The sequence below is a fragment of the Mytilus californianus genome, unplaced genomic scaffold, assembly GCF_021869535.1.
Source record: "Mytilus californianus isolate M0D057914Y unplaced genomic scaffold, xbMytCali1.0.p SCAF_5, whole genome shotgun sequence".
Lineage (NCBI taxonomy): Eukaryota > Metazoa > Mollusca > Bivalvia > Mytilida > Mytilidae > Mytilus > Mytilus californianus.
In genome coordinates, this window is record NW_026262701.1 from 72,316,925 (window position 1) to 72,461,103 (window position 144,179).

Below are 144,179 nucleotides of genomic sequence, written 5' to 3' on the forward strand. Positions count from 1 at the left end.
TGCATGTCGAAGTAGTAATGAAAAAAGGAAATAACTACATTTGTAGTGTTGTGTAAAAAGTCTTTTTGTTTGTTTGTTAATTTTAAAAACAATTTATGAGACTTGAATGTTTGTGCTTCAAACCCGAACTTAAAGTAAAAAATGTCATTCAATCCCGGGTAATTTAACTTTCTAATATGCAATAAATTTAAAATGATCGTTGAACTTCAACAGGGGCACCGGAAAGATTGGATGGAATTCATGCTTAAAAAGTATGACATTAATTGAAATATAGCTTAACGGGTACATGTAATATTGTTTTGAAAGTACTTAATTATATGGTATTACACCAAAATCGTAAACCTCTGTAGAATGCGATAATGGGACTGAGTATTGGACAGTGGCTAGTAGACAAGGTTGAATGTAGAGTAATTGCATATAGAAACAAAGATTTTAATACCAAAGAATCCATTTGTTTGTAAGTATAATAATCTAGAAAATGGGACGTTGTCTCAAAATAGTCATAACTGTAGAACTAACGAACGGATGAAACCTTCTATGAATCTAAACTTGAAATACCTTTTGAGGAACATTTTCTAAATTTCTGTTCATAGTTTTACGCGTTATGTTCTTAATGACTGAAAAACTTTCTGTTATTACGTGTCACTTAACTGGCAAGTTTTGACCTGGTGGCAAAATATCGTTGCCAGAGGGCAGGGTTGTTGACAAGAATACATATACACAAAGCCTATACTTTGACCTACAGTTTATATTCGCGTTATTTGGACTCTAGTGGATAGACTAGTTGTCGTATAGGCAATCATACCACATGTCTATATTGAAAAACACTATCTAGACTAATGTTAAGATGTTTGGTCTCATGATTTGAAATTTCCTTAAAATAGTTTGAAGGAAAAAAATATATTGAAAATATATTGAAATAATACGTGAAAATTCTTTGGAGAGCTGTGTAGGTGTGGTAAATGCACTTGCCTGTCCCTCATCTCTTACCTCACCCATTACCTGATTTATGGTCTTGGCCACATGAAATATTTTCATCACTGGGTAATTGTTGCCCATTTTTATGCCAGAAATTACCTGGCAATTTCAAAAGTCTTTTTTTCTGGAATATAAGGAGATAGAAGATGTACATTCAATGTTATTCAATGAGACAGCAACCTAACATTACAAATAGACAAAACACACATAGCTTGCAAAAACTGAGACAATAAGGAATGGAGATGGGAGATGGTTTGAATAGATTATATTGTTAACCTATTATATTGTGTCTCACTGTCTCGATTACTCAAATTGGATAAATATTGTTTTGGATATAGATAGGAACTCCTGTTAGTAGGGATGGCAAATAACTTGAAGCCTTCAGGAAATGATACATTTGGACTTATTTTTGATAAACATATAATAACCAATCAATAATACACGCCAATATTACTAGAAACAAAAACTGGAAACATGTGCAGGAAAATTTGACAAGTATCTTGGGAAATGAGACTATTTTATCGAATTTAGAATTCTGCCTGATCAATCACCTGAATGTCATTAACCATGACCATCAATATTACTGGAATTACACAATGTTTTACCGAAAATTCTTGATAGATTGCTTAAACGAAACAGGGAAAAAATTTAATCAGCATATATAATTATGATTAAAAGAAATGTGGAGTATTCATAGACGAAACAAAATTACCGTAAATACCACGCCAGGCAGCTATGGTCACAGCTAGAAAAAGTAAAATACCTCGATGCGTCTTGTTTGTATTAAGTCATGAAAGTTAAGAGTTTGCTTTAATGCATTTAATTGTTTTATTATTTTTATTTGAATTATTTACTGTTGTGAAATGGATTTCTTCAAAATTAGCTGCCATGGCTGAAATGCAAAACAACACCAACAAATCTATTTACATCACACTTGGTACATTATGTTACCGATTATGACAAATGTTTGGTATCAAAGGTTTAACATTTACCAGTATAATGATATTATGACTTTGGCAAATTTGATCAAAGTTAAGGTAAAAGGCAACATATATTTACAAGGTCAGAGGTACACATGGAAGTTCTCTTGTAAAGAACCGCCTTGGTGGTCTCGAGTGCGGGATGTCTTGGGTTCGACCTCTGGCCGAGTCAAACCAAAGACTTGAAAGTGGCACGCAGCATTAAGGAGTAAGACCAAAGACTTGTCGGCCCGAAGTCAGAATAAATGTGCGGGTGGGTACTCCTGTGTAGACTGTTATCTTGTGAACTAGCACATTAAAAGTCCAGCTCAGCGTGGCGGTCTAGTACAAAGTAGGATTCATATTCATCATATCACGTTAACATGTTCTCGTCCATAATATGCATCTAATTTCCAACTAGCCGTTATAGAACCACCCATCATCTTTATGTCTTGTACAATTTAAAATGATTATCAAGTGTTGCTTGCTTAAATTCCAATGGCAAATATTTAAAGCATATCAAGGATGAAAACAAGTTATTAGTTAATACTATGGCAAGCCGTTCTCGTCAAAACTATGTTTAAACCATTTTTTCGAAAAAATTACACACTGAGAATTCAAAAAATCACACTGAGATTTAAGAACCTTAAATAACACACTGAGAAATCGAAATTACACACTGAGATTTTAAAATTACACACTGAGATTTAAAAAAATGAAAAACACACACTGAGAATTTAAAATTACACTGAGATTTTAAAAAGACGCACTGAGAATTTAAAATTACACAATTACACAATGAGATTTCAAAAATACACACTGAGATTAATAAGCAAATTACTAATGAATATGCATGAGATGAATAATTTAACAGATTAATATCTTGGTCTCCCGAACTCTTGTCATTATATTGAATGCGGTTCCTACAACCAATATTCGTAATAAATTTCAAAACTTAACAACTTTTCTTGCTAACACATATTAATAAGATTGTTGCCTATAATTCAGATTATTACTAACCGTATATCGGGATTTTTTGCTTAGAACTGTTTAAGCATGGTCCCTTTTCAAGAGTCTTTGAACTGTTACCCTGATTTCGCAACATAATCTTTTATATTTTTGTTACGTATATATGCTATAATAGGCACTTCGGGAAAAAATTCACTGCATTGTTTGTATTTTTGCAGCTTAATTGTTCCAATGTTTTGTCATAATTTTAATAAAGTTTTTCACCATTTGGTTATATTTTGTATTGAGAGTAAGTGGGTATTTTTCTTGTTCTATTGGTCGTTAATAACGTAGTTTTTCTATATGTTGTATTCTTAATGTTTTTTTATAAAACATTTAGCGCCAAATTGAAGGACTAACGAATTAAGTCCCCTAGTTGCTTTAAGCTTGTAATAGATTCAGATTAAGTATGCTAATTAAATATGTGCGCATAAAAAGTGCGCACAAATCTCAGTGTGTAATTTTAAATTCTCAGTGTGTGTTTTCCAGTTTATTTCATCTCAGTGTGTCTTTTTGAAATCTCATTGTGTAATTTTCAATTCTCAGTGTGTAATTTTAATTTTTGTAATCTCAGTGCGTTTTTATGAAATCTCAGTGTGTAATTCTTAATTCTCAGTGTGTGTTTTTAGGTTTTTTAATCTCAGTGTGTTTTTTTTTTTAATTCTCAGTGTGTAAATTTTTCGAAAAATGGTTTAAACATAGTTTTGACAAGAACGGCTTGCCATATAATACAATAGGTAGGTTCTACATAGTATGAAAGACGGGAAATTTGGACTGCCACATGAAAATGAAGGTATGTTGGATAGAAGCAGTACATAAAATAAGGAGATGTGGTATGATTGTATATGAGACAACTTTCCACCAGAGACTTAATTACGTAGATGTTAGCATCTAACATGTCTTAAGGTCATAGTACTGCTTCAACAATGAACAAAACCTATACCTCATGGAAAACGTTAAAAGGGCCCGACATGACACCATGTAAAGCAATTCAAACGAGAAGATCATGGGCCTTATTTATGTACAAAACAACAATTTTAAAACAAATATGATATGCAGCAACAAACGACAACTACTGAACTACGGGCACATAAAGATATATGGCTGGGTTATACATGTTTGAGGGCACTAACCGGGACAGTGGTGTAACAGCACAGTATGTTTGTCTTGCAACAGACCTCTCACGGTACCTTCAGAGTTAATAAAATGTTCTTTTACGTTAAGGTGAGAGGTTCGTAAATCAACACCTCTAACGGAAAACGGAAAAAAATACGTTCGTAGTTCTCAGAGTTATCTCCCTTACACAAGAAATCGGGAGATTCCGCTTCGTCGTAAAAATGGACAATTACGGTGGAACTGTACTTAATGCACTTCAGCAACATTTATCAAAAAGTGTAGTTATTGTACATGAAATTTCTTGTCCGAGTGAGACAGATCTTCCCTCCCAAGAAAATGAAAATAATTTAGCATGGCAAGACTGCCATGATTCATGAGGGTCGGAGAGTGGTTGAGTTGGGTTTACTGGCTGACCAACTAAAAGCTTGTAAGAACTGCTTTGCACCATTCTCCACAACTCTATAACAGGAAACAGATACGGTCTCGGAAGTATATTATACCTAAAAGACTGGAAAACGGCACAGATCAAACTTTAAAAAAAAGAAATTCAATGTTGATATGGACCGTGCACACAAAATAAAGTAAAATTCTAAACACACGCATATACACACATACGAACGCAATATAACAGATTAAAGCTTATACTATAACGTTGGTTTTTTTTTCATTTCATATATTGAAATTCCAAAGTGAATATATACAGTTGCATAAAAAGAAAACATGCGAGGTAAAAATTGCAAAACCGTTGCACGCAAATTACCATTTACCATCGCTTTGAAAAATAAACAATTAACAACAAAGTTCATATTATATTATACTGAAACTTTAAAAAATTCTGTTTGCATTTATTATTGCATTTTAAAGGATGGACAAAATTTCGTGACTATTTATTATGATTTCAGTAAAAACTGTAAACAAATATAATTTCTATCAAAATTTAAATTCGAGGTTTTTATTTTTGCAATATCTTTTCCTGTGCAATTTTGGATATAATTAAAATATCGCAAAGATTTCTGAAATAAAATTTATATAACAAATTTTCCAATAAACTGAAAATGATTTTTTTATTTAAAAGTATCCAATCAGTTTCACATGCACAGGCTCATGCTTTTCGTATTCTATATGGACGAAAAGAATGTAACAAATGTCGACACATACGATTTATGTAAATCAACGATCTGATATTAATGCAAAAAATACATGTATAGCCTATTTAGAAAAAAGTAAAATCCCAAAAATACTGAATTCCGAGGAAAATTCAAAAAGGAAAGTCCCTAATCAAATGGCATAATCAAAAGCTCAAACACATCAAACGAATGGATAACAACTGTCATATTCCTGACTTGGTACAGGCATTTTCTTATGTAGAAAATGGTGGATTGAACCTGGTTTTATAGCCAGCTAAACCTCTCACTTGTATGACAGATGCAGGAATGGGTCCATATCAGACAGTTTATTTCCTTGCTGGCATAACAATTCTACCAATTGCAATAAAGAATTTCAAAGAACAAGAAAGAGAAATCAGCAAAACAATTGACATTTATTCACAACTTTTATAAAATCGATAGGATTTAGAGCTTGACAATTTGTATAAACACCCTTCCAGTTTTAAAGATGTCCTGTAATCATTTTGTAGTTGAATTGTTGTTCATTGGCGTAAATATCACACTGATTGAAAAAAATAAGTTCTAAATGCCAAGGATTTCATATAATCCGTAGAAAATAATAATCGATAGGTACAAGTAATACTTTTTTTTAGACAGGATATAATGGTTTTTATATTGCTCCTTTAGCACATTGATTTAGAAGAATAAATTATAGTCAAAGAGACACCTTTATGAAGCGGTCGTTGATTCGTACTGATTGTTTCTTGTGACATTATTTCAAGTTGGTAGACAATTATTCTGTTGATGGAGACTTGACGTCGCAAAGTCCATTTGGCAACATCATGCAATTTCTACTTTGTTTTTTTTCAGCAACACGTTTTCGACGGCTGATATATATAAAAGGAGTTCGGTTACCCCATACAAATTATACACCAATAGAAAGGAAATTTCAATTCGAACAACATTTATTTTTTATAGAAAAATCGTAGGATTGATTTTGACGGCAGAATGAATTAACCATTAAATTTCAAATTTTTAAGGTACATTTGACGTTATGTCTATGTACTTGATAGTGGTTTCCTTACATATTCAAATGGCGGTAACTCCGAAAGGAGATCGGTTACCCACTTAAATTTTTCGATTTTTCATTGTATTTTTAATGTTTTAAGTGTATACAATTTCTTTTTAAAATCGCTGCACAAGCCATTTACGTACCTGTTACCTTAAATCATTATGGCTTGGCACTAGTCGTACACAAAGCACCCAAAAGTTACATTTACCTAAATCAATCGGACGTCGATGCTTATATATACATCTAGCACAGCGGGACTGACGTAGCACTTTAGTAAATATTCTACTGCAGAACGGGATAAACAAAATAATTTCCATATTTCTATATCCCACTCAACGATTGGGGTTTAGTTTAAAATATGTGATCGAACTATTTTCACCAGATTGTTACGCTTGAACTTTTTAGAGCGATAATAACTTACGTTTATAGTCGGGTGAGTTCAACCAGTATAAGGAAGACTTTCTTGTTGAATAAACTCAATGTGATTATTTCTTTGAAGTACTGGTTATTTCAAGCATTACTGTCAAGTTTTGTCATAATCAGTTCAATAGTTTGAGAGAAATTTATTACAATGTAAGACAACATCTACAGCGATTTGAGCAAAATTTCTTCGAAAAATCTAAATCATGCCACATTACAATAGAATATATGGTGGACCAAGTAAAGAGGAACATATAATGGTTCCCTTTTAGTAAATAATGTATTGCTACTGCTTCAAAATACATTTCATTTATTATTACAACATATTTTTAAAGAATTACTTAGGAAATAGTCCAATATAGAAAATAAGGAGAAAAAGTCAGAAAAAGCTCCTCAAAACACTGAGTATGGCTTGCTCTGCCTACTAATATTCATGGTAAAGCCCTTTTTCAAGGCAATTTTCCCTCAAATGTGTTTTTGAAACTCAATCCCTTAGAACATTTCATGTTTGCAATATTTCAGTGAAATAGCATGAAATTTAAAAAAAAATGAGAGGTCAAAGGTGCATGTGCAGCTTCCCTAAATAGGAGTAATACCACCATTGTTTTTCTCCTATTAGTCTTTGTTAAATTAGCATTCTTCAATAAATTGTGCAGAATTTATCTTTGTTTCAAATAAAGATATAATTGGCACGAGTAAAGTTTTATCATGTGCAGTACTACAGTAAAAATTTCACATAACATTTCATTGCATAAGATAATAAACATCACCGGAAGTAAACCAATCAATTTTTCACCCCTTTTTTCCTGTTAACAAGCTTTAGTAACCATGCCACCTTAAGTTTCCAAAATATTTTATAGAAACACCAAATAAAAAAAGAATGGTGCTTTGAAACACCCAAGATATATGTTTATGACTCAGAATTTTTTTTTCTGCAATGAAATGCAGGGTTAATTTCCTACAACTGTCAAATTGAAGGGAATATTTTGTTCGATCCTTTTTCGTATGAAACCGGATGTGACGTACTATGATTCGGTTTCACATCATTTTTAAAATTGTCACTCAAATTTTGTGCTGCAAAGACATATCCGACTTTCATGTTTGCAGCGCATTTGTCCATTGATGTGGTAGGTATGCTGTAAATATCTAAACAAAGATATAAAACTAAGCAAATTGTTATCAGCTAAATTTTACTTAATTTTTAGCTAACCTGGTTCGAAGGGCCATGATAATTCATTATCGTGGCTTGTCCTATTGTCTGAATGTGAACTACACAATTAAAAAATAACTCGGCCATGGTTCTACTAAGAAAATATAAAAACATACGTACTTTTGCTTTAATCAAGCATGAATTTATAAAACAAATCTGTATAACTAGTATCAATAATTTTGGAGTGAGAATATGTTTAAGATCCTTTAGAATCAACTCCCATTTCTTTGAAATCGAGAGAGTTTGAAGTTGATGACAGAAAATGTAATATATGCACAACTATTGGCATGGAAAGTGAACTTCTCTGGAATTTTATAACTGACAACGGCATGGGTTTTATTAATGGCTGAAGACAGTGCAGTGACCTGTATTTTTTTACATGCTTGTCCAATGGTCTGTCAGATTAACAATCATACATGATGTTCTGACTTTATTTACATTTTTTATTGAAGATCCAAAATATAAAGAAAACGGAGAAAATTGGTCATAAAATGCATTAAACGACATTGTCCAAATTTTATATATCTATCAAATACTGATACATGTATACGGTTGATGATAAATGAAAATACTTATATTGTCAACAAATAGGCAGACCATTTAAATAAGAGTAGGAAACGTTTATTTGAACTATAGACCACTGTGATAAAAGAAAATATTCTTGTGCTCGTGTTTTGTTCAAAAGGGACAATATTTTTTTTTTTAGAATTTAGTCTTATTTGAGACGATTTCTCTTGAAGTCCGTGGAATTGTAAATGAAATTCAGTTATGTGAAAATAAACTTATTGTATACAGTATTCCAGAAATGGCCCAGGATTGGTTTTAATAATCATATATGTGCTATATGTTTGAATGTATAGTAAACACTTGTATGTTTGGTCTGTTTACAAACTAGACTTTAAAAATAAGGAGATGAGGTATGATTGCCAATGAGACAACTATCCACCAAAGTTCAAATAAAGTGGATGTAAGCAATTATAGGCAACCGTACGGCCTTTAACAATGAGAAAAACCCATACCGTATAGTCTGCTAAAAAAGGCCCCGACATGAAAAATATGAAACAATTCAATTGAGAAAACTAACGGCCTAATTCATAACAAAACAATTAACGAAAAACAAATATGACAGACATGAACCAACGATAACCACTAAATTACAGACTCCTGACTTAGGACAGGCACATAAAGAATGTGGCGGGGTTAAACATGTTTGTGAGCGCTCTGCATGTTCAATACACTAAAATACAATACAATACAATACAATAAAATATAACCCCTGCAATAAATTGAGCCTAATCTCCCCCAAAAAAAATCCAAAAAGTAAAACCAATTCACATTACAATTAATTCGACACGTGAAGTTTCAGGATAACTAACGATATTCATGCATTAAAAGGTGCATTTGATTTTCATAAGAAGGTATACAGGGTCTGGGACCTTTTTCAAAAGTCTTCCAAGCTATACTAAAATGTATACCATCGCAGATTCATTGTGAATACCTTGAGGTTCAAGCGGTATTATGGCTTATTCCTAAACATATAACCAAATTATATACAAAAAAAAAAAACCCCAAAAAACTAGTCAACTTAAAGCGCAATAAAATAGAAGTTGCCTGATAAAGGTTTATGTAACCATTAAGCTAGAACTAAGATTCAAAGTCAACTCTTATCTTAAACCCGTTAACCTTACAGAAAATGAATTAAAAATCTACTTCTGAATGTGAACAAAAAATTCAATAACAAATGTTACTAAATTATTGCGCAATACACATAGTTTGTATTCAATACCAGTCTTAACGTACGTAATGGCACAAAATAAAAATAAAGACATATAATAATAAAACTTAAAACAGGGGCATTCCCTAAAATATATTTGAAAATGGTTTATGTCGTAACATTGAAACAACTCCGAATGGTTTTTATAATTTGATAAAAAGTATCCAATTACAAATATTAAGGAAGAAAAGTCAAATTTAAGTGTCATATATTGTTTTTTCTTCATAATTATGCTTTCACAAATTATATGTCTGCTCGTTTGTAAAACATTTATGACACCGTTTTTCATGCGTAATAATAAAAAAATATAAACCCACTAATGTTTTTTATGCATAAATTGATGCTACGTTTGTACTTTAAATCAAGGGCGAAACTGTTTTACGCATTTCATTTATTTTGATTTAGAGTTAGATAGTTCGAAACGGATTAGATTTTAATTGCCGTTTTAGTATGAAATGTTGTACATTGCAACAGCATGTCGTTTAGATAAACTTGTAAAATAAGAAGATGTGGTATGAATATCCATGAGACAATTATCTACAAAGACAAAAGGACAAAGATGTGAACATTAAAGGTCATCGTATACACATACAATAAATTGAGCTATAAAAGGCAATGGATGACAAAATGTGAAACAATTTTAACAAAAAAAAAAAAAACCCAAAACAGCGGCCTGATTCATAATACAAGAATACACAAAAACAACCATGCCATATAGTTAGGAACAGCAACCACTGGAATAAAGGTATTGGCATAATCAGATTGTAAGCGTTTAACCCCCAAACTAACAACACAATCACATGGAAAGGCTCAGATTTGTAAAAAACGAAAAAAAGGAAAAAAAGCTAGTTCAAAACCCAATATCATTAAAAAATTAAGTTCTACAAGGCTAAAATTTCATTCAGTACACCTTCATCGGACTTAGTGTAAAGACCTTATATGCAGTCTTGGAATGTTTTACAGACGTCAAAATTAAAAGCTTGGCTATAACGGAAAATTTATACCCAGATGACCACATGTATTTTCTTTTTGTCGAAGTTACAATCCCTTCCTATTTTAATTTAAACAAAATTTTGTTTCGGGTATACGTCAACAAGACAAAACAACACAAAAATTGCAAAAGTACATCTCGAAAGCTACACACAGTCTTGAACGAAAGACGATAGTCTATACAATAAGCTATACAATGTGCCAAGCATCTAATCGTCTCGAGTCTGATAAAATTGCAAATGAAGTTATCAGAAACAATCATAGATCTGTCATTGACACTTAATTCTTCAAATGACGAAAAACGTTAAAATATGAAAAGCGACACTACTGACATAGTTTTTGACTAGGGACAGGTTTATGAAAATGAAGCGGGGCTAAAAAAAGAGGGACGAAAGATACCAGAGGGACAGTCAAACTCATAGATCGAAAACAAACCGACAAAGCCATGGCCAAAAATAAAAAGACAAACAGACAAATGATAGTACAGATGACACAACATAGAAAACTAAAGACTAAGCAACACGAACCCCACCAAAAAATGTGGGTGATCTCAACTAGTGTATGATATCAAAATCATTCTCTTTCTCATCTTGATTAACAGATTAATAAAACGTAAATAAAAGAGCATATAGTAAAAACTCGAAAATAACGACATAAATGATAACAAAAAAAACAATAAAAAAACTAACTTTAAAAAATATATTCAAGTAATTGAAAGCAAGCTCAAAGTACTGAACCTGTTGATAAGAGATGAGCAACATGAAGCATACCACTAGTTGAGCAGTAACTGCTTACACGTTCGTAAATCTTATTACACCCCAAAGTGTGAGTTGTGTTTGGTTGCTTACTCTAAATATTACTGCGTAGTATTTTGTGCCCTGTTGTTTGTCTTTTCGTCTTTTTCTGGTGTCATGGTGCTGCTTGACCTACATTAGACCAATGAATTTGATTAAACCATATTATCGTCTTATTTTATACAGTTTTGTAAATTTAAAGGCAAAGTCACAATGTTTTAATTGAAGAATATTGCTTTCATGACTTTTTATATCTTTTAATTCAGTTAGAGCAGAGCCCTCAATATAACTGTTGGCTGCATTTCACCTTTTTTGCTTTTCGGCAAATTGCTTTTCAATAAAGTTTAGATCATTCGATATATTCAAGAATTTTCCAATTTTCATGTTGTTCTATATAAATTTTCCGGTTTAGTAATTTGTGTACTGTTATTGTTAGTTTTTTAGGATCTGCCCTTCGTGAATATATGGCTTTCAATGACAACGTTTGTTATATCTAGAATCGTTGTATACTAGTATACAGTTTTGTTTTTAGAGACCCATTTCTCCATTTGCAAAATGATTTAAATCCCTTCGTTCATCAAACATTTGTATTTTCTAATTCAAATAAAGCAGGGCCTTCAATTTTAGCCATTGGCTTCCATTGTCTTTATTGTCAGCAGTCTCCCTTTTGACAAATGACAATTCAATAAAGCATACATCATTTGAAATGTTCACAATCTCTTCTGGAATATCCTTGATTTGAATATTTTGTAAAATAACAATAATTTTTCTAAGGTGTGTAGTATATTTTTCGTACTTTGCTCAATCTATTTCGAATCTTCCCCACTTTCCTTTGGTAAAATATTCAGTAATTATGAAAACAAAATGTCTGCTTTGCTGAATTGATTCTGCTTTAGCATCTGCCGTTATATCACCAGGAAGAAGATCTCGATCGTGTAAACACACCTTTAACCCCCATTCTCCTTCAATTTTTGGAAGAAGAAACTTTTTTATCCATGTAACGCTTCTTTCTTCATATGAAAAATATGCGTCGTACATAAAGTTTTCGTGTAAATCTTTCTCAACAACCCGTCTGACTTTCCTATAAATGTACAAAATTATTTTCCATCTATAGTTATAAATGACTATAAGAGGTATTAAAATACAGAAAGTGCTTGCAACCAATACTATTCCAACATGAAGCCACATAGTAGATTTGCAGTCTGAAAAGTTTTTCTTTGTATTTTGTATTACCTCCCTTAATACGGCTTGCTTGTCATTTGACATTGTACAGTTGTAAGTGTCTCCGTTATAGAATGTTACTTTTGTTTGTGCAAACCACAGAAGAAAGCCCAATGTATCACATGAACATACCAAAGCGTTGTTATTCAAATTCAGGAGAAGACTGCGATTTGAAAGTATCATTTTATCCATCCAAAGCCTTATCTTACCATCTATAGAAGTAATCAAATTACCAGAAAGATCCAAAGATTCCAACTTTTCAAGTCTCGTAACAAAAGTTGGAATGGTCCTTAAAAGGTTGTTTGACATATTAAGATGTGTTATATTTGGCTGACCTAAAAATGTTGATTCCTCCAAAGTCCAGAGATTATTAAAAGATATGTCTATTTTTCTTATCTCTGGAGCTATAAAAAAAATCCATTGTTTACCTTTAAGTACTGCCTGATCTATGCGAGCATTGGTCATTTTTAATGTAGATAGTTTTGGCAAGAGTATTGACGGGAATGTAACTACTGTTACCGGAATTCCAGAAACGTCTAAATATTCCAGTTGCTTTCCACAGTCGTTCGTCAAATCTGGAAAATAGTGGTAAACACTAAATGAAACATCAAGATATGTAAGCGATGTGTTCGCACATGTGACAGAAGCTGAGTTCAACGTGGATACCATATAACTAAATCGAAGAAATTCAATAGAGGACGGAAGAGAAAACTTTATTTTCGGATGGACTTCAATTTTTTGGGTCCTTTTTGAAAAATGATAGAAGGCTTCCGGGTCGTAAACATTTAAATAAGCAGGATGGGAATAATCTGCAGTAAGGTATGAAAAATCATAAACCTTCATGTTAACTGCATTTCTTGCAAATGTAATAGCTTCAATGTAGTGATCTGCAGTCGTAGATGGCAGTCTATTGGCAGATATAATGAAAGTGTTGAAGCATTCTGGGTGTTCGAAGGAAAATAAAGAATTTTGTTGGTAATCCACAATTCCTGTTTTCGACAAGTCCAATGAATCAATACAAATAGTTCTTAGATATTTCATTAAAGCTACTGTTATAAAAACAGAGTACGGAAAATCATTTCCATTGATTGAACTATCAGTTATGTGGTGAAAGTTTAAACCAGACATGTTCTTATCCTGATATGGATGTAGAATACGCATTGCTTGATACAAGTGAACGTAGGATTCTGACAGATCTAAAATTTTTAAGTTAGGAAAATATTCCAACAATCCATCCTCTATTAGAAAAAAATGGTGACAGCCTCTGATGTAGAGTTCTTTCAGGTTCGGTGAAAAGTTTTTAAAGGTTGAGTTCATTAGCTTAAATCCACTACTATTATACAAATAGCATTGTTCAAAGTTTAACGAGGTAAGGTTCTGAAGTGAAGTAAATCCTGTTCCAAATACAGGGAACATAAATAAATCAATCGAGAGATTTCGTAAATGTTCCAATGTAGAAAGTGTGACATCAGGATAAATAAACGGACTGTTTGGATAAAATGGCTTTTTATTTCGACTAATATTAAGGACAATTAAATTACTTAGATGACTGAAAACTTTCTTTGTGAGGATTTTGATGTTAATGAAATTATCGTTTACCTTCAAAACTTTAAGTGATTTCAATCCAGCAAAAGCATCCTCTTGAATTTCCGATATATTACTTTTGCTTAAAATCAGACTTTCCATTTTCGAATAATTGAAGAATGAATTGTTTGTCAACACGCGTATTAGGTTATTTGAAAGTATTAATTCGTCAATTTCTCGACTGAGATTCATTGGCACAGATGTAAATCGTTGATTTTCACAATGAGCAACCAGCTTATGTTTTCTATTCCTACTATACGTACAAGACATTGAATGTTCCCCATTAAGCAATAATATGCTAATGGATAAAAGTAGCAACTGTAGTGCAGTCGTCATTTTCTTAATTTAAAAATTGCTTTACACTTAAAATTTCCGTTCGATACAAAAATGCTGTTTAAGATTTATCTCCTCATAACTCAATTGAGATGTCTTTTAACTTGAGACAGTTTCTATGTATTCCTTTGTTATGATGTACAACATACTTTTTTTTTAGGTTCAACTTTAAATAAAGGAAATTGTTAAGTAAAATGTGTATTGTATAAGGCAAATGTATTTGATCATATCATTCACAAGGAAATCTTAATATATAGTTGATAATTGTGTTGTCAAAATTATGTTTAACAATCCGGGGCTTTCGTGCAAACAATATCAATTGAAATAACAGCTTTTAACATCCGGGTTCTTTTGTTGCATAGTGTATAATTGTCTCGTTGGCAAGCATTCAATATATATATCTGTAGAAATATATTAACAAAATATCAAACTACAAGGTAAATTCAAAAAGGAAAAGTCCATATAACTTGACAAAACCAAAGGCTCAACTTTATCAACCAACGTAAGACTGGAAATTAAATATCATAATCCTGACTTTGTACAGGAATCCCCCCCCCCGAAATAATGGTAGGTTAAACCTAGTTGTATAGCTAGTTAAACCTACAACTTGTCCAGCAGTTATAGTTATAGTTTTGTTATATTGACAAAATTCTATGAGGAACCCAAAACAGACATATTATTTTAACGTGACAATAATTGGTAACCAGCAGCCTAGAATATGTAAACATATATCATAAATATACAACACAACTGACTTTAAAAATCAAAACAAACATACAATTAGATCTAACAACGGCGTCAACAATTTATTTATGTAGATGATAGTACAGTATAGTTAAATATACCAACACATACATGATATACACACTTTCCCGATGAAGTGCAAATTAAGTAAGATATAAATACAAGGGCATACATAATGACAATAAAACTATACAAATGCGTGCGTCCAAATCAAATCTGTTGATCTATCCCAATCAGAAACGCCCCAAAAAAAAATGAAATGGTGTTATCATAGCAGAAATCGTTCCACAAATTTTCTATTATAAACTATTTTTTGGTTTATGTAGATGTACAGACCGTTCGAATTTTATTTCAAGATAAAGAAGTAAGAATTTCCATGCTTTAGACAAAACTCACAAGACAAAGAGGACAGACAACCACGACCATGCCCAAAAAGAATAAAGATATAAAATTATAGAACAGTCCATAGAAAACAACACGGTAACTGACAACTGTGTAACATGAACCCCATTAAATATCTGGAGTAAAGTCGGTTCTACAAGAGACGACAGTTTGAGTCGGAAAATGCCTGTACCAAGTCAAGAATATGTCTTTCATCGTGCATCGTCTGTTAATTTTTACAAAAATCTTCTCCTCTGAGACTGCTGAGCCATATTTAACCAAACTGGCCACAATTATCATTAGGGTATCTTGTTGTAAAAATGTGTCCGATGACCTCGCTTGCCAAATAACATGTCCGACATGGCCAAAAAATAGAACATAGGAGTAAAATGCTAGTTTTATATATTTTTCTTGAAAACTATAACATATACATGTAGATAGAAACTTAAAATAGCAAAAAAGATCATCAAGACAATATTTACCAATAACTTTATATGACTTTACAGTCGACTCTTTATTAGAGTAGGCGATCTTTATGACGATTTTTACCAATTTTTTGCGTTTTTGTCTATTATCTTGAAAAATATTAAAAGTTAGAAAGACACTTTAATTAGCAAACATTATCAACAAGATAAGTTCTACAAATGGGTCAAATTTTGATGAAATTGTTACTAGACTCTTGATATGAGTTATTGCCCGTAATTGACGATTTTTTTACACTTTTTGTGGTGTGGGCAAAAATAGAGAAGACAGAGAAACAAAAATTAACTTTTTGTCATGAATTATATTCTAATTTACTATGTCGGAGAGTGTCCATTGTTGCAGATGGACATATATCAAGGCGGGCGACACAGGACCTTTAGGGCCTCTAGTTGAATTTACCTTAAAGTTCTGCATTATTAAGTTTCACTTTTAGGAGCCATCATTCAACCATCGTTTCGTCGTTTGTCACTATCCCCATTTCTGTCCCTGGTAGAACACGGTTTGTTTTACCTTCTAGGTCAAGTGGGTTGACCCTTGGTTTTCGTTGTTGTCCATTTTCCTCGATGTTTAGTTTTGTGAAATTTGTTTTGGTTTTCGTCTTTTTCTTTTCCTTTGTTGATGGAAAGGTTAAAGTAGAATAGCAAGTGCTTCTGTTTTAATAATTCAATTTTTCAAGACAGATGTTTGATTTAAATTTTTACTGTTGTGAAAAAGATGTCCAAGGGAGAGACATTGTTCGTTGGGTTCGATTGGGTTGATGTTTCTGTTCCCATTGTAAGTCCTTTATTTTAGAACTTTGCTTGTAGAATTCTTAAGTCGATCGTTAATGAAAACAGAGAAGCTGAATTGCCCGAATGTGTGGGTTTGCTTACCCTTACGGAACACCTGAAATCACCCTGGTTTGATATTGGATTCGTGATGGTTTGTCATAAGATTTTATGCAATTTATTGTAGACTGTTGTTTGTATTTTATTCTTTTTCGTTTTTGGCGTGATTTTGTCTGTCTCCCATTTGTATCTTCCGCCTCTATTTCACATGTGTGATGCGTTTTGCGGACTGATGTTATGTTTGTCGTTATTCTTTTGGTCACCTTATTGTCCAATTTAGTTCAAGCTACAGTGCCTGATTTGCCTTCTTGGTATCTTCTCAGAATTAAAAATATGTATGGAATAATGCTTCTTTTATGCACAAGGCATACACTTAGTAGAAAAGCAATGAACATGAAACTTTGTGAATAACATTTCACCATAACCAGGAAAAGATGGACCGTAACACTTTGGTACATTAATTATATAAAAGATATCCACCGATAAGGATCCAGAGTAACCTGCTTTGAAATTATATTTTAACCCTTGATGTCCCAAATATGTAGCATTTTGACGTAAAGGGTATACCGTATAGCGGGTTAATTAAAGATTAAAATAATTCAAGAAATAATGTGTGGAATAAAACCGGCCGCATATGGTAAATGTTTTGCTCATTGTTGAAGGTTGTACGGTTACCTTTAGATGCTAATACCAACGTTGTTTGTACAATCGAGTTGTCTCATAGGCGATCATTCCGCAACTCCTTAAAACTAAATAATTCAAGAAATCTTAAGTGGAATAAAATCGGCCGCAGGGAAAAAACAGTAAACGAGGTCTGGCAAGACGATACAAACCGCCGGCATTTTTAATATTGGCAAATAGGTGTTCTTCTGGTAACAGAAGTAACAAAAGTTCCTCTAAGGAAAATAAGAGTGAACGAGGAGCACAACCCCACACTGACGCTAGGCCATAACTTGAATAACGCTTCCTCGGTACTCGGAGGATAAAATTCAAAACTGGTAACAGTGATGAACCGGCCGCTCTGGTAAACAAGAGAAAGCCGTTTATAAAAAACACAACTTCCCTGTGGTACCACAGGAGAATATTTTAACAAATGGTCTAACGTAGAATTATAGGGTCATGACCCCCCTGTGATCTTGTCAGATCCCGCCTCTGCACTAATACTGCGACAACTGTTTTATTAAAGATATTACTAACAAACAATGAAAAATAGCAAAATGCATTAAAAAGAAATCCTTTTATGGAAACGCACACATCTATATGTTTATAGAGTTGAATTCTAGAAATAAAAGTTTTCTCCTTTCTTAGTAAACGTCCACCATCAAGACATCAGCAGATTATAAGATGCGTAAAAACTAGCACTGTCTGTTTGAAATCAGTATCAATTATTTATATAAAAATGTTCCATCCTCAATTTAAAAGCATTCGTAAAAACGTGAAATTGCAATAACAGTTCAGGATATAACTGGACACAACCACTGCAATATTATGTTATTCTAGACGAGTCGAAAAGTTCATCCTCTACAATAATTGCCATACTCCATTTAGTCCGAAAATCAATTGTCTCCAGCTGGATCCGTTTCCGGCCTTCCTAAACTCACTAGGCATATACCTGAAAAACATTAAAAAACAACAGCAGAAAAAATAATCCAAAATAGGAGATTGTCGGGGTAGGTGGGTGGGATTGAACAAGCTTCCCGTTCAAACGTTAGAAAATTTGGAAGTGACGTCACAATACGCTAAAGTCACGTGACAGACACGGTCAAAGTTCAGAATGTAAAGATAAAAGGGGGGACTCGAGAATAAATACGGAATTATAACTTTTATTAAACCTGTATTATCAGTAAACCGATAAACATTATTAATTAAAGATTAAAATAATTCAAGAAATAATGAGTGGAATAAAACCGGCCGCATATGGTAAATGTTTTGCTCATTGTTGAAGGTTGTACGGTTACCTTTAGATGCTAATACCAACGTTGTTTGTACAATCGAGTTGTCTCACAGGCGATCATTCCGCAACTCATTAAAACTAAATAATTCAAGAAATCTTAAGTGGAATAAAATCGGCCGCAGGGAAAAAAACAGTAAACGAGGTCTGGCAAGACGATACAAACCGCCGGCATTTTTAATATTGGCAAGTAGGTGTTCTTCTGGTAACAGAAGTAACAAAAATTCCTCTAGGAAAATTAGAGTGAACGAGGAGCACGACCACACACTGACGCTAGGCCATAACTTGAATAACGCTTCCTCGGTACTCGGAGGATAAAATTCAAAACTGGTAACAGTGATGAACCGGCCTCTCTGGTAAACAAGGGAAAGTCGTTTATAAAAAAACACAACTTCCCTGTGGTACCACAGGAGAATATTTTAACAAATGGTCTAACGTAGAATTATAGGGTCATGACCCCCCTGTCATCTTGCCAGATCCCACCAAATGAGAAGGTCTATACACTCTCATCCCCAACGAAACGAGTTTACTACCCGTACTAAAATACAATTAACTCACTAATTAGGAAATACTCGACAGTCAGAACTTGCAAACAACTCCAAAGCTCCCTGAACATTATATAAGAAAACATCATTACCTACATCTGACAAGTGCACTCCGTCATGCCTGAACAAATCTCTTTCTTGAGCTTTTATATTTGGATGGCAAATTGCAAGACCATGATTTAATTCTTCTTTGAATATATTACGAACAGCTGCATTAACTCGTTTACGAGTCGAACTGATAGCCACCTGATTTTCTGCCAAGTGCCAGTATCTACGAGGCAAAATTTCACTCCATACCAAGTAGAGATTTGGCAATAACACATGTAATCGCATAATGTCCAACCTTATCCGCTCCATAAGCTCTTTTCCTTTGATTAAACCCAAATCGTTAGAACCCAAATGTATGATCAAAATTTGTGGAGGTTGATAACATCTAAGATTTTCTTCAACTGAAGGTAACAAATTTTTCCATTTCATCCCTCGCTGGCCATACCAATGAAAATTATAACCTTTTGACTGTAATCCGAGGTTTTGACCCCCTGGTCTTCTCTTAATGCTTCTGGCCGCCCAATATACAATAGATGATCCCATGACCCAAACTTGACAGGGTTCTACAATGACAAAAGTTCTTAAAAGTCCTGTTTTGTTTAAACCTTTTCAAAACATATTAAAATACAGTTTCGAAGATCTTCGTATCTATAAAATCTACCAAATCCGAATGTAACTCGTGTATGTATCAGAAACCGAACGTCCCCACTTCTTAATTTCTGAATCAGAAGCCCCCATTCTGCTATAATGCGATGCTCCGCCTATTCTAAACGAATGTGATCGGATGTGGTCTTTAACGCCACAAAAATACAGGGTTTCCTTAAGTATAGAAATAAACTGAAAACGAGTCAATGGAGACCCATTGAAATGTAAATACAAGGGTTTGTCAATAGCAGGATATCTTATTCCCAAAAAGGCACGCAACATGCTCACAGGACAAAGATCTGCCTCCCTTTGAGGAATAACCAAAGTCGTTGAAATACCTCTCTGGTCAGCTTTCGAACTGCAAATCTTCAAATGGAATTCATATTTACAATTTGAAAATTTCAATGACAGATCATTAATGAAAATTGTGTGGGCTCCGATATCTGTACTCGTATCAGCCGTGAGCTCACCTATTCTTAATAAAGCAAAAAATGCAAGACTAAATGCAGAAGCGAACAGACAAGATTCATAATGAGAAGAGCAAACGGATGGGAGTGATCGTATAATTTTGTGCAAAATTTCTAAAGTAACAGGAGTGCGAATATCTAATAATTTGGGACTCTTCCTTCGAACTCCCTCTAACATTTTAGAAACTATAAAAGTACATGTAGTGTCAGTTACACCTAATAATTTATGTTTATGGCTAATCCCGGATAAGTATGTACTGATTTTAGATGATGTTAAACCAGAATACGATAAGTAAGCTATAAAACGAGTTAACACATCAATTTGTATAGGCCATGATACATTTAAGTCATATTCCTTGCTAAACTTTGCTAACGACTCTAGTGCTGTCTTGTAAGTTTTCCATGTGTTTTTCGCCATCGAAAATTGTACCAATTTTTCAACTTCCGCGTCTAAAATTTCCATAGTAGGCTTGGCATTAGAGTAAGTTCCTTGTCTGCTTGTGGTGCTAACTGTCTGAAAAGCTTCTAATGACAACGGGACAAAGCGTCAGCAATTACATTCCGACTACCCGAAATGTGCTGAGCCTTTATCAAAATGTTATGTTTGAGGGAAATAAATACAAGTTTTCTTACTAAAATCATTACTCTAGCAGATTTTGATGACTTTTTATTCAAAATTGTTACAACTGACTGATTGTCAATATTAAACTATAACTTTTTATTCTCTAAAAATTGCCCCCACAATTGAATAGCAACGACGACTGGAAAAAATTCCAAAAAACGTGATGTCCCTCAAAATACCGTTCTGACTCCACTCTCGAGGCCAACAAGCTTGCGACCATTTGCCTTCAAAATAAATCCCGAACCCCCTATTTGAACCTCCGGCGCTATCAGTGTATAGCTTGATTGTCTCGTTTGATGTCCAAAATAAGTCTAGCATTACAGAAACACCGTTATACTCATTTAAAAAGGATAACCAAATTTGCAAATCATCTTTCATCTCAGACGAGACGCGAATTCTATGCCAAGCTTCCTTTACGTTGCAAGTTGCATCAATTAACCGACGACAAAATGCCCTGCCTGGAACAACGACCTGACAAGCAAAGTTCAATAACCCAATAAGTGACTGAAGTTCGCGCAACTTTACTTTTTTACAACCAAGTATAACAGTAATCCGTTGCTTTATCTCGATTAACTTAACTTTCGGCAGCCGGAGCTCCATGGCGATAGTATCAAATTCTATGCCCAAAAATGTTAAAATTTCAACTGGTAAAACTGTTTTATCTTCTGCTAAAAGGACCCCCCATTTCTGGCATACATTAGTAAATGTTTTCAATAAATTGGCACACTGGTTCGTGCCTGCTTCTCCGGCGAACAAAAAATCATCTAAATAATGCAGCATATTCTTAGAATGGCTGCACTTTGCCGTATACCAATGCAAAGCCGTGGAAAATTTTTCGAATAAGGAACAACTGAGACCTGCTCCGAGAGGCAAATTACGGTCATAATAAAACTCATCATCAAATCCAAAACCCAACTGATCGAAATCACCTGGCCAAATTCTCAACAATCTGAAGGCGGACTTTACGTCGGCTTTTGCCAACAAAACGTGTGTTTTTCCTAATTTTTGAATCATCTCGACCGCATCATCAATACTCGCATAACGCACTGAACAAAATTCTCGATCAATAAAATCATTAACAGAATTACCAGTAGGGGATGAAAGATTCAACACTAAGCGAAATTCAAGCTTCCCGTTCAAACGTTAGAAAATTTGGAAGTGACGTCACAATACGCTAAAGTCACGTGACAGACACGGTCAAAGTTCAGAATGCAAAGATAAAAGAGGGACTCGATAATAAATACGGAATTATAACTTTTATCAAACCTGTATTATCAGTAAACCGATAAACATTATTATTTTCGCGGGATGTAAATTTTCGATTATTTTCGAGGATAGAACAAAACCGCCAAAATAAATTCCGCCAATTTAAAAGTGCAAATGCAATGGTATTGATAAAAGTTTTGAATCCGCCAAAATAATAACCGCCAAAATAATTTGTTTACCTTATTCAATGAAAATCGCGAAATTTTACACCCGCGAAAATAACCCGCTGTATGGTATCTTTCACACATTTGTTTTCAATTATGAATTTGTATAGATTTATTTAAAAACAATAATGTTGTGAACTTAACGGCTGCATAGTTGACAGTGAAAAAAATATTATAACATTTTATGAGATTGTAATAAGCATGTTATGTAGGTTTAGTGACGTTTCCCCTGAAAACCCGTTATGTTTTTACGCTGTTTACCGTGTAAAATGTTACAGATCAGAAAACGTCTGATTCAATGATATATTTGTACTGCAGTTACTTAAGGTTTGTGAAAACATAACTGTCCGAAATTATTTTAAATTGTTAGCGGAAACATATTGTATTAGTTAAATTCAAGTTAAATGATATACACAATTTGGCATTAGTATAATAATACAACTGAATAATTGATAGGATCCGCAAACAAACTTAACTGTTTTAAGCTGTTTTAAAGTGTCGCTCGTTCATACAATTTTACCACATTAAACTCTAAATTTTCTGAAATATTATCGAATGCATTCTTTCATAACGAAGTTCATTTGTTTATAGAAATAACATAAAAATCGGCGAAGAACCTTCTTAAAGCCTTGAAAAAACAAAATCTCCGATATCCAATGCATATTTTTTTCTTAAAAATATATATGTTGTTGCTACATAAATATGTGTTTTAATTATGTAAAATAATATAATGTGGAACATATATCTTTGAGATTGCAAACAAACTACACTCAAACATAAAGACATCTAGAGTTAAACCTTCTTTAACAAATGGTGAATGTTTCCATGGGACATAGATGATGCCCCCGCTTGCGTGTAACGTTATAAAGGAACATAACTCAAGAACGGTAAAAATGACGCCACCCAAATTCGAACTTGAGTTTCGTGGTAATAAGCATTGTGCATAATTTTCATAATATAAGGCAAACTTAAGTTAGGGAACTGAAACAAAAAAATCAGCATTTTTTCCATTTGTAAAGGAGCATATCTCTAGAACAGTAAAAGTGACGCCACCAAATTCAAACTTGATCTGTGTTTTGTGGTAATAAGCATTGCGTATAAGTTTCATAACAATTGGTTGACGCAAACTAAAGTTAGAGAACAGAAACCAAATGTTTGGACGTACGTACGTACGGACGGACGGACGTTAGGAAGGAGAAGGGAAACACTTTATGCTCCCTCCAGTGACGGCGGGGGCATAGAAATAGAAATATGCAAAATGTCAAGGTTTAGATTGCTCGAGTCCAGAAAAATGTAAATGAAAGCACAGAAAAAATATTAAAATTTTAAATCAAAACAAAAAAGTTACAGAACATTATGAACACATAACAAAAACAGTATCAACAAAAATACCGAACTCCAAGGTAAATTAAACTAGAGGCTCTAAAGAGCATGTGTCGCTCACCTTGTTCTATGTACATTTTCCACAAAGGACATTCTCCAACATTGTAGACGAGAATAGAATTCATGACAAAAATCTCTGTTTTGTTGATCTTGTATTGCTGATCATTTAGTCTGTTTAGTTTCTCTCTATCTTCTTTAGTTTTTGCTCAAAACACAAAAGAGGGTAAAAATAAATCCTCATTTCAGGGCAATCGCTCCTATAAGAGTGTCAGTCCACTACCTATATCGGCAAACTTTGACTTGTTTGTAGATCTTGCCTAGCTGATATTTTTTTTTGATTTAAAGAGTCTATTTATTTATTATGATTTTCATCATATAAGACATAACGCAAAAAAAAAAAAGTAAAAAATCTCATTAAAGGGCAATAACTCCAATAAGGAGTCGTCGGACGTTTCCTTCTCGTTGTCTTAATTTTAGATCTTTTCTTGCTGATAATTTTTTGCTTATTTAAATTTCTATCTATCTATTCTAATTGTTAAGATATAAGGCAAAAACGCAAAAAATGGTAAAAATCCTCTTCAAAGAGCAGTAACTTTAATTAAGAGTCGACTGACGATTTCGACCATGTCGACTTATTTGTAGATCTTGTCTGTCTTGCTGATCATTTTTGCAATTAATGTTTTTTTCATCCCCCACCCCCCCCCCCCCCCCCCCCCTAAAAAAAACAAACTCAGAAGTACTATCGACCAAAAGATTAATTGCTTGTTATCCTTTCTGTGCTAGTCGAAGTAGTATTTTCTTTAGGTTTTATAACTGAAAACGAAAAGCAGTGATGGCAACTAGTATAGTTTCAGACAAAGCTCATTTTATTAAAGTAATTGTCAAAGGAGCAGGTAATATTCGTTTTAAGATCCATTATTTGACCTTTAAGTTGCAAACATATTAAAATTGTTCAACATTGCTTAAGAAAAAACAAAATTTTAACTGCAAAAAATTTTAAATAAAATAAAAAAAAAAATTGAATATCTATCAAACTTGTGCCTTATGAACAGCTGAAGGATGTTACTTGGTAGATTAACACTACTATTTGATTTTCGAATTCAAGGCCCGGGATTAAAAAAATGGCCAGAACAAATGGCATACACAAAAAAAAACATAATTATTTTTAAAGAGGAATAATTCTAGCTGTAATCATTTAAATATATCATGTATATATTACCATTAAACATCTTACTTCCTTACTTCTCTATGCAAACATCTTAAGTCTTATAATGAAATGATGTAGGGTAAGGAAGGAAAATAATTTAGAACATTGTATTACATGTTCCGATGTATTAGAGATTTCCATTAAAATGACATTACTCGACGTAACCAACCTATCTGAACGTATCTCGGCCTAATGCATTGAAGCATGACTGATGGGAGCATAGACTGCATGCAATGTTTGCTCGTTGACTACATATATTTTGTTGGAATAGATTTTATTTTAAAATCGATCCGATCTGATATTTTAAATCTTAACACATTTTGTTGTTAAAAGTTGGATAATTTTACTGACAATAGCATTTTAATGTAATAATTAATCCAGTTGCTTGTAATCAAATGCACCGATCATTACTTTGTCATTTCACTTGACCCATACATTTAGTTCTTTTCAAAGGGTGAATTTTTAAAACCATTTAATCATAATAAAGTCTGAAAAATAAAAATAATGAAATCTGAAGCGATAATCTATTCTCATTGTATTTGTTTTTATAAGTTATAAGTTTAAACACGAAGTTTCAAATACGCCCGAATGTAAAAGGTTTACCCAACCTACTTTTTAGCGTACTTCAATAATTTATATCAAGATAATTTTGTCTTAGGGAGAAATTCAAATCATTTATATAAAAATAAGGAGATGAGGTATGATTGCCAATGAGACAACTATCCACCAAAGTTCAAATAAAGTGGATGTAAGCAATTATAAGCAACCGTACGGCCTTCTACAATGAGAAAAACCCATACCGTGTAGTCGGCTATAAAAGGCCCCGACATGAAAAATATGAAACAATTCAATTGAGAAAACTAACTAACAACGTATTTATTAGATTGCACTTTTTTGTCTTTCCGTAGAATTTATAAAATTAATTCGAGAGAATGAATCTTGAAGATGAAAAATTACAATTACACCTTTCCCAAATCAGTTGTTATTCTATTTCTTGTCTTTGGTTATATTGAAGCATGGGAGGAGTCTTCGTTTGTTCTTTAATGCCATTGTTCACAAATTGGTTTTATGCCCAACCAATGATAGTAGGGGATATGATATTTTCTGGTCAGAATGACCGACGGTTTGTCGTCCCGTACCAGATTTAAAACTATTAAAATTATTTATCAACTTGGGGTTTTGATCCGGATTTAGTGTCTCACTGAACATGGAAATGTAATACTCCGAGGGAGCACGGTGTCATATGAAAACTTAACACATGACATAGATATACTGCATAGTTGAAATGTACACTTGTCTTACAATTATTACATAGTTTAACAATAAACAGATTGTACAAACTTCATCGTTTCGAAAAATAAAATAAAACAAAAGCTCCGTCCTAAAACTTGGAATTTTTTTCAATTTTTTTTTCAAATTTTAAAATCAGTGACATCAGGTCTAATTTCTGGGGAAAAGATGTAAGTTTAAGAATTAAAATGAAAATAATCAAAATTTTATTTTGTTTAGTGGTGTGCTCAATAATATCTATTACGAATTTTTAAATATTTAGTCCTGTTCAGGAACTATTTCGGGACCGAGTTTAATGAGAACACATTTTCAGCATGTGCCTAAACAGGTGAAAAAAGAAAGCTGCAGATCAATAGACCTCGTAAAGATGCAAAGCCGCCGAACACAGTTTAAAATGGAAAAGAGGGGGAGGGGGAATTATATGTTTTTCCGCTTTACTGTGTTCATTTAATTTTGGCACATTTCTCTTCAACTAATTTTCCTGATAATATCATTGAAAGAAGGAAAAACGTTTAAATTTATTTACAATAACTGTCTTATTGTGATTTGCCATGGACCGATTTTGAAGTACATCAAACGGAACTAAACATGTATGAATAAAAGGAGATGTGGGTGTACGTCAATGAGACAGCAACCCAAACGGCAGTTAACAGTAACCAAAAAAGATATAGGATATAAAGGAGTCTAATTGTTGAATACTATATGTTGGAGGTGTCAACACAAAATGTTAAACTCTAAATCGTCCCGAATCTATATAATTATACAATTGTAAATATATTAAAAAAAACATTAAAAAAAAATCAAAACCGAATTCCCCAAATAACATGAACTTTCTGGAAAAGCTGGCAAATTAGAAAAGTTAATTATCTAACAAATAACCACGTTTTGCTGCGTAAAGACATATTTTCCCCTTTCTTTACACAGGAGAATTTTCCCAGGAGCAATGGACTGACAATGCCCTCCGCATATAAAATTGTGTTTGCTTGAGAAAAAAAAATCTCCAAATCGTTCCTTTAAATTGACCCTCGGCGTTTTTCGAATCAAGTAGAGTCATCGAAGCTGTGAAGTATTACTAACATATTCCGTCTTGATTGTTCAATAACTAAAACACATTCTTGTTTCATATGTTTTAAATATACATGTGTACATGAATATATGTGTATGTTTCTTACTTATGACAAAAGTCTATCAATTGTAAATGCAGTCTAAGTCAATTCAATGATGCCTATCAACTGTATATCAATAAAAAGGATAAAATAACATGTGCATATAAAAGATGATGCAAAAATGTCGTGTGTATTTTATTTCATATTATAGTATTTAAACTGTCATTCAGATTAAACAAAACCAATCGGTATAATCCCTAATCGAGCACACCTTATAAAATACAATCTATATAGGGAATTTCTTCTATAAATTTCATTATATGCTTGAAATGGGAAGCTAATGCGATTTATTGAAGTTTCTTCTTCTTTGTTAATTATTTTTGTATTAATAGTTATTTAGTTTCAGTTATTTTTAAAAAGAGAGGGTCGTCTAATTTTACGGCGAGCTATAACACTATAAAACTCGGAAGAAGTAATGGGGGTCTGAACACGGAAACACGTGAAATAAAAATCGCAAAAACGTTGCACGGAAAATAAAAATCGGGTAAAACGAAGATCATGCAGTCATTATTAATGGACATGAAGACCCTGCGGTCACCTTTTAGCGTCCGCTAGTTGCATCTGATTTGAGTACTTATAGGCTACAGTTCATTAATACACAATTTAAAACAATATGAATGACTTTGAATTAGTCCCGGTTTACTTTTTAATTAAATGCGAGACAAGCACCAGAAATAAAGAGTACCGACACGAAACACGGAAAATAAATAAGGGGAAACACGAGGCACGCACATCTGACCAAACACGAGAAAACGAGAAATAAAACGTCAAAACACGAAAACACGTGAAATAAAAAGGCCGAAAACGTTGCACGAAAATAACCCTTTACCACCCTCATTCATGGAACGTTCATTTGCAAAGTTTAGTAAAAGAAAATGTCACAAAAAATACAATGACTTATAATTAGAATCAATCGTATGATAGGTAAGGGATACGTGTATATACGTTATCTTAAGACAATGACAATTTGGGCAGGAATCATGAAAATCACGTGTTGATAAAAAATACACGATTTCTTAAATTTTTCATCAACTCAAAATCATATGATGTTAACAAAGTAGGCTAAATGGAATACAAAGTTGAAGAGATTTAAAACCCGTAAATTCCTTATATTTGTGTTGAATACGGCTTAGGCCTTGGGTAGAAAAACCTAAGTATTTCGATTATTTTAACATTTCATACAGTAAATTTACAAAATAAATATCATATCAATGATATTTCAAGTCAGCATAAAAGTACTGATTACTGGGCTGGTGATACCTTCAGAAACGAAACCTCTACCATTAGTGATTAGTGATTGTAAGGACACATAAAGATACCAGGCTTACAATACAATAGGACTGAAATCGACAAAATATTCACCTATACGATTGCACGCGATATGTCTCCACTCACGCGAGACACATTATTGGGGTCTTGGATCCTACGATACAAGAAAAGTGATCGGTAGAGTTAATTAACCGAATGTATCTATTCTTTGTCGTGATGTTTTGACAGAGCCTAGATTCGCATGGTGGCTGATGCATACATAGCAAGAGACGATTATTCTGTAGACATATCCTTTTAAAGTTCAAGCGATCCCCTTAATTGTTTTTGCATTGTTTGTATATCTTAGATTGATTAACGACATTTGAACATCACATCAGTTAACTTCTTTAACGTTGGTGTATTTCAAAGTCTAAAGATACTTTTATTCAACTCCCGAAAATTTCATTCTGTTACGTACTGTTCATTTTGAATCCACAACGCATCTTCCTCATGCGTAGTTCTGATTCTTTGTCTGTGATGGGCTATAGTGTTGGTCCTTTTTGGGGGTTTATCAGCTCTCCAACGTTTATATTAGATTTTGGGTTTTAAATATTTGTGCCTCAAGAATCACTGAAAATAACTTAATTATCAAAATACGCATTTGGTGCAGTACAATTGGAACCGTTAATGTTAGTTCTTTATAAATATATGACATTTCAATACAAAAAACCTTCTAGCGTTATAAATTTAGGTCTGGCCATGTTTGTAGTACAGTAAAGCTCAATTTTATGTGTCAAATACATGTAATTGGAATATAATCCATCAACTACTAACCATGCCAACACTGTGAAAAGTATATTCCTGTTTTGCAACACATATATTTCGTTCTTTCCTAGTATCAAAGTGATAGCACAAAAACATGTACACATGTATATATATAATAACCACGTCTAATGCTGACAAATATATTTGAAAATGGATGACTTAAAATTCACTTTATATCAGTTTGTGACTATTTTATTCTCATTTATTTAAAACACCCACTTGTATCAATTACATATAACTGTATCTACTATCAAGAGTCAAACATAAGTGTAAATATATATATCATGTTTCTTGTTCATCATGTTCATATTCTTTGGCAAAATATTTAAATTCGTCAGTAAAACACATTGTCACCGATGTTTTCATGGACAAATAACCTAATAATATCCTTATGTATACTTTTTAATTCATTTTTCCGATACATTGTTTTAAACACACGATCAAATAATGTTTTAAAGCGTCTTAAATATCACCTTGGTTAATATCATGCTTAAACAGACAACCAATGACAAAAAGGTCTAACACACACACGAACAAAAAGTGAAAAATGCAGAACATTGCAGCTACATGTAATTGACTAATTATGATACCATTATTGTAAAATATTACGTTACAAATTGTAGTAAACTCATATTTGAGTTGTTTTAACAACTTTATTTGATTTTTATCAAAGTTATCAAACTTATAAGAACCCAATTATTAACATTGTCAAGTTATCCGAAAAATATTAGTCTAGGAGAGCAGCATCTACATTGGAAAAAAACGCTTGTAATTACAATCAATGTTGTTTGAGAGAAAATTGACTATTTTTAACAAGAACTACTTAACCAAGGTTTCTTCGTGGCAAGGATATATTTCTAAATTAAAAAAAAAATATTACTCACTTAAAGGCAATGACTCTTATGTCACTATAAGTCATCAAATATAAATGCAATGTGAATGTATTTTATATTTCTCCTACTATACAATCACTGATCAACATATGGATGACAAGTCTGATAAAAATTTTCAATAACGAAATGTACACCCTGTTATGGTATTTAGTAAAATTTTCTGAGACGTAAGGATTGTTCTTTCCGTGAAGTCAATGCCATTAATTTTTTGAGGGGTCTCATTTTGTAATCATAGATTTTGAATGTGGCTATATATATATAGTGTTTCTTATCATGCAATAAATTTTAAAATAAGATTGGTATGAAAAATTATGTGATGACAAGGTAATTATAAAAGAAAACTAACCTTGATTTCTTTATTATCTCTTCTTGGTTTACGAAATGCAATCAATTATGAAATAGTCATACAACTTCCTATTTGAGGTCATTAATGGGATCATTATGTAAAATGTATTTCATGTATGAGAAAAAAGAATTTGCTGGTAATCCATGTTTTGCAGTTTTGGACAAATCAAATGCTGCAATGTAAATATTCATTCAGGAGCCTGTAACTCAGTGGTTGCCGTTTGTTGCTGTGTAACATATTTTTTTTTCGTTCATTATTTTGAACATAAATTAGGCCGTTAGTTTTCTCGTTTGAATTGTTTTACATTTGTCATTTCGGGGCCTTTTATAGCTGACTATGCGGTATGGGCTTTGTTCATTGTTGAAGGCCATACGGTGACCTATAGTTGTTGTTTGGTCTCTTGTGGAGATTTGTCTCATTGACAATCATACCACATTGTCTTTTTATATAAAATCACAAACAGCTCTTTGTGATGGCGCTTTCTTACAGGAAAAAAAACCTTATTTTCACACAATAAAAGTCTGTGGAGATTCAATTACTCGAAAACAGTTTATAACTTATTTTATACAATCATATTTTAGCTAGTATAAGTAACTTGAAAAAACGACTAACCAAAGACAAACGACGACAACCAAAATGTTAAATTTATATGTATAAGCACACGTGCTCCCTAAATGACAATTAGTAAAAGCTATTGTCTAAAGTAATTCCGGTCCCGGACCTCGCATTATATCTAAGACGACATACTGATACGTTAACAAAAACCAGGTCAAAACAACAAACATCATAAAATAGCATAGTGGTATATATATTTATTATCTAGACTAATAAAAAACAAGCTATACTACTTCCATTATATAATTGCTAAAACTACATGACAACATATAAAAATATAACAATATAGCAAACAATAAATGTATCTATGTTTTGGCTTTCTCGGGGGCTACTCACTTTATAAAAAATCTACCTAATCTAAACAATTTGAAACATTATTCTAAAAATAAACTATTACCTATAGGATGCGGTGGATACCTGCAACATTGTGTCGGCTGCGGTGGATACCAGCAGCGGGTTTTCGGCTGCGGTGGATACCAGCAGCGGGGTTTCGGCTGCGGTGGATACCAGCAGCGGGTGTCGGCTGCGGTGGATACCAGCAGCACGATATGCAAAATAATCCCATGCTTACTTATAAGATAACTTAATAATTGGAACTGATAATTAAGAATATTTACTATACTGATGTATAATTGACTTGGGGGTTAAAAATAATTTCCCCGAAATTAACATGACCAATAGTAAGTAGCCCCAATATTTAATTCATTATATACGTGTATACATTTTTAAAGAGGTAAAGGTGGGGGCGGGTGGGAAACAAAATTAAAATCTGCTACGATGAACTGGCAGCTTAAAACGAGCTTATTAATACTTTACTTATATCTCCTATCTGATTGGCTAAAAAATCTTCTTAAAATATCTCAGTTCTCTCAGTAATTTCTAAACATACCTATGTTCTCTCAATTTGTATGCTATAAATATCTCACCTGACGTAGGTAGGAATTATTTATCGTATAAACTATAATTTAAATCTGTAAATTACCATAGTTTCAATATGTTTATTCTTAAGTTTCTGTTCATCTCAACAGCATGGTTAGTTTAATGCACAGAGATGTTTTAATATATATTATCTTTGTGTTCTTCACTTTGAGGCGCAGTATGGATATTATTGTAGATATTTTATATATTTCTAATTTAAATAAAGAAGAGCCTTAAGTCTAAGCCATTTGCTTTGATAATCTGTATTGTCACCAGCTTCGTTTTCGTCCAACGACAATTCAATAAAGCATACATCATTTGAAATGTTAATTATTTCGTCTGGAATATCCTTGATTTGAATATTTTGTAAAATAACAATTATTTTTCTAAAGTTTGTAGTATACTTTTCGTACTTTGCTCTTTCTATTTCGAATCTTCCCCACTTTCCTTCGGTAAAATGTTCAGTAATGATGAATACAACATGTCTACTTTGCTGAATTGATTCTGCTTTTGCATCTGCAATAAGATCCCCAGGAAGAAGATCTCGATCATGTAAACAGACTTTAAGTCCCCATTCTTCTTCAATTTTCGGAAGAAGAAACTTTTGTATCCACGCTACGCTTCTGTCTTCATAAGAAACATATGCGTCGTACATATAGTTTTCATGTAAATTTTTTTCAACAACATGCCTGACTTTTCTGTACATGTAAAGAATTATTTTCCATCTATAGTTATAAAGAAGAGAAAGAGGTATGAAAATACCAAAGGCACTAGCAACCAATATTATTCCAACGTGGAGCCATAAAGTAGCTTTGCAGTCCGAGAAGTACTTCTCCGTATTTTGTATTACCTCCCTTAATACGGCTTGCTTGCCTTTTGACATTGTACAGTTATAAGTGTTTCCGTTCTTAAATGTTACTTTTGTTTTTGCAAACCACAGAAGAAAGTCTAGAGTGTCACACGAGCAGATCAAAGCGTTGTTATTCAAATTTAGGACGAGTCTCCGATTTGAAATCATCATTTTATCCAGACTACACCTTATGGTTTCATCAATAGAACTGATCAAATTATTGGAAAGATCTAAAGATTTCAACTTTTGTAGCTTGGTAATCAAAGTAGGAATGGTCCTGAAAAGGTTGTTTGACATATTTAAATGCGTTATGTTTGGCTGATCTAAAAATGTTGTTTCCTCCAAAGTCCAAAGATTATTAAAAGATATGTCTATTTTTCTCAAATTCGGAGCTCTGAAAGCCATCCATTGTTTACCTTTTAGTATAATTTGGTCTATGCGTGCATTCGTCACTTTAAGTATTGAAAGTTTTGGCATGAATACTGATGGAAATGTTATGATTGTTACTGGAATTCCAGAAATGTCCAAATATTCCATTTGCTTTCCACAGTCGTCTGTAAAATCAGGATAATTTTGGTAAACACCAAATGACACATCGAGATATTTTAGCGATGTGTTGGTACATGTGAAAGACGCTGATGTAAAAGCTATTTGTATATGCGTAAATCTAAGAAATTCTATCGACGATGGAATTGAGAAATTAATATGCAGAGGAATTTGAATTGTTTTAGTTATTTCTGGAAAATGATCTAAAACTCCCGGATGGTACACGTTCAAATACACTGGATGGATATAATCTACAGTAAGATAAGAAAAATCGTACACTTTAATGTTGATTGCGCTTTTGAAAAACTTAACTACTTGCATGTAATGATCTAATGTTGTTGCAGGTAATCTATTAGCTGATATAATGAATGTTTTGAAACATTCCGGATGTTTGAACGAAAACAAAGAATTTTGCTGGTAATCCACTATTCCAGCTTTGGATAAATCCAATGCTTCAATGCAAATAGTTCTTAGATATTTCATTAATTCTTCTGTAATGATAACAGAGTACGGAAAATCGTTTTCATTGATTTTGTTATCACTTATATGGTGAAAATTTATAACGGACATGTTCTTATTCTGAAATGGATGAAGAATGCGCAACGCTTGATACAAATGAATATACGATTCGGACAGATCTAAAATTTTCAAGTTAGGAAAATATTCCAACAGTCCATTTTCCATTAGAAAAAAGTGGCGACAACCGCTGATGTAAAGTTCTTTCAGGTTTGGAGTGAAGTTTAAAAATGTTGAGTTCAAAAGCTTAAATCCACTAATGTTATACAAATAACAAGTATCAAAGTTCAACACGTTAAGGTCTTGAAGTGCAGTGAATCCTGACCGAAATACAGGAAACATGAATAGATCCATTGACAGATTTTGTAACCGGTTCAGTGTAGAAAGTGTGACATCGGGATAAATAAAAGGTATTATCAAATGCAATGGCTTTTTATTTCGACTGATATCTAGAACAGTTAAATTACTAAGATGTCTGAATATACCCTTTGGAATGATTGTGATGTTAATCAAATTATCATTTACCTTCAAAATTTTTAACGAATTTAGTCCAGCAAAAGCATCCCCGTGAATTACTGATATATTATTTCTGGTTAAAATAAGACTTTCCATTTTCGAACAATTTATGAATGAATTGTTTTTCAGCATGTGTATTGAGTTATTTGAAAGAACTAACTCGTAGATATCACGTCTGAGATTCCTTGGCACAGATGTAAATCCCCGATTTTCACAATGAGCAATTAGCCTATGGTTTCTATTTCTCTTGTACCTACATGACGATGCTAGATTCGCATTTGCTACTGTTATGATGATTGACAGAGCGATCAGGTATATTGTCTTCTTCATTTTCACATCCAAAATAAACTAAAATAATGATTTCGATTCCAAGGGTTAAAAATTATATGGTTAAATCAACTCTTTAATCCACCATTTTATATTATTTTTAAATTTGAGGAAGGTTTTTCATATTGCCAGTAGATAAGGATATCTTTAGAAAGTTCAAATTGGAGTTTGAAGTTCAAATTTATATAATAAATGTTTAAGTATTACGTTTCAATCAAATGCCCTTTGGCATGACATCTAAAAAACCTGTCAAGTTTTGTAATGATAAACATTTGAATTGTACAAAGGTGAAATAAAAATCTAAAAATAAGTTTATAATCAGACCTCATCAGTACACAAACATATTGATTATAATATCCGAATAACTTTCAAAATATTCCACATGTGATAAATTCGACAGTAAATAAACATTTAAGTCGTTCGATATTACTCTTAAAAGAAGATCTTCGTAAACATGTTGAATATTTTTTTTTATCTCATTTCGCTCTTCAAGTTTGTTTTCATGAAATAGACTAGGAACGTATGAAGCGAATACAAAATTGATGGACCAAAATCGACTATATTTCCATTCACACCAAGATGTCGTTTAATGAAATTAGATACTCTGCATTTATCATGCTTTTCAATAACATATGGTCAAATCACTGAAAGACCACCCCCCCCCCCCCCCCCCCCCTTTTTCCTAAATTATTGAAAACAATCATTCTGCTGTTTTCTGCTCTTTGGTCGGGTTGTCTTTGACACATTCCCCATTTCCATTCTCAATTTTAATAATATCTTGGTGTGAATTCAATACACCTAAATTGGGCATAGGTGAATGTAATACTTATACGAGCCTCTTAGAAATATGATTCCAAGAGACTCGTAAACACCATGCTTAGTTCATGGACTGTGACAGTTTATCTTATCTGAAAAGTCTGAAAATACATACATATTCTGTCAGTTGAGCCGAGACAAATATTACAATCATTAGAAAAAATTAATCTAATTAAGTTTTTTTTGTCTCTATTTTCTTAGAATACTTTAATAACGAGTTAAAACATTGGTTTTATTCTGTTAAATTTGCAAGCAAGACTCGACATAACCAAAATTGTTCAGTATTTGGACACATCGTAAAAGTCTCCAGTGAAATTGTTTTTTTTATTTGAATGATTAAAGTTTAAAAATACCGGTAATAAATTCAAAAATTGTTTACGTTTCAAAATTCCCTGTTAAGATTTATGAGTGAGACGATCTTAGCATTAACACTCACTATTGTCTTTGTCTTCACAAACTTACACTTCGACAGAATGTGTTTTATTAAGTTTATTTTCTTTAATATTACAAGAATACATTTTGATTGGAAATTCTACACTTCATTTTCATTTTTTAATGTCACCATACATTATGTTCAAACTTATCCTTTCCTGTATGATCGTTATGCACGTTTTAAGTACTTCGCCATAGTTCATAATTTATTACACACATTTTAAACAGTTTTATTGGATAAATCTGTATGAGTTATAACAATGGAAAGATTGGAATATCCCAATGGTCATTAAAATTTCCTTTATTCTATTTTTAGAAAAAGAAATACGATGTTACTAAGAGGAAGAAAAAAACACAACCACACGGCAAAAATGGAGAAGAAACAAACAACGTTTAACAAATATGTACTCCAAAAACTTATAAAAAACCGTAAGATTGCACAACAAGAACCAATTTTAAAACCAGGGGGGACACCGGTTAAAGGTAAAATCCGCGATTTTTTACTTATCATCTAAATATGTTCCTCGTAACATACAAAACACATTCACAAAGTTTTAAATTCATATTCCCTCTAATAACGGATAAAATATTTGTAACTTTTTTGGTAAACATACGTCATTGGGTTGTGACGTTTTAACCCGATTTAGTAAATGCTGGGAAATAATAAAATCTGTTAAAGTCTTAATCGCTTATCGAATTTTTGCGTATTTAAAAGCGCGCAGATGACCGTTTCTCCTACCTAATAACCGAAAAAGAAGAAAAAGAAGAATACGAACACACATGTAACGTTTTGCATTTATTAAATAAAAAATCTTATATATATTTTTGCGATTTAATTTTATTTATTAATAGTTGTGATTTTTTTCGGAAATATTTATTGAAGACAAATTATTTCTGATATTGAACTAAAAATATTTTTCATTTTTATTTACCTTTATAGTTTCATTTCAACGTAAAGTCTGTGTGAATAGAATGTGTCTGTTATTTTGGTAAGGAATTGTTTATTTCTCGAATAGATGAGCATTTTGTAAAACAATTCGTATATTTTACCTAAGGGCAATTAAGCCTCAAACGTACGCTTTTACAGGTTTGAATATGTTGTCATTTTGAATGGATTAACAGAAATAACCGGCATAGCGAGTTTAATACACCGAGATTAAATATCCGATGACAATGAGAAAAAAAATAATTGTACGATTTCCTTGAAAATAAAATTCAAATTTTTATTTCCAGCAGTGAATGAAACTAAAAAAGGAAAAATTTTCGGTTACGTTCTCTGCAATTAACATAAATATTCAAATATGAAGAATAAAAGAATAGATTAATGCTATATTTCCCCAAGTTTAATAGAGGGATACCATTGCACATGTGTTTAATTTAGTTTACCAGAATTCTTTAACTTGTATTTCGATGTATACGTAATAAAATTCAAGTAGCAATCACCTGGAGATTGTTTCCCGGGTGAATTATTTTTTTAAATAGATTGCCGATTATCATTTCTTTTATTAAAGGATCAATATTCATTAGAAATTTAGGCTAATTAATTAGCTGTTGAACAAGTTAGCTCGAGATCAAAGGAGACTAATTTTCCTCATCAAATAAACTTTATTCACACATTTATTTTTATGAATAGAGCGTGTTTCTTTTTTTTTGAGGTGTTGTAAGTGGTCCCTCAATATATCTTAATGCCTGCATGGTATACTTAGCGATACGTTTTAGTGGTTTGGTAGGTGTAAACTCAACATGGTTATTCGAATGATGATATATTTTTGTATCTGTAGTATCCATGTCTCGTGGTCGTATCACTGTCAACGACAGGTTTATGCCTGCATGTTGTACTAAGCCATACGTTACTATTCGTGACGTCTTAGGTGTGTACGTTTTTAAACGAAATTTCAATAAGGATATTTATATGCAAACTGAAGGATCTGAAATTTATATGATTTATGTGAAAAAATACCGAGTACGGGGCAGGTGGTATAACACCAAGTCAGCCAAAACCTATCCGAATTATAAACCATAACCTCCTTACTTAATTTAATCCGAACTAGTGTTGAAAAATAGCATTTGCTAATAATCCATGAAATATAGTAAAACGTATATTCCCGAGCGTATAATCTGAGACTACTATAATGTGTTATAGTAGTCACAGGTATTATGCACAAACATAGGGTTGTTGTGTACTCTTAAACTTAGTTAAGTGTATTTTTCTTGCACCTACAAGTTAAAACAGATGTGATCTGTGCACTACAGCGGAATTACGGCTTTAGTTGATATAATTCGCACACAAAATTAATTGGGCTGATTTGGTCGCTGTCATTGGCAATAATATCCCACATCTTTTTATTCAATATAAGTCGTAAATCTTTGAATATTTTGTAATCAATTGAAGCTTGATCGAAACGAAGGTCCACTCAGATGCTAATTGTTCTCTTTTCTTCTATTTCACAAATGAACCGCCGAAGCAGAGACATATAATAGGAAGTCTGGCTCAGTCGGAATTTCACGTGCTATTTCACTAGGTTCACATTATTATACACTATAACTAACAATTGTGATGACGAATTTCTTAATCTGTTCTAGAACAATCGAATTGAAATATAAATCTGTGATTATACTATGCTCATGTTAATAACTTCGAGGAAGTAAAGCAAGTTAGAGATTGATCTGAATTTTAAATTGGATCTGTTTTGGAGGTTTCTTTTTTTCAATATACATATCCGTGTACACTGATCTATACACATTGGATCTATAAGGTCAGCAGAGAAGCGATGCACGAACCTGCATTACGTAATTTTGTAAAAAGAGTTTTTAAGCCCGACAGGAAATCGGTTGAATACCTGGTCATGTCACCTCACAATACCTCTTGCAATAATTCAGTTAGCTATGCTGATGATTAAATTAGGGAAGGACCGAATTAAATAAATATATTACATTAAGCGTTATGAATACATCAGATTTTGAAAACTTTTTTTACACGGAACACCGCTAGTTTGACTTTGAACTATGAGAGAATCTATAAAAGTAATCTTAACTTTAATTCCCCTACATTTATTTGTTTCATAAACTTAGTAAAAAGAACAGATTAAAAACGACAGACTATAGTTATCTAAAAAAAAACTTGTTCCGTATGAAGTTAATTAAAAAAAAGCTTGCCGATAGGTAGAAAACATGTCTGGGATAATTTTTTTTAGGATCTATGTAATTGTGTCTGCGTTTGTCACATGGCTTTATTAAGCGGGATGCCGTCAAGATGGCTACATGTAGAAAATTGATATTCTCAATTTAAAATCGAAGGTGATATCTTATGTAGGAGAATAAAACTTTAATTTTTTATGAATTTGTGCTTTTTTATACATAATGAACATAATATCAGTTTTTCATTTTTTTTTCGGAGTTTCCCTTTAACTCTTTTTTCTTTTAATTTCGATTTTAATATATCTATACATTTTTTTTCCTTCCCAACCTTTTGTTTCCGCGTGCTTGATCACGACAAAGGTGGATTGTGGGTCTTAAATTAAACAAAAGTGCACACGCTGAAATGTCTCGCCTACTATACTGACCATTGATTTTATGTTGATAGTCCTACATATAAAGTTTTAGTACAAGTATCACATTAACATTTATGATCCAAGAAAATGAGGTCAAGGTCAGATAAACCAAGCTGGAAATGCATGTACACCTTATTACAATCATTCCATACACAGAATATAGATGACCTATTGCTTATAGTATAAAAGAAACAGACAAACCCATGGACATTCTATATTGACCAATGAACCATGTGTAATACGACGACCACATAGTAGGTGGGCCGGTGTTAACGGTTCATTGTCATCAATGTCTGTAGATACATACGTCAATGGTCGATCATTTAAAATCTTTTCGATTTCGGCAATTAACGTTTGCAGCGTGTCCATGTTAATCAATGCACGTCCAAGTATTTTCTTTGAATTCGTTTTAGTTAATGCGATAAGTCTCTTCCACCACTCCCCGAACCACGGGGCTCGGTTAGGGATAAATCTCAACTCGACTCCATGCGTAGATAATGTCTTTTTGATCTTCTGGGTTTCACACAATTGTTTAATCTCTTGTGATGATGAAATAAAAGATGAGGCGTTGTCTAACATCATAACATGTGGTAAGGATTTTTTACAAGTAAATCTTCTGAATCCTAACAAAAATGATTCTTCTGTCATGTCGGGTACTCCCTCTAAATGAACGGCTGTTGTCGATGTACAGGTAAATAAACATATGTATGCTTTAATCAATGTTCCGTTCTTTTCCTTAATATGACGTGCTCCCGAAAAATCTACACTAGTGACGGTAAATGGTTGGTATTGAAGTCGTATTTTATGTAACGGAGGCGGATCTGATGCCCTGTACGGTGTTCCTATAACTCTTTTATATTTTGTACATCTATGAAGTTCATCTGGTGTCATTGCCCCAACGTTTCTTAAAGATTTAACTATTCTAAAATTGTGAATAAAACGTTGGACAAAGGCTGAAACTCGCAAAAGTTTCTTGTATGATCCATAATTGTTAAGATTTATAATTCTGTCTATTCCAAACATTTTCGCAAGTTTTACTCTCTTCGTCGTCTAATGGTTCTTTGTCGTCGTCGGTAAATACGGATAAGGCTGTATCTATCTCTATAAACGTTTTCGGATGTTTTGATTTATCACCTATCCAATTTGGTCCTTTTCTCCATAACGTGCTTTCCTTGAACTGTTTCGTAGTCTTACCACGTGATAGTAAATCAGCAGGATTGTAATTTGTCGGGCAATACTTCCATTCACAGTTGTCAGTTAATTTCTTAATTTCATTGATTCTTTTTGAAACGAAACGTTTTAACGTTTTGGTTGTCTTTATCCACTGTAATACAATTTGACTATCTGACCATAGTGTAATATTTGAACATTTTAATGTATAGAGACTTCTTCGTTTATTACAATACATTCTGGTGCCGCTACAACCTATGTTCGAATCCTGGTCACGGCACCAAAATGTTTTGTAATGAACGAATAAGTCTCTATACTTTGCGTTGTGTTACTTTTATAATCAAAATTTATATCTAAGGCGCCCATACAAAGGTACAAAGTAACGTCACAAACATAAGACGTAAATACGGGAAACATAACGTTAAGTATTTGCACTATATTCTCAACACCATGAAAAATGGAGTCAATGTCAGATGAACCCTGCCAGACAGATATGTACACCTTAAAATCATCCCATGCATCAAATAAAGTTGACCTATTGCTTATAGTATCTAAGAAACAAAGTTAACAAGACAAACTGAACATTGACCAATAAACCATGAAAATGAGGTGAAGTTCAGATGATACCTGCCAGACAGACATATACACGTTACGATCATTGTATACACCAAATATAGTTGACATATTGTTTAAAATTTAAGAAAAACAAACCAAAACACAAAAATTTAACATGCTTAACATAAGCAATGAACCATGAAAATGAGGTCAAGGTCAAATCAAACCTGCCAGACTGAGATGTACATCGCAAAATATTTCCATACACCAAATATAATTGACCTACTGCATGCAGTATTAGAAAAACAGACCAAAACACAAAAACTTAACATTGAGCAATGAACCGTGAAAATGAGGTCAAGGACAAATAAAACCTGCCAGACTGACATGTACATCGTAAAATATTTCCATACACCAAATATAGTTGACCTTCTGTTTACAGTATTAGAAAAACAAACCAAAACACAAAAACTTAACATTGAGCAATGAACCGTGACAATGAGGTCAAGGACAAACAAAACTGCCAGAACGTTATGTACATCGTAAAATATTTCCATACGCAAATATAGTTGACCTTTTGTGTACAGTATTAGAAAAACAGACCAAAACACAAAAACTTAGCATTGAGCAATGAACCGTGAAAATGAGGTCAAGGTCAAATAAAACTTGACAGACTGACATGTACATCGTAAAATATCTCCATACACCAAATATAGTTAACCTATTGCATACAGTATTAGAAAAACAGACGAAAACACAAAAACTAAACTATTACCACTGAACCATGATAATGAGGTCAAGGTCAGATAACACCTGCCAGTTGGACATGTACACCTCACAATCATTACATACACCAAATATAGTAGATATGTTGCTTATCGTATCTGAGATATGGACTTGACCACGAAAACTTAACCTTGTTCACTGATCCATGAAATGTTAAACTTTTAAGAAGTAAGTTAACGCCGCCGCCGCCGGATCACTATCCCTATATCGAGCTTTCTGCGACAAAAGTCGCAGGCTCGACAAAAACGATACAATTATTCATACTTTGCCAAAATGGAGTTTATATCATGCTATTTCAAAAATATAATAAAACGAAGGGAAAACCGATAAAAGGAGGAAAATACATGAAATTGTATTTACCAATTAGAATTGTCAATTCAGAGAACATATAGGCCGTTGGCTTTTCTCGTTTGAATTGTTTAAAACTATGTCATGTCGAGACCTTTTATATCTTACTATACGATATTGTTGACCAATAATTGCTTACATCAACGTCATTTAGTCTCTTATTGATACAGTTTTTGTGGTTAGGCCTCACTGTCAATCATGCCACATCTCCTTTTTTACTAACCATATATTTTTTGTAGTTCTTCTAATTTGATAAAAATATAAGTTCGACTGAATAAGTATTTTACAAACAATAGATATAAATATAAACACTGCAACTTATAATAAAATTGACCGCATTAGTATTTGTGACGTAATGATATGATGATGATGATGAATGGCTGTTTAACATCCAGCGGCAAATTACATGGACATTCAGGACAAGAACATGTTAATGTAATATGAATATCAACACTGCTTTGTTCTAGAAATACACGCTGATTTTTTAACGTATCATAAAAATAAGATGTAGTATAATTGCCAATGAGACAACTCTCCACAAGAGACCAAATGACACAGAAACTAACTATAGGTCACCGTACGACCTTCAACAATGAGCAAAACCAATACCGCATAGTCAGCTATAAAAGGCCCCGAAATGACAAATTTAAAACAATTCAAACGAGAAAACTACCGGCCTAATTTATGTACAAAATATTGAACGAAAAACAAATATGATACATATAACAAACGACAACCACTAAATTACAGGCTACTGACTTGGGACAAGCACAGACAGAATATGGCGGGGTTACACTAGTTTGAAGGCACCAACCTTCCCCCTAACCTTGGACAGTGGTGTTACAGTACAACATAAGAACAAACTATAAAAATCAGTTGAAAAAGGCTTAACTCATCAGTTGGATACAAATAGAAATACACCTAACAAAAACACAGAGTGGACTTGGCAGGGTAATTATACATCTCCACAACAAAAAGACACTAAGTATAGATCTGAGAGTACTCGCAGTTACTGGCAGCTAGTTCAAAGCCAATAACAACTAATAAAAAAAATCATGCATCTAAGACTAAAATATCAATCAGTTCACATCCAACATTCAATGGATTTAGTGTAAAGACGTCATTAACAGTCAGAGAAAAACATGACCTTGTGCAATACCAAGATACTGGTATCGACAGATTGTAGAGCCATGAATGAGCATATGTATATAATAATTATATTTAGTTCGATTTTAATTTACTGATAACAAAATCAATATTAATACCAATAAAAACAATATTCAAAGATCTAATTACAGTGTTGAATTGGTAACCTTTTAGAATAAGTCTATTGAAAGAATCGATAAGTTTACCTGGATCGTATCTAAATTTCCGGGCTCGGTAATCAGCATGTCCGTAAAAATTAGGATGTGCTATCCCGTTTGAAATAAGTTTTCTACAGTCACAACCAAACCTCAAAACCAAATCGTTATCTCTATGGAAGAATTTAGCAAAGGTTTTAAGTAATTTGTGGTTACGAAATCCCTGATTTAATAATCTACCAGTAATACATAGATTACGTTCATTGAAATCCAAAACGTCAGAATAGACACGGGCGGAATAGCGAAGGAGTTGTGATATTTAAACTCCGTAAAATGGTGCAAAAGGAACATCACAGTCAAATCGTCCCTTTTGTCGTAAATTTTAGTGTCGAATTTCCTGTGTAAAACTGAAATATCTAAATCTAGGAAAGGACAGTTACTACCGTTTGAATTAGATTTATTTAAAGTAAGTTCCTTTGGACACATTTTGGCAGTATATTTAGAAAATTCTTGAATATTTAACAAAAAAATATAATCAAGATAACGGTAAGTGTTATTGAATTTATCAATTCAATGCAATTTAGACGGGTTTTTACTGAGTTCAGAAAGTAAAAAGTCCGCAGGAAGATATATCACCCTATCCGGGTACATTATTCTGACTTCAAGCCGACCAGGTTTTGCAATTACATTTTAATCCCACGTACTGATATAATTAGTGCGGAAGAAACAATTGTAATGTCTTTGATTCGACCTGTGTGGCGTTCGAACAAACGACCTCCCGCACTCAAAGTGAACCACTACCAAAAGACCACCAAGGCGGTCTAATAATATAATAACTGCCATTTAGAAAACCAGTTTACCAGTGGTTAAAATACCATGTTTGTGACATTGAGTTTACTCTTTTTGGTATTATTCGTGTTTGCGGAATTTTATACAAAAATATTTCATTTGCAATGGTTTGAATGAATGAAGAGTTGCAGAATAAAGAGAAAACCATACATTGTCCAAAAAAGTATAAGTGGTTTTTTTTTCTACACAAAAAACTTTATTCTATAGTAACTATTTTCTCTAATTATAAAAAAAAGAGGAAAAGAATGTTTGTGAAAGACATTTAAACTTCCTGTTTATATTAGGGCCTACCATTTCCATCAATCAATTTTAAAAGCAAAGAAGAAAAGCAGTGTTGTGCATTTGAAAACCTATTTACATCTATATAATTTTATTTTAATGAAAGTTCATAAACTTAACACTACTGGTTTTTGGTTAAGTCTAATGATCTATTTGAGTTTTTTTTTTCATTCATACTTAACAAATCAAAAACTGTAGAGTTTGAAGGTTAGAAAAATTACACGTACCGATGGTTTTGATTTTCAGTTATGTCTTAATGTCATTCAAGCTGTTGTGAGTTGGCTTATCCCTGGAAATAACTCATCAATTATATCCCTTGACAAGAATAACACTAGTGGAGCCGAAACTGCTGAGTCTTCCGTAGTATCTGAGTTTATCCACCCCCCCCCCCCCACACACACACACCCCACACCCCACCCCCGGGTTTTCGTTGGGTTGATATTGCTCTATTATTTTTCTGTGTAATGTTTTTTAACAGTTTTTTTTTATTATCTTTTCGACGTTTATCTTTTTGACCATAGTGTTTTTAATGGACTCATTATTTTTTTATTGCACCCTTTGTAACGTCTATCTCTTTTATTTGTCAAATCTCCCCTCCCCACTCACATACAAACACCACCCCAGACATAGTCATATCATCAAATGTTATTCATTTTGAAGCGTTTTATTGGAGTGTAATTTTCCTTTATCTTTTTCTAATATGAATTGATTTTCGGAAGACAATACATATAGGTATAATTCCGATATAATAGTATATTGAAAGGTTTGTCCTATTGAATCAAATAAACTAAAACAAAATTAACCACTGATGCGGGGTGAAAACCCAATAAATACCGCACCATTTGATATTAAACGAAAGATGTATATCACTAATATGAATAAAAAGTTATTGCTCTGAGTCAATAAACCATTATAAGTAAAGCGCATTTATCAACAGGGAAATTACAAGACCACAGTCACAAACAAAACGTCTTGGTCACGCATGCTGAGGATATATGCAACACAGTGTACATATCAATTTAATTTGAATTACAATGTTTTCTTTCAAGTTGCTAGTGCATGACCTTAAGCATCGTTTAATACTTTCATAAAATACAAAAAAATGCATGTCAATTTAACTTCATATCTATGGTGTAGTACTTTAAATACCTGAAATAATTTTGATTTATAAAATATGACTGATAAATATTCACTTCCGAATAAATAATTTTGCAGCCTAATTGACAAGTTTTTTTTTTAAACAGATTTTACCCAGGTCTTTTATAAAAACTCGTGTGGTGCTATGTGTATTAAACACAAAATTACAAAATTAAAATGGAAAAAGCATTTATTAATAAATATTAAAGTAATCTTTTACATTTAAGCCCATCAAAAGTATTAACAATAAAAATGTTAGCTTGTTTTCAAATGAATACTGAATATCACAACGAAAACATGAATTCCAAACGTATTATATCTTTTATGTTGATATCTTAAGGTGGTACATAACACTACAGTTATATAACTTATGTTAAAATCAGCTGAACGTTTTAATCATGTTCTATTGTTAAGGAAATATTAAGCTTCTCGATGATTAAAATTAGTGTTTGTCAAACTGCTATATATCCAGTGAATTTTTTGTGATAAAGTGTGTGGTTCAAGTTTTTTTATTTTTTTATATTTTTGTCAAAGGATCAAAGTAAATATTTTGTCAAAATTTTATGAAAATTAAACGAGCCAAACTAATTTTAGTCGAGGTGTTCGGTACCTCCTTAATTTCTTATCGATGAATAGCAATGTACACTAATTTGTCACTAAAATTGATATGATATCATGCTGAAGTAAAGAAATCAAAAACTTAACTAAACATATAGAACAATTGAAAAATTTCATTTGCATAGATGTCAATATAAAATTGGGAAATATGGTATGATTGTCTATGACACAACTATCTTCCAATTTTAAATGAAGTGGAAGTATGCAATTATAGGTCAATATACGGCCTACAACAATGGGGAAAAATCAATATACCGTATAGACAGCTATAGAAGGCCCCGACAAGTAAACAAAGTAAGAAAACTAACGACCTAATTTATAAGATAAAATTAAACTGTTATCTGACAGAAAAGAAATGAACAATGTTTTAGAATTTGAACTTTTCAGGGTATTTTGTTCCCACATTTTTATCACATCCATAAATTAGTAACAAAAAAATTGTTGCAAAAAATTATGTTTAATTCTAATCAAACATAAAAGAGTATCCCTAGAATATCCTATGTTTTTGCTCTTATTTGACATACATCATATCCCAAAGAAAAAGTATTATTTAGACAAGCAAATAATTTTGATCCACTGACACTTTTGGATATGTTTATTATTCTGATCACAATGTTTTTAAAGATTTTGTCAATATCTGTTGAATTGTCTTCCTTTGTACGTGTCACTGGATTTTGATTGATATTCGCTTTAGAGGGAAAACGGTAGTATTTTGTCCTTTATAGACGGCAATACTAACATTGTTTTAAATTTACCACCTTTTATAATAAAAACCTGGAAAAAACAGTTATGTGTGATATTAGTACTTATTATTAAGTTTTTGAAATTGAAGTCAAATGGTGGCATGACTATCTTCGACTGAAGCTTGTTCATAGTATATATGGCAGCGTTATTCTACAACAATTTTTTTAAGCCTTTTGGAAGAATTCTCAAGAAATGTTTCCGTGTGTTTCAAAATCTATATTGAAAATATATAAACAATTACTAAAAATCGCAACATGCTCAAAATCATTCCACATAGATGTTTTCATACATATTATTTTTGTGTTCTTCACTTTGAGGCGCAGTATAAATATTAATGTAGATATTTTATATTTATCATATGTCTAATTTAAATAAAGAAGAGCCTTAAGTCTAAGCCATTGGCTTTGATAATCAGTATTGTCACCAGCTTCGTTTTCGTCCAATGGCAATTCAATAAAGCATACATCATTTGAAATGTTAATTATTTCGTCTGGAATATCCTTGATTTGAATATTTTGTAAAATAACAATTATTTTTCTAAAGTTTGTAGTATATTTTTCATACTTTGCTCTTTCTATTTCAAACCTTCCCCACTTTCCTACGGTAAAATGTTCAGTAATGATGAATACAACATGTCTACTTTGCTGAATTGATTCTGCTTTTGCATCTGCAGTAAAATCTCCAGGAAGAATATCTCGATCATGTAAACACACTTTAAGTCCCCATTCTTCTTCAACTTTTGGAAGAAGAAACTTTTGTATCCACGCTACGCTTTTGTCTTCATAAGAAACATATGCGTCGTACATATAGTTTTCATGTAAATTTTTCTCAACGACATGCCGGACTTTTCTATACATGTAAAGAATTATTTTCCATCTATAGTTATAAACAAGAGAAAGAGGTATGAAAATAACAAAGGCACTGGCAACCAATATTATTCCAATATGCATGATATGGAGCCATATAGTAGCTTTGCAGTCCGAGAAGTACTTCTCCGTATTTTGTACTACCTCCCTTAATTGGGCTTGCTTGCCATTTGATATTGTACAGTTATAAGTATCCCCGTTCTTAAATGTTACTTTTGTTTTTGCGAACCACAGAAGAAAGTCTAGAGTGTCACATGAGCAGACCAGAGCATTGTTATTCAAATTAAGGATGAGTCTGCGATTTGAAATCATCATTTTATCCAGACTACATCTTATGGTTTCATCAATAGAACTGATCAAATTATTGGAAAGATTTAAAGATTCCAGCTTTTGTAACTTGGTAACCAAAGTCGGGATGGTCCTGAAAAGATTGTTTGACATATTTAAATGCGTTATATTTGGCTGATCTAAGAATGTTGTTTCCTCCAAAGTCCAAAGATTATTAAAAGATATGTCTATTTTTCTCAAATCTGGAGCTCTGAAATTCATCCATTGTTTACCTTTTAGTATACCTTGGTCTATGCGTGCATTCGTCATTTTCAGTATTGAAAGTTTTGGCATGAATATTAATGGAAATGTTATGATTGTTACTGGAATTCCAGATACGTCCAAATATTCAAGTTGCTTTCCACAGTCGTCGGTAAAATCAGGATAATTTTAGTAAACACCAAATGACACATCGAGATATTTTAGCGATGTGTTGGCACATGTGAAAGATGCTGATGTAAAAGCTATTTGTATGTGCGTAAACCTAAGAAATTCTATTGAAGATGGAATCGAAAAAGTAAAAAGCAGAGGAATTTGATGTGTTTTAGTTATTTCTGGAAAATAATTTAAAACTCCCGGATGGTATACGTTCAAATACACTGGATGGATATAATCTACACTAAGGTAAGAAAAATCGTACACTTTAATGTTGATTGCGCTTTTGAAAAACTTAACTACTTGCATGTAGTGATCTAATGTTGTTGCAGGTAATCTATTAGCTGATATTATGAATGTTTTGAAACATTCCGGACGTTTGAACGAAAACAAAGAATTTTGCTGGTAATCCACTATTCCAGCTTTGGATAAATCCAATGCTTCAATGCAAATAGTTCTTAGATATTTCATTAATTCTTCTGTAATGATAACAGAGTACGGAAAATCGTTTTCATTGATTTTGTTATCACTTATATGGTGAAAATTTATAACGGACATATTCTTATTCTGAAATGGATGAAGAATGCGCAACGCTTGATACAAATGAACAATATTCCAACAGTCCATTTTCCAATAGAAAGAAATTGCGACAACCGCTGATGTAAAGTTCTTTCAGGTTTGGCGAGAAGTTTTCAAATGTTGAGTTTAAAAGCTTAAATCTACTACCATTATGCAAATAACAAGTATCAAAGTTCAATACGTTAAGGTCTTGAAGTGCAGTGAATCCTGATCGAAATACAGGAAACATGAATAAATCTATTGACAGATTTTGTAATCGGTTCAGTGTAGAAAATGTGACATCGGGATAAATAAACGAAATGTTTAAATGCAATGGCTTTTTGTTTCGACTGATATCTAGAACAAGTAAATTACTAAGATGTCTGAACACACCCTTTGGGATGATTGTGATGTTAATCAAATTATCATTTACCTTCAAAACTTTTAACGAATTTAGTCCAGCAAAAGCATCCTCGTGAACTACTGATATATTATTTCTGGTTAAAATAAGTCTTTCCATTTTCGAATAATTTATAAATGAATTGTTTTTCAGCATGTGTATTGAGTTATTTGAAAGAATTAACTCGTAGATATCACGTCTGAGATTCCTTGGCACAGATGTAAATCCTTGGTTTTCACAATGAGCAATTAGCCTATGGTTTCTATTTCTCTTGTACGTACATGACGATGCTAGATTCCCATTTGCTACTGTTATGATGATTGACAGAACGAACAGGTTTATTGTCTTCTTCATTTTTACATCTAAAATAAACTAAAATAATGATTTCGATTCCAAGTGTTTAAAATCCTATGGTTGAATTAATTTGTCAATCCTCCTTTTTATTTTATTTTTAAACTTGAGGAAGGTTATTTATATTGCTAGTTGATGAGCATATCTTTAAAAGTTCAAATTTGAGTTTGAAGTTCAAATTTCAATAAATGTTTTAAGTATTTCGTTTCAATCGAATGCCCTTTGGCGTGATATTTAAAGGAAAGATATTAAATTGTGTACATGATAAACATATTTATTGTACAAAGGTGAAAAATAAAATAACAAAAATACCGAACTCCAAGGAAAATTCAAAACGGAGAGTCCCTTATCAAATGGCAAAATCAAAAGCTCAAACACATCAAACGAATGGAAAACAAATGTCAAAAATAGGGGTACAACAGTCAACATTGTGTTATAATCCTAATCACTATAAAACAAACAAATATGTTAACAAAGAAAAACAAAATAACATATTGACAAAGCACATAAGCAAAGATGAAAGACAGGATTACAAAAAATGACCATAGCAAAATAACACAATGGCGGGATGTATAAGTACCGAGCCACGCCAAAAGGATATTACCAAAAATTGATAATTTCAAAATTAAAATCGTCTCGTTTGTCATAAATTCTGGTACTGAGACGACCGCTTATGTCAAATTCGAGGTATAAGTCTAAAAATGACGTGGAGGAAGTCGTGTCTGTTGTTTCTTTAATTTCAAGTTCTGGAGGATATATTAATGGAACCCAATCAGAAAAGTTTGGATTTTTAATGGAAAGAACATCATCAATATATCTGAATGTGAAATTAAATGATCTGGCTTTTTTATCTTCTTGTTTTTGACAAGTGTATGAAGGAACTCCGACTCATATGAAAATAAGAAGAGGTCGGCAAGGAGAGTGGTACAGTTCGTTCCCATAGGAATGCCGACAATTTGTTGATAAAGTCTCCCTACAAATTCAACAAATGTGTTGTCAATAAGAAACTCCAGCATGCTGATCATTTGTTCCTCTGTGTAGCATGTTTTACCTTTTTGTTCATTATTAACAAAATATGCCGTGTGGTATCCCAAAGTAATAAATTTATAGCGTATGCTACCATTTCTATATTGAATAGAAATTTTAAAATAAATTTACAATTAGACCTCATCAGTTCACAAAAATATTGATTATAATGTCCGAATAATTTTCAAAATATTCCACATGTGATAAATTCAACCGTATAAACATTCACGTCGTTCGACATTACTCTAAAAAGAAGATCTTCTAAGACGTGTTGGATAATTTTGTTTCTTTCAAATTTCACTCTCATGTTTTTTTATTAATATACATGTATATCCCAATGGTCATTAAAATTTCATTCATTCTATTTTTAGAAAAAAGAAAAACGAAGTTACTTAGAGGATAATGTCTAGCTATAAGACGCAGAAAAACAAACAACGACACGACAAAAAAAAGGGAGATGAAACAAACAACGTTTAACAAATATGTGCTACAAAAACTTTAAAAAAAAAATAAGTAAGATTGCACAACAAGAACCAAATCTAAAACCAGGGGGGACACCGGTTAATTCTTTTTTCTTTTATATTTCGATTTTAATATACCTATGCATTTTCATTCCTTCGCAACCTTTTGTTTCCGCGTGCTTGATCACGGTTAAGGTATATTCGGGGTCTCTAATTTAAAACGATAATATTTGTTCATTCTTTGTCAAATATATAATGTTGACTGGATAAGTATTTTATAAAAAGTAGATATAAATATGTATACTGCAACTTAATAACATTGACCACATTATTGTTTGTGATGTTAATAATATAATAACTCAAATTTGGGAAACCAGTTTACCAGAGGTTAAAACATCATATGTGTACTTAACAAATATTACATCTCCAAAGCTTGTCCTGTCTTGCAACTGTCCTATCTGCGCTGGTAAAATGCTTTGACCACTTAAACTTTTTCTTTGTACAGTCATTGATCATATAAAGCCTTGTTTGTGACTTTGAGTTTTACCTATGGCGTCTAATACCGGTTTGCGGAATTTTTTCAAAAAAAGTTTCATTGCAACGGTTTAAAGAGTTGCAGTATAAAGAGAACAACCATACATTGTGTCAAAACATAAGGTTTTTCTACACCTAAAACTTTTGAAATGTATTATATATTATAACCATTTTCTCTAATTTGAAAGACCTCCAATGGTTACTGGGGAATAAAATATGGTCACTTAGTTCTTCTATGCTGAATGTACAAGTTTGCAGCACGTCCGGTCAGAATGGAGACGTTAAATCCGATGCCTCTAGTTAAGAGAGAGCCACACTCTTTGCACGTTAAGAACCCTTGCTACAACTCTTTGAGTGGTCCGTATAGGTGGCCTGTTGTATGGCAAAATTTCTGTCCATATCCGATATTCAATCGTTTTCTAGTGGTAGTCTAAACTTCCCCGACCTTCATCCCGGTTGGACTCTATTACAGGACCTATCAATTGTATTTATTTTTAATTTGTTCTCGTCCTGAACATGCATGAAATATTTGCCACTGGATGTTAATCAACCAAAAAATAATCAATCAATCTAATAAAAAAGCAGAGAAAAGATTGTTTTGTGAAAGACATTTAAACGTTCTGTTTATATTAGGGCCAACCAGTTCCATTTATCAATTTTAAAAGCAAAGAAGAATATCATTGTCGTGCATTTAGAAACCTTATAACATCTACATAATTTTATTTGAATGAAAATTCATAAACTTGACACTTCAGGTATTTTGTTTAGTTAAGCCTAATAATCTATTTACGTTTATTTTTTAATTCATACTAAACGAGAAAAAAAACGGTCGAGTTTTAAGGTTAGAAAATTTACACGTACCGATGGTTTTTGTTTTAGTAATGTCTTAAGGTCATTTAAGACGCAGTTATCAATCCGCTATTGTAAGTTGCCTAGTATTCACCTGACATAACTCAGCACTAATCATGTATCCTGCAATTGACCTTTCTACTATACTGATACAGGTGTAGAGATAACAAGAAGCGATATACGTATACTAGACGTATATAGTCTCCTAGTATCCTGCTTCTGTTGCGAGCGAACGGTTATGTCAAATTACTGTATACGTCACTGTTCAATTTGGGGTCCTTATTGCGGTCTGCGTTTAAGTCATGTCGATTTCTTTTAAAACAAATTTAACGATTGGGATTGAAAAAAAAAATGTACAAAATTAATTGCAGGATAAAGACAATAACTGTTTAGTGTCTTTAAATAACAGCTGTATTTGTACTCGGCTCTAAATATAAACTTTTTTGTATGGGGCTGAGAAACTGGGGAAGGGCGATGTTTTACTGAGCACTTCCCCAGTTTTGTGCCGAATACAAAAACGTTTATATTTTTCTGACATTGACCTTATATTGTTTTTATACTGCAACTTAAATAAATACATTGATAGCTATTTAAATTGTAACACAAATTTTAAACTTATTTTCATCCCTTAATGAACCCCTGATTGTGGAAAAAATGATCCATGATGAAATTGACATAGCACAAAATATAGCTGTGTTACTATATTTAGGAAATAAAAACAAATAGTTGCAATATAAATATCTTTACAGTTTTTGGTAGGGTTCGTTATGCTCAATTATTTCTCTTTGTAGTGTTTTGCTACAATTTCTTTGTCTTTTCGACGTTGATCTTTTTGACCATTGTTTTGTCTGTTTTGATTGGACTTATGATTTTTGATTGCACCCTTGGTATTTTCTCTCTCCAAGTTTTATTCTACCCATTCCCCTACCAAAATACCCCTACCACACACAAACACACACACACCACCCCAGTATTGCCAAAATTGTCCAGTACTTGGACACACCGTAAAAATCTCCTGTGTATATTTCGTTTTTTATAATTATGATTGATTAATCTTCTAAAAATACCGCTAATAAATCCAAAAATTGTTAACATTTTGTTATTATAGAAAAGTACTTCGTTAATATTACCTATTAAGATTTATGATTGTGACGAATCTTAGCATCAGACCTCACTTTTGAATTTTGATGAGTGTTTTTTCTTCACAAACTTACTCTTCGCCAGAATATATTTTATTACGTTTATTTTCTTTGATATTACAAGAATACATTTTGACTGGAATTTCTACTCTTATTTTTCATTTTTTAATGTCGCCATGCATTATTTTTCAAACTTATACTTTCCTATATGATCGTTTGGCACTTTAGTACTTTGCCACTGTTCATAATTTATTACATACATTTCAAACAGTTTTATTGGATAAATCTGTATGAGTTATAACAATGGAAAGATTTGAATATCCAAAGGTCATTCAAATTTCCTTTATTCTTTTTTTAGAAAAAGAAATACGAAGTTACTTAGAGGATAATGTCTAGCTTTAAGACGTAGAAATACAAACAACGTCACGACAAAAAAAAAGGAGAAGAGACAAACAACGTTTAACAAATATGTACTCCAAAAACGTTAAAAAAAACCGTAAGATTGCACAAGAACCAGGGGGGACACCGGTTAAATTTTTTTTTTTCATATATCGATTTTAATATATCTATTCATTTTCTTTCCTTCACAACCTTTCGTTTCCGCGTGCTTGATCACGATTAAGATAGATTGTGGGTCTTAAATTAAAAGACGATAAAATTATTCATACTTTGCCAAAATGGAGTTTATATCATGCTTATTGGAAAAGTATAATAAAACGATGGGAAACCGATAAAAGAGGAAAATACATGAATTTATATTTACGCATTAGAATTGTCAACTCAGAGAACACATAGGCCGTTGGTGTTTTTTCCTTTGAATAGTTGTTTATTTTGTCATGCCGGGCCCCCTTTCATGGCTTTTATACTATACGATATTGGTGTTGCTCATTGTTGAAGTCTGTACATTGAACTCAATTTGTTTACAACCACGAAATTTGGTCTCTGGTGGGTACATTTTTCGTAATTGTCTTACTGGCAATCATACCACATATCCTTATTTTAAATACATAGATGTTTTGTAATTTGGTTTGTTTTTGTCATGTCAAATATATTAGGTTGACTGGATAAGTATTTTATAAAAAGTAGATTTAAATATTTATACTGCAACTTAATTACACTGACCCTATTAATATTTGTGACGTTAATAATATGATAACTGAAAGTTGGAAAACCAGTTTACCAGAGGTATATACCTTTCTTTATACAGTCATTGATTATATGAAGCCTTGTTTGTGAAGTTGAGTTTTATCTATTTTGTCTAATACGTGTTTGCGGAAAATTGCAAAAAATTTTCGTTCGCAAAGGTTTAAAGAGTTGCAGAGTAAAGAGACCAACAATACATGTTCTCAAAACATAAGTGTGTATTTGGTTTTTTTTGTACACCTAAAACTTTGGAAATTTATTATAGTGTAATATATTTAAATATCCGGTTTATATTAGGGCCTACCATTTCCATTAATCAGTTTTAAAAGCAAAGAAGAATATCATTGCCGTACGTTTGAAAACCTTATAACATCTTTATAATCTTATTTTAATGGAAAATCATAAACTTGACACTTCTGGTTTTATTTTTGATTAAATCTAATGATTTATTTGCGTCTTTATTTTCATTCATACTTAACAAACCAAAAACAGTCGAGTTTTTAGGTTAGAAAAATTACAGGTACTGATAGTTTTTGTGTTTAATTATGTCTTGAGGTCATTCAAGCTATTGTAAGTTTGCTTATCCCTGGACATAACTCATCAATTATATACCTTGACATGAATAACTCGACAGATGTCACTAGTGGAGCAGAAACTGCCAAGCCTTCCGGAACATCTGAGTTCACCACCCCACTCCTGGTTTTTGGTTGGGTTCTATGACTCTATTATTTTGCGTTGTAATGTTTTGTTGCATTTTTTTTATTATCTTTTCGACGTTTAGCTTTTTAGCCACAGTGTTGTCTGTTTTTATTGGACCCTTGCTGTCGTCTCTCTTTTTTCCGTCAGCCCCCCCCCCCCCCCCCCCTTCCCTCCAAAACACACATACAAACACACCCCAGAAATAGTCATATTATCAAATTTTATTCATTATGAAGCGTTTTATTGGAGTGTAATTTTCTTTTATCCTTTTCCAATAGGAATTGATTTTCGGAGGACAATACATATAGCTATACTTCCGAAAAAATATTTGAAGGTTTTTCCTACTGAATGAAAACCCCATTAAGTTTCGCACCATTTGATCTGAAACGAAAGTTGTATATCCCAAATAGTGTACATATCTATTCAATTTAAATTGATATTTTTTCATTCAAGTTGATAGTGCATGACCTGAAGAATCGTTTAATACTTTTATAAAATATGTCAATTTATCTTCATATGTATGGTGTAGTAATTTAAATACCCAATAAAATTTTGATTTATCAAACATATGACTAATAAATGTTCTCTTCCAAGGATTTTTTTTGGAACGTTATACCTTTTAAAAAATTGTGTTGAGCTAAACACAAAATTACAAAATTGTATGGAAAAAGTATTTAATAATAAATATCAAAAAAATCTTTTTACATTGAAGTCAAGCAAACGTATTGACAATAAAAACTGTTAGCTTGTCTTCAACTGAATGAATACTGAATATCACAACAATAACCATACATCCTGACGTATTATTACTTACCATGTAGATATCTTAATTTCTTATCGGTGAATAATTTCATTAGAATAGCTTTCAATATAATTTTTGGATTGACTGATTCATTGATTGGTGTTTAACGCCACTTTCAGCACTATTGTGCTATTTCGTGGCGGTCAGTTTTTATTGGTGGAGGAAGCCGGAGTGCCCGGAGAGAACCACCAATCTTCTGTAGGAAAACTGACAATCTTAGTCAATTGAGATAGGAGTCGAGTGCACCTGCCACGTGCGGGATTCACAACCTCAGTGTTTAAAGCCTAGTGATACAGTAGTTCAACTGATAAGACCACTTGGCCACCGAGGCCCCAAGTAACATAAAGAACAAGTGGAAAATTTCATTAGCATGGCAGCCAATATAATGTTTGGAGATATGGTATGATTGCATATGAGACAACTATCAAGCAGAGTTCAAATGAGGTTGAAGTAATCAATTACAGGCCACTGTAATGCCTTCAACAATGAGAAAAACCCATACCGTATAGACAGCTATAAAAGGTCCCGACAAGAAAAAACGAGAAAACTAATGGCCTTATTTATGAGTTTGGCCTTTAAAATCTATCTGACAGAAAGGAAATGAATAATGTTGTAGAATTTGAACTGTTCAGTGGATTTTCTTCCCACAATGGTTTTCACATCCATAAATTAGGAAGAAAAAGATTGTCCCATAAAATTATACTTAATTCTAATCAAACATAAAAGAGTATCCTCAGATAGCCCTGTGTTATGCAATTTATTTTGTTTCACTGACAATTAATATGTTTATTATTCTGATCAAATTTAATGTTTTTAAAGATTTTGTCAATATCTGTTGAGTTGTCTTCCTTAGTATGTGTCACTGGTGTAATTATTTCAGATATTATTAATGGATATTTGCTTTATAGGGAAAACGGCAGTATTTGTCCTCCATAGGCGACAAAACTAACATTTTCTACCACCTTTAATAATAAACCTGGACAAAACAGTTATGTCTGACATTAGTACTTTATTATTCTGTTTTAAAAACTGAAGTCTAATGGTAGCATGACCATCTCCCAACGGAGCTTGTTTATAGTATCCATGGCCACCGTCATTTTACATAAAATTTATGAGATTTTGGAAGCCTTTTCGAAAAATTCCAAGAAAATATTTCCGTGTGTTTCAAAATTTATATTAAAGATATACACACTGCAGTTATTCATAAATAAATTTAAAAATATATATTTTACCCTTACATCCAATCACATTACTTTTCCCTAAAGTAATACCCACTTCCATTTCATGTTATCGTGTGTGTGATATAATACAATGTTACTTAGTTTAAATTATATGTCATATTTTCTCTTACAGTTAAATGTTACACGTACCGTTATTTTTATTAGCTAGATTTTCCTGCCGAATGCCGGTGGTTGTCTCCGGGAACTTCCGGCATCCTCCACCAATAAAAACTTTCCGCCACGATATAGCCAAGAGCGCTGAAAGTTGCATTAAACACATACAATCGACCAATCAATTGAATTGTTTGGCTTGTTGCGAGATGAGTTTTCTCTCGTTGTCATTATTTGTTATCGATGTTTAGGATATATTCGTATGAAAGAACAATACTTCAATATATTTTACCAGAGTTTATATATATGTCAGTGATAAATTTCTAATTGCTAGGTCATTCAAACCAATATCGGTATATTAAGGAAATAATGAACAACAACCCAACAGTACAAATGACCACAAGACATCAAGAGGTCAACCTTGAGAGGTCAACATACAGTCTTTAACAATAGACAGGTATATATACAATATGTCAAGCTCGTAATTGTCCCGAGTCTAAAAATTTGTTTTTAATAAATTCATTGTTGTTTGCTTGACCATGTTGACGCCCATAAAACTAACAAAGATCTGTAAAAACACTAAATTCTTCAAATAACGACAAACATTAAAATATGACATAAGACAATCAAAGTCGTGGTTTCTGATTTGGGACAGGCATATACGTCGGGGTTTAACCTATAAGTTGGTAAAAGAACATACAATACAAATCAGAAAAGAAAAGAAAAAAAAAAGCACTTAACTCCACAATAACGGTATAAAGGATAACCAAAAACAGAAGTAAAATTAAGAAAAAAAACAATAATAAAAAATATAATACTGCATGAAACAATATTCCAAGTAAACGAAAGCACCCTGAAACTTCAGTGAAAGTATTTAAAATCTGACATGAATCATATGCATACCACCTGTCACTCTTATTTCGGGTTGTATTCAAAAGGCTGTATGATAAATTTCATGGCTGTTACTAGCTAGCAGCTATAACTATTAGTTTCAATAGATGTCATAGTTAGAAAAGTAACACAAGTTCTTTCATAGTTTACATAGATATGCTCGTATATACGTAGTAACTGTTATGTTGAAAATTCTAACTGTACAGTCATTATTTATGCGACTACAGATCAATAAAGCTGTGTCATGGTTACTTCGTTTTGAGTTCTGTTTGTTTTCACTCTTATGGTTGACAGTTTATTCAGAGACATAATATTTCAACTCAAAGTGGTGACTTTCATTTGTTACAGGCAGGTAAACGAGGGTGAAATAGTAGCTTCAGGGGTAATTACTTTAAAATTTACAAATCTACAAGTTTGTATTATGTTTTTGGGTTTTATAATATTTTTGCCTCGAGCATCACTGAAAATAATTAAATTATCAAAATACACATTTTGTGCATTTAAATTGGAACCGTTAATGTTATTTCTTCAGAAATATATGACATTTTTACAAATAAAAACCAACTGCTAGCTTTAGAAAGTTAGGTCTTGCCATGTTAATAGTACAGTAAAGCTTAATCGTATTATGTCATTTACGTCATATCTTAACACATACATTGAAATATAATACATCGACTTCTAACCATGGCAACATTGTGAAAAAGTATATTTGTTTTTACAATACATATATTTCGTTCTTTCCTAGTATCAAAGTGATAGCACAACTGTATGTACACATGTATATACATATTAATAAAAACGTCCAGATTATTTCAGTTTGTGACTATCTTATTTATGTTTAAAAACCCACTTGCATCAATTACATATAACTGTATCTACTATAAAGAGTCAAAGATAAGTGTTATGTATATCTTGTTTCTTGTTCATATACTTCAAAATATTTAGATTCGTCTGTAAAACACACATTGACACCGATATTTCATAGACAACGTTCAAATAATCTAATAATATCATAATGTATACTTTCTTATTCATATTTCCGTTACATTTTTATAAACACACGATCAAATAATGTTTTAAAGCAACTTATATATCAACTTAAATAATATCACGATTAAACTGACAACCATTGACAAAAAAAGTCACACAAACAAACACACACGCGCACGAAAATAAATCAGAACATTGCAGCAACATATAATTGACTAAACATGATATGATTATTGTAAAATATTACGGGAAAAATTGTATTTACCTCAAAATAGAGTTATTTTAACAATTTTCTTGTTTTTTTTAACAAAATTATCAAACTTAAACATTGTCAAGTTATCCGAAAAATATTATTCTAGGAGAACAGCACCTACATCGCTCATGTATTTCAATGTTGCAGAGCTCTTAATTACAATCAATGTTGTTTGAAAGAAAGTTGATTATTGTTAACAAGAAAACAACTTAACCAAGGTTTCTTCGTGGCAAAGATAGAGTCTGTTCATGGAAAGATATTTGAACTCCACAATTACTTGGTTGGCCGTTTTTTGAATTTTTTTGTCACCTTTGACATCAGATGGATCAATATGCACAATTCATGAAGGCAGTAATTGTATTATTTTTGTCAGTTCATCTGTCAATAACGTGAACATGGATAAGTATTCTAACTCCTTTCGAAGTTGAGAGCTTTTTATATTATGTGGTTAAATTTTCGAGATACCAAGTGGGAGTACATTTTCAATAATTTAACAAACCTGGAAGGACACTTTGTAATATGTCTTCTTGGAGAAAAAATATTTTTAAGGGAATTAAGTTCTCAAAACATTCAGTTCATTTGATAACTCCGTAGTTTTTACTTCTATTCTATAAAAATAGCAACACACCATTGCACAGAGATTATATTGTATACATATTATAATTGTGTTCCTCATTTTGACCCGCATTACGGATATTGATCCATTATATTGAACATATTCGTCCGGATTTTTCTTGTGTGATCTTCTTCGGTATGAATGCCTGAATAAATCTGTTCCGTTTTGTATATTTCTGAAATAATAAAAAACATTTTTACACACTTTAAGGCAATGACTCTAATATTGCTATAAGTCATCAAATATAAATGCAATGTGTAAGTATTTTATATTTCTTCTGCTATACAATCACTGGACACAATATTGATGAAAAGTCTGATTAAAACTTCCAAAAACAAAATATACACTCTGTTATGGCATTTAGTAAATTTTTATATATGAGAGGTAAGGATTGTTCTTTCATTGAAGTCAATGCCCTTATTTTTTTTCGGGTCTCGTTTTGTAACTTTCGATTTTGAATGTGGCTATATACGGCGCTACTCATCGTGCAATACAAACATTTGCAAAGCATTGGACTGTTACTAAAATTTAAAAAAGGAAATTGGTATGGAACATTATGTGATAACAAGGTATTTATAAAAGACAACTAACCTTGATTTTCTTTTATTTGCTCTTCATGATATTCCAAATGCAAGCATCCATGAAAAAGTCACACAACTTCCTATTTGAGGTCCATAACATGGCTCATTATGTACAATTTATTTCATGCTCAAAATCATTACACAGAGATGTTTTTAAACATATTATCATTGTGTTCCTCACTTTGAGGCGCAGTAGGAATATTAATGTAGATATCTTATATTTGTGAAATTTCTAGTTTACATAAAGAAGAGCCTTAAGTCTAAGCCATTGGCTTTGATAATCAGTATTGTCACCAGCTTCGTTTTCATCCAACGGCAATTCAATAAAGCATACATCATTTGAAATGTTAATTATTTCGTCTGGAATATCCTTGATTTGAATATTTTGTAAAATAACAATTATTTTTCTTAAGTTTGTAGTATATTTTTCGTATTTTGCTCTTTCTATTTCAAACCTTCCCCACTTTCCTTCAGTAAAATGTTCAGTAATAATGAATACAACATGTCTACTTTGCTGAATTGATTCTGCTTTTGCATCTGCAGTAAGATCCCCAGGAAGAAGATCTCGATCATGTAAACAGACTTTAAGTCCCCATTCTTCTTCAATTTTTGGAAGAAGAAACTTTTGTATCCAAGCTACGCTTCTGTCTTCATAAGAAACATATGCGTCGTACATATAGTTTTCATGTAAATTTTTCTCAACTACATGCCTGACTTTTCTATACATGTAAAGAATTATTTTCCATCTATAGTTATAAATAAGAGAAAGAGGTATGAAAATACCAAAGGCACTAGCAACCAATATTATTCCAACGTACAGCCATATAGTAGCTTTGCAGTCCGAGAAGTACTTCTCATTATTTTGTATTACCTCCCTTAATACGGCTTGCTTGCCTTTTGACATTGTACAGTTATAAGTGTCTCCGTTCTTAAATGTTACTTTTGTTTTTGCGAACCACAGAAGAAAGTCCAGAGTGTCACACGAGCAGACCAAAGCGTTGTTATTTAAATTTAGGATGAGTCTGCGATTTGAAATCATCATTTTATCCAGACTACACCTTATAATTTCATCAATAGAACTGATCAAATTATTGGAAAGATCTAAAGATTCCAACTTTTGTAGCTTGGTAACCAAAGTCGGAATGGTCCTGAAAAGGTTGTTTGACATATTCAAATGCGATATATTAGGCTGATCTAAAAATGTTGTTTCCTCCAAAGTCCAAAGATTATTAAAAGATATGTCTATTTTTCTCAAATCTGGAGCTCTGAAATTCATCCATTGTTTACCTTTTAGTATACCTTGGTCTATGCGTGCATTCGTCATTTTCAGTATTGAAAGTTTTGGCATGAATATTAATGGAAATGTTATGATTGTTACTGGAATTCCAGATACGTCCAAATATTCAAGTTGCTTTCCACAGTCGTCGGTAAAATCAGGATAATTTTGGTAAACACCAAATGACACATCGAGATATTTTAGCGATGTGTTGGTACATGTGAAAGACGCTGATGTAAAAGCTATTTGTATGTGCGTAAACCTAAGAAATTCTATTGAAGATGGAATCGAAAAAGTAAAAAGCAGAGGAATTTGATGTGTTTTAGTTATTTCTGGAAAATAATTTAAAACTCGCGGATGGTATACGTTCAAAAACACTGGATGGATATAATCTACACTAAGGTAAGAAAAATCGTACACTTTAATGTTGATTGCGCTTTTGAAAAACTTAACTACTTGCATGTAGTGATCCAATGTTGTTGCAGGTAATCTATTAGCTGATATTATGAATGTTTTGAAACATTCCGGACGTTTAAACGAAAACAAAGAATTTTGCTGGTAATCCACTATTCCAGCTTTGGATAAATCCAATGCTTCAATGCAAATAGTTCTTAGATATTTCATTAATTCTTCTGTAATGATAACAGAGTACGGAAAATCGTTTTCATTGATTTTGTTATCACTTATATGGTGAAAATTTATAACGGACATGTTCTTATTCTGAAATGGATGAAGAATGCGCAACGCTTGATACAAATGAACATACGATTTGGACAGATCTAAAAATTTTAAGTTAGGAAAATATTCCAACAGTCCATTTTCCATTAGAAAGAAATTGCGACAACCGCTGATGTAAAGTTCTTTCAGGTTTGGCGAGAAGTTTTCAAATGTTGAGTTTAAAAGCTTAAATCTACTACCATTATGCAAATAACAAGTATCAAAGTTCAATACGTTAAGGTCTTGAAGTGCAGTGAATCCTGATCGAAATACAGGAAACATGAATAAATCTATTGACAGATTTTGTAATCGGTTCAGTGTAGAAAATGTGACATCGGGATAAATAAACGAAATGTTTAAATGCAATGGCTTTTTGTTTCGACTGATATCTAGAACAATTAAATTACTAAGATGTCTGAACACACCCTTTGGGATGATTGTGATGTTAATCAAATTATCATTTACCTTCAAAACTTTTAACGAATTTAGTCCAGAAAAAGCATCCTCGTGAACTACTGATATATTATTTCTGGTTAAAATAAGTCTTTCCATTTTCGAATAATTTATAAATGAATTGTTTTTCAGCATGTGTATTGAGTTATTTGAAAGAATTAACTCGTAGATATCACGTCTGAGATTCCTTGGCACAGATGTAAATCCTTGGTTTTCACAATGAGCAATTAGCCTATGGTTTCTATTTCTCTTGTACGTACATGACGATGCTAGATTCCCATTTGCTACTGTTATGATGATTGACAGAACGAACAGGTTTATTGTCTTCTTCATTTTTACATCTAAAATAAACTAAAATAATGATTTCGATTCCAAGTGTTTAAAATCCTATGGTTGAATTAATTTGTCAATCCTCCTTTTTATTTTATTTTTAAACTTGAGGAAGGTTATTAATATTGCTAGTTGATGAGCATATCTTTAAAAGTTCAAATTTGAGTTTGAAGTTCAAATTTCAATAAATGTTTTAAGTATTTCGTTTCAATCGAATGCCCTTTGGCGTGATATTTAAAGGAAAGATATTAAATTGTGTACATGATAAACATTTTTATTGTACAAAGGTGAAAAATAAAATAACAAAAATACCGAACTCCAAGGAAAATTCAAAACGGAAAGTCCCTTATCAAATGGCAAAATCAAAAGCTCAAACACATCAAACGAATGGAAAACAAATGTCAAAAATAGGGGTACAACAGTCAACATTGTGTTATAATCCTAATCACTATAAAACAAACAAATATGTTAACAAAGAAAAACAAAATAACATATTGACAAAGCACATAAGCAAAGATGAAAGACAGGAATACAAAAAATGACCATAGCAAAATAACACAATGGCGGGATGTATAAGTACCGAGCCATGCCAAAAGGATATTACCAAAAATTGATAATTTCAAAATTAAAATCGTCTCGTTTGTCATAGATTCTGGTACTGAGACGACCGCTTATGTCAAATTCGAGGTATAAGTCTAAAAATGACGTGGAGGAAGTCGTGTCTGTTGTTTCTTTAATTTCTAGTTCTGGAGGATATATTAATGGAACCCAATCAGAAAAGTTTGGATTTTTAATGCAAAGAACATCATCAATATATCTGAATGTGAAATTAAATGATCTGGCTTTTTTATCTTCTTGTTTTTGACAAGTGTATGAAGGAACTCCGACTCGTATGAAAATAAGAAGAGGTCGGCAAGGAGAGTGGTACAGTTCGTTCCCATAGGAATGCCGACAATTTGTTAATAAAGTCTCCCTACAAATTCAACAAATGTGTTGTCAATAAGAAACTCCAGCATGCTGATCACTTGTTCCTCTATGTAGCATGTTTTACCTTTTTGTTCATTATTAACAAAATATGCCGTGTGGTATCCCAAAGTAATAAATTTATAGCGTATGCTACCATTTCTATATTGAGTAGAAATTTTAAAATTAATTTACAATTAGACCTCATAAGTTCACAAAAATATTGATTATAATGTCCGAATAACTTTCAAAATATTCCACATTTGATAAATTCAACCGTATAAACATTCACGTCGTTCGACATTACTCTAAAAAGAAGATCTTCTAAGACGTGTTGGATAATTTTTTTTCTTTCAAATTTCACTCTCATGTTTTTTTATTAATATACATGTATATCCCAATGGTCATTAAAATTTCATTCATTCTATTTTTAGAAAAAAGAAAAACGAAGTTACTTAGAGGATAATGTCTAGCTATAAGACGCAGAAAAACAAACAACGACACGACAAAAAAAAGGGAGATGAAACAAACAACGTTTAACAAATATGTGCTCCAAAAACTTTTTAAAAAAAAATAAGTAAGATTGCACAACAAGAACCAAATTTAAAACCAGGGGGGACACCGGTTAATTCTTTTTTCTCTTATATTTCGATTTTAATATACCTATACATTTTCTTTCCTTCGCAACCTTTTGTTTCCGCGTGCTTGATCACGGTTAAGGTATATTCGGGGTCTCTAATCTAAAACGATAATATTTGTTCATTCTTTGTCAAATATATAATGTTGACTGGATAAGTATTTTGTAAAAAGTAGATATAAATATTTATACTGCAACTTAATAACATTGACCACATTATTGTTTGTGATGTTAATAATATAATAACTCAAACTTGGGAAACCAGTTTACCAGAGGTTAAAACATCATATGTGTACTTAACAAATATTACATCTCCAAAGCTTGTCCTGTCTTGCAACTGTCCTATCTGCGCTAGTAAAATGCTTTGACGGCTTAAACTTTTTTTTGTACAGTCATTGATCATATAAAGCCTTGTTTGTGACTTTGAGATTTACCTATGGCGTCTAATAGCGGTTCGCGGAATTTTTTCAAAAAAAGTTTCATTGCAACGGTTTAAAGAGTTGCAGAATAAAGAGAACAACCATATATTGTCTTAAAACATAAGGTTTTTCTACACCTAAAACTTTTGAAATGTATTATATATTATAACCATTTTCTCTAATTTGAAAGACCTCCAATGGTTACTGGGGAATAAAAATGTGGTCACTTAGATCTTCTGTGCTGAATGTACAAGTTTGCTGCCACGTCCGGTCAGAATGAAGACGTTAAATCCGATGCCTCGTGTAAAGAGAGTGCCACACTCTTTGCACGTTAAGAACCCTTGCTACAACTCTTTGAGTGGTCCGTATAGGTGGCCTTTTGTATGGCAAAATTTCTGTCCCTATCTTATATACAATCGTTTTCTAGTGGCAGTCTAAACTTCCACGACCTTCACCCCGGATGGCCGCTATTACAGGACCTACCAATTGTATTTATTTTTAATTTGTTCTCGTCCTGAACATGCATGAAATATTTGCCACTGAATGTTAAGCAACCAAAAAATAATCAATCAATCTAATTAAAAAGCAGAGAAAAAAAAAATTTCTGAAAGACATTTAAACTTTCCGTTTATATTAGTGCCAACCATTTCCATTTATCAATTTTAAAAGCAAAGAAGAAAATCATTGTGGTGCATTTAGAAACCTTATAACATCTACATAATTTTATTTGAATGAAAATTCATAAACTTGACACTTCTGGTATTTTGTTTAGTTAAGTCTAATAATCTATTTACGTTTATTCTTTAATTCATACTAAACGAGAAAAAAAACGGTCGAGTTTTAAGGTTAGAAAATTTACACGTACCGATGGTTTTTGTTTTTAGTAATGGCTTAAGGTCATTTAAGACGCAGTTATTAATCCGCTATTGTAAGTTGCATATTCACCTGACATAACTCATCACTAATCATTTATCCTGCAGTTGACCTTTCTACTACTAGTATACTAATACAGGTGTACAGATAACAAGAAACGATATACGTATACTAGACGTATATAGTCTCCTGGTATCTTGCTTCTGTTGCGAGCGAACGGTTATGTCAAATTACTGTATACGTCACAGTTCAATTTGGGGTCCTCATTGCGGTCCGCGTTTAAGTCATGTCGATTTCTTTCAAAAACAAATTCAACGATTGGGATTGAAAACAAAACGTACAAAATTAATTGCAAGATAAAGACAATAACTGTTTAGTGACTTTAAATAACAGCTGTATTTGTACTCGGCTCTAAACAGGAGTAATAGCTCGCTGAAGCTCGCATTACACCTGTTTCTTAGCCTCGTTCAAATACAGCTGGTATATAAAGACACTAAACAGTTATTGTCTACATATACACATTAGGTCAATGTCAGAAAAATATAAACTTTTTTGTATGGGGCTGAGAAACTGGGGAAGGGCGAGGTTTTACTGAGCACTTCCCCAGTTTTGTGCCGAATACAAAAACGTTTATATTTTTCTGACATTGACCTAATATTGTTTTTATACTGCAACTTAAAAAAATACATTGTTAGCTATTTAAATTGTAACACAAATTTCAAACTTATTTTCATCCCTTAATGAACCCTTGATTGTGGAAAAAATGATCCGTGATGAAATTGACATAGCACAAAATATAGCTGTGTTACTATATTTAGGAAATAAACACAAATAGTTGCAATATAAATATCTTTACAGTTTTTGGTAGGGTTCGTTATGCTCAATTATTTCTCTTTGTAGTGTTTTGTTACAATATCTTTGTCTTTTCGACGTTTATCTCTCTGACCATTGTTTTGTCTGTTTTGATTGGACTTATGATTTTTGATTGCACGCTTGGTATTTTCTCTCTCCAAGTTTTATTCTACCCATTCCCCTACCAAAATACCCCTACCACACACAAACACACACACACCACCCCAGTATTGCCAAAATTGTCCAGTACTTGGACACACCGTAAAAATCTCCTGTGTATATTTCGTTTTTTATAATTATGATTGATTAATCTTCTAAAAATACCGCTAATAAATCCAAAAGTTGTTAACATTTTGTTATTATAGTAAAGTACTTTGTTAAAATTACCTGTTAAGATTTATGACTGTGACGAATCTTATCATCAAACCTCACTATTGAATTTTGATAAGTTATTTTTCTTCACAAACTTACTCTTCACCAGAATGTATTTCATTAAGTTTATTTTCTTCGATATTATAAGAATACATTTTGACTGGAATTTCTACTCTTATTTTTCAAACTTATACTTTCCTATATGATCGTTAGGCACTTTAGTACTTTGTCACTGTTCATAATTTATTACATACATTTCAAACAGTTTTATTGGATAAATCTGTATGAGTTATAACAATGAAAAGATTGGAATATCCCAAGGTCATTAAAAATTTCCTTTATTCTATTTTTAGAAAAAGAAATACGAAGTTACTTAGAGGATAATGTCTAAATAACGTAAGATTGCACAACAGGAACCAAATTTAGAACCAGGCGGGACACCGGTTAACTCTTTTTTCTTTTATATTTCGTTTTTAATATATTCATACATTTTGTTTCCTTCCCAACCTTTCGTTTCCGTGTGCTTGGTCACGATTATAAAAAAACGATAGAATTTGTTCATACTTTGCCAAGCATGTAGTTTATATGATGCTATTTTCAAAAATATAATAAAAATATGGTAAAACCGATAAAGGGGAAAAAATAAATGAAATTTTATTTACACATTACTAGAATTGAGAGACCACATACACTGTGTCTAAACTACCCCGGCAAAAAATGTTTGGACTCAATAGTATCTAATATCCGGTACGTTAACGGAAACACAGACAGAGAAAAGGTAGAATTTCTGTGTATTTATTTGTTTTTTCTATGATATAGAAGAATATACATACACATATAACTGTTTTCGATTGACAGATATAATATTTTCTACAACGGACAAATAAGTAAAAAGGCACATCAAAATGGTGAATTGAGTGAACCTTGCCTCGAATGTGTTTATTTTCTCTTTAAATTGTGCACATTGTTCGGGAAAAAGGTACGAAAAGAACACGGAGATTGCAAGACTAGTCACTTTGAGCATCTCAACATCGGTATTCCTGTGCATGAAACAAAAGAAATGGGTCATGTCAAAATGGAAAGACCCGGTTTTGTCAATGTTGTTTACTACATAAAGACCCGGTTTTGTCTATGTATAGGAACAGGTTTTGTTTTGTTTTGAAACCACAAATTTATGAAAAGCAAATCTAACACTGATCTGAACATTGTCCGTCGAAAGAAATTAAATATATTAGCCATATAGATGCTATTGTAAAACAAACCTCTCGTGTTACAATCAATTTTAAACGTGACCTTTTCGAAATAGGGAGTTCACATTTTTCGAATGCTATACGTATACCTTATTGCGCTTATCTTCGAACTAAGTTTAAATGGAATATTGATACTTCATAGCGTGCTTTTACATTAATTCGTTCATAACATTATGATGTTTGTTTGTTTTCTATGCTAGTATGTAAAAATAAGATGTGGTATGATTGTGTTACCAAATCAATTTATCAAAAGAGTAAAGCTAGTATGCTTTACTATACTATACGCTATGTTTACAATATATCTACTATCATTTACTCATTCATTCATTCATTCATTGACAGACAGTCAGAAAAAAAGACTTTAATCTATACTATTCTGCACGAATTAATCATGCATGCAACCCCGCTAAATTTTATGGTACTATATATACTGTGTTACTCGTACTAATGCGAGTTTTAACACTTGAGTACGTACATAACATAGTTGTGGGAAAGTTAAATTATTTTTAGGTAAAATTATCGAAATATTCTGTATTCAGCTGAGGAAACCCATGCTTTGTGATTTTAAGGGGGTGCACGCCCGCCACGCATCAGCCTGAATCCGCCCCTGAAAACGAAAAACAAATATGATATAAAGCAGTAAAAGACAACCACTGAATTACAGGCTCCTGGATTCGGGACTGGCACATACAGAATGGTGGGGTTAAACATGATACAAAACCTTCATTTCTTTGTATTTCGCTGTTAAAGTATTCGTTTTTATACAAAGAAAAATCAAAATTATTTTTCTTCCATTAAAGCAGGAATTCAAGTGTTTACGGATTCAAATAAATGATAAGTTATCCTCTGAAAGAAATCGTTTTCCAACGAGCCATCAAACTCCTGATGAACGCCGGATTTTAATTCACGTCTTGTGATTATGAATTATTTTCTATGAAAAAATCCGGGTCCTATGGTGTACCATTTGGTTCAAAAGGTATTTTTATCGGTTAACCGCTATTTATATACCGGTTAACCGCTATTTTTATCGGTTAACCGCTATTTAATGTCGGTTAATCGCTATTTTTATCGATTAACCGCTATATATTTGTCGGTTAACCGCTAATTTTATCGGTTAACCGCCTTTTTTATCGGTTAACCGCTATTTTAATCGGTTAATCGCTATTAATTTATCGGTTAACCGCTATTAATTTATCGGTTAACCGCTATTTTTATCGGTTAACCGCTATTTTTTTTTATTGTTAGTCACTTCTAATTTATCGTTTATGAACAAAACAACTAATTATTAGAAATAAGTAAGTGATTGATTGAGGAAGTTTATCGCTTAACCTGTTTCAACAGTAATTTGAATTGCTGACTCCTCCCATGTTGGTCAATTATTCCCACCCAACTTAAAGAATTGTTTGACGAACGCCCACTTGTTTCGAGCGTTGAGCACGTGGCAATATCATATAGCACATAGCACTATATTGCACGTCAGCAATCTTTATTTTATTTATGACAAAACGTATTGCTTTGCGTGAATTAATCACCAAAGAATGGATTAATTTACCTCTCAGATTCCCATCTTATCCCGCCCTCACCTCCTTTTTTATATTTACGCCGACAAAACAACGCGGTAGACGCCGCCTGGTGATGGAATTTACAATTTCTACCTCTTTATTCCTAAATATCATAATTTCTAGATCGATTCGTGATTTATTGTTTTTTTTTTGTTCATTCTCTTTATAAAACATTGAAAAAAATATTATGCACTGGTTGTTTTTGGCTTATTAAGCATCTTTAACGCTTCCACAAGATACCAAATGACACAGAAATTAACAACTATTATAAAAGGTCACCGTAAGGCCTTCAACAATGAGAAAAGCCCATACCGCATAGTCAGCTAGAAAAGGCCTCGAAATGACAAATGTAAAAAAGTTCAAACGAGAAAACTGACGACCTAATTTATGTACAAAATAATGAACGAAAAACAAATATGTAACAGCAACAAAAGACAACAACTGAATTACAAGTTCCTGACTTGGGAGAGGCAGATACAGAATGTGGTTGGGTTAAACTAGAATACATTTTTCAGAAAATTTATGAATACCGGTAGCTTTTTTCTTGAAAATGTATCACTTGATTTTTTATGAAGCGGTTTTTTGTTTAGGTAAAACACATTTTACTTTCACATGAACCCAGAATCCTTCATGTGATGATATAAAACTAAAACCATATACTGTGACCTATAAGAGTCTAGTAGTTATTCATGTCGTTGAATTGCTGTCTAAATGACATATACTATTGTTTCTAATGATACATGCAGAAAAGTCTAAAAAGAATGCTCACAGAATTATGAGAATAAAATGTTTCTTTGGAAATGGTTAAGATATATTATAAACCAAAAAACATTGGATGGCAATAAAATAGATGCATGGAATGTGCCACGGGAGTTTACAATACATTTTATGGCACAAGTAACACGATACCGAATGGCATATCTCCCTATTTCTAAAATAGTTTGCACATTTTGAATTTGATCCGAGTTATTTTGGAATATGAAATACAAAATGGGGGTCACCATTTTTGTTTTCTTGTAATTTTCATAGGAAAACTTCAATTTTGGTGGCATAGGACAATGATCACTTTAGGCCAAATATAGCCCTGAATTTCAGCTTTATCGTAAAATTTCAAAATCTTAAATGGATCTGTTTTTAAAAGATTTACTTTCTTGGTAAAAGAAATCTCTTCATAAGAGTGCATTCTTTGCTTCAAAATCAGAACATTTTTTATATTTTGTCAAAATAGGATGATTTTGTGAATTTCGGAAAATTCCGGACCTATAAGCTTGAGAAAACCCTTGGCTGCAACCAAGGAATTGTATATTTAAAAGGAAAGGAAACGCGGCTCGAGATCAATCGGGATACCCGCAGAGCACCCGCAGAGCTATAATCCATGTCTGACTCGGTCGGAAGTATGATGAATAATATAAAGAATCATGACGGTGGTCCATTTCCTGTCATATAGATCGGTCTTTTAAATTCACGGGGTCATCTTGCTTGAGAAGATATAAAGGAGAGAGAAACCCAAAATCAAGAATAATAAACTTCCATTCCGTGAATAGTTAAGGCCTTAGGTATCATTTTAATGCCTCATCGAACATACGTTTGTAATATTTTATTATGAAAATTCTTATTAAAATAGACCTCGGTCTTGAAACTTGAGTGAGTTACATCCGGATTACAAAACAAAAAATACAGTGTTTTGATATTTTTCTAAAAGCTCGGCAACTACGAAGTGCAGAACAAAATAGTTGATATCATTATGAAGCTGAAACCTTATTCTAGCATTTTGCCATGTTTTTAAGTTTCTGGTAACATTTCTGAATTTTCTACGATTTTTCGAAATTTCAGTTTTGAATTTCATTATTCTGTCAAAACACGTCTTTCAATCTGGGAGTGTAATACGATTTCTTCTAAATATTGGAAAGTAGAAAGAATAAAGTGAGAAAATGAGATATCATTTTAAAGAAGGAATATTTTCCTACAGTTTGGTATAAATTACGAATGCTAAATAATATTGGTACAATGTAAATGATTTTATTTCGAAACATGTTGAAAATTTTAAGTAGTGCGTCAATAAACACACCAACACGCCGTATTCCTGTAAGGGTTAAATAACTACTTGGAATAGATGTGACATTGACATACAATTGAAAAGCTTAGTATTTTTTGTATCACATAGTGTTGGTTTTATGAAAATGGTGATAAAAACGAATTTGCTATGATTTTTCAAAATCCCATGTTCACATTGACGCCATTTTGTTCAGTCAAGTTCCACACCGACGAAGTCGGAAATTACAGGCAAAAAATGTATATAAGACTTCCGATTGGAATTGATTGTGCCGTTTTATACACGATTTTAATCATTTATTTTTTTTGTCAAATACTATTTTTATACTTAATCGTTGTTTGGTATTGTAGTTTGCCATTATTAAGCTTTGCAGCAAATTACCACAAGTTTAAAAGCAAAACAGTTCCTTCCTTTTTTCTAGAACAGCAGTAGTCTAGAGGTCGCAAAATATTCCTTCGGTGTTAAAATAAATAATATGCGAATGTCGGAAAGTTTTAACTGTTTCTAATTAAAAAATGTATTGCACCACGGCATAATTTAGCATTTATTAACAGGTGAGCGCGGCGTGATTTCTTTTTGACACCTTAAATTAGGGACAGCCTATAGTTAGTATACACTGTTCCTGCTTAAATATATATACGACAAAAATTAGCTTATCAATGATACATGATAGATTATTATACCTGCAAATTGGATATCCCATACCGGTGTTTATTATAACACCTATTATCTAAGTTCTTTTATCTAGACAAAATACTACATCTGTTCACGTACTTCTTCCTTAAAGTTTATACTTTTCTATACCAGTCATATTTCAAAATTGAAAAGTTATTTTTTAACTTTTTGCATTACCTTAAATCTTTTTAAAAACTCGTCACGGTAATTGATCTTAATTGTTGCATACCTTCGTGAAATATCAAGAGGAGGTACAAGAAAAAAAATGTTTTTTCAGAAGTAACTTTGTTTAAGGTTGTATTTGTTGTTTATTTCATTTCAGTTAAGGAATTGTATATCTAAATAGACAATTCCTTGTTTCATTTCATGATTAAATGACGAAGTTCGATAACTACTGCTAGATAAGTAATGAGCCAGTTAGAGCGACGGGATGTAATAAACACATCACCCAAGTCAGAGATGCATCATACAATTTTTCTTTGAAGTCGGCCGCGTTTCCATTCCTTTTATATATACAATTCCTTGCTGCAACCATGGAAGTATTATATTATAATACTTCCATGCTGCAACCTAGGATTCAAAATGTTCTGTAACCAATTGTTGCCAATGATGATATTGAATCCCTAGACACAAAACTTTCTGAATTTGTATGGTGGCCAAAGTAAATTATGCAAAAACATGTTAAGAATTATTGACCAATTCAAATAAAGAATACTTAAAGAGTCAATACTTCGTCATATGTAATATGATGTGCCAAATTGAAGTTATTTTGTAATAATTTAATTTTGGATGTAACGCGTCTTCTGATTGGCTGACGTTGTTTTGTTTATCAGCTCATAGACATAATTTTGTCATGTGACCGTGACGTCATCAACGTTTTTTCATGGTTTACTCCGGTTTAAAATGAAATTTAGAATTGAATTATAAGAAATGACTGTCATATTTTTTCTGTCTATGCGAAATAACATAAAAAATGTGGTGCACACTTTAAAATAACCCGCTACGCGGGTTATTCAGTGTGCACCACATTTTTGATGTTATTTCTTCATAGACAGAAAAAAATATTACAGTCATTCCTTAAATAAAAGTAATATCATGACTATTTCTATGTGATCTGTGTAGTATTATGGCCTGATTAAAAAAAAAACCATCAAAATCTTACGGCCAATGTTAAACCTTCGTGAACTTATATGGATATAATAAGGAAAAAGCCTTTTTCGACGTACAGTGGAGATCACTTCTAACCTCTCATTAGAACTGTTAGAATAATCTGTTATAGAACTGTTCTAAACTGTCCTAGAACAGTTCTACCTAGAAAAGTTCTACCCTAGAACTGTTCTAAGTAGAACTGTCAGAATCAGTTCTAGGTAGAACTTACCAAATCAGTTCTAGGTAGAACTGTCAGGATCAGTTCTAGGGTAGAACTGTCTAAAACTGCTCTAGATAGATCTGTCCAAATCAGTTCTATTTCTACCAGTTCTAGTCGTAGAACTGTCAGCAGAACTGAACAAATCAGTTCTAACCATAGAACTGTCCGGAGCTTTACTTTTGCGCCAATTGGCATTTCATTTGCGCTAAAATAATCTTTCATTTGCGCCACAAACCATATTTCATTTGCGCCAAAATAAAACATTTCATTTGCGCCAATGATACAGGTTGATACAGGTAATTAGTAAAACAAATAGTTATATTTAAAGGAGACTTTTCATAATAACCTCAAAACACAATTTTTGATTGCATCATAAAATATATTTCTCCGAAATCAGTCATCGTAACCATAATGAAAGCAATATACACGGATACGTTCTTGATAACAGATATTTCATAATACAATTCTGTTATAAATTAACGAGATCATCAAACCCAAAAGGAAGCACTATACACTGGAGTAAGACCAAAAGTTCGTTCTGACACAACACTTGTAAGCAACGGCCCGGATGTACTCATGTACACTGGATAAACTATATGTGTGGTCAAAATAAAAATTACAGACTTATTTTATATTTATAGTTTTATATCGAAGTGACTCTCAGTTTCATGTATAAGAAATGAGCATGAACTTACTTAGATATCAAGGGGGAATACCCTAAAAAAATCTTATTCACGATAAAACGATTTATATTTTTAACTTTTCCGTTAAAAGTTACCTGTAAAATGGCGCAAAAGTAGTTTTTATTTTTTGGCGCAAATGAAATATAACCTTGTGGCGCAAATGAAAGATTGGATTTTGTAAAAAAAAAATTGGCGCAAATGCAATGCGCCCGAACTGTCAGCAGAACTGAACAAATCAGTTCTAGCCGTAGAAATGACCAAACCTGTCATGATTGTAGAACAGTTCTAAATGACGTCACTGCACTTAGGGCATCTCACTGGTCACCATTCAGTGTTATTATTATCGTTAATAAAGACACACGCAAAATATATTATATTTTTTTGACGTATTTATATTTAAGACAGAGAGTTCTTAAAACTGGTCTATGGATAGAACTGACTAAATCAATTCTAGCCGTAGAACTGACCAAATCAGTTCTAATCGTAGAACTATTCTAGTCGTAGAACTGTTCTAGCCGTAGAACTGTTCTAGTCGTAGAACTGTCTAAAACTGTTCTAGGGTAGAACTGTCAGGATCAGTTCTAGGTAGAACTGTCTAAATCAGTTCTAGGTAGAACTGACCAAATCAGTTCTAGATCAGAACTGTTCTAGCTAGAACTGTCTAAAATGTGTCAGGGTGACAGTTCTACATACTGTCCTAGAACAGTTCTCCTGACAGATTTGATGAGAGGTTAGAAGTGATCTCCACTGTATCTATTTAGATTTCTCAATGTATGGCTATTTTCTTATATATGGAGAAATAAGACTGACATAATATCCTGGATTGTATACTACATGTAATTGCATGCATGTATAAAAATACTAATGTCACCATCCCTTTGTTTTTTTAGATAAATTGCTTCAAAGTTGATCAATCAATACGTTTAGAATTTGACCGAAAACGTGTATCAGTGACGTTATTGAATATAGAAAAAAATTAAACGTTATTCTTTACTCAGCCGCTGAGGTTTTGAAAAAAAAAATGTGTCGGGATCTGACAGGTGTTTATTTTAGTTTTATGTCGCCCTTTATTTTTCGTAACAAAGGAAAACCGACGAGGAGACAAGAAGCAGTCAACATAACACAACATAGAAAACTAAAAACGTAGCAACACGAAACCCAACAAAAAACTGGGATGATCTCAGGTGCTCTGGAACGGAAGTAGATCTTTCATTTTGGCCAGAAATTTTTGTAGTTTAAAAATAAGAAGATGTGGTATAATTGCCAACTCTCCACAAAACACCAAATGACACAGAAATTAACAACTATGAGTCACCGTACGGCCAATTTTTTACAAACACTTTTTTCATAAGAACTTTTTGACTCAATTTTACAAATGATTTTTATTTGATCTCTTGATAGATATATGTATACAGTTTCAGACATGGTTCAAAATGTATCACTTCAAGGCATTGAAATTTTACTTTTGACCAAATTTTTGGGAAATGTATACGTGACATCTTTCCCCACTTTTTGCAATATGCTTTATCAACTACATGCACGGTGTTTTCGCCGTGTCAGCTTCTACCTCACCTAGATTTCTCGGCACCGATTGCTGTCTATGCCTTCTTGTTCGTCTTCTACGATCTCTTCAAGCTCTGTAACATCCATTAACCTGTCTCTCTTGAGCTCTTACTACCTTGCCCACAAACCCAACTGCTTTATTTCCATGTAGATATATTAATTGTGTTACTTTACATTCTGTGAACTACTGAATCAAACCAACTAAATGGAGAATGTGTTCGTGGGACATATATAATGCCCCGGCTTGCATATAACGTTATAAAAGGTCATTACTCCAGAACGGTAAAAGTGACGCCACCCAAATTCGTACTTGAACTGTTTTTTTTTTTATGGTAATAAGCATATTGTATACAATTAAGTTAGAGAACGGAAACTATTTGTTGGGACGTACGTATGTACGGACAGACAAGGGTAACACTCAGGTCTATCTGGTCTGATCGAGATCGGGCTGAGATCGAGTATAATTGATTTGGTCTAGCTAGTCGAGTAAAGATCGTGTATAGCGATCGTGAACTGGTCGGAATAATCGAATATGTATGGAACGCGGGAAGCACATTAATAGATAATCACAATTTATCGGGGATAATGATAGTTTATCGGTCGACCATTATAGATGTACGGCGTAAAGTATACTTTACGGTCGATCATCATAAATGATCTAATTAATGTGACTCGCGCGCAGACAATGATAGTTACTTCTTTGATAATGCATTAACAGTCGATAAGGTGAATTGTTTCGACAATGATAGTTAACCTCGACCAAGTGAATTAAAACACGAGTCGTAAATTCGATAATTTTAAATAAAACCGGAAATGCTTGCCAATTGTAAAATCGATTTTGATTGGCGGTCAACTTTTTTTCTACTGTTGCTTTGCGAATTGACGAAAAACGACAACACTTCAAGAGAGTGGATGGAAGTTAATTTCTTAAAACAATAGTTACTCTTTCTAAAACATGTTGTGTGGATTGAAGTTAATTCCTTAAAACAAAAGTTACTCTTTCTAACACATGTTCAACAGGTGGTTTGAAAAATTAAATTTCGGACTTCACAAATTGAGACATCCTTGTATAAACTATGATGGTAAAGTGCATCGGACTATATTCGTGCAACAGAATGGACACAAGAGGAACATAGTTTCCAATTTTCAATCCACGAATATTGAAGCTACTTGAAGAATAAATTGCAAAATTTAAAAGTTCCACACATAAAAAAGTTTTGTTTTCTCTATCGTTTTCACAGTAAAATACCTTTTTTTTTCATATACATGTATATTTGTATTTTTCTCTAAAAGGTTTGATTTTTACAGGTAAATGTATTTACAGGTGACTAGATTATCACAGATTTACCTGTTATATTGATAAAAGGTGTCAGAAGTTAAATTGCAATAACAACTGGCCCCAATAAATGTTGACATAACAGGGAAAAAGTAATAAAAGTTTTTTTTTTTGATGAATGTTAAAATCAATAAATTGATTCGTGACTGTTCAACAGTAAGATACAAATTTTCAACATTCATGAACAAGAAATCTTTAAAGATTTATGCTCTGTGGTTCTTTTTTATGTAATTATTTGGGTTTTTCTTATACTGAAACATATATATTATTCTATATAATATTTTATGAAATTAGTGTTAAAATGGGTGCGTCTTAACACTGCTAAGGACTCCTAAGTGCACTAAGGACTTATAATATGCCACTCTTGACAAGAAGGAGTACTATTACATGTAAAAAAATCATATTATGTTAGAGATTGATATTTAATGCATAAATTTCATTTTTTTTTCGAAAAAGAATAAAAAATAAATGAATTATTCAACAATGTTAAACGTGCCGGTTTTTCTTTGATTTTGCCGAAAATCGATGAACCGCAAGACATGGGTCAAATTACATATCTGATTACTCTATTATCTTAAAAAAATGAAAAATTAATTATTTGCATAAGAAAATAACCCAAACATTAGGTATGTTTACCATAAAAAATACTTTGAGATTCCGTGATTATTGTTTTTAAATCTTTTTTTTTTAATAAGACATCTATAGTTGAAAAGCTTAAGTATACCTTGGTGAATTCAATGATATAATTCAGAAAATTGTTACGTATTTTTATGAATTGAAGTTACTGCTATGACGATAGGTCATTCAACAATAACCTGCTATGACTATAGAATATTCCTCAAGTACCTGCTATGACAATAGGATATTTCTCAAGTAACTGCTATGACTATACGATATTCAACAAGTACCTGCTACGACAAAAGGATATTCATCAAGTATCTGCTTTGACTATAGGATATTCATCAATTCCCTTATTTGAATGTAGGATATTCAACAAGTAGCTGCTATGACAAAAGGATATTCATCAAGTACATGCTAACACAATTGGATATCCATCAAGTAACTGCTATGATTATAGGATATTCATCAAGTACCTGCTATGACAATAGGATATTCATCAAGTAACTGCTAAGACTATAGGATATTCATCAAGAACCTGCTTTAACTATAGGATATTCATCAATTCTCTTATTTGAATGTAGGATATTCAACAAATAGCTGCTATGACAATAGGATATTCATCAAGTACATGCTAACACAATTGGATATCCATCAAGTAACTGCTATGATTATAGGATATTCATCAAGTACCTGCTATGACAATAGGATATTCATCAAGTAACTGCTAAGACTATAGAATATTCATCAATTACCTGCTTTAACTATAGGATATTCATCAATTCTCTTATTTGAATGTAGGATATCCAACAAGTAGCTGCTATGACTATAGGATATTCATCCAGCACCTGCTATGACTATGGGATATTCATCAAGTTACTGATATGACGATAGGTCATTCAACAATAACCTGCTATGACTATAGAATATTCCTCAAGTACCTGCTATGACAATAGGATATTCATCAAGTAACTGCTATGACTATAGGATATTCATCAAGTACCTGCTATGACAATAGGGTACTCATCAAGTAACTGCTATGACTATAGGATATTCATCAATTCCCTTATTTGAATATAGGATATTCAACAAGTAGCTGCTATGACAATAGGATATCTATCAAGTACATGCTATGACAATAGGATATCCATCAAGTAACTACTATGACTATAGGATATTCATCAAGTACCTCACTACCTGCTATGACAATAGGATATTCAACAAGTACCTGGTATGACAATATGATATTCATCAACTACCTGGTATCACTATAGGATATTCAACAAGTACCTGGTATGACTATATGACATTCAACAAGTGACTGATTTAACTAAAGGACATTCAACAAGTACCTTCTATAATAGTAGGACATTCATCAAGTACCTACTATAACAATAGGATATTAAACAAGTACCTAGTATAACTATAGGACATTCAAAAAGTACCTACTATAACAATAGGACATGCAATAGGTACCTACTAAATTTTATCTATATGACATTCATCAAGTCCATGCTATGATTATAAGACATTAAAAAAATACCTGCTTTGAAAATAAGACATTCATCAAGTACCTTTGTCTAATTTTATGGTATTCAACAAGTACCTGATATAACTATAAGACATTCAATGAGTATCTACTATAGCTATAGAATATTCATCAAAGGCCAATAATAATTTGTATGTCTTTCGTTAAGATGTCAAGCGATGTTATCATATTATAATAAGGTTTATGAAGATAATAACAAAATTACTGTATCCCCCTAAAAAAAAAAACTTTTCACAAATTAAGACATTCAACATGAATACGAGTACTCGAGAACTCGTGAGTATCAGGACTGAGTAAGCTATATCAACAGTCTGATATTTCAAGACAAGGGTAAATAGTTGTGTCATAGGAAAGCCAACTTGTAGAGAATGTAATCAATGTTCCAGAAAAAAAGAACCATGAGACCAAAATTAAATATTTATTTAGCGATGTATATATGCGAGTGTGGTAGTAATAGGGGAAGGGGTGTCAGATCGTCGTTTCTATAAGTCTATACCATTTCACTGTATTCTTTGTTCTTCTGCTAATTGATCTGTATTATAATTGTCCTAAGCATGCATGTAATATTTGCCACTAATTGTCCTAATCATACATGTAATATTTGCCACTGGACGTTTAGCAACCAACAACCATCTCTTTATTCTGTTATTTATATTTATTGATATTTATTGGTCCCATCATTCTCTTTTCTGTTAACCCCATCAGATACATATATTAAATGTCTCGGACCCCATTCATATCCCAAGAAATGGTGACCCGTTCCTAGCCTCATACATGTATGTACGTGGTAATTGAAACAGGTAAAAATATACTGTCATATATTAGTGTATGCTTGGACAAATAGATAAATATATCATAGTTCAAGATTATTTTTTTATGATATTTAATTGCGTTTTATTAATGATTATAAATCAGAAAATGACAATCATTTTTTTTTTTTTTTTTGTGGTAAGAAGGTGGGTGCATGCAGTTTGTTTTTAAACAAATTGTTGGTTTCCTTTGAAAATAGGAGTGAAAAGAAAAAAACGACATTCAATTTAAAAAAAATCTGTTAGAAAAAAAAAGTTTCTTGTTGAATAAATTCACTAAAAAAAAACAGTTTGAAGAAAGAAAATCACAAAAATGGTAATGTGAGAATTTTGTAAAGAAGACACATCCCGTATATCGATACTAACATTCTTGTCAATTATAATACTAGAAACCATTCTCACTATAGAGTAACGAAATGTAGATTGGACATATTTTCTAAATCCTTTTCCCCTTCTTCAATTCGTGCATGGAATTTATTACCGTTAGGTATTAGATCCATTCAATCATCTCCAAATTTCAAAAACACAATCCGGCGAGATGATATTTCATTTTTGGTACCTAAATATTATTTAATAGGAAACAGGTTGGAAAATATATTGCATACAAAATTACGTCACAGATGTAGTCCTTTAAAAGCTGATTTATAGAGTTAATTTAGTAAATGACCCAAATTTTGAAAGTGGGTGTCCATTAGAAGATTCGATTCATTTTTTCCATAGAATGTCCACTCTACATAAATTTTAGAAATCAGGAGTCGGTTTCACAAAAATACTTAAGACTAAGATTGATCGTAAGTCATGAACAATTCATTATACTTACGATCAATCTTAGTGGTAAGTTTTTTTGTGAAATCTACTCCAGTTCTCTGAAAACATTCAACACTTAGTTGCTATTTCCATAGAACATATTTTATTTGGAACAGACGAAATTAGAGTTGTCCAAAACACAATCCTTTTTCAGAAATGTACATAGTTATATACGCCATACAAAAAGATTCTTTGATAAATATTGCTGTATCTTAAAGTGTACTCGTATCCAACTGTTACTGTATTAACATAATATATTTATTGTATATATTTTTCATATTGTACTGAAATATATATGCTGTCATCTTGAAATTTTGTATATTGTACTTATTTGGAGAGGATTATTTTAAGTTGTTATAACTTGTATTTAATCATATTGTATATTTAGACAATAAAATATGTTTAAACTAAACTAACATTCTTGGCACTAAACACTTATTTGTACGAAACACAGATTTTTGTTAGTCATTTCTTTCCTGATCAGAATATATCACCTGTTAATCGATCTTAATCTGTGATATTGTATTAAAAACTAATAAAATTATTCGTACTTTCCCAATCAATGTACATGTAAATAGTTTACATCAAATCTTTTGAAAAGCGACATTACACACAAGTGTCAATATTGATACATCTACCAATAAGTTGTCACAAATCACACATGTTGAAGCTGGGGTTAATTAACAGCCAGTTAAGAAGTCAAATCAAGCTGTGATTAATTTCCTCTCTAGATTCAGTAGCAATACAATATTATTTTGAATTTGTTTTTGTTGAACTGGACTGGGAGGCACGTGCCCCCAGTAAATCCGCCATTGAGGCCAACGGTTACATTGATGTCGATTTTTGAATATTAAAAATGATTTTTTTTAACATTAAAAAATCAGCATATTAACTTATATTAAAAACGCATTTAAAAATATCAAGGATTTGAATAGTAAGACTTATTATACAAATCCTTGAAAATAATATATCCGACTGAAATTTTTTTTATATTAAAATTAGATTTATTTATATCAAAAAATTACTTTTTAATATTATAAAATGTAAAATTAATATTAATAAATAGAGAATAAATGCAACAACGGATTGCCATAATTATATACGAAATTAGTGCCAGTTATAATTTATTTACTTAGTAATATTATCATTAGTATACTATTCCTAGGATTCCTGTCTGTTGCAAACGTAAAAATATTAATAACTTTAAACTTGCATCATATTAATTTTGTATTAATTTCATCAAAAACCAATTATTCAATTCTTAAACACTATTAATTCATGCAATTGACGGTTGGTGATAATTAGATAGACGACCCATTTGGCTTGAATGTGTTGTCATTTGAATCAATGGATATGATTGGACGAAATTATTTAGCATGGTCGATTACGCATTGTGATTGGGTACATATGAATTGTTATTGAAAACAGGGCGTAAATGCATTAACGAATACCCCGTTAATCTGTTCTTATCCAATAATGTGGTTCCCGCGTTCATTTATTATAGATTGTCGACCGTTAATTCATTTATCATAGATAATAATAGATTGTCGACGATAATTTCGTAAATGCATTTACGACTGATAATTATAATTTACGGCGTACATCTATAATGGTCGACCGATAATCTATCATTATCCCCGATAAACTGTGATTATCTCATTTATGTGGTTCCCGCGTGCCATAAATATGTATACAATTAATGGTCGGGTTGGAGTCGTGATGGAGTCATTTAAAAGGAGTTGTGAATTGTCGAGTTCAAGTCGTGTACGTACAGTCGGATAGCGGTCAGGTAGAAGTCGTAAACAGGCCCAATCGAGAATTTGGTTACGCTTGGTCTTGCAAATTTGGACAATCGGGATCATCGAGTTGATCTGATCGGCAGTGTGAACCTAGCTAGCTTAAGCAACAACATCAAAATAACTGTATATGTTCGTGAGAGTCAGGCTCGATGATTTAATTGGCTATTCGAGTATTTCCACCGATTGTAAAATGAAAAGATTTTTGTGTACATTTATTATAATCACAAAACGATGCAACCATGCATCCAATGTCGTCTGATAGGACCCAACACTGTTTTAGTATTTCGGCAGTTATAAAGCTTGGGTTGTTCCTCTTAGACTTGAATACGATCAAATATAAAAATTATTCATATACTAGTACATGTTAAGTTATAAATATTTAAAGATTCATCAATACATATCATGACAGATCTGCCATCATCAGGGGTCCAACTGTCAATTGTTTGTTTTTAACTACATAACTGTTGGTTCAACATAAAACACTTGACCACAATCTTCGTCAGACTGCAATAAATGCTAATATTTTATGATACTTTTTTTACGAATACATGGGTTATATTTTGTAATTAAAAATAATGAATATATATTCTTTTTTATCTAAGTTTTTGTGCTGCAATATTTCAGTAGAATCAATAAATAGAGCATATGTTATTATACTAGTTTCGTCGTTTTTGACGTTATCATAACCTCTAAAATTTGTTATATTTGTATTAATTTGTTATGGTCACTTATTGTTTCTGTATCAGCCGCTTCATCTTTAATACATCATTGGAATACATGCTGTGATAGACAGCTATTTCGATTCAGATTGATAACATTTGTTTCTATTAAATGTATTTCAAGGTCAAGAATGCCATATGTTGTAAATCTTTGACTGAGTAGTTTGAGATTTCATGGTTAGACTTTAGTAAAGGATTGTCCAGACGAAAAAAATCTTTAACTTCATCTGATGCTCCATTACTAGTATATATTATAAATCCTTCACCCTATACTTTCCATGTTTTTTTTATGTCGAAATGCAGAAACTATCTTATTCATTATTTCAAACATAAGTATGCCACAGATTTCCGGTTAAAAAACTGCCGCCAATTATCGTACCTAGTATTTTTTTTATATTTTCCAATCAAATTAAAATAAAAAGTAATCTATAATGAGTTATCAGTCAACAGAAGTATTTTATTACATTGACCGTTGGGACATCGACTTTGAATATGTCAGTTTGGATTGCTCTATAAACAACTGTCATACAAGTTTGAGGTTTAGCTAGCTATAAAATCAGGTTTACCTCACTATTTTCCTCCGAAAATGCTTTTACCAAAATAGAGATATGACGGTTGTTTTTCACTCGTTCCGTTTATTGATAATGTTTGATTTTGTAATTTTATATGGACCCCACCCCCATCCCATCCCCAACCCAATGCCCCTCCTTTTTGAAAAAACCTTGGAGTCTTTTTTGTTATACTTTTCAGTGGCATAGGCTCCTTTCACTGCAACTAATAGAACAATTTTAGGAAGATTTGTGAATATTTGTGTTGTATCAAACGAAACCGACAGGCTGTTTCTCATTGATATTAATGAAAGTTGAAAGTACAGATCTGTTATACAGGTAGACTGATTTTTAGGAAGCTCGGTAGGGATCTATGCAGACACAATATATAAATCGTTCGACAATACACAATATTTTGAGCGCTCATTATATATTTTGTGCGTTTAATATAAATTTATAGTGCGCACAAATAAATATTTTGATTGCACGATATAAAATATTTGTGGTATCAATTAATATTTTGTGCGCTAAATATGAATATATTTTACGCACAAATTCATATTTAGTTTTCATGTGGTAGTGCTGTCTCATGTCTACAGTTCAGAGAGATTCATCAGTCATAATTATAGAGGATTTTTAAGGTTTTATTTTGACAAAAGGTTAGAATGCAGCAAAATTATCACACTTCTCGCAAAGTTTTAAACTTGCAGCCACGTCCGGTCAGAATGGGAACATTAAATCCGATGCCTCGTGTAAAGATAGTGCCAGGCTCTTTAAACGTTAAGAACCCTTGCAGCAACTCTTTTATGAGTCCGCAGGTGACCTGTTGCAAGACTAAATTTCTATTCCTATCCAATATACCCTCATTTCCTGTGGTTGTCTAAATTTCTCTGACCTAAATCCCGGACGCCTCTATTACAGAACCTACCTATTTTTTTTAGTTCTCGTCCTGAATATGCATGAAATATTTGCTACTGGACGCTAAACAACCAACTATCAATCAATCAATATCTCATAAAAGGTCATTAACCAAAGTCAAGCAGATTCTATACGATTTGAGAGCCAAAATATTGCCTATGCTAAATAAGATAAAAGTCCAAGCCAGCCTATTCCCGCTTTAAAAAAATTGTCGCGAAAGGAGATCCATTACCTATCAATTTTTTACCTGATTTGTCCTTAAACTAATACTCTTCGGATTTATAGTACTAGTATCAATTTTAAGGATGTACTTAGGTGAGATTTTGGAATTTGTGTCAGATGTTCGGACTCCTTGTTTTTTTTCCATACGATACAAGGTAAAATACACCCATCTATCTTTTCATACAAGACTTAATAGCTCATAAAAGGTCATTTGCAAAAAATTAAGCAGATTCTTAATTTCTTTTCTTTTGATTTGAGACCCAAATAATACCAATACAAATATAAGGTAAAAGTCCGATTCAGCCTTTTCCCGTCATATTTTAAAAATCAAATATCTTGAAAAGGAGCTCCATGATCTATCAATATTTTTAGCTTATTTTGTTCCTTAACTTATGCTTTTTCGACAGTATCAATTTTAAATTCTTGATTTTTTTTATTTCACCTAAGTACATCCTTAAATTCCAGATATTTGTTTAATTTCACCTAACTCCAGTATTCAAGATAAAAGATTTTAAAGCATAACGTATTGATATAATTGGCATGAGATGATGAGACTATGTTTTTAAAATATTAATTGCACGTAATTTGATGGCGTAAACCGCTTGCAATTGCTCCAGTGGTTCGTTTATTTTGAATTCTACTTGTGACCATGGACGTACGTCGTAAAGGAGCGATCATGCGATTAACTAAAGTTTGTTTGACTTTTCTTAAGAAGTAAATAATAAAGATATTGGATAAACGTCAATAACACAGTAACCCAACAACATTTTTGGGGGAAACGCTTTTCATCATTTTTCTTTCAAATTGTGCATTAATTGTAGTGATAAAAACTGGCGCAAAGTCAGTACATGGATTTACGATTTGCACAGCGTCTTTCGCAAGTTCTAAAAATCAAATTGTTCACAGTGCTTTGAATGTCATGCCGCTTAATTCTTTGTCCGAAATTTCAATCCAATTCATGTAGCCATGAATTTTATTTTACAATAGTACAATTGAAAATATTGTCACTCATTCAGTTTGCTGTTTTAAGCATTACTATGATCGAAAACATTAGCATAGACATGCATGTATATTCATTCACCCAAAAGGAATGTTGAAATTTGAAAGTTACTCCTATATGATATGTATATATATATATTTGTAGATTGTAAAGATTGTACTGCTATAAAAAGATAACTGAAAAATCATTATTCTCTACGTGTTCTTTTTATGACGAAAAAATACCCTTTAATTAAGTTACACTACGCATCTGATCGTTTATTCTGGCAAACACCTGATTATTTGTACATCCCGCACAGCCAAACGGACGATCTACTTTGACGAGGGTTTTACTACTGGTGGAAGGAAGACCAATGATGACCATACTTCTATTCCCCAGTCACCCTTTGGGTATGCTATATTGAAGTCTAATATGCAATGAAAAGAGGGTGATACATGTATGGGGAAAATATTTTACCCTGTATCGTTAAAAAAAACCAAGGAGTCCGAACAGTTGACACAAATTCCTAAACAGGAGATGACTACATTCTTACATGTATTTCTCTGTTTCTAGTTTCCGTTTCCTTTCCATATTCCTTTCCCACTTTTTAGAAACTCTCATTTTCAGAGGGTCATCAAGTTGGTTACTTATTCCTTATTCTTTTCTTATTCCTTATTCGTTACCTTACGCGCGGGTTATTTCACCTCTAAGAACCCATAGCTAACACCAGAGACATGAACAAATTTTAAAAGGTGCAACGTATTACACACGCATTACAAGCGAATAAGGAAAGAAAAGGTAACAGCGTATCAGTCGAGAGCTGAAACTGGTACATACACACTAATAGGGTTATTTTACTTCTACGTGTAAGTACCCATAACTTAAACTAAAGACAAGAAAAGATTAACAACCATTTTTTAAAAAGTATAACACACGTATTACAATCGAATAAGGGACTAATAACTAACAGGGTATCAGTCGAGCGCTGAAACGAGTACATACGCTCTAATAGGGTTATTTCACCTCTAAGAACTCATAGCTAACAGCAGAGACATGATAAAAATTTAAAAGAATTTATTTAAGAGGTGCAACGTATAACACACGCATTACACAGGTTACAAGCGAATAAGGAACGAATAAGTAACAGGGTATCAGCGCTAAAACGGTTACATATGCGCTAATAGGGTTATTTCACCTGCAAGAACCCATTGCTAACACAAGAGACAAGAAAAAAAAATTAAAATTGTTTTTAAAAGGTGCAACGTATACCACATGTATTACAAGCGAATAAGGAACGATTAAGTAATAGAGTATCAATCAATCGCTGATACGGGTACATTCGTGCTAAAAGTGTAATTCACCTCTACACACAAAGAACTATCACCAGAGATAAGAAAGTAAAGCACGAAAAGAGAACTCATACTAAAATCGATTAAGTAATAAATAAGGAATAAGGAATAAGTAACGAATAAGTAACGAATAAGGAATAAGTAAAGAATAAGTAACGAATAAGGAATAAGTAAAGAATAAGTAACGAATAAGGAATAAGTAACGAATAAGTAACGAATAAGGAATAAGTAAAGAATAAGTAACGAATAAGGAATAAGTAACGAATAGGTAACGAATAAGGAATAAGTAACGAATAAGTAACGAATAAGGAATAAGTAAAGAATAAGTAACGAATAAGGAATAAGTAACGAATAGGTAAAGAATAAGGAATAAGTAAAGAATAAGTAACGAATAAGTAACGAATAAGGAATAAGTAAAGAATAAGTAACGAATAAGGAATAAGTAAAGAATAAGTAACGAATAAGTAACGAATAAGGAATAAGTAAAGAATAAGTAACGAATAAGGAATAAGTAAAGAATAAGTAACGAATAAGGAATAAGTAACGAATAGGTAACGAAGAAGGAATAAGTAACGAATAAGTAACGAATAAGGAATAAGTAACGAATAAGAAATAAGTAACGAATAGGTAAAGAATAAGGAATAAGTAAAGAATAAGTAACGAATAAGGAATAAGTAACGAATAAGGAATAAGTAAAGAATAAGTAACGAATAAGGAATAAGTAAAGAATAAGTAACGAATAAGGAATAAGTAACGAATAGGTAACGAATAAGGAATAAGTAACGAATAAGTAACGAATAAGGAATAAGTAAAGAATAAGTAACGAATAAGGAATAAGTAACGAATAGGTAAAGAATAAGGAATAAGTAAAGAATAAGTAACGAATAAGGAATAAGTAAAGAATAAGTAACGAATAAGTAACGAATAAGTAACGAATAAGGAATAAGTAAAGAATAAGTAACGAATAAGGAATAAGTAAAGAATAAGTAACGAATAAGGAATAAGTAACGAATAGGTAACGAAATAAGGAATAAGTAACGAATAAGTAACGAATAAGGAATAAGTAACGAATAAGAAATAAGTAACGAATAGGTAAAGAATAAGGAATAAGTAAAGAATAAGTAACGAATAAGGAATAAGTAAAGAATAAGTAACGAATAAGGAATAAGTAACGAATAGGTAACGAATAAGGAATAAGTAACGAATAGGTAACGAATAAGGAATAAGTAAAGAATAAGTAACGAATAAGGAATAAGTAAAGAATAAGTAACGAATAAGGAATAAGTAACGAATAGGTAAAGAATAAGGAATAAGTAACGAATAGGTAACGAATAAGGAATAAGTAACGAATAAGAAATAAGTAACGAATAAGTAACGAATAAGGAATAAGTAAAGAATAGGTAACGAATAAGGAATAAGTAACGAATAAGTAACGAATAAGGAATAAGTAACAAATAGGGAATAGGTAACGAATAAGGAATAAGTAACGAATAAGTAACGAATAGGTAACGAATAAGGAATAAGTAACGAATAGGTAACCAATAAGGAATAAGTAACGAATAGGTATCGAATAAGGAAAAAGAATAATTAACGACTAAGGAATGAGAAATTAATAACCAACTAGACGACCCTCATTTAGAGCACCGTTTTACTTCAAATTCAGCATTTAATATTGTACGTGTTTTTTCGAGAGCAAAAATATCATCAAGATAACGGTAAATGTTTTTAAATTTATCAATTAAATTTACTTCAGACGGATCTTTTCTGAGATTGGCAATTAATGCTCTTATTACAGTTGCAGAAAAGGGCTTTATATGAGTTACAGAAAATAAATCTGCAATCGTGAATCTAACCCAACATAAAAATAAAACCTTGTAAATGACCGATCAATTACTGAACCACACTGTGATATGATTCCTACCAGGTGAAATTACATTCAAGTTCATTTAATCCAGCCTGTTTTATTTGTTTTAACTTCTCCGTTTCAAGACGGTGATTTTTTTGGAGGAATATAAACTCTGACTACCTTAGTTTATTTAAGTAGCTGGAAATGATCAATTTGATAAAGATAATTGATTGTGTCTTTAGTAAGTAATATCCCGAGGAAGGATTGCCTTGAAGTTACATCATGACCTTCCCTTTTCTTTATTTTGATTCTAATGCAAATGATTTAAGTCCAAAGTTTTCAGTTTTCAGTTTCAATAAGAAAACCCTCAGTATATTAAATATTGTTTTCATTTCCTAATTTTTTTAAAATATAAAAATTGACAAATTCATGTAGAAATATGCACAAAATAAGATTATAAATGATAAAAATATCTTGTAATTTAACTTGAACCTTTGTGCACAAATGGTTCAGATCAACCTATTCCCAGTACTGATTTCCCCCGTTACTTGTACTGATGCTCCCAAAATTTGATGCAGTATATCCTTAAAAAATTAAGATTAAACCAGGAATATTTGCCACATGTGTTAAAATATAATACATGAGCATGTTCTATTAAAAATGAATGGTCAAAAGGAAAAACAGTCTTTCATTTTTTACTTAAATTCATAGTATCGCAAATGTTTTTACTTTACATGTTTTGGCTTATCAAGTCATCAAATTATAGACGTCAGAATTATGACAAGAACTACATGTACAATTCAGAGTTGGAGAGGAGGGGAAGATCGAGGGATAAGCTGGTGGGTCAATTAATAATTCAATATATATATGAGTGTTCCAATTCAGGGTCAAATGTTACAACCGAATGTTTATATGACTTAGCAATGCGAATGTCCTGGCTATATGAAATAAAGTTTAGATCTGGAAAGTAAAATTAGTAACTACTATGTCCTCAGTCTTATCTAAATAGTAAAAAAAAATTGCCATTTCCTTAACTATTCGTCCAGCTTATTCAAGTCATGGTCAACAACTGGTTTGATTGGCAGTGTATTAAGACCGAGCTGCTCGTCCAAACATCATCAGCAAAATGTCTACTAAGAAAACGAGTTAATCAAATATGTCATTAGTATATATATATATGAAATATTTTAGTCTAAGGTTCTTACTGATTCTTGAAGGACTTCAGCGGGAAAGTGACCAAATACAGATGGTTTATTATTTTTATTTTCGCTCTTTTTGTCTCCTTTGTAGGTCACTCATAAACTATTTAACAAGTCACATCAAACTGCATATTCTTTCATTTCTTTTTTATAGAAGAATCTTTATCCAACGTTATCAAATAACTTAGAAAAGTCACACAAAAAACACAAAAAAATCGAAGTAGCTAAATTTTAATTAAACTGCTGAGAGCCTGTGTCGCTCACCTGACTCAACTTGGGTTTTTGAAATCATAAAAAAAAAGATTAAAATCATAACAGATACTTAAATAATGTTTGAGGCAAAATTTGGTTGATATTGGCCCTGTAATTTAATAATTAATCCCGGTGGCCATCTTGAACAGTAAATCAGCAACAAAGAAGCAACACTTCATCACAAGGAACATTTATGACATGTTTGGTTTCATTCTATTGAGTGGTTCTCTAAAAGAAGACATTTTTATGTATTTCCCATAGGGTCCAATGTTAAACTAAGTCCCCTCTAGCGGCCATCTTGGATAAAGGATCAGCTACAAAGTAACAACACTTGGTCAGCACCTCACAAGGAACATTCATGCTATGTTTGGTTTCATTCCATTCAGTGGTTCTTTAAAAGAAGACATTTGTATGTATTTCCCATAGGGTCCTTTGTTAAACTAAGCTCCCCGCTGGCGGCAATCTTGGATGATGGATCGGCTACAAAGTAACAACACTTAGTCAGCACCTCATAAGGAACAGTCATACCATATTTGGTTCCATTCCATTCAGTGGTTCTCTAGAAGAAGTTCAAAATGTAAAAAGTTAAAGACGACGACGACGACGGACGACGGACGCCAAGTGATGAGAATAGCTCACTTGGCCCTTCGGGCCAGGTGAGCTAAAAAAGCAGTTACAAAAATGTATAAAACTAGAGGCTCTAAAGAGCCTGTGTCGCTCACCTTGGTTTATGTGCATATTAAACAAAGGACACAGATGGATTCATGACAAAATTGTGTTTTGGTGATGGTGATGTATTTGTAGATCTTACTTTACTGAAACATTCTTGCTGCTTACAATTATCTCCATCTATGATGAACTTGGCCCAGTAGTTACAGTGGAAAATATTTTGTAAAAATTTACAAAAATTTACAAAATTTATGAAAGTTGTTAAAAATTGACTATAAAGGGCAATAACTCCTTAAGGGGTCAACTGACCATTTTGGTCATGTTGACTTATTTGTAGGTCTTACTTTGCTGTACATTATTTCTGTTTACAGTTTATCTCTTATCTATAATAATATTCAAGATAACCAAAAGCTGCAAAATTTTCTTAAAATTACCAATTCAGGGGCAGCAACCCAACAACGGGTTGCCTGATTAGTCTGAAAATTTCAGGGGAGATAGATTTTGACCTAATGGACAATTTTATCCGGTCAGATTTGCTTTAAATGCTTTGGTTTTAGAGATATGAGCCAAAAACTGCATTTTACCCTATGTACTATTTTTAGCCATGTCGGCCATCTTGGTTCGCAAGCGGGGTCATCAGACACATTTTTTAAACTAGATACCCAAATGATGATTGTGGACAAGTTTGGTTAAATTTGTCTTAGTAATTTCAGAGGAGAAGATTTTTGTAAAAGATTACAAAAATTTACGAAAAATTGTTAAAAATTGACTATAAAGGGCAATAACTCTTTAAGGAGTCAACTGATCATTTTGGTCATGTTGACTTATTTGTAGATCTTACTTTGCTGAACATTATCGCTTTTTACAGTTTATCTCTATCTATAATAATATTCAAGATAATAAACAAAAACGGCAAAATTTCCTTAAAATTACTTGTTGAGGGGCAGCAACCCAACAATGGGTTGCCCGATTCATCTGGAAATTTCAGGGCAGATAGATCTTGACCTGATAAACAATTTTATCCCCAGGTCAGATTTGCTCTAAATGCTTTGGTTTCAGAGATATAAGACCAAAATCTACATTTTACCCCTATGTTCTATTTTTAGCCATGGCGGCCATCTTGGTTGGTTGGCCGGGTCAACGGACACTTTTTTTAAACTAGATACCCCCAATGATGATATAGGCCAAGTTTGGTTAAATTTGACCCAGTAGTTTCAGAGGAGAAGATTTTTGTAAAAGTTAACGACGACGGACAACGACGACGACGGACGATAGACGCCAAGTGATGAGAAAATCTCACTTGGCCCTTTGGGCCAGGTGAGCTAAAAAAGCAGTTATGTACATTTCTATTAGTTGATGCACAGTTTTCCATTTTAGGCGGAATTTTGACGAACTTTCATAAAACGTTTGTTTCTCGTTATTAAATAAAGTTATACTTTCTTATTAAATAACTCTCTCCATGACTTTATACCACCCAGCTTGTAACATATATCGGAAAGTAGATGCTGAATCCACCTTTTTATCCAAAAAGATATGCAATAATACAATTATAACAAAAAATACATTCTTCAAGTGATTTATTAAAAAAATATTGAATTAAAGCATTGGTAGAGTTCAGTGGCGGATCCAGAAATTATGGTAAGGGGGGGGGGGGGGGGGGGGGGGGGGGCACTGACTTCCTAAGAGGGGGCCCGCTCCAGTCATGTTTCAGTGATTCCCTATATAATCAACTAAATTTTTCCCACAAAAGGGGGGCCCGGGCTTCCTGAAAAACCCTCTAAATCCGCCTCTGGAGTTTTTGAATAGCATTAATAATTTAATTCAATAATATAGAAAATGTATCATAGATATCGTTTCATGTCTGTGGGAGAAATATGGAAGAGAACAGTTTTTCATTTCTAATTTGGAAATAACACAAAATATATGTGCATGTTAGAAGATAACATTTCTCGTCTTCATTACACACGGTATCATCAATCGAATTATCATTTATACAGATTTGTAGTAATGGAATATATACAAGCACCTCTTTTTGATAAATGAGCATTTTCATGTTTTTTCACTAAGTTTTTGGAATTTAAAACATCGTCATATAATTATTTTATATTCAGATCTATGAAATCCAATACATTTTGTCATATTAAAAGTGTAAAATTAAATAAAACAAAAATTGTTGACGTACAATAAAGTGCTATATAGAATTGCCACGTGTTCAACACTAAAATCTTGTGTGCGTATGTCAATTAACAATTCTATAACTTGGGTGAGAGTGATTGACCAAAAATAGATATATCGGAGGCGTAAGCAATCCACATTACGTTTTAACAGGCTAAGCGATAAACTTTGTCCATCAATCACTTACTCATTTAAGATAATAATTTATTTGTGCATAGACAATAAATTAGAATTGATGAAGCAATAAAAATAGCGGTTAACCGATAAAAATAGCGGTTAACCGATAAAAATAGCGATTAACCGATAAAATTAGCGGTTAACCGGTAAAACTAGCGGTTAACCGGCATATTTATAGCGGTTAACCGACATAAAAGTAGCGGTTCACCGATAAAAATAGCGGTTAATCGATAAAAATACCTTTTGAACCAAATGGTACACCATAGGGTCCTGCTTTGCGAAATTATAGGACCAAACCGGGTCGTACACATTGACAAAACCGGGTACTTCAATTTTGGCATTACCCATTTCTTTCGTTCCATGCTCAAATTGACTAGACTTACGATCTTCGTGTTAATATCTTTCTTTTCGTACCTTTCTTCCCGTGCAACGTGCACAATTTAAGTGAAAATTAAAAAAATTCGCGGCAAGGTTCACTCAATTCACCAATTTGATGTACCTTTTTACTTATTTCTCCATCAATCTAGAACGGTTGTAGAAAATATTACATCTCACAATCGAAAATAATTATATGTGTATGTATATTCTTCAATATCATAAAAATAACAAATAAATACACAGGAATTCTACCTTTTCTCTGTCTATTGATAGTCCGTCACCGTACCGGATATTAAATACTATTGAGTCCAAACATTTTTTGCCGGGGTAGTTTAGACACAGTGACATAGGCCGTTGGTTTTTATTTTCGTTTGAACAGTTTCAAATTTTGTCATGTTTGGGGCCTTTATTAGCTTACTATACGATATTGGTGTTGCTCATTGTTTAAGTCCGACATTTGGTCTCTGGTGGGTAGTTTTTGTAGTTGTCTCACTGGCAATCATACCACATCTCCTTATTTTAAATACATACATGTTTTGCAGTTCTAATTTGATTTTATTTTTGTCATGTCAAATATATTAGGTTAATTGGATAACGGTATTTTATAAATATAGATATAAATTTATTTCCTGCAACTTAATTACATTGGCCGCATTAATGTTATAAGTGAAAGTTGGAAAACCCGTTTTTGTACTTAACAAATATCAAATCTGCGAAGCTTGTCCTGTCTTGCAACTGTGCTATTTGCGCAAGTAAAATATCGTTTGTGACGATGAGTTTTATCTGTGATGTCTAATACAGGTTCACACAATTTATACAAAAAAAATCATTTGCAACGGTTTAAAGAGTTGCAGAGTAAAGAGAAAAACTACACATTTCTCAAAACATATAAGTTTTTTTTCTACACCTAAATCTTTGAAAATTTATTCTACTATAACCATTTTCTCCGATTAGAAAAAAAAAGATGGAAGAATTTTAGTGAGACATTTGAACTTCCTGTTTATATTAGAGCTACCATTTTCATTTATAAGTTTTAAAAGCTAAGAAGAAAATCATTGCCGTGCGTTTGAAAACCTTATGACACCTTTATAATCTTATTTCAATGAAAATTCATAAACTTGACACTCCTGGTTAAGTCTAATGATCAAATTGCGTCTTTTTTCATTCATACTTAACCAACCAAAAACAGTAGAGTTTTAAGGTTAGAAAAATTACACGTACCGATGGTTTTTATTTTAGTGATGTCTTCAGGTCATTCAAGCTACTTTAAGTTTGCTTATCCCTGGAAATAACTCATCAATTATATATCTTGACACGAATAACTCGACCGATGTCACACCACCTCACCCCGGGCTTTTGGTTGGGTTCGTACTACTCTATTTCTTTTCTGTGTAATGATTTTTTACAATTTTTTTTTTATCTTTTCGACGTTTATCTTTTTGATCATGGTGTTGTCTGTTTTAAAGTACTAATTATTTTTGATTGCACCCTTGGTATCGTCTCTCTCACTCTCTCTCTCTCTCTCTCTTTTTTAATCGTCTACCCCCCCCCCCCCCCCCCCCCCCTTTTTTTTTTAAACACACACACACACAAACACCAACCCAGAAATTGTCATATTATCAAATTTTATTCATTATTGGAGTGTAAATTTCTTTTATCCTTTTCTAAAATGAATTGATTTTCGGAAAAAAAAACATATAACTATACTTTCGATATAGTTGTGTATTGGAAGGTTTGTCCTATTGAGCCAAACAACCTAAAACATAATTCACCAGCGATGCGGGGGTGGGAGTGGGATGGGGGAGTGTTGAATTCCACAAAATATGATATGAAACGAAAGACGTATATATCACAAATATGAATAAAAAGTTATTGCTCAGGGTCAATAAATTCTAAGTAAAGCGCAATCAACAGGAAAATAACAAGACCACAGTCACAAGCGAGACGATTTGGTCACGCATGTTGAGTATGTAGGTGTACATATCTATTCAATTCAAACTGATATTTTTCATTCAAGTTGATAGTGCATGACCTTCAGAATCGTTTAATAATTTCATAAAACATGTCAATTTAACTTCATAATAATGGAGTAGTAATTCAAATACCTTGAATAATTTTGATTAAACAAATATGACTGATAAATATTCTCTTCCAAATAAAATAATTTTGCAGCCTAATTGACAAGGATTTTTTGGGAATTTTTTATCCAGTTCTTTTTAAAAAAAAATCGTGTTCAGCAAACACAAAATTACAAAAATTATATGGAAAAAGTATTTACTAATAGATATTAAAATAATCTTTTACATTGAAGCCAAACGTATAGACAATCAAAAATGTTAGTTCGTTTTCAACTGCATGAATCAAAACAAAAAATGCTGACGTATTATTACTTGTCATGTGGATATCTTAATTTTATTATCGGTGAATATAAATTTACACTAATTTGTCACTAAAACTGATTTGATGCCATGCTGAAATAAAGAAAAAAAATGTTTAACTTACGTAACATAAAGAACAAGTGGAAAATTACATTAGCATAGCGATCAATATAATTTTTGGAGATATGGTATGATTGGAATTTTCATATGAGACAACAACCCATCAGAGTTCAAATGAGGTGGAAATAAGCAATTGCAGGCTACTGTTAGGCCTTCAATATGAGAAGACCCATACCGTTTAGTCAGCTATAAAAGGCCGGCCCAACAAGAAGTAAAAACGAGAAAACTAATGGCCTATTTTATAAGTTTTGACTTTAAACTCTTATCTAACAGAAAAACAGTCTCCGGGACAAGTTTGCACTTCCGCTGAGTGCAAAAGTTGTCACCTTAATTTTTGGAGTTAAGTCAAAATGAAGTTGATAACTTGGTTGGTATTGGTTCCCTGATATTTGTCCTAAAAAATTTTGGCTCTAGCACCACTGTTGAAAAAGTTATGCCCCTTTTTTCAACAATTTCCTCAGAGGAAAAGTAGTTTTCCTCAAGGGAAATCAAATTTCCCTGAAGGAAAAAGATTTTTCCTCAAGGGAAATTGTATTTTCCTCAAGGGAAAAAGATTTCCCTTAGGGAATTTGCTGCATTAATATTTCCTTTGAGGAAATTCTATTTCCTGTGAGGAAATTCTATTTCCTGTGAGGAAATTTGCGGCTTCAAATTTTCCTTTGAGGAAATTCTATTTCCTCTGAGGAAATTTGAGGCTTCAAATTTTCCTCTGAGGAAATACTTTTTCCTGTGAGGAAATTTGCAGCTTCAAATTTTCCTTTGAGGAAATACTTTTTCCTGTGAGGAAATTTTGTCAACAGCAATTTCCTGTGAGGAAATTTTTGACAAACACTTTTCCTTGAGGGAAAATTCAAGACCACAAATTTCCTCTAAGGAAAACATTGTTCTCCAAATTTCCTCTATGGAAATTTCTCTCATTCAATTTTCCTCTATGAAAATTTCATAACAGTAAAAACAGTATGAATATAATTTTTCCTGAGACTGAATAATTGATACAAAAGATAATGAAAACTTTAATAAAATGTTCACTGATGAGTAACATGACATACAAAAACAATAGGCTAGCTGTTTGAGACAATACAATAATAAGCAAAACGCTATGAATATCATACTATTTGTGATGTTATTAATATTGTGCTCATATTTGCGGATTAAATAAAATAACCACTTTTCATGTTAATTTAACTTTTCTGCTGCGTACAATTATTCAATCCCCTACAAAGCAGTTCAGTGCATAAATAATTCCATCCACCAGACATCTTCCTTCAATTGGTAGAGAATACATTTTTGCAATTTGTTCTTCAAACATCTTCCTCTATATAGTTGATATGACAGAGCTATGTACATGAATGGATAAAGCAAGTGTTTATTTCGACAAAAAAATACTTTTTTTTCTACATTTCTCCCTAATCCTTCAGTGTAGGTTGTTGCAATTACACAATTGTGTTCTTGTGCATCTATGATTGTACTCCATTTTGTTTACAGCCATTTTGTAGAAATTTCCTATTTTCTTTTTCCGGGTAAGCACACATTTCATTTCACATTAATCCAATTAGCACACAATGTAGAAAAGTATTAAACTTAAGTTTCCTCTTCTGTATTGATCTGTTGATGATCATGAAAACCAAGAAGTCTCTGCACCTATAAATACACAAAATGTTAAATTGAGAAAAAAACAGCAATATGAAATAAGCTTATTTTATCATGTTTAATATGAACATTTTGAGAAACTTAAATTTGATATTCCTACTAATCATGATTATGAGTTCTGTTATTTCAGTGCTTTGTGTCCACGACTTAATATCAGTTGTTTTAGTGCCTTGCAGTGATATTGAGTTGAGCCACTTTCAACAGTTTTTACAGTTTGTTCATATGTTGTGCTATTTGAACCACTGTCCTAGATTATGGTTAGGTGGAGTGCTCACAGACATGATTGTTTTCTCATTATCGAAGGCCGTCATTGGTCTTTAATTGCTTGCATCCACTTCATTGAACTCTGGTGGATAGATAACTCATTTACCATACCACATCTTCTTATTTTTATAATAGTCATCATTCAAGGGCAATCACTTTTATTATATAGAAGTGGTCTTACCATTTAGGCCTTGTTGTCTTCTGTTTATCTTGTTTTGCCGATCATTTCTTCTGTACAGTTGTAATTGTTTATATTTTTCTTTATCTTCTATATTTCTTGCCCTAAACTTAAAAAAGGTAAAAACTATAATTTAATGACAGTCACTATAACTATTATGATACAGTATGTGTTTTTCTATATACCATGATATAAAAAAGAATGAAATATTTGTGCTATTTCATTTCACAGACTATTTGCCAGTCAACAGTTTCAAAGACATAACCACGGTCAATAGTTTAACAAACAAACATTCCCGTACTTTTTCATCGTGTTCATACTAATTTTTCAATGGACAACAATGACGTGATTAACTATTTTTCTATGATTTGTGTGCTTGACAACATTAAACTCTGAAATATTGTTAACAGTATAATCTGTATGTGTCTGTCGTCAAAATTTCAAATTAATATATTACTTACAGAAGCAATTAAAACAAGAGGCTCACAAAATGAATGTGGTCTAAGAACTTAAAAATTTCTAATTTACCTATTCAAACTGTATCATTATTATTTGCTTTTATATATAAATCAGAAATAACCAATTTAAAATGGAAAATTTTAAAGAAAACAAAAGGAAAAAAAGTAAAAAAAATCCCCCCAAATTTTTTGAACCCCCTTATGATTCATCAACCCCAAACTCAATCCCTATGTGGTACGGTACCTTGCAGTACAATTTCAGAGAGATCCATACACTTGAACACAAAGTTATTGTCTGGAAACAAGAAAAATGCTTGTTTTTTGGCCCCTTTTTGGCCCCAAATTCCTAAATGTTTAGGGCAATTACCCCCAAACTCAATCCCAGCTTTCCCCCTGTGATATGGAACCTTGTAGTACAATTTCATAAAGATCCATACACTTACACGCAAGTTATTGTCCTAAAACTAGCAAAATGCTTGTTTTTTGCCCCTTTTTTGCCCCTAATTCCTAAAATTTTGAGGCAATTACCCCCAAAATCAATCCCAGCCTTCCCTTTGTGGTATGGTACCTTGCAGTACAATTTCAGAGAGATCCGTACACTTGAACACAAGTTATTGTCTGGAAACTAGAAAAATGCTTATTTTTGGCCCCTTTTTCCTAAACATTTTGGGCAATTACCCCCAAAATCAATTCCAGATTTCCCTTTGTGATATGGAACCTTGTAGTACAATTTCAGAAAGATCCATACACTTACACACAAGTTATTGTCATGAAACTAGAAAAATGCTTGTTTTTTACCCCTTTTTTTGGCCCCTAATTCCTAAAATTTTGAGGCAATTACCCCCAAAATCAATCCCAGCCTTCCCTTTGTGGTATGGTACCTTGCAGTACAATTTCAGAGAGATCCATACACTAACACACAAGTTATTGTCTGGAAACTAGAAAAATGCTTATTTTTGGCCCCTTATTCCTAAACATTTTGGGCAATTACCCCCAAAATCAATTCCAGCTTTCCCTTTGTGATATGGAACCTTGTAGTACAATTTCAGAAAGATCCATACACTTACACACAAGTTATTGTCATGAAACTAGAAAAATGCTTGTTTTTTACCCCTTTTTTTTGGCCCCTAATTCCTAAAATTTTGAGGCAATTACCCCCAAAATCAATCCCAGCCTTCCCTTTGTGGTATGGTACCTTGCAGTACAATTTCAGAGAGATCCATACACTAACACACAAGTTATTGTCTGGAAACTAGAAAAATGCTTATTTTTGGCCCCTTATTCCTAAACATTTTGGGCAATTACCCCCAAAATCAATTCCAGCTTTCCCTTTGTGATATGGAACCTTGTAGTACAATTTCAGAAAGATCCATACACTTACACACAAGTTATTGTCATGAAACTAGAAAAATGCTTGTTTTTTACCCCTTTTTTTTGGCCCCTAATTCCTAAAATTTTGAGGCAATTACCCCCAAAATCAATCCCAGCATTCCCTTTGTGATATGGAATCTTGTGGTACAATGTCAGAGAGATCCATACACTAACACACAAGTTTTGTCCGGAAGTTACAAAAATGCTTATTTTTGGCCCCTAATTCATTAACTGTTGGTACCATAACCCCCAAAAACAATCCCAACCTTCCTTTTGTGGTATTGAACCTTAAGGTAAAATTTCATCGAGATCCATTAACTTCAACTAAAGTTTGAGTGTGAAAACCAATGTGTCTTTGGACGACTTTGACGCTGCCAACGTCAACGTCATACCAATATTTTGACCACAAAATAAAAACTGCAGTTTCCTTAAAATTACCAATCTAGTGGCAGCAACCCAACAATGGATTGTTAGATTCATCTGAAAATTTATGGCTGATAGAACTTGACATAATGAACAATTTTACCTCACATAAGATTTGCTCTAAATGCTTTAGTGTTTGAGATATAATCCAAAAACTGCATTTTACTCCTATGTTCTATTTTTAGACATGGCAGCCATGTTTATTGATGAAACAGAAAATAAAACATAAGCTTTATTCTAAATACCCTAAGGATCATTCAGCCTCAGTTTGGTTGGAATTGGTTCAGTAGTTTCAGAGGAGAAGATTTTTTAAAGTTAGAAAACATGATAAACAAATTGTGTAAAATTGTCGTTAAAGTGCAATAACTCCTTAAGAGGTCCATTGACAATTTTGGTTATAGAAACTTATCTGTAGATCTTACTTTGCTGAACATTTTTGCTGTTTACAGTTTATCTTTATCACTAATAATATTAAAGATAATAACCAAAAACTGCAAATATTTCTTGAAATTACCAATTAAGTGACAGCAACCCAACAATCATGACAATGGGTTATTACATTCATCAGAAAATTTCAGGGCTGATAGAACTTTGAATACCTAATGAATAATTAACTCTGTGTCAGATTTGCTCTAAATGCTTTGGGTTTTGAGATAAAAGCCAAAAACTGCATTTACCCCTATGTTCATATTTAGCCATGACAACCATGTAACAAAACACAAACTTTATTGTAAATACCCTAAAGATCATGCAGCATAAGTTTGGTAGGAATTGGTTCAGTAGAGGAGAAGATGTTTGAAATAGTTTACACCCGACGGACGCCAATGGTTGACGAAAAACAACGACAGACGACGACAGACGCCAAGTGATGGCAAAATCGCACTGTTCCTTCGGAACGATGAGCAAAAAGGCAAATTTAAAAAATTGAGCTGGCTCTATCCAAAAGAGATTTTAACAGTGTAGTGTACTACTTTTGGGACAGGACATATTAACATAATAGAAAAATCTATAAGCCATAACTCAAAATATGGACAATTTTATGTTTAAAGGGTCTTTAATTTAGTTTGACAACTTCACAGACATACTAATATTTGACCTTTTCAAACTATACCAAATCACTACTTAGGCCCCAAAAAATATATGTCTGTTTAAGGTTACATACTTTAAAAAAAAGGCTAGGTAGGTCGGTATTTCCATTTTATTTTATTTTTCATTTTATTTTTTGCGACATGATTTTGAGTCATGCCGTTTCTTCTTGTCGTGGTCTGAGTTGATGGCCAATTTTACCCGTTATTTTAATGATTGGATTATTTCCCTTGGTTATTGGTTGGGGAAAAAATGGCGGCAAAGTGTTTATTTCATCACATGAGTCACGAATTTCCTTATAACAGCTGTCATATTCACGATTGTGAACATTGGGATGTATCAGGCAATTGATTTATATTATTGGCAACACAAACTTCATTTTTGACACGAGTTCAGTTAATTTTTGCTTTTACGACGGAAATAAAATGACTTAGGGTCGGCGCTCAAAAGGACGGTCGGTCGGGTAACCGTAAACAGACATATATTTTTGTTTGGCCTTAAGGATGTTCGCTACTCCGTTTCAAAATAACAAGCTTTTTAAAAGAATATGAATAAAGGAACTAAAAAAAACAGAAAAAATGAAGGGTCCGTGTGCTTGTTTTTAAGATATAAGCCATTAAAAATTTGGCGGGAAGTGATTCTCTCTAGATTTTTCATACACTTAACACTGGCACCTTTTTCTTTCAAAAGCTATGGAAAAATAACAAGGATTTTATAAGATTTTCAAATATGGCTTTTTAAACTATGTAATAAAAATATGAAAAGAAAAGTAGGGGTTTGCGGGTAAAAATTTTTAATGGCACTGCATGGATAAAACCAGAGGATTCCGAATATCTGGGGAGCGGCTAATATAAAAATTCTTCATGTATATTTAAAAAATTATTTGTATTTCAAAAGGAAAGAAAGTTACTTATCTGCTTATAGCATACCACATGAGTAGAACAAGGTCCCATTAGGCCATGGAAGACTGAATAACATTTAAGGTCAATATATAGGCAGTAACACATTTTTACATGTATATGAAAAGGCATACACATAAGCTAGAGGAAATAAAAAAGTGTTTCTTTTTGGTAATTTGTAGGCTAAGGTGACATCATACAAGAAGTATGAGTGATTCTCAAACTAAAATAAAATAATTTCATCCCCCTACTTCATTGTACTTACTATTTATGCATAAAAAATATAAATAAATAAATTTTAAAGTAGTACATGGTCCACACTAGGAAATCTTTTTGTAAAAAATGAAAATCAACGGATGATAACTGTGTACTTGGACTAACAATTAAGATTTCACATGCTGAAATGTCTCGTCAGTCCAATCTCAATCAGTGAAATAAACTATTGTTTGGGTTTTTTTTTAAGTCATATGGAAGTAGTCCAAATAATTATGACGCATTGCAAGGCTTTTTTTTCTCTCTCTGATGCCGTAGGAAGGAGAAGTGAGTTGACATAACATGTATGTTATCATGCAAAATCAACAGTAATGAGTATACCTTTGATTGTCATCGTCACTGCAAATGGATCATTATTACTTGGGGGAATGGAACCAATAAATTGATCGGATCCGATATGAAGTTCCCAGTAACGGAGAACCTCTAACTTTGAGGTAATATTATTAGTGTCGGTGGTCTCACAAATGAATCAGGGTGAATTGCAGGTACATTAATTAGCAGAGAATAGACAATTATCAACTTGTTATTCATTATCTCGCAGTTATTTACGGTTAATTAGCTGTATATATCCCAAAACAGGTGCTCGGAGCTAGTACTAGTCTATGACTTTTAAGTATTAAACAATTATATTTATATTCACAATCAGTGGCGGATCGAAGGGGGATGGGATCCGGGGGTTTGATTCCCCTTTTTGTGAACGATCATTGCATTTAATCAGAGACATATATGTCTCTGATTTAATGGAGACATATATTTCAGTGGCGGACCCAGAACTTTTTGTAAAAGGGGGGGGGGGGGGGGGCGCTGACTGATCTAAGGGGGGCCCGCTCCAGTCATGCTTCAGTGATTCACTATATAATCAACCGAATTTTTCCCACCAAAGGGGGGGGCAGGCCCCGCCGCCCCCCCCCCCTGGATCTGCCCATGTATTAAGACCCCCTTTATCCTGACTAGAATCGCCCCTGATATTACATGTAAATCAAGTCCCGGGTTAATTACTGTTAGCATAATAGCATAACGGTAATCACAAAGAGTGTGGTAATTTTAAAAAGGACGAGGATTTATAAATATACAATTCTTGAAGAGGGGGAGAGTGCACTTCACGATGATCGAAAAAAAAGTGCCTTGCATGTTATTTTCATCATCTTGTGTGAAACAGTCTGAATAATGAGCTTCAAGGCGAAGCGCGAAAATAAGTCATGTGAAATACTAACGTTGTACGGACAAACCCTTAAATCCCTCAATGTTATGTCAAATGAATTATAGCGAGGAAAAGTAAATTTAATTTAATATCAAAACTAAATATTTGTTATATTTCGCTCCTGATTTCTCAAGAAATCATAGAATCAATCAATGTATAAATTTCAATTATGCATGTCTGTGTGAGATCCATTTCATGAGACCAAGGATTTCTATAAAATCCTTGATGGGACCCTTTATATATATATATGTCTCTGATACAGTTTTCTATTTTCCCCGGAAAAAATTTAAAAAATATATAATCTTTTGGGAAATAATCCGATTTTCTTGAATTATTTCCTTTCATAATTATGATAAATCCTTTTAGTTCTTCAATTTTAAATTAAAATAAATATTTCATTTTGATCTAACGACAAACTTTTTAAATTGTAGTGGCATGGTCAGTCAACTGATTAGTTGCATGGCTGATTACCAGTTTACTGGTGACCCAGTAATTTTCCATATGACAGTGGCGTGTACCCTTGGGGTGTGTATAACTTATTTTGAATACCTTTATTTTCTGGGGAACATCCTGTCCACGTGTAATACTTAGTATATATTGCAACAGATGACATTAAACAAATTTTCTTTGTAGCATCGGTGTCCATTTCATGTTCAACCACTCAAAATTTTCACAAAAAAGATAATATAATAAAATCATTAAAAAAAAAGATTAAAAAAACACTAGCAAATAAACTTCGCAATGAGTAAACGGGGATTTGTGTTTTAAAGGGCTTATTTCCAGTGAATATATTTTATACTAGATAACTAGACCTGAGATAACTTTTTTTGTAATATATATTTTATTATTTTCATATCATTCTCAAATCTCGATCATCTTAAATAAAGATGTATAAAAAATAATTTTGTTATAACTCATATATATATGGTTAATCATAATTGTTACAAATTATAAAATGGTAAGTCAATGCCCGATGTGCCGCCGTCTGTTGCAAAACAACGATTTAATCTTTTAAATGAAAGACGTGCATTGCCTTCATCGGAATAGAGGAAAGTCCACCTAGTGTACATTAAAGAGTATCCGTTTGTTATGCTGAAAAAAAAGAGATCATCATAAAATTTTTAGCAGACCTTCTCGTGTAAAAAAAACAAACTTTTAACTGAATTAAACAAAAAATTATCAAACAAAACTCATTAGAAAACTCATAGTAACATTTTGTTTAGACCTGAGATAACTTATAGTAAGATTATTTATATAGAACAATAAAAAAAAATGTCCAATCTGATACACGTACCTATAATCTGGAACTATTATACTAACTATTTTTTTAGTATAATAGTCCCAGCTATAATGTACAAAATTTTGAACAGCTTCAAATATATGGCCTTATCATTGGTAATGTATCATATTTGTATCAGTTATTGCTGAACGTGTAACCAAATTAAGATGAAGAAATAGGCTCGAAACCGCATTTTTTAAAGATATTTTTTTCAATCCCAAAATAGATAAGAGATATGCAGATTAATTAAAGTCCCGATGAGAAGATTCACTTTCTTTTCTACCGAAGTAAATATATTAACAAAGATTTAGGATATCAATAAATTATTAAATTCATCAATTTATTAAATTTGAACACGTGAACCAAACAACGAAAAAAAAATAAACGGGAAATTGGCTATACCTTTTTGGTATTAGCCATGAAGCCATGTATGTACCAGCCATTTTAACTTATTGTTTTCTTAACCTTTAAAGAATACATTTTAAAATGAACTACTTTATTTATAGTAGTTCAAGAAAAATATATAAATATATTAAAAAGTTTTAAATTTTGTCCATGCTGTGCATAAAATAGGGAAAAAAATAAGGCTGAAAATGAACCAAATATTTATATTCAATATGAATATTCACATTTTGTCTATTACAACAATTTTTGAACAACTTGTTGTTGTAATAGACAAAATGTGAGTATTCATATTGAATATAAATATTTGGTGCATTTTCAGTCTTATTTTTTTCTTATATATATTATATGGCCTTCCAAATACCGTTTCGATCCCTAACATCACTGAAGAGACATTAAATGTCGAAATCCGGATATGGTGTACAAATTTTTGCACCTCATGTTTGCGGTATACCATCTTTTCCGTAAGTTTACTGTTTTCTGTTTGGTATTTAATTAATATGTAAGATCCATTTTTTACATCTGGTGATCAATTTATTTGGTAATAGCCAATGGCAGTCAGCAGGGTTTAAGAACATCAGTTGTTCGACCTGTTAGTCAAATGCGTTTTGTTAAAATATACTTTTTCACTTTTTGGTCTTTTGGAAAATGTTGTTTGTGCTGTATTTAGACCCCTCTACCAAGAAATTTGTTTTACATGCACACGTATAAAAATTGCGGTTTTTATCCAACGCAATCATAGGTTTGAACGTTGTTTTCAATTTAGACGTGTATATATATATATATATATATATATACATATATATTAGATAACTCTTTCCTTTATATTCAATGGAACAAGGAGCGAATTCGTTAGCGAACTAGAGTAACTATAGAAATAGCGTCGTTACAGGTCTTCTTCTGACCGGCAATAAATCCTTAGCAGTAATGATAGTGGAACGTCCATTGTGTTGTGCTCAGACACGTCCGAATGGGGACGCTGAATCCTTGCAGCAACTCTTCAAGTGGACTATAAGTAGCCTGGTATTAGGCCAATTTTCTGTCCATCCTTTTTCGTTGGCAGTCGAAATTTTCCGACCGTATCACGGGCGGTCTCAATAACAAGACCTACATGTACCTATCATATATTATTCGGTACGTCAGACACACCCGACATTAATCAACCAAAAACTCAATATTTTACAGTAGGGAATGAATATCTCCAGATGAAGATTACATTATGACGTATGTTTTTTTTAAAGACCAACAAATCGATTTTTATCACCAAATTTGTCTTTGCTGAGATTAACACTAAAAAAGTATAACAAAACGTAACGATTGAAAACTCACAGTTCAGTTTTTAAGATATTTTTTTCTTTGGAAACTAACAGACTAATTTTCAAAAAGTTTTTCTTGAACCATTATTTATGAAAACGAATTGTAAACAAAAGTTATTCTCAAATATTAATAATGATCAATGATTGTAAAGAAAAAAATCCATCATAGTAGTTTGTTAATTTACTGGCTCCATGGTGTTAAACATGTCACCTTTCTTTTACAAATAACTGATTAAAAATATGAAGCCTTTACTGTAAAATAAATCATTCTAATAAAAATAAATTCATCCAGATTTTTCTCTCATAACCTTTCAACAGTTATTGTAAACTAATTTATTCGAACTATAATAGTCCTATGACTTGCTGTCCGTTTACCAATATTTATACTTTATAAAATGTTTTCATATTCATTGATCATTAACTTCATGTTTTGCGAATACTTATAAGGGGGTAATTATTATAGTCAGTAATAGCTAACAATTTATCTAAAGAAAACGAGATGCTATATTCAAATTCTGAGATATGCCGTGAATCTAGTTCTTTAAAAAAAAAATTCTCCACAACAAAAATTCTACACTTTCATTTATCTGGGTCTTTTTGTCTCCGCTTCGAAGCCGCCATCCCGTACCAGACATATTTATTCGTTTGGCAATATACAATTATGTAAGCAATATACAACAGGCAGTAGATCTGAATTTGTAAATTGTTATTTTGGATTTTACCTGATTAGGACGTGTCTCGTTGAATTTTCTAATAAACTTACACACACATAATCTGACTTTTAATCGTAATGTTATGAGATCTATACGAACATAGAGCTACTGTATAGGCCTAGTTGCATGCAAGTCTTTACAAATTATATATTTTGGTATGCTATAGTTGTTTTTATAGACTATTTGTCATTTGGCCTTTTTTTTGTTGTTGTTTTTTTAGTTTTTGACATGGCGTTGACTCGAGTTTGATATATTATGCATCTTTTGTGCTGTATTTTAACAATTATTTACAAGCATGCTGCATGTTTACACATTCATCACTCACTATACCGCATCTGAATATAGCTTTATTGTAAAAAAAATAAGGAGATGTAGTATGATTGGTGATGAGACAACTATCAACCAGAATTTAAAATACCTTATATAAGCAATTGTGACTTACTTTCTTTACTCAGAGCAGAGACATATATACACATATGTATATATGTCTCTGCTCAGAGTGATCGTAAATTAATCAGATAAGCTGGAGGAGGGGTGGGGGCTTCATATAGACCCATATTAAATGAAAAGAAATTAGCATTAGCTTTTTGTGATAAATATATAATAAACTCACAGTAACAGAAATAGCTCTTGAAAGCTCTGTCAGATCCCGGCACTTTTAACTGTTTTTTGACACGTGCTAAAAAATGCAGCACCTGGTTACAAGGGCTTATTTGACAAATTATCATCTTTCGTAATCTAAGTTATAAAATCTAAATTTTAAGTGATCTAAAATGTTCATGACTAACGAGTATTTTCACTTGTACGATTTTTCTGTGAAATGAGTCTAAGAGTATATACATGTATATCAGGATACTGACTGCATAGTAAAATATTTATGTACCATTAGTTGCGACTCATTTTGGTCTTTTAAGTAAGTTTCCTTCCCCTGCATTACTTGATCGCTTTTTGTAAAAAATAAACAGCACAACAACAACAGCACTCGACGTCAGTATTGTACCAAAAAATGAAAAAAATATTCAAAAATTCAAATATTGGTAAGCACACACACTAACTTGTCACTACAGACATGATCTTTTTGTTAATGCGCCAAACTCGTTTCGTCCACAGGACGATGTCGATGGTGGGGAAAACCTAGTCCAAATAATTATGACGTCTTGCAAGGCTATTTAGGCGTCCCAGAAAAAAAAATATAGCCTTGCCAGACGTCATAATTATTTGGACTAGGGAAAAAACATCAAATCATTAGTTCCCCAAATGAGTATCCTAGTTTAAAGTTTTTTTTTTATTATATACATGATTTAGCTATTTCATATTGGAATGGCACATATTCATGAAAAATCAACAAATGATCTGAAAGTCGGAAAGATGAATATAGTCCTCTGACTTCACAAACTTGGAAACAGTTGTGATGTTGCTTCGCTGAGCTATAGATAACCGTACGACCATCAACAATGAGCAAAATTCACACCATATAGACATAGGTGCTTGAGGACAGGAGTCGAGATTCACGTTGATAGTAAACATGCATATTAAGAGTAAAAATATGGTATATTAGTATGTATATGGTACAAATAAGTGATATATATTGAAAAATCTAAGATTTATGATAAGGGGGAGGGACTATGGGGGGGAGGGGGGGGGGGGGGGGCTCAAAACAGGATCCTGTCCTCAAGCACCTATGCATATAGAAAGCTGTAAATATAATAAAAGGCCTCGAAATGAAAAATGTAAAACAAATCAACAAGAAGCCTTTCATTTATAATTGAATTTAAAATAGAATTGAAAATAGAAATGGGGAATGTGTCAGAGAGACAACAACCTGCCCAAAGAGCAGATGAGTCGGTCACCAATATGACTTCAATGCAGCGAGAAAATCCCACAGCCTGACGTGTGCTTCAGCTGGCTCCTTAACAAAAATGTATACTAGTTCAGTGATAATGGACATCATACTAAACTCCGAAATATATATAAAAGAAACTAAAATTAAAAATCATACAAAACTGACAAATGCCACATATAGGCTCCTGACTTGGGACAGGTGCAAAAATATCGTGGGGTTAAAAGCCTATATACTGTAAATTTCAGAAATTGTTGCATGCATTTATTAATTTTGCCAATTAACATAATCATGATAATTTCCCTTTCAATTAAAAAAAAAAATTCTGATTTAAGTTTTTATTGTATATTGAGACTTTGGATAGTCTCAAGAATGCTTTCACCAATTTTTATGAAACTTTGGTGAATTGATTTTAAATATTGACATAAACTCCCTTTACATTTTTATGACCCATAGTCATGTGATAGTGGGTCAACCCTTGACCGTCTGTCCGTCTGTCCCAAAGTCATTGGTTTTTGTTCTCTAATTTAGTTTGCCTCAACCAAATGTTATAAAACTTTTACAAAAGCTTATTACCACAATACTCAGATCAAGTGTGAATTTTGGTGGTGTCAGTGTTACCGTTCTAGAGTTATGCCCCTTTACAAATGGAAAAATTGCTGAATTTTTGGTTTCCGGCTCTCTATCTTTAACTTTAGTTTGCCTCAACCAAATGTTATGAAACTTGCACACAATGCTTATTACCACAAAAAACAGTTTGAATTTTGGTGGTGTCACTTTTACTGACTCAGTCTGTTCTAGAGTTATGTCCTTTACAGATGGAAAAAATGATGAATTTTACGTTTCCGTCCTCTAAATTAAGTTTGCCTCAACCAAATTTTATTAAACTTTAACGCAATACTTTTTACCACAAAATCAGATCAAGTTATAATTTTAGTAGTATAAATTTTACCGTTCTTCAGTTATCTTCCTTTATAACTTTATATGATATGCAAGCCGGAGTATCATCCCCTTTTTATTTTTATATATGATGCAGAGTTATGGAATTTTAGTTGTTGGAAAATTGTTTAAAATTGTCCATTTTCACACTTTGGAAGGTTTTAGAATTGTATTTGTTCAAAAATCACGGCCTTAAACTTACAAAATGTATATACACTTGCAATATCCCTTAAAATGGAGCCAAATTATTTTCATGTTTTGTTTCAATGAATACCACTCTGTGTGCATGTCCTTTTTTAGCTCATCTGGCTCGAAAGGCCAAGTGAGCTTTTCTCATCACTTGGCGTCCGTCGTTGTCCGTTGCCGTTGTTAACTTTTTACATTTTGAACTTCTAGAGAACCACTGAATTCCTTATGAGGTGCTGACCAAGAGTTGTTACTTTGTTGCCGATCTATCATCCAAGATGGCCGGCAGCGGGGGACTTAGTTTAAGATAGGACCCTATAGGAAATACATACAAATGTCTTCTTTTAGAGAACCACTGAATGGAATGAAACCAAACATAGCATGAATGTTCCTTATGAGGTGTTGACCAAGTGTTGTTACTCTGTAGCTGATGCATCATCCAAGACGGCCGCCAGCGGAGTAGGACAATATTAAACCAAATATGGCCTCAATCATTATTAAAGTATCTGTTATGATTTTTATCTTTTTTATATGATTTCCAAAACCCAAATAGAGTCAGGTGAGCGACACAGGCTCTTTTGTTTTTTGTAGGTGGGGGGGGTTTGGGGTCTTAGTTGCGCAGTGCTCAGAGTTTTTCTATAATGTAGTTGATCATTAAAATTCATTTAAAGCATAAACCCAAGCTAAAAGGGCAACAAGCTTATCAAGCACTCATGGTACAGCTTTTTATTAAACACGTATTGATATATACATTAAACAGCAAAATAATTATTGATGCAAGATGTCATTAAATAATAATTTTTACTCTTTTTATGTGTAGGACAAGAACTATAGAAGATGCAGAGAAATTATAAACAGCAGAAATGATAGGCAATTTAAAATTTGCAAATGTCAACAAAACCTAAATGGTAAGTAAACTCATCATAGATACCAGGATTAAATTTTGTATTTACGCCAGACGCGTGTTTCGTTCACAAAACACTCATCAGTGATGCTCGATAAGACTCATAAGGCCGCTTTTATAAAAGTTATTGCCCTTGAAAGATGATTATCATGATTATTATAAAAATAAAAAGATGTGGCATATTAAATATGAAAACTATTGATCATTGCAATTATAGGCCAGTGACGGCCTTCAATAATGAGAAAGTCCATACCCTATTGTCAAAGTAGTCAGCTATAAAAGGCCCTCAGACGAAAAATTGAAATAATCCCAACTGTAGAACTAATTGCCTAGTTTATAACAAAAAAAATAACAAAAAAATAAATATGACAGATATGAACAACTACAACCACTAAATTTGAGTGTCAGAATAAACTACAGGCTCCGAACTTGGAACAGGCACAATCAGAATATGGCAAGGTTATATAAAAATAAGAAGATGTGGCATGATTGCCAATAAGACAACTCTTCACCAGACAACAAATGACATACCGGTAGATTTCCTGCAAAAAAATAAACAGTCCGAACTAAGCAGGAAATGTATACCTTTCTCTTAATCGAAAAGACACAAAGATCTGTTAGTACTCACAGCTACTGACAGCTAGTTAAAAATCAATAAAAACTAATACATGTAATAAAAAAATCAGGTTTGTGAGCACTCAACCCTACCTTAACCTTGGACAGTGGTTTAACAGCTCAACATATAAAGAACAAACTGTAAAAATAACTGTTGCAATTGCCTCAACTCGAAAGATTGATAAAATGCACAAAATCAACTACCGGGGTAATATAAAAACCCAAAGACAAAAAGCACGGAATTAAGAGAACTCACAAGTCATGCAAGTAAGAAAGGAAATATTCTTAAAATGTTCATAAACATGACAAAATAAGCTATTTTATTGCTGTTTCTCTCTCCATTTATAACATTTTATTTGTTTATTTTGTGTATTTATAGGTGATCAGACATCTTGGTTTTCATGATCAATAGGTCAATACTGAAGAGGAAACTGAAAGTTGATATCTATCTACATGGTGCGCTAATTGGATTAATGTGAAATGGAATGTGTGCTTTCCTGCAAAAAAGAAATAGGAAATTTCATCATAATCACATGATAATGGCTATAAACAAAATGAGTTCTATCATAGATGCAGAAAAACACAATTGTATAAATGCAACAACATATTATATATATTCGTCGAAAGAAGGGAGAAATGAAGAAAAAAATAGTATTTTGTTGTTGAAAGGAACACCAGCTTTATCCACTCATTTACATCGCTCCCTCATATTAAATATACTGAAGAAGATCTTCGAAGAACAAATTGCAAAAATGTTTTCTCTAAGAATTGAAGGAATTTGTTAATGAATGGAATAATTTATGTTATGAACTTTTACGTAGTGAATTGAATAACTGTACACAGCAGCTGAAACAGAGGAAAATTAAAATTTACAAGAAAAGTGTTTATTTTATTATTTAATTTGCAAATATGAACGCATTCTTAAGAACACCACAAATGGTATGACATTCAAATTGGTTGCTTATTAATGTATACAATTGAAACAATAACAAAGAAAACAGAATACTTTGCTACAAAAAATATTAAAAAAATCAAAGTTAAAGTCATATAAAGTATGTACAATACCTTGACCTAAACAGTCAGACTCACTATATTGTTTTTGTATGTCATGATAATTTTGAGTCAAAAATTTATTAAAGTTTAAATATCATTTGTATCATTTATTAAGTCTTGTAAACATTATGTTCATACTGTTTGTATAGTGAAGAAATTTACAATGAGTAAAAATAGGGGAAAGCATTTCCTACAGGGAAAGTTGATGTACAGAAATTTCCTTAGAGGAAATTTGGAGAACAATGTTTTCCTTAGAGGAAATTTGTGGTATTGAATTTTCCCTCAAGGAAAAGTGTTTGTTAAATAATTCCTCAAAGGAAATTGCAGTTGACAAAATTTCCTCACAGGAAAAAGTATTTCCTCCAAGGAAAATTTGAAGCTGCAAATTTCCTCAGAGGAAAATTTGAAGCCTCAAATTTCCTCAGAGGAAATAAAATTTCCTCAAAGGAAAATTTGAAGCCGCAAATTTCCTCACAGGAAATAGAATTTCCTCAAAGGAAATATTAATGCAGCAAATTCCCTAAGGGAAATCTTTTTCCCTTGAGGAAAATACAATTTCCCTTAAGGAAAAATCTTTTTCCTTTAGGGAAATTTGATTTCCCTTGAGGAAAACTACTTTTCCTCTGAGGAAATTGTTGAAAAAAAGGGGCATAACTTTTTCAACAGTGGTGCTAGAGCCAAAATTTTTTAGGACAAATATCAGGGAACCAATACCAACCAAGTTATCAACTTCATTTTGACTTAACTCCAAAAATTAAGGTGACAACTTTTGCACTCAGCGGAAGTGCAAACTTGTCCCGGAGACTGTTGAAAGGAAATGAACACTGTTTTAGGGTTTGAACTTTTCGGTGTATTTTATTCCCACAGGGTTTTCACATCCATAGATTAGGAACAAAAAGAAAGTTGCATAAAATTATGTATAATTCTAAATCAAACATAAATGAGTATCCCCAGAATGCCCAATGTTTTGGCTCTAATTTGACATACAACAAATCTAAAAAAAAAAACCAAATCATTTAGTAGACACACAATTAATTTTGTTTCACTGACACTTAATATGTTTATTATTCTAATCAACTTTAATATTTTTAAAGATTTTGTCTAAATCTGTTGGGTTGTCTTCCTTAGTACAAAAATGTACGTGTCACAAGTGTAATTGTTAATCATATGTAAGGATATTCGTTTTGCACCCACTCCCATTTCATGTTATCATGTGTGTGGTAAAATACAAAGTTACTTAAATCTACATTGTATGTCATATTTTCTCTTACAATTTAATGTTACACATACCATAGTTTTGAATAGTAAGATTTTCCTGGTTGTCTCGATACTTCTGCTTCCTCCACCAATAAACACCACTTATCGATCAATTAATTGAATAGTTTGGCTTATTGCGAGATAGATTTTCTCCCTCCTCATTTGTTGTTATCGGTGATTAGGATAACTTCGTACAAAGTAGAACAGGATATGAACAATACTTCAATATATTTTACCAGATTTTAAGTAGATGTAAGTGATAACGTAATAGTTGCTAGGACATTCAAACCAATATTGATATATTAAGAAAACAATGAATGTCCTCGTTTAATATTATGTCCAGTATGGATTTTGAAAAGTAATGAAGTTGAAGTTGAAGCAACCCAACAGTGCACATGACCATAAGACACCAAGAAGTCAACCTCGAGAGGGTTAACAGTCTTTAACAATAGACAGGTATATAAATTATCTGTCAAGCTCTTGATTGTCCCGAATCTAAAAACTAAAATGTATTGTTGTTTGCTTGGCGCCCATACAACTAACAAATCAGATCACCGAAAATTCATCAAATAACGACGAACATTAAAATGTGACATAAAACAATCAAGAGCGCGGTTTCTGATTTGTGATAGGCACATCAATATTCGGTTGGGTTGGGTTTAACCTAAGATTGCAAATAAAACATGCAATACAAACCAGAAAATTAAGGAATACACTTAACTCTATAATAACGGTATACAAGATAACCACAACATAAGTATAATAAACCAAGCAATAATAATCAATATAACACTAGATGAAAAAATGTTCCAAGTAAACGAATGCACCCTGAAAGTATTTAACTTGCTGATATGAATCATATGCAAACCACCCATCACTCTTATTTCGGTGTGTACTCAAAATGCTATATATATCAAATTTCATGGGTGTTACTAACTATAACTAGCTGTATCTATTAAATTCAATAGACGTTATAATCATCTAGGTAACTTAAGTTCTTTAATGGTTTACGTAGATATAATCGTGTATACGTAGTAACTGTTTGATCGAAAATTCAAAGTGTACAGTCATTATTTATTCAACTACAAATTAATACAGCTGTATCATGCTTACTTCGTTTTGAGTTCTGTTTTTTTTTAACTCTTTGGTTGACGGTTTATTCAGAGACATAATATTTCAACTCAAAATGGCGACTTTCCTTAATTACAGACAGGTAAACGAGAGCTGAAATAGTAGCTCCAGGGGCAATACTTTAAAATTTACAAATTTTGATCCAGCACGTACTTATTATTCCAGAAACATCTGTCGTACACGGAAATCGGTAATATTCCGGACGATTACATCAATAAATATATTAAACTACAGCTTGCACACTTCCGGCTGTCTTTATTTACCAGATATAGTAGCAAAGTGATCTTTCTGGCAAGGTATATTTCATGTTGCGTTATTTTTCTTCACAACGTAGGGCTCGTTTAGGTATTGAAAATAAGCATTATATTTGTGTTTATAGTTTAATAACTATAATTGTAACTATTTTAGCTGCAGTATTCGACATGAAACTGTTGAAGGACTCGGTAAACCTCGCTCTTGACCAGTTTTAAAGCCTAACACAAACAAGAGGCTCTAAAGAGCATGTGTTACTCACCTGCACCTTCAACATTGGCCACTTTTTTTACCAAAGACCTTCACTATAGGGGAATATACATATGGCTTATTTGCAGATGTTGTCTTGTTGATCATTTTTGTCGAGCCTGCGACTTTTGTCGCAAAAGCGAGACATATCGATCCTACATTCCGTCGTCGGCGTCGTCGTCGGCGGCGTCCACAAATATTTCTGTGGTTAAAGTTTTTGAAATTTTAATTACTTTCTTAAACTATCCTTGATTTCTACCAAACTTGGACAGAAGCTTGTTTATGATCATAAGATAGTATCCAGAAGTAAATTTTGTAAAAAAAAAATCCTGTTTTTCCGTATTTTACTTATAAATGGACTTAGTTTTTCTGCCAGTTAACATTACATTCACTCTGTGGTTAAAGTTTTTAAAATTTTAGTATCTTTCTCAAACTATCCTGGATTTGTACCAAACTTGGACAGAAGCTTGTTTATGATCAAAAGCTAGTATCTAGAAGGAAATTTTGTAAAAATATATTTCCTGTTTTTCCGTATATTACTTATAAATGGACTTAGTTTTTCTTCCAGTTAACATTACATAGAGTCTGTCGTTAAAGTTTTTAAAACATTTATTAGATTCATAAACCATTCTGGATTTTTACCAAACTTGGACAGAAGCTTCTTACAATCAAAAGATAGTATCTATAAGAAAAATTTTAATATTTTTTCCCCATTTTTGTTGAGCCTGTGACCAGCAGCAAAAGTAGGCGAGACACTGGGTTCCGCGGAACCCTTACGAATTTTTGTAGTTTAAAGTTTCTGTATATTTATTATAATTTTCGAGATGATAGGCAAAAATGAAAAGAAAAAATTGGTAAAACTTGTCGTTTAAGGGTATAAACTCCTATAAGATGTCGTGTGACAGTTTTGATGTAAATAGTCATTAGGTAGATCTCATTATTCTTAACATTTTTGCACCTGTCAGAATGTCACTATCTATAAGATAGACAAAAAGTGCATTTTACCCCTATGTTCTATTTCTAGCCATGTCGGCCATGTTTGTTGGCAGGCGGGGTCATTGGAAACATTTTTCAAACTACAAACTCCATTAATGATTGTGGCTCAGTACTTTCAGAGGATATGATCTATGTAAAAAATAACAGACGACGGACGACGACGACGGACGACGACATACGTTGATATTTTTCTGACATTGACCTAATAGTGTATATCTAAATACTTGTGATAAAACAGAAATTTATGTAAATTTCGTTAAAATGACAATATCTACTGACCGAGATTAATAAAAAAAAAAATGAACCCAATGAGGCATGTCGAAACAATGAATACTGGACAGATAATAGCCATGATATATCTGAGGTGAAAAGGGGGAGAGGGTTATTTGGGGTCATGGGGAGCAATCTTGATAAAGGACTAAATTTTATCAGCGTCGCTAGAAACCAAATAAATGAGCAGCAAAACACTTACATGGGTTTTTCTCATTGTTGAAGGCCGCACGGTTGCCTATAATTTTTATCTTACATCCACTTCATTTAAACTTAGGTGCATGGATGGTTGTCTTATTGGCAATCATACCACGTCTTCATATTTGTATACTTACACTTTACAGAGAATAACAGCCACCACAGATCACCATCTTGTCTAATGAGACATCTTTGACAGAAGACGATGTAACCTTAATTTCGATAAAATAACACAATTTGTAAAAAGAAAATGAACAAATAATAGATACGATATGAAACATTGCATACAGTATCATAGTAAAGGTTGGCTACTATGCAAATGATCCATACGAGACAGACATTAAACTGTTTTAGTTTAATTAGACATTTCGCAAGGGCAAAATGTTAAGGAATGCAAAAGATAAACAAAAATGTGTATGAGGTAAGAGCTTAAACAAAAAGAAAAAAAATTATAAAAAATAACGCAAAGGTTAGCCGACGATAAAGAATTTAAAGTTCAATTAACGTTCATTGTGCATTTATACTTATAGAAACGTCCGGACAAGCGATAACAGTTTATGCGTCGGTCAAACAAGATATACATATAATGTATTTCTTTTTTTTAGCGATGGAACACATTTTTCGATAGAGTTCTTATTTTCGTAGAAGTTTTTATGGTAAACGGGTTTGATGTAATCATGTTTCCGTTTTAAGTTTGATCGCTTCTGTGAACGTCTCAAATAGTGCGGATTATGTTAAGTTGTTATCATAACTTTCATCCAATCATATTGTGTATTTAGACAATAAAATATGCTTAAACTAGTGCTTATCTCCATTTCTGTGCGTTGTCATAAACTTTTACTGAACATTTCCCTACAAAAATGTAAAAACTTTTGTTAAGTTTCTATGACTTTTGTCAATTCAAATAAAATTGAGAATGGAAATGGGGAATATGTCAAAGAGACAACAACCCGACCAAAGAACAGACAACAGCCGAAGGCCACCAATGGGTCTTCAACGCAGCGAGAAAATCCCGCACCCGGAGGTGGTCCTCATCTGGCCCCTAAATAAAATTGTGTACTAGTTCTGTGAAAATGGACGTCACACTAAACTCCAAAACATATAAATTAACAAAAAATTAAAAAAAACATACAAGACTAACAAAGGCCAGAGTCTCCTGACTTGGGACAGGCGCAAAAATGCGGCGGGGTTAAACTTGTTTTGTGAGATCTCAACCCTCCCCCTATACCTCTAGCCAATGTAGAATAAAGAAACACATAGCAATACGTACATTAAAACTCAGTTCAAAAGAAGTCCGAGTCCGATGAAAAACTATGTGTAGGTACTAACTTTCAAAATTCAATAATAATCCAATCGTGTTAAACTTTATTGTGTCAAACGTATTTGAAGGTCAAGTTACAGTACAAGGGCTATGTCATAGATTTGGGTAAAATTTTGAATACAAATTTTTATGCTAAGGTAATTGAAGATTTGATGTGTGTAAGACACATTTACAAGCATTTATGTGCTTTCAATACAAGATTTTAATTTGAAAATATTTATGTAATAGTTTAACGAACCTATGTTGTATACAAAACGTTACCAAAACCTTGAGCACAATTATAAATATGCTTGGTATCGCGCTGGGTATTAGATTTTAATTTGTGTATTTCACCTCAATCTGTAATTGAGGGTTCCATCAAATATATGCGATATTATACATATCTTGTGGTATAATCGCCAATGAGACTGCACACAAGTTTTGAAGAGGTACCTAGTTCTATTTGGTCTTTCTTACAATATCGGTATAATACAAAAAAACTATTAACAAAAATAATCTTTAAAATATGCTATATTTTCAAAGTGAATATAAAATCGGCAGTAATATATTGTTTAAATGTAGAAAAATTATAAAAAATAAATTATGATTTATTTTAAAGGTAAATGAATCAATACATTAATACCTGGATGATTAGGGGAGGTAACCCATGACTGTATTAGGTGATTAACTTTTTTTCTCTTGATTTAAATATATTGTTAATAGTATAATAGTCCCAGATTTAATATATGCTTGAAAAGAGCCCTTTGATTAGGTTTTATAAAAAGTTTATAGCTTATGTTTTGAATATCATCAGAAGTCCATTACTGGGATAATGGACTTCTGGTACTACCTCGAGGGTACTAAACATGTGTACTACACATTGTCATAAAAGAAAATATATTTGTACGAGCCTTCGAAACAGGACGAAACGTGAGGATCCTGTTTCCAAGCAAATACAAATAAACTTTATATTTCCGACAATGTGCATATATTGTTTTTTATCCTGAAATTTACATCCTAACCTTTAAAGTGTTTTGTTTATTAAAAATCGCTGTCTCTGTTGACATGACTAAAACCAGAGACATATACACACATGTGTATATATGTCTCCACGTGTATAATTTAATATATTAAGCACAAATTACACATATAAGAGCATCAAAGGCATAATAACAATTACAATTACATGTAACAACAATATAATCATGACATCTACGTATCAAAAATAATAAATAAAATATTGAACACATAACACCGTGACACTTTGAACAAATCACCTCAAGTGCCCCCGGCCTGTCCTCAGTTCCATAGACTGTTTGATAATTAAAGGAACCTAAACATTTCATTTGCTTGCAAGTAATTGGATTTAGAATATATTTCATTTCATTATCAGTAAAATCTTTGTCATGTGTGTATTGGGTTTTTTAATTGTTAAAACATACGTAATACAACTATTTTGGCTGGTCATGAGATTCATATCTTGTATACATGACCAAGCCAGTCGAATTTAAAAAATTACTGTCTTCTGCGACTGTCAATAAAACCGGCTGTTCTGTGTCCATTCTTAATATAGATATAAGACTTCTTTCACTTACGGTCTTTAATTTCCGTTGATTATTGTAATTCGTGATAGAGGAGCTAGCAATTGTATACGACTGGTAAGATAACAAGCTGAGAATACATTTGACCACGCAGTGTGTGAAGGGAAACAACACAGTATCTTTTCTGTGGAACTTTTCATATGAAAAATAATATATATTAAAACAAACTGTTATAATATTATTTTTTGTCCATAGGATTTTCACATCCCCTGTCACTATTTGGTATTAAAATGTACGCCGGATATGTACAAAGTCCGGTCTTCTGCCTAACCATTTTAGCATCTAGCATTTATTCAAGAAGTGGGAATTTCATTTTTTTTTATATAGAATACACTTTCTTTTAAAAATGGAAGCTTGACCTACAAAAATTGTGACACAGCTCTCAAAGTGATACACGTGCCCTCATTAACATTGAAAAAAAAGATAGATTATTACACTTTCCACTGACTTCTTTTGTAATTTGTGTTCAAGTGGCACGTGTCGTGCAAACTGGCGTCTGAATTGTTTGTTTTTATTACATTGTCAATTAAGTAAATCCTGGCAGGCATTAGGGAGCTACAATTTGATTTTTATGGGGTGGGGGGCTAGGATGAAAAATTTTGTCCTGCATTTTTTTTAGTTGTAATCTCTGACCTGCCTTTTTATTTTTCACTCTATTCGGTCCTGCCTTTTTTTTATTAGATTATCCTGACTTTTTTTACATAAATTTGTCATCCTGCCTTTTATTTTTTTACTCAAAACTCCTATTCTGCCTTTTTTTTGAAATTTCATTCTAGCCCCCCCCCCCTAAAAAATCAAATGGTAGCTCCCTTATGTTGCTTCATACACATGTTTATATTATGCACTAGCTATATACTTATTCTTCTTGCTCTACAAGAAACAGATAGACGTATGATTCCTTTATAACCATCAAAACTCTAATTGCAGGGGTATAACAAAGTCTGACCGATACAAAATAAGCCGTATCTTTTTAAAATTAAAATAATTTAGTCCGCAGAATTCAAACGTAACAATTTCTTATTTCTTTCTTGTATGCTAATCATTCCATTCCTTTACGGTCTTTTCATATGACAATAAATCTCTCAGACTTTTTAATAAATTCGCCTCGGAAAACTTTCGTGTGTCTGTTCCAAGTCGGTAAACTTGTAAAATAAGAAAAATATTAAGACTATACCATTCCTCAAAACAATTTAAATCTTTCATCTACTTTAAATTCTTTAAAATGATATAATAACATAAACGGTACCTATCTTACTGCACCAAATACGCATTTTGGTCAAATTTGAATAACACAATATCCGTATAGTATTACTTTCATGCCATTACCGAAGTACTTGCTTCAGGACTTGACATACCCTCGGGGACTAACAGTCCTCCAGTAGCGGTATCAACCTAGTGGTAGTAAATATTTCTTATATTCTAGAATCCTTAAACTGATGTAAATATTTCTTATTTTCTCGTTGCCCTAAACTGATGTGAATGTTTCTGATATTCAACAGGCCTTAAAATAACGTGAATGTTTTTTTTTTTATTTTTAGATGAAAATGTTTAAAAAGAAATATGGAAACAAATATATTTATCAAATAAAGATTATTAATCGATTTTCGATCTGTTGATATAATTTTGCAAGTGATCGATTAAAATAGTCCCCCTCCCCCTCCCCCTTCCTCTCCCCATTTTTTTAATCTACATTCGGATTATAACAGATTGAAATCATTTATAACAATAGAAAACATATTTCTTGCAAAATTATTAAAAGCTTTGAATCTAAGGCAAAAAATACAGTTTTACTTTTCGGATTTTATATAAACAAAAGTGAAAAAAACTTTCTAAAATACCATTTTTGGCTTTTCGTTGTTCTTAAAACTGGAAGTGAATAGCAAACTTGCTTTAATGTATATGATTAATAACTGTGTTTTATTTCCTATTTGAACATATTACTTAAATTGGAAATTTCAAAATATATCTTTACCAGCTTGCTATTTTTTAAAACAGCAATTTTGTTATCGACGTGAATTTAATCAACACGTCATAAACATTATTACATTTCAAAGTGGAAAACAGCAATTGTTAGGCTTTTTTTCAAAATTGTAGACAAGTCTCTGTTTTCCAATTATTACAAACTTCGTCATTGTCAGCAGAGGGTTGAAGACCGTACGATGACCTTAAGTTGCTAACTTCTACGCCATTTTTTCTCTGCGGAAAAATTGTCTCATTGGCAATCATACCACATCTTCTTATTTTTATAACGGTGCGTGATTGTTAAATTCAAATAGTTCAGAGAAATGGACCTACTGTAGTTTAAGCGCGAACCCCAAAATGAACTGTCACACAATAGAAAAATTCTCGTTACCGTTTGCTCAATATGGAAGCGGTTTAACAGGTCTGAGGTCTTCATTTGCACAAATACAAGTACAAAAATGAAAAAAAAAAAAAAATTTGTGTACCTGTTATTTGTACAATAGTTGGCTAATTGTAGGATAAATTTAACAGACTGAAAAGAAGTCTTTTATAGGAAAGATTGTGTTCCGAAAAAATAAGTAATAAAACATCAGTTCTCAGGCTCATTTAAACTATACATTCAACCTGTTCAATACACATTTTATTAATAAAAAGACGCAGCCATTGCACTTCATCAACTTTTAACAGTTCGACAGATTATATTTGATTTGATTTGATTTTGATTTTTGGTGTTTTAACGCCACTTTTAAGCACCGCTTTTGGGCTATTTCGTGGCGGCCAGTTTTTATTGGTGGAGGAAGCTGGAGTGCCCGGAGAAAACCTCGACAGATTATATCTCTATGGTCCAAATCTTGTATCATAAAATATAACATGATAATGAATCATGTACCTATATATCAATATTGCATCATCAATCACAGTTCTTAGTTCTTTTAAGCTTTTGTCTAGGATAACATTCACAATTTCTATTTTGGATGGACTTTTAATAATCTCGTTATAAATTAATATGCAAATTTAAAATATTAAAAAAACCTTTGGCTTCTTTATTCTTTTAATAGACATTTGTCAATTAAAAATATATAGCTTTTTTTTTGCACTACTTAATTCTGTTGAATGATACACATTAGACGTCAGTCAATATGATGATTTTAAATAATATGAAACCGTATGAATAAACTCATCATAGATACCAGGATTAAATTTTATATTTACGCCAGACGCGCGTTTCGTCTACAAATACTCGTCAGTGACGCTCGAATCCAAAAAAGTTAAAGGCCAAATAAAGTACGAAGTTGAAGAGCATTGAGGACCAAAACTCCTAAAAGTTTTGCCAAATACAGCTAAGGTAATCTATTCCTGGGGTAGAAAAGACTTAGTTTTTCAAAAATTCAAAAGTTTTGTAAACAGTTAATTTATAAATATGACCATATCAATGATAATTCATGTCAGCACAGAAGTGCTGACTACTGGGCTGGTGATACCCTCGGGGAATTAAAACTCCACCAGCAGTGGCATCGACCCAGTGGTTGTAAATAAACTCATCATAGATACCAGGATTAAATTTTGTATTTACACCAGACGCGCGTTTCGTCTACAAAAGACTCATCAGTGACGCTCGAATCCAAAAAAGTTAAAGGCCAAATAAAGTACGAAGTTGAAGATCATTGAGGACCAAAATTCCTAAAAGTTTTGCCAAATACAGCTAAAGTAATCTATTCCTGGGGTAGAAAAGCCTTAGTTTTTCAAAAATTCAAAATTTTTGTAAACAGTTAATTTATAAATATGACCATATCAATGATGAACTTATAGTAAAAGGAATATGATTCAGAAAGTTATCTACTTTCAAGAATAAGAACAAGTAAAGCACATTCCAAGTAATTTTCCTGTAAAAAACATATTAATGTTGCCAAAAGAAAATTTATCTTAATCCACTTCTCGATTGGCCTCATTATATTTTATCATAACTATAGTTATGTACTTCTGATTTTTCAAATATGTAAAAATAAGCATTGAAACGGATGAAATCATCATAAACATCAAATCAATAATGTTCTAATTTTCTTTTGAATCGCATTAAGTATAGCGGATAATTGCCAAATAAAAACAAATAAAGATTCGTTATTCTTGCAAAAGTATTAATAATAGCACAAAGAATTAGAAAAAAAGAGAAAAAAGGTCTACAAGTGTTACTTTCAACACTCCGTAACCTTGCAGCTACAAACTTTTAGCGTACAAACGTCGTTTTATATAATATTCATAAAGACACAAGCCATTTGTGTTCATTTTAACATCCCATATCTAACATATTGGTATTCATGTATATAAAACAGAAATACAAAAGAGATATCATTCACATACTCTGGGGCCGTGTCAACGAAGCTGTCTTAGTTCTTATATAAAAATAAGGAGATGAGGTATGATTGCCAATGAGACAACTTTCCACCAAAGTTCAAATAAAGTGGATGTAAACCATTATAGGCAACCGTAAGGCCTTCAACAATGAGAAAAACCCATACCGTATAGTCGGCTATAAAAGGCCCCGACATGAAAAATATGAAACTATTCAACTGAGAAAACTAACGGCCTAATTTATAACAAAACAATCAACATAAAACAAATATGACAGACATGAACCAACGACAACAACTGAACTACAGGCTCCTGACTTGGGACAGGCACATACAGAATGTGGCGGGGTTAAACATGTTTGTGAGCGCTCAACCCTCCCCTAACCTGGGACAGTGGTGTAACAGCTCAACATAAGAACAAACTATAAAAATCAGTTGAAAAAGACTTAACTCATCAGATCGATACAAAGCAGAAAATTAGTCAGGTTAACGAAAGTCTTCTTAGTTAAGACATGCCCTAAAGTTAGTACTAAAGTTAGGATATATACGTAGGTGTCTTAGGATGGTCTTATGATAGTCCTAAAAGTTACGATGTTCTAAGTTGAAATAAAAACAACAAATATGGCCGCTGTTCATGTAAGACTCATGCAAATAACATTCGCAGATACAGGATGTTTAGGGACAGAGGCAATTTAGCTTAGTTGTTGAATGAAATTTTTTTTATCATTTGTTAAATAGTATATAATAATGTATCTATTATTATTACGTTAAAACTTTATTTCGTCTTAAAAGATGCGCCCTCCCCCTTTAGATATATACTGAAATACGTTAAAATATATTGCATTTAATTCTCTATATATTTTTATTAATAAAATAAATGTGTTAGGATGTTCATATGACAGTAATAGTTAGGACTGTCTTAAGATAGCTTTGTTTTACATCATAAGACATATCTCAGACACGTCCTAAGACAATTATAAATAATGTCCTAATTTAGACATATCTTAGGACATATCTTATGATACTTTCATTGACTGGCTCCACTGGATTTTGAAATCTTTAACGATCCATGAATAATTTTGAGTAAATCTTAAAATCATGATGAGAAAACAATGAAATTTCTTCTCCCATAAACAATTTAAAACAATAGAATATTTACAAAGCATGCATGCAAACAATACTGTAACATTATATATGTCGTATACAGTTATTATTTTGTACAAGTTATTACCTATACAAACATTTTGTACAAGTAATTACTATACAATATTTATTGAGTTAAAGATAATAACTTGTACAGATCATTATACTACCTTGCCTATTTGATGTTCACAACAAATCTTTTCCCTTTAAATAAATAATTTATTACTAAGCCTAAAGGTATAAACTTTTAACATGTGAGTACTTTTTATTTAACAAATATGTGAGCAAAACTTCAGTTTAGTAGGCATAATTGAAGTGTAAAGATGGAAAACAGTGTAGAAAAGAAATTTCAAGATAAAATGATTAAATTGTTGGATGACAAAAAATCTTCTAATAATTCAGTATTCACACGTGAAAGATACAGAGAGACTATTAGTAATGTAAAGGAAGCCAAATTAAGTTCCAAAAAGACAGCATTTCAAAGATATTTCTTAAGGCAGTATGATGTTTTGAATGTAACAGGAACTGAAAAACTCATTTGTAAAGCAGACGAAATTATCTATTATTGTACAGCTGATGAACTGTACCCTCTGACTAGAACATCACATTCTAGAGTCATGGAGGCATATAAGGAGTTAAAAAAAACAATTTGCCGATATCTGCAAAGAAATTTACAGGATTTTCATTCAGATGTGTGAACAGTGTATTTTAAAAAAAAGTCGCTCTGAAACCACCAAATTAGTAGTTCGTCCTATCACTTCTACAGACATTAATTCGCGTTGGCAGGTAGACCTTGTTGACTATCAACAATGTCCAGATGGAGAATAGGAGTGAATCATGCTGTACCAAATTCAGTGTACTGCGCCCCTTAAAGAGCAGCTGAAGAGGCTTTCCAAGTCACTGACATTTTTTTTAAATTTTTGGGAGCTCCACATATCCTGCAAAGTGATAATGGAAGGGAATTTAGGGCTTATGTAATTACAGAACTTAAACTTCTTTGGCCAGATAAAACATAACAAAAAACAGAAGGAAGAAACAAATATAACTCAAAAATAGTGAGTTGTACAAGTTATTATCTTTTTCTCAACAAAAATTGTACAAGTAATTACTTGTACAATTATATTTGTACAAATAATAACTTGTATGATGGCATCGTACAAGTAATTACTTGAACAAAGTTTTTGTACAAGTAATAACTTGTACAAAGTTATAACATGTACACGACATATATATTGGAAATGTAAAACAGATAATGTGTGATGATGTGAATGGTTGTACACTATATACATATATATGCACTTTAGTGTGCTATATTATATAATTAGAAACCTCTTTGACTCTTTAATAAATTCATATACATTCTTTAAAATTCTTTCATTTTCATCATTTATTTCGTTAATGACGAATGACCGGAGGTTAAGATGTTCAAACTTGGTGAGGAGTTCTCTGGTAACCATTTCAGATTATTAGATAGGTGGATTCTTATATTCGCATAATTAGGATATTTTACCTGCAGCAATACCGACAGAGTGTGCATATGCAGTATTCAACACAGAGTTCGCTCGAGACTAAATTTCTGACAACGAATTCATAAAAAGTTCTGAGCTTTAAAATCTAAAATAGATATCATTTTAGTATTTAAAAATTGTCGACAAACATGTACTTAGTAGTTATCCCAGATACTTGTTAAAACCCAACAACAAATTGGCAGTATTTGTGAACAGCCTTTAATATTATCTAAATTTATACATATTGTATAAGTAATCTCAATATATGTATGTGCCACAGATCGCTGTCAATTTAACTGTCACTGGTATATCTGAAAATATGAGGTTAACGGCAGATCGCTGATTATGGCAATCGTAGACTACTGTCAAGTATGTAATAACTATATAAATGACTACCACAAACTGTGGTTAATGAAGATAAGATTAAAAAAAATGGATGACCGCGGGAACACAGATGATGGATCAAAACCCTTACATTGATCTTCTGTAGTGAATGATACTATTTATAAAACGAACCGTTTTTTGATACAGCGAATACTGCAAATCCGAGAAAACCAAAGTAAATCATTGCAGCCTTTGAAGACAGTTCTATTCATCAATCAGAATCCTTCATCTGTCCATTTCGCAAAATACTTGTAGGCGTCCAGAAATGTCAACTCAAACATCACCTGAAAAGATAACATAAACCAAAGCAGTATCTAAGAGAGTTGTCCTTCATTGTTAGTGTTTTGTTACTTCTTAAGTATCTGTTTTACTATTTCTATGTAAAATAATGTTCACATTCGCCAACCAAACAACACAACAATTGTTTTTATTTTTAAAGGCATCTGCAGAATCAACCCCTGCACAAGTCGTTACAAAAATTGGCCCATCAGACAACACAACTCTGTGTCCACACTTGTTATATTTACAAGCATAATCAATCTACTGGGAAGAAGGGCGATTTTTTTAGTTTTATATTTTAGTTTAATTGTCTTCTGCCTTCCTTCTTGGATCCAAATTTAAAAAGGATCGTTACGTCAGAATTTAAGGTTCAGTAACCACCAATGAGATTAGGGTCTTAAACTCAATAATAACCAAACAAAACAATCAACGAAATAAACATCGTTGTAATCTTACACTTAATGATTTATATTTAAAAACAATGGTAGACATCAATTATTATGTAAACTAGGTCAAATAACAATTAGTAAATTACATAATATTTATAACGAGTGTGATACAGTATCGATTTTCAGTCCAAAATATGAGTGTACACGAATTATTACAGCCTTTTGTCATCATAGACTGTTCCCTCAAATTGACAAACCTGACGATCATAAAAATTATTTCATAAAAATAAAATACATTGATAGAGGTATTGGTTTTATTAATTTGTCAAGTATTTTTCATGACTCTACCGTTCAAAACTTTACACCTCCATATTTTGATAACATAGAGCCACCAATGATTTCTTATTCGCATAAAAACCCAGTAGCAGTTTAATTTTTAATTATACGTCAGTTACATCAGGCGTAAGTATAGAAAATAATGCTCCTTCGACATGAGACTGTGAAACATCAAAGTTTAGATATGATCTCTATGGCCATGTAATTACAGGGGACCTCAATATCGTCAAAGACCGAAAGATTATATTAAACTTTCTGAAAAAAGGACCAAAATATCGTCCACCGTCGAAAATAAATTGGGAAGCGTGTCGTCAGGTTATTAAAGATGCTCTTTCATCACCAGACTCAAGCTAGCGACCAATTCCAGCGACCAATCAAGCTAGCGACCAATTATATCGACCACTAAAGTTAACAATGAGCATCAACACGTTACAAAACCATTTAAAGATATGTCTGAAAACCACAAAATGACATTATGCTACAACGTTCTACTAATATTTAATACGTAATATATCGCTATTAATTGTTTAATGGACATTTGTAATAAGAATAAATGCTTATACTTTTAGAAAGGAAACACCAATTAATTTTATTTGAATTTTTCTTTTGATTCCAACAAATCAACGTGAGGATCGTGTTTGCTCGAGGCTAATGCTCTAAATTAGGTATTCAGTTTTTGAATATTTTATATGAATTAATGAATGATTTTATTCTCATAAATTAGTACATAGCTACAGAGAAAATAACAGTTCATATATAAAACATATTTTGTTTCGCATTTCTGAAAAATAAATAACAGTATAATAGTCATACAGTTCCTCTAACGAGGAGGACAGACTTTCACTGATATGTATTGTATAAATCTACACAATTTTTCTAGTTCAACAACATTTTCAGATGAGAATACATTATTAAATTTGATAATGTTTGCAATTCCTTTACAATAATGTGGTAAATATTTTTCTCTTTCTATGTTAACAAATTTGCACGACATAATGAAGTGAAATTCATCGCCAATATCTGTAGAGCTGCATAGATGATAAGACCTTTTCGATCTCGGAATAGTTTTACTGTAGTATCTGGAATGTTATTTGTTTGCTAAACTAAGATTTTTAACGTGAAACAAAAACTACATCGTACATATGATATAGATAAATTAATTAAAGGCTATCATAGTACATAACGGCTAAACCAAGTCTCAAGATTATGAGGTATGTATACGTAAGTATTGTATGTAAAACAGAATAAGAACATCTTAGTACATTAGTTCAGATGTCAATTTACGGTGAGATAAATAAAATGTTAAGGTGAACAAAGAAGACGCTATACGGTAGGAAAATCATACAACGGCTTTCTATATATACCCTCGACATTCTCAAATATCGAGTATTTCCTTAAAACCATTTAGGTGTGAGGGGAGTGCTTCTGGATACAGTGTATGGGGTATAGTCCAAGGCACTTCAACTAATACTCAAAGCAATAAAACAAATAACAATTTAATGAAAAGAAAGAAAAAACATATTCAATACAACATTCATCACATCAAAACATTTTAACTACGTTCAGCCAGAAACCTTTATCATACATTAATGCTTAACCAAGTTAACATAGCCATAATGATACAACATATGGGCATTTTATAAGAAATTTCAACCTTCTGTTTCCACTTTAGTATGCATTGCAGGCAGACATGCAACCCGTAACTAGCATTGCTGCATTCAAATATAACAGTCAGGTCACTGATATATATTTAAAGAAGTGTTGTCAATTCAACGTATATATATTGTAGTTTTTAACCACTATGGAGTTTTTTTTGTTATATTATCTTTATTTAAACCATTATGGAGGGTTTTTCACGACCTTGGCTGACTATACAGCCCTTGCACGGTGGGTACCCTACCTATACAGCCCTTGCAAGTTCTTTCAAAAATGTAAGCAAAATTAAATTACATTTCAAAATTAAATTCAGCCAGAAACCTTTATCATACATTAATGCTTAACCAAGTTAACATAGCCATAATGATACCACATATGGGCATTTTATAAGAAATTCCAACCTTCTGTTTCCACTTTAGTATGTATTGCAGGCAGACATGCAACCCGTAACTAGCATTGCTGCATTCAAATATAACAGTCAGGTCACTGATATATATATTTAAAGAAGTGTTGTCAATTCAACGTATATATATTGAAGTTTTTAACCACTATGGAGTTTTTTTTGTTATATTATCTTTATTTAAACCATTATGGAGGTTTTTCACGACCTTGGCTGACTATACAGCCCTTGTACGGTGGGTACCCTACCTATACAGCCCTTGCAAGTTCTTTCAAAAATGTAAGCAAAATTAAATAACATTTCAAAATTAAATTCAGCCAGAAACCTTTATCATACATTAATGCTTAACCAAGTTAACATAGCCATAATGATACCACATATGGGCATTTTATAAGAAATTCCAACCTTCTGTTTCCACTTTAGTATGTATTGCAGGCAGACATGCAAACCGTAACTAGCATTGCTGCATTCAAATATAACAGTCAGGTCACTGATATATATTTAAAGAAGTGTTGTCAATTCAACGTATATATATTGAAGTTTTTAACCACTATGGAGTTTTTTTTGTTATATTATCTTTATTTAAACCATTATGGAGGTTTTTCACGACCTTGGCTGACTATACAGCCCTTGCACGGTGGGTACCCTACCTATACAGCCCTTGCAAGTTCTTTCAAAAATGTAAGCAAAATTAAATTACATTTCAAAATTAAATTCAGCCAGAAACCTTTATCATACATTAATGCTTAACCAAGTTAACATAGCCATAATGATACCACATATGGGCATTTTATAAGAAATTCCAACCTTCTGTTTCCACTTTAGTATGTATTGCAGGCAGACATGCAACCCGTAACTAGCATTGCTGCATTCAAATATAACAGTCAGGTCACTGATATATATTTAAAGAAGTGTTGTCAATTCAACGTATATATATTGAAGTTTTTAACCACTATGGACTTTTTTTTGTTATATTATCTTTATTTAAACCATTATGGAGGTTTTTCACGACCTTGGCTGACTATACAGCCCTTGCACGGTGGGTACCCTACCTATACAGCCCTTGCAAGTTCTTTCAAAAATGTAAGCAAAATTAAATAACATTTCAAAATTAAATTCAGCCAGAAACCTTTATCATACATTAATGCTTAACCAAGTTAACATAGCCATAATGATACCACATATGGGCATTTTATAAGAAATTCCAACCTTCTGTTTCCACTTTAGTATGTATTGCAGGCAGACATGCAACCCGTAACTAGCATTGCTGCATTCAAATATAACAGTCAGGTCACTGATATATATTTAAAGAAGTGTTGTCAATTCAACGTATATATATTGAAGTTTTTAACCACTATGGAGTTTTTTTTTGTTATATTATCTTTATTTAAACCATTATGGAGGTTTTTCACGACCTTGGCTGACTATACAGCCCTTGCACGGTGGATACCCTACCTATACAGCCCTTGCAAGTTCTTTCAAAAATGTAAGCAAAATTAAATAACATTTCAAAATTAAATTCAGCCAGAAACCTTTATCATACATTAATGCTTAACCAAGTTAACATAGCCATAATGATACCACATATGGGCATTTTATAAGAAATTCCAACCTTCTGTTTCCACTTTGTTATGTATTGCAGGCAGACACGCAACCCGTAACTAGCATTGCTGCATTCAAATATAACAGTCAGGTCACTGATATATATTTAAAGAAGTGTTGTCAATTCAACGTATATATATTGAAGTTTTTAACCACTATGGAGTTTTTTTTTTGTTATATTATCTTTATTTAAACCATTATGGAGGTTTTTCACGACCTTGGCTGACTATACAGCCCTTGCACGGTGGGTACCCTACCTATACAGCCCTTGCAAGTTCTTTCAAAAATGTAAGCAAAATTAAATAACATTTCAAAATTAAATTCCGCCAGAAACCTTTATCATACATTAATGCTTAACCAAGTTAACATAGCCATAATGATACAACATATGGGCATTTTATAAGAAATTCCAACCTTCTGTTTCCACTTTAGTATGTATTGCAGGCAGACATGCAACCCGTAACTAGCATTGCTGCATTCAAATATAACAGTCAGGTCACTGATATATATTTAAAGAAGTGTTGTCAATTCAACGTATATATATTGAAGTTTTTAACCACTATGGACTTTTTTTTGTTATATTATCTTTATTTAAACCATTATGGAGGGTTTTCACGACCTTGGCTGACTATACAGCCCTTGCACGGTGGGTACCCTACCTATACAGCCCTTGCAAGTTCTTTCAAAAATGTAAGCAAAATTAAATAACATTTCAAAATTAAATTCAGCCAGAAACCTTTATCATACATTAATGCTTAACCAAGTTAACATAGCCATAATGATACCACATATGGGCATTTTATAAGAAATTCCAACCTTCTGTTTCCACTTTAGTATGTATTGCAGGCAGACATGCAACCCGTAACTAGCATTGCTGCATTCAAATATAACAGTCAGGTCACTGATATATATTTAAAGAAGTGTTGTCAATTCAACGTATATATATTGAAGTTTTTAACCACTATGGAGTTTTTTTTGTTATATTATCTTTATTTAAACCATTATGGAGGTTTATCACGACCTTGGCTGACTATACAGCCCTTGCACGGTGGGTACCCTACCTATACAGCCCTTGCAAGTTCTTTCAAAAATGTAAGCAAAATTAAATAATATTTCAAAAATAAATTCAGCATGAAACCTTTATCATACATTAATGCTTAACCAAGTTAACATAGCCATATTGATACCACATATGGGCATTTTATAAGAAATTCCAACCTTCTGTTTCCACTTTAGTATGTATTGCAGGCAGACATGCAACCCGTAACTAGCATTGCTGCATTCAAATATAACAGTCAGGTCACTGATATATATTTAAAGAAGTGTTGTCAATTCAACGTATATATATTGAAGTTTTTAACCACTATGGAGTTTTTTTTGTTATATTATCTTTATTTAAACCATTATGGAGGTTTTTCACGACCTTGGCTGACTATACAGCCCTTGTACGGTGGGTACCATACCTATACAGCCCTTGCAAGTTCTTTCAAAAATGTAAGCAAAATTAAATAACATTTCAAAATTAAATTCAGCCAGAAACCTTTATCATACATTAATGCTTAACCAAGTTAACATAGCCATAATGATACCACATATGGGCATTTTATAAGAAATTCCAACCTTCTGTTTCCACTTTAGTATGTATTGCAGGCAGACATGCAACCCGTAACTAGCATTGCTGCATTCAAATATAACAGTCAGGTCACTGATATATATTTAAAGAAGTGTTGTCAATTCAACGTATATATATTGAAGTTTTTAACCACTATGGAGTTTTTTTTGTTATATTATCTTTATTTAAACCATTATGGAGGTTTTTCACGACCTTGGCTGACTATACAGCCCTTGCACGGTGGGTACCCTACCTATACAGCCCTTGCAAGTTCTTTCAAAAATGTGAGCAAAATTAAATTACATTTCAAAATTAAATTCAGCCAGAAACCTTTATCATACATTAATGCTTAACCAAGTTAACATAGCCATAATGATACCACATATGGGCATTTTATAAGAAATTCCAACCTTCTGTTTCCACTTTAGTATGTATTGCAGGCAGACATGCAACCCGTAACTAGCATTGCTGCATTCAAATATAACAGTCAGGTCACTGATATATATTTAAAGAAGTGTTGTCAATTCAACGTATATATATTGAAGTTTTTAACCACTATGGAGTTTTTTTTGTTATATTATCTTTATTTAAACCATTATGGAGGTTTTTCACGACCTTGGCTGACTATACAGCCCTTGCACGGTGGGTACCCTACCTATACAGCCCTTGCAAGTTCTTTCAAAAATGTAAGCAAAATTAAATAACATTTCAAAATTAAATTCAGCCAGAAACCTTTATCATACATTAATGCTTAACCAAGTTAACATAGCCATAATGATACCACATATGGGCATTTTATAAGAAATTCCAACCTTCTGTTTCCAGTTTAGTATGTATTGCAGGCAGACATGCAACCCGTAACTAGCATTGCTGCATTCAAATATAACAGTCAGGTCACTGATATATATACTTAAAGAAATGTTGTCAATTCAACGTATAAATATTGAAGTTTTTAACCACTATGGAGTTTTTTTTGTTATATTATCTTTATTTAAACCATTATGGAGGTTTTTCACGACCTTGGCTGACTATACAGCCCTTGCACGGTGGGTACCCTACCTATACAGCCCTTGCAAGTTCTTTCAAAAATGTAAGCAAAATTAAATAACATTTCAAAATTAAATTCAGCCAGAAACCTTTATCATACATTAATGCTTAACCAAGTTAACATAGCCATAATGATACCACATATGGGCATTTTATAAGAAATTCCAACCTTCTGTTTCCACTTTAGTATGTATTGCAGGCAGACATGCAACCCGTAACTAGCATTGCTGCATTCAAATATAACAGTCAGGTCACTGATATATATTTAAAGAAGTGTTGTCAATTCAACGTATATATATTGAAGTTTTTAACCACTATGGAGTTTTTTTTTGTTATATTATCTTTATTTAAACCATTATGGAGGTTTTTCACGACCTTGGCTGACTATACAGCCCTTGCACGGTGGATACCCTACCTATACAGCCCTTGCAAGTTCTTTCAAAAATGTAAGCAAAATTAAATAACATTTCAAAATTAAATTCAGCCAGAAACCTTTATCATACATTAATGCTTAACCAAGTTAACATAGCCATAATGATACCACATATGGGCATTTTATAAGAAATTCCAACCTTCTGTTTCCACTTTGTTATGTATTGCAGGCAGACACGCAACCCGTAACTAGCATTGCTGCATTCAAATATAACAGTCAGGTCACTGATATATATTTAAAGAAGTGTTGTCAATTCAACGTATATATATTGAAGTTTTTAACCACTATGGAGTTTTTTTTTTGTTATATTATCTTTATTTAAACCATTATGGAGGTTTTTCACGACCTTGGCTGACTATACAGCCCTTGCACGGTGGGTCCCCTACCTATACAGCCCTTGCACGTTCTTTCAAAAATGTAAGCAAAATTAAATAACATTTCAAAATTAAATTCCGCCAGAAACCTTTATCATACATTAATGCTTAACCAAGTTAACATAGCCATAATGATACAACATATGGGCATTTTATAAGAAATTCCAACCTTCTGTTTCCACTTTAGTATGTATTGCAGGCAGACATGCAACCCGTAACTAGCATTGCTGCATTCAAATATAACAGTCAGGTCACTGATATATATTTAAAGAAGTGTTGTCAATTCAACGTATATATATTGAAGTTTTTAACCACTATGGACTTTTTTTTGTTATATTATCTTTATTTAAACCATTATGGAGGGTTTTCACGACCTTGGCTGACTATACAGCCCTTGCACGGTGGGTACCCTACCTATACAGCCCTTGCAAGTTCTTTCAAAAATGTAAGCAAAATTAAATAACATTTCAAAATTAAATTCAGCCAGAAACCTTTATCATACATTAATGCTTAACCAAGTTAACATAGCCATAATGATACCACATATGGGCATTTTATAAGAAATTCCAACCTTCTGTTTCCACTTTAGTATGTATTGCAGGCAGACATGCAACCCGTAACTAGCATTGCTGCATTCAAATATAACAGTCAGGTCACTGATATATATTTAAAGAAGTGTTGTCAATTCAACGTATATATATTGAAGTTTTTAACCACTATGGAGTTTTTTTTGTTATATCATCTTTATTTAAACCATTATGGAGGTTTTTCACGACCTTGGCTGACTATACAGCCCTTGCACGGTGGGTACCCTACCTATACAGCCCTTGCAAGTTCTTTCAAAAATGTAAGCAAAATTAAATAATATTTCAAAAATAAATTCAGCATGAAACCTTTATCATACATTAATGCTTAACCAAGTTAACATAGCCATATTGATACCACATATGGGCATTTTATAAGAAATTCCAACCTTCTGTTTCCACTTTAGTATGTATTGCAGGCAGACATGCAACCCGTAACTAGCATTGCTGCATTCAAATATAACAGTCAGGTCACTGATATATATTTAAAGAAGTGTTGTCAATTCAACGTATATATATTGAAGTTTTTAACCACTATGGAGTTTTTTTTGTTATATTATCTTTATTTAAACCATTATGGAGGTTTTTCACGACCTTGGCTGACTATACAGCCCTTGTACGGTGGGTACCATACCTATACAGCCCTTGCAAGTTCTTTCAAAAATGTAAGCAAAATTAAATAACATTTCAAAATTAAATTCAGCCAGAAACCTTTATCATACATTAATGCTTAACCAAGTTAACATAGCCATAATGATACCACATATGGGCATTTTATAAGAAATTCCAACCTTCTGTTTCCACTTTAGTATGTATTGCAGGCAGACATGCAACCCGTAACTAGCATTGCTGCATTCAAATATAACAGTCAGGTCACTGATATATATTTAAAGAAGTGTTGTCAATTCAACGTATATATATTGAAGTTTTTAACCACTATGGACTTTTTTTTGTTATATTATCTTTATTTAAACCATTATGGAGGTTTTTCACGACCTTGGCTGACTATACAGCCCTTGCACGGTGGGTACCCTACCTATACAGCCCTTGCAAGTTCTTTCAAAAATGTGAGCAAAATTAAATTACATTTCAAAATTAAATTCAGCCAGAAACCTTTATCATACATTAATGCTTAACCAAGTTAACATAGCCATAATGATACCACATATGGGCATTTTATAAGAAATTCCAACCTTCTGTTTCCACTTTAGTATGTATTGCAGGCAGACATGCAACCCGTAACTAGCATTGCTGCATTCAAATATAACAGTCAGGTCACTGATATATATTTAAAGAAGTGTTGTCAATTCAACGTATATATATTGAAGTTTTTAACCACTATGGAGTTTTTTTTGTTATATTATCTTTATTTAAACCATTATGGAGGTTTTTCACGACCTTGGCTGACTATACAGCCCTTGCACGGTGGGTACCCTACCTATACAGCCCTTGCAAGTTCTTTCAAAAATGTAAGCAAAATTAAATAACATTTCAAAATTAAATTCAGCCAGAAACCTTTATCATACATTAATGCTTAACCAAGTTAACATAGCCATAATGATACCACATATGGGCATTTTATAAGAAATTCCAACCTTCTGTTTCCAGTTTAGTATGTATTGCAGGCAGACATGCAACCCGTAACTAGCATTGCTGCATTCAAATATAACAGTCAGGTCACTGATATATATATTTAAAGAAATGTTGTCAATTCAACGTATAAATATTGAAGTTTTTAACCACTATGGAGTTTTTTTTGTTATATTATCTTTATTTAAACCATTATGGAGGTTTTTCACGACCTTGGCTGACTATACAGCCCTTGCACGGTGGGTACCCTACCTATACAGCCCTTGCAAGTTCTTTCAAAAATGTAAGCAAAATTAAATAACATTTCAAAATTAAATTCAGCCAGAAACCTTTATCATACATTAATGCTTAACCAAGTTAACATAGCCATAATGATACCACATATGGGCATTTTATAAGAAATTCCAACCTTCTGTTTCCACTTTAGTATGTATTGCAGGCAGACATGCAACCCGTAACTAGCATTGCTGCATTCAAATATAACAGTCAGGTCACTGATATATATTCAAAGAAGTGTTGTCAATTCAACGTATATATATTGAAGTTTTTAACCACTATGGAGTTTTTTTTGTTATATTATCTTTATTTAAACCATTATGGAGGTTTTTCACGACCTTGGCTGACTATACAGCCCTTGCACGGTGGGTACCCTACCTATACAGCCCTGGCAAGTTCTTTCAAAAATGTAAGCAAAATTAAATTACATTTCAAAATTAAATTCAGCCAGAAACCTTTATCATACATTAATGCTTAACCAAGTTAACATAGCCATAATGATACCACATATGGGCATTTTATAAGAAATTCCAACCTTCTGTTTCCACTTTAGTATGTATTGCAGGCAGACATGCAACCCGTAACTAGCATTGCTGCATTCAAATATAACAGTCAGGTCACTGATATATATTTAAAGAAGTGTTGTCAATTCAACGTATATATATTGAAGTTTTTAACCACTATGGAGTTTTTTTTTGTTATATTATCTTTATTTAAACCATTATGGAGGTTTTTCACGACCTTGGCTGACTATACAGCCCTTGCACGGTGGGTACCCTACCTATACAGCCCTTGCAAGTTCTTTCAAAAATGTAAGCAAAATTAAATAACATTTCAAAATTAAATTCAGCCAGAAACCTTTATCATACATTAATGCTTAACCAAGTTAACATAGCCATAATGATACCACATATGGGCATTTTATAAGAAATTCCAACCTTCTGTTTCCAGTTTAGTATGTATTGCAGGCAGACATGCAACCCGTAACTAGCATTGCTGCATTCAAATATAACAGTCAGGTCACTGATATATATATTTAAAGAAGTGTTGTCAATTCAACGTATATATATTGAAGTTTTTAACCACTATGGAGTTTTTTTTGTTATATTATCTTTATTTAAACCATTATGGAGGTTTTTCACGACCTTGGCTGACTATACAGCCCTTGCACGGTGGGTACCCTACCTATACAGCCCTTGCAAGTTCTTTCAAAAATGTAAGCAAAATTAAATAACATTTCAAAATTAAATTCAGCCAGAAACCTTTATCATACATTAATGCTTAACCAAGTTAACATAGCCATAATGATACCACATATGGGCATTTTATAAGAAATTCCAACCTTCTGTTTCCACTTTAGTATGTATTGCAGGCAGACATGCAACCCGTAACTAGCATTGCTGCATTCAAATATAACAGTCAGGTCACTGATATATATTTAAAGAAGTGTTGTCAATTCAACGTATATATATTGAAGTTTTTAACCACTATGGACTTTTTTTTGTTATATTATCTTTATTTAAACCATTATGGAGGTTTTTCACGACCTTGGCTGACTATACAGCCCTTGCACGGTGGGTACCCTACCTATACAGCCCTTGCAAGTTCTTTCAAAAATGTAAGCAAAATTAAATAACATTTCAAAATTAAATTCAGCCAGAAACCTTTATCATACATTAATGCTTAACCAAGTTAACATAGCCATAATGATACCACATATGGGCATTTTATAAGAAATTCCAACCTTCTGTTTCCACTTTAGTATGTATTGCAGGCAGACATGCAACCCGTAACTAGCATTGCTGCATTCAAATATAACAGTCAGGTCACTGATATATATTTAAAGAAGTGTTGTCAATTCAACGTATATATATTGAAGTTTTTAACCACTATGGACTTTTTTTTGTTATATTATCTTTATTTAAACCATTATGGAGGTTTTTCACGACCTTGGCTGACTATACAGCCCTTGCACGGTGGGTACCCTACCTATACAGCCCTTGCAAGTTCTTTCAAAAATGTAAGCAAAATTAAATAACATTTCAAAATTAAATTCAACCAGAAACCTTTATCATACATTAATGCTTAACCAAGTTAACATAGCCATAATGATACCACATATGGGCATTTTATAAGAAATTCCAACCTTCTGTTTCCACTTTAGTATGTATTGCAGGCAGACATGCAACCCGTAACTAGCATTGCTGCATTCAAATATAACAGTCAGGTCACTGATATATATTTAAAGAAGTGTTGTCAATTCAACGTATATATATTGAAGTTTTTAACCACTATGGACTTTTTTTTGTTATATTATCTTTATTTAAACCATTATGGAGGTTTTTCACGACCTTGGCTGACTATACAGCCCTTGCACGGTGGGTACCCTACCTATACAGCCCTTGCAAGTTCTTTCAAAAATGTAAGCAAAATTAAATAACATTTCAAAATTAAATTCAGCCAGAAACCTTTATCATACATTAATGCTTAACCAAGTTAACATAGCCATAATGATACCACATATGGGCATTTTATAAGAAATTCCAACCTTCTGTTTCCAGTTTAGTATGTATTGCAGGCAGACATGCAACCCGTAACTAGCATTGCTGCATTCAAATATAACAGTCAGGTCACTGATATATATATTTAAAGAAGTGTTGTCAATTCAACGTATATATATTGAAGTTTTTAACCACTATGGAGTTTTTTTTTGTTATATTATCTTTATTTAAACCATTATGGAGGTTTTTCACGACCTTGGCTGACTATACAGCCCTTGCACGGTGGGTACCCTACCTATACAGCCCTTGCAAGTTCTTTCAAAAATGTAAGCAAAATTAAATAACATTTCAAAATTAAATTCAGCCAGAAACCTTTATCATACATTAATGCTTAACCAAGTTAACATAGCCATAATGATACCACA

General features: G+C 32.4%; 3 protein-coding genes and 1 pseudogene across 3 annotated transcripts; all 4 read right to left on the bottom strand.

Annotated features, from left to right (window-relative positions):
* Nucleotides 1–11,672: 11,672 nt before the first annotated feature.
* Nucleotides 11,673–14,661, bottom strand: LOC127703028 (toll-like receptor 2). The gene has a single exon (XM_052207409.1). The coding sequence runs from the start codon at nucleotides 14,566–14,568 to the stop codon at nucleotides 12,229–12,231; it is 2,340 nt and encodes a 779-aa protein (XP_052063369.1). The 5' UTR covers nucleotides 14,569–14,661; the 3' UTR covers nucleotides 11,673–12,228.
* A 17,220-nt stretch (nucleotides 14,662–31,881) lies between these two features.
* Nucleotides 31,882–35,440, bottom strand: LOC127703025 (toll-like receptor 2). Its single transcript, XM_052207408.1, has one exon. The coding sequence runs from the start codon at nucleotides 35,355–35,357 to the stop codon at nucleotides 32,811–32,813; it is 2,547 nt and encodes an 848-aa protein (XP_052063368.1). The 5' UTR covers nucleotides 35,358–35,440; the 3' UTR covers nucleotides 31,882–32,810.
* A 12,741-nt stretch (nucleotides 35,441–48,181) lies between these two features.
* Nucleotides 48,182–50,843, bottom strand: LOC127703026 (toll-like receptor 4; annotated as a pseudogene).
* Nucleotides 50,844–60,310: 9,467 nt separating this feature from the next.
* On the bottom strand, nucleotides 60,311–117,501 carry LOC127703024 (toll-like receptor 4). The gene is made up of 3 exons (XM_052207407.1): nucleotides 117,367–117,501; nucleotides 62,143–64,919; nucleotides 60,311–61,726 (listed from the first exon to the last, which is right to left on the bottom strand). The coding sequence occupies exon 2, from the start codon at nucleotides 64,909–64,911 to the stop codon at nucleotides 62,365–62,367; it is 2,547 nt and encodes an 848-aa protein (XP_052063367.1). The 5' UTR covers nucleotides 64,912–64,919; nucleotides 117,367–117,501; the 3' UTR covers nucleotides 60,311–61,726; nucleotides 62,143–62,364.
* Nucleotides 117,502–144,179: the final 26,678 nt, after the last annotated feature.

What these genes read in the sequence shown, in the direction of transcription:
- LOC127703025 (XM_052207408.1), bottom strand. Translation starts at nt 35,357, where the DNA reads ATGAAGAAGACAATATACCTGATCGCTCTGTCAATCATCATAACAGTA.
- LOC127703028 (XM_052207409.1), bottom strand. Translation starts at nt 14,568, where the DNA reads ATGACGACTGCACTACAGTTGCTACTTTTATCCATTAGCATATTATTG.
- LOC127703024 (XM_052207407.1), bottom strand. Translation starts at nt 64,911, where the DNA reads ATGAAGAAGACAATAAACCTGTTCGTTCTGTCAATCATCATAACAGTA.